Source organism: Ochotona princeps, chromosome 30 (genome assembly GCF_030435755.1).
Source record: "Ochotona princeps isolate mOchPri1 chromosome 30, mOchPri1.hap1, whole genome shotgun sequence".
Taxonomy (NCBI): domain Eukaryota; kingdom Metazoa; phylum Chordata; class Mammalia; order Lagomorpha; family Ochotonidae; genus Ochotona; species Ochotona princeps.
This window is the reverse complement of record NC_080861.1, coordinates 2,007,399-2,150,664: the sequence shown is the minus strand read 5'-3', so window position 1 is coordinate 2,150,664 and position 143,266 is coordinate 2,007,399. Positions and strand designations below refer to the sequence as shown.

At 49.2% G+C, this 143,266-nt stretch overlaps 2 protein-coding genes across 3 annotated transcripts; one reads left to right on the top strand and one right to left on the bottom strand.

Moving 5' to 3' along the window:
* The first annotated feature begins 75,681 nt into the window (after positions 1 to 75,681).
* Positions 75,682 to 100,008, top strand: CLDN18 (claudin 18). Of its 2 annotated transcripts, none has more exons than XM_004588341.3 (5): positions 75,682 to 75,901; positions 94,991 to 95,155; positions 95,638 to 95,755; positions 98,303 to 98,413; positions 99,781 to 99,999. In XM_004588341.3, the coding sequence occupies exons 1-5, from the start codon at positions 75,682 to 75,684 to the stop codon at positions 99,950 to 99,952; spliced, it is 786 nt and encodes a 261-aa protein (XP_004588398.1). In that variant the 3' UTR covers positions 99,953 to 99,999. The 2 variants fall into 2 exon arrangements, with proteins under 2 accessions (XP_004588398.1, XP_004588397.1); XM_004588340.3 differs by lacking the exon at positions 75,682 to 75,901 and adding an exon at positions 84,735 to 84,955 and having other exon boundaries at positions 99,781 to 100,008.
* Positions 100,009 to 118,698: 18,690 nt separating this feature from the next.
* DZIP1L (DAZ interacting zinc finger protein 1 like) lies at positions 118,699 to 141,193 on the bottom strand. The gene is made up of 16 exons (XM_058657092.1): positions 140,996 to 141,193; positions 135,063 to 135,644; positions 133,989 to 134,070; positions 133,221 to 133,348; positions 132,020 to 132,181; positions 130,909 to 131,037; positions 129,705 to 129,767; positions 128,976 to 129,116; positions 128,300 to 128,330; positions 127,227 to 127,280; positions 126,827 to 126,960; positions 125,601 to 125,790; positions 122,689 to 122,905; positions 122,287 to 122,474; positions 120,695 to 120,837; positions 118,699 to 118,923 (listed from the first exon to the last, which is right to left on the bottom strand). The coding sequence occupies exons 2-16, from the start codon at positions 135,561 to 135,563 to the stop codon at positions 118,762 to 118,764; spliced, it is 2,325 nt and encodes a 774-aa protein (XP_058513075.1). The 5' UTR covers positions 135,564 to 135,644; positions 140,996 to 141,193; the 3' UTR covers positions 118,699 to 118,761.
* Positions 141,194 to 143,266: the final 2,073 nt, after the last annotated feature.

Here is a 143,266-nt window from a genome sequence, read left to right as displayed (position 1 = left end):
TTATAATGAATGACAGAGGGGTCTGTGTCAGACACAACCTCAACCCACATTTGCCATTCCTCTATTATTTAAAATTTTTGTTTCTGTTGTGAGTTCTTCTTTTCTCCTCCAAACAGGTAAAGCTGACCCCTCTATTTAAAACAACGAAGAAAGCCCTTGGCTTTGCTCTTGCTCCTACCTACCAGGCTGGCCCTTTTTCTTTCTTTTTTTTTTTTTTTTTCAGCTAAAATTACCAGACGAATGTCCTCAGATATATTTCAATTTCCTCTCTCCTTATAACCAGATGCTTCCCTCCATTTCCCATCACTGCAGTGAAGCCTCCTCTCTTCTGGGGTTTGTTCAGGGTGTCTGCTCAACTCCAAAGGCTCCGTCCTGGTCCTGATGTTGTAACATGCCCTACAGCATCCAACACAGACGACTGCACTTGAACATCACCTGTAGTCAGAACACCCACGGAGGGCACGTGCACAACAGTGGCTCTGCGAGACTCGGCATTAAACACTGTGTACACATTATCCCACAGGGTTAGAAAGATGTGTTTATTTAACTGAAACATAGAGTTACAGAGAGGCAAGGAGACAGAGACATAGACAGAGATCTATAGAGTGATCGTCCATCTGTTGGGTCATTCCCAAATAATAGCAACAATCATGACTGTGCTGAGCTAAAGCCAGGAGCCAGGAGCTCCTTCTAAGTCTCCCACATGGGCCCAAACACCTGAATCAACCTCCACTGCTTTTCCAGGAATATTAGCAACAAGCTGATTGGAAATGGAGCAACAAGACGCCCATTGTCGCTCACATGGGATGCTGGTGTCACAGGCAATGCCTTTACCCTCTTCACCACAGTGCTGCCCACAGAATTATCTTAATCCTCACAACACCCTGTGGGGTTGGTACTGCTCCAGGTCCTCATTTTACAAATGAGGAAACTGGATCAAAAGGAGGTGAAGTAATTTGTCCAATGTGACACATACTGACAAAGACCAATACTGATGAAAGATGGCCTTTCACATGAACCCACTCTGTGATCTGCTGGACACAAAGCTATGTTGTTTGGAGGTGTGGTCTATTATGCTTTGCTAGATTTTCTCCATATATGTAATCCTAAACCTACTGCAACATCACATTTGTAGTTTTCTGCCTAAAATAAGCTGTTTCTCCTCCTGACTTCGAGAAGAGTGGGAAGAAAGAGAGGAGAGAAAGAAAGAGAGAGCGAGAGAGAACCTTTCATATCCTGGTTCACTCCCCAGAGGCCACGATAGCCACTAGCCCAGAATCCCTTCCAGGTCTCCCACAGGCACCATCATCTGCTTCCTTCTGGACTGCACTGTCAGGAAGTTAGACCAGAGTGGAATGACTAAATCTTGGGTTGGCCTTTACTGTTGGATGCCAAGCAGATGATTAACCTGACTGCCCACGCCACGATGTTCATCCCTAGGGTGGAAATCTCTATCTGAACCAACGGATAGCACACGGAGAACTCTCTGCCAGGCTGAGGCTGCAGGTGAAGTGGCGCTCCACTTCCTGCCCAACCTACCCCAGAACCACCTTCCTGGAAACCCTCGGGCTGTCTCCAAACTCATGCTCACAAAGAAATTCCAACACAGTCCTGCCAGGGTGCCCCGTCTGCAGCAGGCTTTGAAGTGAGTTCTCTGTGGAGGAGCCACCCCTCCCTGCCCCAGCTGCTGTCCTAAGGCCAATGGTTGGGGTCGTCCCACCCTCCTGATGAGCCCCCCTGCTGCACTGACCCTGGGCCAGGAAGGGATGCTTCCTTAGGCATTCCCCAATGTCCTTGACTCTCATCACCTCTGTAGCAAGAAGAGGAGCCTGTCGCCAGCTGACAACAAAACACATCTTCCTTTTGGCTTGTTCCCAGAACCCAGCTTTGGGCTAGAAATGTAACTGCATGCACCAGAAAACCATGCTTGAGTGAATTTCTCCTCTGGAAACCTAGAGAAGAGAGATGCATGGAGAGCCAGAATGTTGGAGTAGCTTAAGCGTAAGACCCATGACAACAGCCAACTGAATATGCAAAAACCCATGGTTCTATAACAACGCCCAATAGAAAGCACAGCAGGGGCTGACCTGGAGTGCTAGCAGGTTAAGTAGCACACCACGTGGCCGCTGCTCAGTCGCAGCATAGCACTTCTCATCCAGCTCCCTGTTAGTGGCCTGGGAAAACATTGGAAGATGGGGCCAAGTATTTGGGCCTCTGCCACCCACATAGGAGACCCAAATGAAGCTCCTGGTTCCTGGCTTTGGGTTGGTTCAGATCCAGCTGTTGATGCCATCTGGGGAGTAAGCCAGTGAACGGAGGATCTCTCTGTGTGTCTTCTCTCTCTCTCTCTCTCTCTCTCTCTCTCTCTCTCTCTCTGTGTGTGTGTAACTCTGATATGTAAATAAATACCTAAATATATCTTCAAAAAAAGCCTGTAAAGCAGGCTATCATACAAGCTCCTGACTTCTAAAAATTGCTATTAATTGAAGACAATTAGTATTATCCACCTTTGTAACCAGTTCCAGTTGGTGAGAGAACGTTCTTCTAACATTCAAAATGTAGTTAGTAACATGTGGACTCCCAGAATTAGAAAATCGCTGATTTGCAAAAATAAGGTAAATGATTCAAGACCTTCCGGGGATAGTCAAACGCAAGCAGATAGCAAAACCTTTGGGAATGCCCCATCTTACTGCCCCATGCCAGGAGCCCTGTGTGGGCTATGCCACTTCTGTGGCCTGAGCAGCACAGCCGGACAGCACATGCCTTCCGTAACTGCACAGCGGGAGTGCAACCCCAGCTTTGACAAATTCTAACCCTAGCAGTTCACATTGAATTCCATCAAGCCTTTAGTTTTCACTTTCAGTGACTGGACTTCTGCACTCAGGGTGACCAGATCTAGCTTAGGTGGTCTACAACAATTTTTCCAACCAGCTTGGCAGCAACAGGGCACATGTCACCCTGTCTCTGCCCTGGAGATACTGGCCAGAGCTCTCCAAGGCTCTTCTGCTCTTTGATTCCTGGTTTGATTTGGTCAGTTACTCTGACATAATTGGGCATGCGGAGAATATGTCTAGCTGTCTTATTCAGAGTTCGTGCTGTGAGACAAGGGCTGTGGTGTTAGCCAAGACCTTGCTTCCTTCATCTGGACCTGCTGGCTTTGGAAGTACCTCTTCTCATTTCTTGCAGAACCAAGTACATTGGGGAGTTGACCATGAGCAGAATGGCTGGCGAACCCCAGCAGTTACTGCCTTTGATAGGACTCTGATCTAGTGGAAATATTCTTCATGATGACTTCATCTCGACTCACTTCCTTCTGTTCAGTCATGGATAGCTCTAGACTTCAGGTCACATTAGGGACTGAATGCCAGAGCGGGACAGAGGCACTGTGTGGACAACACAATTACATGGTCTGTGCTAACCTACTTGTATATAACAAGGTTTATTTGGTTCCCAAATAGAAATGAAGAGAGTAAAGGGTTATTGACCCTGGACATTGGTGAATATGTGGGCTTCTCATTCATTCATTCACTCCCGCATTCCTGAGTTGCTTCATGCTGGGCATGGTGCCCAGAGCTGTATGACTTCCCATCACACCTTGTCCGGCCCCCGCTGCCACATTCAGATAGATACGCATTCTCGGCTTGGTTTCATTTCTCTTCTCCCACAGTCCCATCATCTCCTCGCAGTGTGGACCCAGTTTAATCTTGGCTTGGATATCAGCTCATTTTTCTCCCTGGTTGCAGAGGGGATTCTCCAGGAATGAGGCGGTGTTGCTCAGGTAGCCATGGGGGAGGGATCATCAGACTGCCCGAGATGGCTCTTCTCCCCCTCGCACACTCAGAGTCCCACTTGGACTCCAGAGTCCCATTGAGAACATGACAGCAATGTTTATGTGCAATTCTAATGCTGGTTTTAGCAGCATAAGTGCTTTTTAATGCATAGCATTATAGCAAGTGGGCCCTATTCTCTCAGCCTCTGAATAGCTGTCTAGAGGGGCGTAATTCCCAGCTCTGCCTCCAAGCAGGGTTATTTACAAGCTCAGTTACACGTACATGTCAAGCGTGGTGAAAGCCAGGATGGAGATGGGCTGAGTTTAAAGCAATTTGGCAAGTCTTTATTCCCTGCATAATCACTCAAGTCCCTCAGCCTCTCCTGACCAGTACTACTGCTCACATATGTCAAAGGAAGCCCGGGAATTTGGGGAGGCCAGCTGGGGAAGAATTCCTGCCTTCTGCTGCTGCTGCTGTCCTGCTGGGGTGCTCTGACTGGCCTCCGAGATGCGCTGTAAAGCTCCACTTACAGAGTCCTAGCTCAAATCTTCTTGCTGCTTCTTATCTCCATAGCCTCCTCATGGCCTCTACTCTATCCCAAATTCTACAAAGGCCTCTAAACTTCCTGTCCTGCTCCCTACCCCTCGTCCCCTTTCTATTCCCAGCCCCAACCCAGTCCTTATCCTGCAACTAGACTCATTTTCCAAATATCTTATCATTTTTATTTATTTTATTTTTTAAAGATTTAATTTTATTTGAAAAGAAGGCTTTACAGAGAGAGAAGGAGAGACAGAAAGAGAGATCTTCCATGTGCTGTTTCACTCCCCAGATGGCTGCAAAGGTTGGAGCTGAGCTGATCAGAAGCTGGGAGCCAGGAGATTCTTCCCAGTCTCTCAGGTGGGCTCAGGGGCTCAAGGACTTGAGTCATTCTCCGTTGCTTTCCCAGGCCACAAGCAGGGAGCTGGGGCTGGCCCCTAGACTCATATTTCAAAAGCATAGCTCAGAGTCTGAAACTGACCCATGGGAATACGCCAATGGCTTCTCATCAGAGTCAGGTCCCCACAAGGACTGGTAGGATTTGGTTCAGGCTTCTTGTTCTCGCCCAAATTTGTGAAGCTTGTTCTGACCTCAGGATCTTTGCACATTCTGTCACTCTTGTCTCTGCACTGCTCAGGTCTGAACTTAAGCCTTAACTTCTTTTACTTTTTAAAGATTAATTGATTTATTTGAAAGGTAGAATGACAGAGGGGGGTTGTCAGAGAGAGAGATGAATCTTCCATTTGCTGGTTCCCCGAGACCTTCACCTGTCCCTCACGTGGGTGCAGGGGCACAAACACTTGGGTCGGCTTCTGCTACTTCCCCAGGAGCATTAGCAGGGAGCCAGATCGAAAGTGAACCACCTGGGACTTGAAGCAACACCCGCGCAGCAGCCTGGTGTCCCAGGCAGCCCACACCACAATGTAGCCCCTCAAACTTTACTTCTTTGGAGAGACTTTCCCTGACCACCCACGCTACATAATTGTGTCTTTCCCTTAGCTATGCTCTAGATCACTAATCTTTGTTTTCCCTCAAAACACTCAATATTACAGAAAACGTCTTTATTTGATTTCCGTGCATTCTCCTGTCTATTGTACTACAGTATAAAATCTGTGGGATCAGGAACCTTGACGCTCATGATCACCACGGCCTGGCACACAGCACATGCTCAGTAAACGAGGCTTCTCACCAGAGTGTGAGCTGACAGGTGCGGTACATCTGCTTTTGCTACTGTCATCGCCACCGCTGTGTCTGAGGCTGCCGGCTTCCCAAACAGCAACCCAAGGACAAGTGTCATTGATTCAGCTTGGCTTTTCGTTTTGCAATTTTGCTTGTATACTTAAAATTTGGTTATTTATTGTGCATTTTAATTTTATTCCAGAGAGAGAGAACCCCATCTGCTGTTTCACTATCCAAATGCCCACAGCAGCCGGGGCCACATGGACACCCGCAACCGGATCAGCCTGAATCTCCCACATGAGTGATGGAGACATGAAGCCTTGAGCTGTGCCTGCAGCTGCAGCTGTTGTCAGTAGCTGAGCTGGGCTCACACCCAGGCATCTCAGAGAGGAAGCCGGTGTCCCTCAAGGCATCCCAGCTGCTGTGCAAAATGCCCGCATTGTTTATTTTTTCATCAAAGTGTTCACACTCAAAATTGAAAGTGTTAGCAATTCTGTAGGTTATATTGTTTAACAAAACAGCTAGGCGCTTCCTCTCTCCTTCTTTGCTTTTACTTCCTGTTGCTTGAAGTGATTCATTCAGGATTTACTTCTTTGATTCTAAATAATCTGTCTGTATTGCCAATTCCTGCTTCTGCAGCCTGGAGTGTGACTTGCTGACTTGTCTCCATCGGTGATGCAGTTTTATGGGTCCCTCTCTGTGAGGGATGGGGTCCTAGGGCTCTTTACAGCTTCCCATCCAGGAGTGTTCCAATACACATCATCTCAGTTTGGGCTGGATTGATGTTCCATGCTGAGATCATAACAGCCATTTCAATACTGGTACTGGCCGTGCTCCCGTGTAGAAAGCCAGGTCGTCCTGTCCTATCCTAGGCTTAGCTCCCACGAGAGTCCCCAGCAGCCCCAGGCCAGCACTGCAGATGGAGAGTTCTGTGCAACAGAAATGCAGCACTCTGCTCAGCCCAGTTTGCTCCACCTTCCGACATTGAGTCATTCACATCACTGACACTGACAGTGGGCACATGGTCACTCCCACGCATGTCCCTCCTGTGTCCACTCGGCCATCACCATGCGGCACCCTCTCTGGGGCCTCCCCTGGCTGGCAGAGGCTGCGCACGGTGACAGACGCCAGCAGCTGGCCATCAGGCGCTGTGGCTTCCGGTGACAGCTCTGTGTGCTTCAGCAGGAAGCTCTGGAAGCGGTGCCCGGGGGCATCTGATCCCCACCCGTCAGGTAGAACTCACAGTGAAGAGCTCTTTGCCTCCTCCTACTCCGTGTTTTTAGGGATTGAACTCTGTCTCCTGAAGACTCTGATACTGAAATCCTAACCACCAAAGATGAAGTGTAAGCGAGACACAGGCTGTATGCAGCCTTGTGCCGGCAAGGCTACCACCCGATAATCACGGGAAAGTGTACGCCGGGAGTTTCTGCACTGAGAAAATGTCGTGCTGGAGCCAGCTGCTGCAGGGCAAAGAGACTGACCTTGGCAGAAATCATACCTGCCAGCACCTTGACCTTGGTTTCCACTCTCCAGAACCATGAGCAATAAAATCGGATTTTTGGTCATTGGCATTTGGTCATGGTGGCCCAAGCCATACACCCTAGTGTGTCCACGGTGTTCTAGGGCCGACAGGGACTCACACTGGCCAGGGGCAATGTGTGTACCTTCCTGCCTCCCAGTCGCACACCTTCTTGGACAGGGCTACCCTTTGGCGGTGTTTGTGCACGCCGAGTGGAATTCAGAATCCTTGAATTGCTGACCCACACGCGACTCCACTGCTTTATCTACAAAGGAGAAAGTATTTCACTTTTAGGATTCATCTTGATTCCTAAGGATTTACATGCTGAGTTACTTCAAGTAGAAGGAAACCAGAATTTGTATGGACGTCATGCCTCCTCCCAGGTTGGGATTTACAGCGTTATAAAGGCTTTTCATGGTCTTTGTAAAGTTTTAAAACTGTTAAATTTTAAGTTTAACAACTCAGGTTGTAGTCTGATAGACACCCGATATGTAATCTTCTAATGAGCAATGAATTTTCTTCTGAAAGCAGAAAGAAGTTCATTCCAGCTGGGTGCAGGCTCATCTGCTTTCCCAACGAAGACATTTTTCATTTGTCATCAGATTTGGATTTTCAAAAAATTGTCTACGATTATGTCACCTCGTTGTCTAATCACAAATAAACTGGCTTTTGTCATTTGCATATTGTTTTTGTCGTACCCCAGCTTGAGTTGATTTTCATTATTTCCTTGGTTTTCATCAATGTAATACATGCACATGTTTTAAAAACTGAACTTTATCCAAAAAGGGAAGCACAGCCCTTTTTCCTAGCCCTTCCCTCCCCCAGCCCGGTTCCCCTGATGCCAGCATTTTTAAGTTCTTTAAGGTGTTTCTTCTATTGGTTATTTTACATTTCCAGATAATGTGCCTCTGCCATTATTTCCCGATTTATCCACTGTCGACATTGTCTATCGATTACGGTGTTTGGATTAATGACTATTTAACTCTCTTAGACTGTCCCCTTCTCATCTGTTCACATCCTCCTAATGTAGTCACTTTGCCATTTTTGCTAAATGGATGACCAGTAGTCTACATCATTATGACACTGTAACCGTGTCCTTCACTGTTCCTCTCTGGGGTGGAGTTTTGTTTTCTCTGTCATCTCTTGCTGCCTTCCTCATGTCCTGCCATCTTCCTACCATCAATGTCATCAGTGCTGTATGAACCACCCTCCGCCTCCCCAGGGTCATCTCTCCAGTATTCCCCAAGAGCTGCATGAGCCTCGGACACATGCAATGTCCCTCCACTGCTCTGGGGACGGAGAGGACTCCAGCTCAGCCAGTTCCATGTCTGGTCTAGTTTGACCAAGTTTCCTCAAACATGCCTAAGATGGGCGGTTACCTGCACCGTGGGGTGGCCATGACACCGTTCTCTCCTGGTGGTATCTGGGCATGCACTCTGTGCGCCCAGCCGAGAGGGCGGCACCACTCACTGCTCTTAGCCGTTCAGTGCCACTCTGCTTCTCATTGCTTTGTCGATGTTCTTTTTCTTCTGGTACTGGAAGCTTTTAGGGTTGTCTTTTATCTCAGGGCTTCTGAAATTCTGCAATAAAAGTCCCGATGTGAGTCCTTGTAAAATCCATTATTTTAGGTACTTGGTGGGTTTGTAATAGAAGTCTCTAAAGCTCTCCTTCACTCTGGAACACTTTCTTGGATTCTAAAATCCCCTTGCTTCTCTCCAGGCTGCATTTCAGAACAACTGCTGCTGCGATGCTGGGCCCTTGGCCTGGATTTTCTACATCTCCTGTGTTCAAGCCCTCTGCACTGTTCCTCTCTGTCCCTGGAATGTTTCTCTGTTTACTGTGTAACATCTACAGAATTTTTTTTATTTTGGCAATTATTTTTTCAGTTTCCAAGAGTTCACACTTGCTCAGTTTCCTTTATGCGTGGTTATCTCTTAACTTATTATTTTAATTGCACATATTAATGGGGTACACTGTGATATTCAATCCATGTACTCAATGTATAATGATCAAAGCAGCTTAATTAGCATTTCCATTTCTGTCAATGTTTAAAAACAGGGTTTTTTTTGGTTAGTCCTTCATTATTCTACATACTTGTTGTACAGTGTGATGTGGGGAGTGTTTTAACATAGATGTATGCAGGCGCATTCTCAGAAAGTCTCATTCAGTAATGAGACCAGGCTGAACTGTAGGTCTCAGAAAGTCTCATTCAGTAATGAGACCAGGCTGAACTGTAGGTGTGCACAAGATTTTTAAAAACTTTCCAAAGTGATGCTAATGTGCTGCCAGATTGAAGACCACCGGATTGAAGGTCGGGAAGTGGACATGACAATAGTCTTGGCATATCTCTGCCTGAGTTTTGACTCCTGTGCCTTTGAGCAGGTAAACATGAGGGGCCACACACGTGGGCAGGAAGGAGAAGTCAACTTAATTCTCACTGAAAGCTCTGCATATGCCTTCCATGGAGAGCCTGACACTAAATACAGATTCTAGACAATCCTTGTCCTCCAGCCCCTTACTACCAATTCCCCCACCCCCATCATAAAACCCCAACATATATCGCTGCTTTACATAGGACTAGCTTTCGGGCATTCCCCTATCTGGTTAGGACAAATTCCTTGAAGATGGAAAGAAACATGAAATTAATATTAATATCAAATCAAGCCCCCTCAATAAGAATCACTCTGGTGTGACAGGTCCATCTCCAGCCCACGCCATCTCCTGAATCAGCATATTAATGCTGCACTGACCTTCCTAACCCTATCTGTGCAATCATCCAGGTACCATGAATAATGAAACAGACGTAGGACCCGCAGAAGTAACATTTCCTCACCTGTGACTAGGATTCGGACCAAACTCTGCCACGGCCTGATCCTTCCTAGCAAGTTGGGTGCGATTCAGACTTCCTCCTGGGTTGGAAGTGGAGATATTCAGAACAAATCCATTCAAGAGACTCCGTGCTCCAGTGGATGATGAGTGTGGCTGAGTGCTCTCCGCTGGCTGACACCGCCAGCATTTTCAGGGACCTGACTTCGCCCCTCCCTTGAAGACATAAATTCCTCAAACACTGCTTTCTTTGTTTCCATCTTGACGATGGGGCTTCCTTAAAGATAGTGTTTGGAAAGCAAACATACAAGCAAAAAACCAGGCTTTCCCTTTGTTTCTCTAGGGAAAGATCAGAAACCCCATTTAGAATCTTCCTGTGCAATGGGGTGAGATAACGAACTGCTCTGCACCCCCGTTTCCTCGTCTACTGTCAAACTGTGTCTTGTGAGATCACCATGTGAACTAAGGGAGACGCCATCTGGAAGTGGGCTAGACACCATATAGCTGCTGGGGCACTTGCTACTCTTAGATATTCAGCAAGACTCACCTTGCACATTGTTCCAGAGAGACCGAGATCTGGGGTCCTTGGGGTTCACAAGGCCCCCGGGAGGGGGGAACCTAACGGAACACAGTTTTCCTGGTGAAAAGCTATCTTTGGCAGGTGCTTCATGTCCAGCACCCTAGGTCCCTTTACTGCTCGGGAAGCAGGCAGCCCTCTGGTTCTCTTTTCCTAGGCTGGACGCAAAGCCTGACTCAGCCCACAGGTACACCTGGCCTCTGGCACTCCCTCACGCCACGGAAGTACTCCATCTTCACCTGGCGGCCTCCCCCAAAAAGGAGGCCACCTCCTCTCTTCTCCCTTTCATACACACCCGAGTCCTCCCTTGCCTTTCTTTCTTGGAAGAGTTGTTGAAGCCCCATTTCCTGAACGCTCTTGGTAGATACCAATGGTGTTGAGGAAAACACTGAAGGTAATACTTGACATATATGTGTGTGTGTGTGTATATACATAAAACCTACATTTATTGTGAATTTCTTCTGAGTGAGGTACAACTCAGTAAAACTTGTGGATGGACTCATTTATCCCTCCCATGGATTTGGAGAGATAAAGTATGACGACCATTTGACAGGTAAAGAAACCAAGGTCCTTTGTACAGGGGCTTGAGGAGCGGTTTGGAAAGCATGGAGTCTGAGGATTGAGCCCTGGGTGGGCTCAGCCAAATCTGAAAGCCTCCTGACCCCTGGACCCCCTTGCTGTTTGGGCGGCCTCTCCTCAGCCAGCTGGAGAGACTGTTTAGTCCCGAGCACCTCCCACTGCCAACTGCACCCTGGACACCTGCCTTGCCAGGCAGGGCCGATTCTGCTCAGGATCCACACTCTCCGCCTCTGCTGGTCTCTGCTCGCGTGTCCGGAAATGCTACATGCAGAAGCTCACAGTCTGATCTCGAAGGATACAGCTCCATCTACGCAAATGATGGCAAGATTTTGCTCGTAAGATTGTCAAGACCATAAGTGATGCAAATGGAAGTGGATTGTAGGACTCTTAGATTCAGAATGACGAATAAAATAAAGGATTGCGCCTCCTGAGATATATTTTAGAGGTGAATAAACACCTGATTTGATATTTCCCCTTTAGGAAGAGGACAGTGGAGGCAGGTGTCTGTGTAAGGGATTGGTACATTGTATAAAGTGGAAGCCTGAATTTGTAGATGCTGTTGGCAAACATTTACGAGAAGAGAACAGAGGCTGAGGAGTCGGAGGGGCAAAGCATTCTGGGTATGCATCTCTGGTCTCAGCCGCATGCTTTTTCTAGAACATTCCCAGCCCTGCCAGGGCTAGCACCTGGAAAACTACATTTCCCAAACTCCTTCACCAGATGGCTTCTATTCAAGTCCACACAAAGGAGGTGCTGGCCAGGCATTTAAAGGACACATGAAAGACAGAAGCTTTTTTTCTGCCTCTGGGTCCAGCAATGGCCAATTGTGACTGTCAGTTCTTTCCGGTGACTGTGTCTACCTGCAACAGCAGGTAACTTCAATAATGACAGCTGAGGCTGTTGCCGTAGCAACTGTGGAGGGTGAGGGTGGGTTTCCCGCTCAGCATCCCAGGTGCCGGCCCCACCCCTTCCCCAGCTGTGCTGATCAACCTCCTCACCTTTCCATCAACTCTCCCTTTGGAGCCTCTGACTGTTGTGACCCATTTTATTTCTTAAATTCTCGCAATATAAAATACCTATGTAGATTCTATTTTTCTTTTAAAAGATTCATTTGTTTTATCGGAAAGGCATATCTACAGACAGAAAATACAGAGGAAGATCTTCCATCTGCTAGTTCCCTCACTGAACAGCTGCAATGGTTGGAGCTGAGCCAATCTGAAGCCAGGAGCCAGGATTCTTCCAGGTCTCCCATGCAGGTGCAGGGTCCCAAGGCTTTGGGCCGTCCTCTACTTCTTTCCCAGGCCACAAGCAGGAAACTGGATGGGAAGTGGAGCAGCCAGGACATGAACTGGTACCCACATGGGATCCAGGCACTTACAAGGTGAAGAGACTTTAGCCATTAAGCTGCTGCACCTTGCCCAGACTCTATTTTTCTAATAGATACATAAGGACAGAGAATCAGCTTCTTTCTCACACGGATGTTAAAGGAGATAATAGTATTTGATACAGAGAATATGTTTAAAAAACACTTTAGAGGGGGGCAGCATGGTGGCATCCTGCAACTCCGGCACCCTATACAGGCACTGATTCTAGCCCCAGCTACTCCATTTCCAACCCAGCTCCCTGCAAATGTGCCTGGGGAGGCAGAGGAGGATGGCCCAAGTCCGTGGGCCCCTGTACTTACATGGGAAATGTAGAAGAATCTCCTCGCTCCCAGCTTCACATGGGGCCAGCTCTGGCCACTGAAGCCACCTGGGGAATAAACCAACAGGTAGAAGATCTCTCTCCTCTCTCTTCTCTCTCTCTCTCTCTCTCTCTCTCTCTCTCTCTCTCTCTCTCTCGCAGTGGTTGGTGGATCACGTCTTAGTTCTGGCCTCACCCTTCTGTGTGTCCTGTGCTATGTGTTTCTGGTGCCAGCACTCTGGGCTCTAGGACTTCTATTGCCAGCTGAGTGATTCCTATTGGGGTCTACTACCAGGAGCTGCAGTGAGAGACCAAAGATAGGAAGTTGCTGGAGCCTGTCTCTCCTGCCCGCTTCCACTGCTGTCCGCAAGAGCCATCTACGCTTTCAGGGTTGCAGCAGCGACTGCTTTTAGGAGCCAAATATTTCAGTTCCCAATTTGTCTCAGCATTCCCCAAAGCAGTCATGCTACACCATGCTGCAGTCAGAGTACCCTGGCCTGGAAAGGGAGACACCCAGACCCTCAGGGACTCCACCCCCACCCCAGCATCTAGGTTCAGCCCCTGCTTTGCTCTCTAGCCTTTAAGCCCCCCACTAACTCCAGCTGATTCCCCATATTAGGTTCCCTCCATTAAAACAACAGGATTCTGTTGTTCTGCATGGGCTGTCATTGATACAAAGGACCAGATAAGAGGAAAGCCTAGGCAGTGAGTTGAGGCCCCCGGGCCTTAGAGCACCACTAGTTAGAGCTCCTGAACCTCACAGGGAGAAGTCAAGCCCAAGCTGTTTGTCCTAAATGTGTGTATGTGATAGTGATTCAATGGGAGATGTTGAGCTGATTATAAATATTAGAGAACTATTAAGTAAGAAATGGAAAGCAAACATGCATTTCAATCTATGCTTACGTTGCTTTCAAGTAATACTAATACAAATTATTTTTGGTTTAAACTACATGTTTTATAAAAAGAAAACAAAATTATTATATTATATTTGTCAAACTTTAAATGGCAATGAGTATATTATCACAGACAACATTGTATCAGGTACTTTGGTCATATAACAGCCGCAAAACCTCAGGATTTTAGCATCTTTACACGGCAGCGGGCACTTAAACGTGCTAATAAAGCCAGCATCTGTGTTAAAAACAAACAGCTTCCTACTTGGTTCATGGTTTTGTGGGTTGGTTGTAAGAGGGTTCTGACTTTAGTTGGACTCTCTTGTGTTTGCAGAGGGCTTTCCGTCATCTCAATATTCTACTTTGAGCAGCTGACTGACTCGAAGGGGGAACCAGGACAGCAGGGCCTATGCCCACAGCTGATGGTTCAGTGCCTGGCTCGGTTCCTGATGCCAGTTTTTAGATAATGTTGCCCCTGCACTCCGCCACTCACGTGGGAGCTGGAGATCCCAGAGTGCCCACTCCACCCTCCCTCAGCCACCAACCTTGCAGGCGTCTGAGGGAGTGAACCAGCAGGTGGAAGCTTGCCCTCTCTGCTTTTCAAATACATAAATAGGAGTTTTTCATGGTTGAAATTTTAAAATTTAATTATTAAAATTAATTTGCTGTAATTTTATCTTTTGATACACTTTACAACAGATATATATGTGTCGCTGCTGTCCTGCAGCGATGGACTTGGTGCACGGAGCCGAAAATAACACGCTTGGACTACTGACTGATGATCAATAGCCAAAATTTATTAGGGGCAACAGACTTTATATGCTGAGGGTCATACAGGATTAGGGTAGAGATACTTAGTTCATCAACAGAACCATCAACTGTTTCTATGCCTTAGTTTGGAAGTCCTTTTGCCTTGTATATTACTTCCCACTCAACTGTTCTTATACAAATGATATCTCATCAGGTATACAAAAGGTAGCCATACAGTTGTTCTCATGCAAAGGATATCCAATCAGTCACACACAAGACATCCATTCAGTTGTTTATCATACAAATATTGTCCCATCAACTGTAATCCTGTGCTCGCTGACTACGGTCGCTGACCTACGGTCACAATGTCCTCCTACATATATGCAATCAAATATACTTCAGATTAATTTTGTTATAAATTGTCCGTGATGCACATTGCTTATTGCAAATACTCACTCTTAATCCCAAATTTATTTATTTTACTTACTTGAAAGACAAAGAGGCAGAGAAACAGAGAACCTCCATCTATTGGTTCAATCTCCAAATGTTCACAATGGCTGGGACCATTTAAAACCAGGAGGAGTCAGGAATTCAGTTCAGGTCTCCCAGTGACAGGGTAGCAGGGATTCTACTTGCTGTGTCCCTAGAAGCCTAGCAAGGTGATGGCTGCCTGGCTCCTTGCTCTTACACTGCAATAAAAGTCCCTGTTCTTGAGCCATCCCGATGCGGTGACTGGCTTTTCTGCATAACAGGCAAGCAGATCTGGTTTGAGGGTTATAGAGCAACTCATCCACTACTTCTGGAAGAACAAGGGAAAAACACAACAAATGTATGCAGCATCAGATGTATGTGACATGAAAACCAACAGAAATGAAAGCGAGCGACCCCCAAGGGAATTTCTGCCTGTATGTTTAGAGTCAATGGAGAATAGACAGTTAGCTGTGTAAGAATGGGACTAGACGAAACGGTGCATGAGACGGAAACCCTGCACGGCCCGTCCGCGCGGATGCTTCTCCTCTCCCCTGCGTGGCATTTCTGCTCCACCCGAGCCTGGTGGGAACGGGCAGAGCTCCCCTGGAATGAAGATTTTCAAGGCGGAGGGTGACACGGACATTTCCAGGTTTTGTGGCTTAGCTTCAGGGGACAGGAATTTCAGTATCTGTGACCCACAAAAGGAAAATTCTGATTTCTTCAGATCATTCTCAGAAGGGGAAGGGGTGACGGGAGGCTTGGCCCACCCCAGCCCTTGGCTGTCCCTTTGGCATTACAGGTGCATAACTCAGCCATCTTTTGTATGACCCTAACTTGAAGTCTGCGGATAGGACAAGTTGATTGGATTCAAGAGCATTGTGCTCCACAGCAGAAGGGGAGGAAATGAGAGGAAGGGGTCCAGCAATGTCCTTCCTTCGCTCTCAGCCTTCTCAAGCCCTTCTGAGACGACACTCTTCTCCCCGCCTTCCCGTGCTTGTTCCTGCGTTCACTGCCTTGTGATTAACCACCTATGGTGGCCTCGTGGGGGTGTACTCCATTAATCCACTTTTCACTGCCATAACATACCTATGGAGAAGTATTTTTGGAGGAGAAAGGTTTGTTTCAGTTTACAACTTAAAGATTAGAGTTCAGGGACCTGGTGCAGTAGCCTAGTGGCTAAAGTCCTCACCTTGCATGTGCTAGGATACCATGTCGGTGCCGGTTCTAATCCCAGCAGCTCCCATCCAGCTCCTTGCCTGTGGCCTAAAAAAGCAGTAGTGGGTAGCCCAAATGTTTGGGACCCTGCACTCACATGGGAGACCTGGACGAAGCTCCTGGCTCCTGGCTTTGGATCAGCACAGCTCTGGCTGTTACAGGCACTTGGGGAGTGAATCAATGGATGGAAGATCTTCCTCTCTGTCTCTCCTCCCTGTATATCTTACTTTTCAATAAAAATAAAATAAATCTTTTTTAAAAAAGGATCATAGTTCAGGACAGGGCAGAAACAAAGTCTGACACCCAAACAGCGTGAGAACATGATGAACCAGGAAGGAGAGAGACAGAGAGACTAGCGGTGAGACTGGGGAGGAAAGGCCGGTGATCCAGTGCGTCCAGCACAGCCATTGGGCGGTTGTTGCTCTCTGCCGGGTGACAGTGCTCAGGCACTCGGGTCTCTCTGTACCCTCAGGGAAGCTCCTGATGAAGGACTCAAGCCCCAGCTGCTGTAAGGGAGGTAGTGCCCGAGGAGTTAGCAGGCAGGAAAATGGTAATGCTTTGGGGCAGCATTAGCCACTTCCGTTATCTGGAGTTTGGTGGATGTCTGCTTGTACTTATTGGATGGTTAAATGAATTTGGCTTCATAAATGCAACCTTTTTATACAAATAAGAATTTCTCTTGTCATTTGTCTGTAGTACATTCAGTTTATAAACATCTTTCTTTTTTACTTTTCTTCTTTTTCTCATTACATTTTTTTTTTTTGTCAAGAGCTAACTTCCATGGAGGTTATTTGATATTTTGGGGGTGCTTGACATGATCAGGGTATTTTATTGAATCCTCCTAACAGCTCCTGACTTAGGTTCCACCAATTTTGAACTTGGGATTCAAACCCGATTCAATAATGAGAGAATACAGATCCATGGCTTTTATCTCTCATTTCCTTCCTCTCCTCTCTCTCCTTACACACACACACACACACACACACACACACACGGGTGATTTTATTCGCATTCATTTTCATGGGAGTCACTTGCAGATATCAAGTTCCAGTGAGTTTATCAGGGAGGAGTGCGGCCTGGTTAAAATAACACTGTGCAGTAGCACAGAAAATAAGATGTCACGGCAAGTTAAACATCTTCACTCTCACAACACAGGAAGGAGAAGCTGCAGCGTAACCTGAGCTGGCCAGAAGTTGTCAGAGCCCTCAGTAGGAGCTGGGTGTTTGCAAACTTCAGCTACCTGCTCATCTGAGCCCCAGGGAACCCTAAAACATGGGACGGGGAAGCCAGAATGTCTCCTCTGACCATTCCCCAGGCCCTTGTCTATGCTCCAGTCAACTCTGATGTTTGTCCAGAAAGTGAAGATGTTTAGTTGCCATGACATCTTATTTTCTGTTTCACTGCACAATGCTATTTTCACCAGGGCAGCCAAGCTCTCTGATAAACTTTGAGAACATTCGAGCCAGCTTGACAGTGAAAAGACTCAGTGCCCTCTGAGGTTTATATATTTATTTATTTCACTTTATTCCATGTTTAGTATGACTGAGTAACCAGTTCAATAAAAAGAGGTGGGATGGGAAACCAGTGTGGATTGTATAATAAAGCAGCTCTGGTTCTTGCAGACTGTATCCCAACAGCTCCCATACTCGTTTCAAAAAAACCAGATTTTTAACACAGACAGATTAAGTGCGATGGGCAGCTGATAGCTCATCCCAATTCACGTCATGGCTTTGAATAGGAACAAGCAAGGGTGCGCCTCTTCAGATAGGCAGAAGGCGCAAGGCACATGTCTCTGAGGACTGGATTAGGCAAGCAATGCAGAAGCAACAGGCAAAGATGCCTGTTGGCACAAGAACAAAGATGCCTGTTGGCACAAGAAAAGACCTCAGAGGCTGCAAGCAGCTCCTGTCCTCCAGCAGGACAAGCGGTCTAGCAATACTGGCTTTCCCAGGGATGCGCCAAGCGACAAAGGAAGTGAACCTCACCATTCAGTACCCACATGTTCTTCTGCTTTTTAAAAGATTTCATGTATCTCAGAGAGAGAGACAGAGAGAGACAGAAGCTTCCATCCTCTGGTTCACTCCCCAGTTTGACACACAACTGCCAGATCTCGGCCAGGTCCAAGTCAGGAACCAGGGCTCCATCCTGTTTCCATGTCAGTGGCAGGAGCCCAAGTGCTTGGGCCATCTTCAACTACTTTCTCAGGCCCATTATTGGGGCGCTGGATTGGATCTGGAGCAGCTGGGCTTGAACTGGTGTTCCTATTGTATGCGGGCATCACAAGCGGGGAACTTAGCCCACCGCACTGTCTGCCCTTCTGCCACCTGTGAGGGTGGTGACGAGGCAGAGGAAAGGAATGGGGGGTCGTGCTTTGAGCACTGCACCCCAATAGCTCCCATACTGACCAGTCATGCCTCAACACAAGTCACATGTTAAAAGAGAGTTGTTGACACGTGGTCAGAGGTGTGTCATCTAACAAGCACCTGCTTGCTATATACCAGAACCTGAGATCTCCAACTGAATACTACCAGTCTCCTTTCTCTAGGAGTTCACGAACGTATAGCAGCCCTCCGTTCTAATAAACACTGACCTGGAAGCAGGTGCAGTTAGCAGGTGTGGGAGGGGTGCAGGGAGAGACACCACGGATGTAAACAGCTTGCCCTTTGGGAGCAGTGGTTGAGAGAAGACAGGGAACAGATAGCAACGAGGTAAATCACCCAAGCACAGGAGCAAGACTCCAGGTTCACCAGGGTGCATGAGGACGAACTGTACCTTAGGTTTGTGTGGTGAGAAATAAATCCACAAAATTCAGGCAAGGTGAAAAGCCTACAGGTTCTTATGAGCCCTGCTCGGAAATCTGGATTTGACTTCGGGTCATCAAGAGTCACAGAAGAACATAACGTAGGGCAAGGATGTGTTGGCATCGCCATGAGTTCACATGATCAGTTCTGTGTTGTTTTTTTTTTAAAGATTTACTTATTTATGTATTTGAAGGGCAGAATAGCACAGAGGGAGGAGCGACAGATATTCCACCCATCGATTCGCTGCTGGTGTGTCTGCAACAGCCACGTTTGTGTCAGGAGTCTGAAACTCCATGTGGTTTCTCACTTGGGAACCCAAGGCTCATCAACTCGCCCACTCAGCTGATCAGGATGAGACAGGTGCAGGATCCAGGACCGTGGAGGAGCTGCAGAGGAAAGACGAGCAGGAGAGAGGTGACGGAGAGGGTGGATGACACCCTGCGCCTCACAGTCAGCCGCTACTTACGCAGGCGCCTGACTTGGGAGTGTGTTCAGGCCCGTGCCCGTTTAGGAAACCGCACCAGTGACTTCATGCTGCCCTGGCAGGCCTTCTTAAATTTTCAGTAAGAAACCCTGCAACATAAGGGTCCTGCCACAGATTGCTAAATAAAGAACATCTAATGGAGGGTGGGATGAAGGAACAGAGATAAAAGATGGCATTAAAATCTAAAAACAAAAGAAAATTTCCTCTTGGGTCTAGGCTATTTTTGCAGAAGCAGATTAAATGGGGCTAGTTGCTATTAGGGTGGACTATTGAAAACCCAGTGTAAGCGGTTCCACGACCCAAATTCTCTTCCCCTAGCCCTGTCCTGGCTTTCCCAGATCTGCTCTTCATTCACGAAATTCTTCTAAATGCAGGCACGGGCTGGAGTGGGCAAATTCCCTGTGAGCCTGGGCTCCTCCATGAGAGAAGCTTAGGACCCCAAACTAGGTCATTACCCCTGCCACGGGAGGAGACAGAGCATTTCAAGCTGGCCTCCCTCCCGTAGGAGAATGCTATCTCCGCCGAAGCTGCCGGATGGCAGGGGTGAACTGCAGGAGGTTACCTGGGGCAGCCCAGCTCCAAGTGCGCCTTTGCGCCTGGTGCGCCGGTCAGACGTCAGCGGAGCGTTTTTCAGATGTATCAAAGCGGCGAGGATTAACAGAGCGTGCATGCCTCCGTCCTGCCCCCTGCTCCTCTCCACCGCTTTGTTTGTCTAAATAGTTGTTTGAGTGAGCGAGGACAGAATGGGAGGTAATTAATGTTTCTTGTACTGTTGCGTGTTCAGTTCTGTAATCCTTCTGTCAGGTTTCGGTTCAGACGAGGCAAAGGAAGTCCCGCTGGAATATTATAATCTCCTCTTAGTGTTAGCAGAAAGCCGGGGTATTTAAATTAATAAGGAAGTTTTCAAGCAAGCAGGCCTCCTTGAGAGTGCCAGTTGCAAGAGCATGTCATTCTTCCCCGAGCCGAGCCGCGTGCCTCTCTGTGCGGTGCTCACAGCCGGAGATCAGCACCCCAGAAGCTGGGGAGGCGCTTCCGGCCTGCGCCATCTGGGCCCTGTCCCGCTGCACCCACAGTCACTCGCACCCTCCGCCCCTGTCACGGTCGCTGTGCCACAGCGGCAGCCTCTGGGTTTGCCTTGACCTTCCTACCTGTCTCCCAAGGCCCTCGACTCTGACCTCACTGTCAAGGGACTGACCAGTGTTTCTCCCTGACCACCCCCGCCCAGGCTCCTCCTCATACACACAGTTGTGCCAGGCCAGCTGTCACTTGCCCCCCTTACCTACCTTGCAATCCCCTACCCTGTGCTGTGTGCCGTCCACTGCGTCCCTGCTAGACCACGTCTGACCCCTCCTTCAGCGGGGGTGGAGGGAATGTGGGGGGTGTTTGCCTCCTCCGGGACGTCTCCCCTGCCCCTCCCACAGGTATCGGGGTATCGGGTGCCCCGCAGGTTAATGTTCTGCCTGCAACACTGGCATCCCACAGGGGCACTAACTCTAGTCCCAGTTGTTCCATTTCCGATTCAGCTTCCTACTTATGGCCTGGGAAGGCAGAGGAGGATGACTCAGGTCTTTGGGACCCTGCACCCCATATGAAAGACCCAGAAGAATCTCCAGGCTCCTGGCTCTGGATCGGCTCAGCTCCATCCATTGTAGCCATCTAAGGAATGAACCAGTGATGGAACATTCTCTCTCTCTGTGTTTGTGTGTGTGTGTGCCTTTCTGTCTGTAATTCTTTCAAATAAAGACAAATTTGTTTTTTAAAAATAAAACAAACGTGTTAGCCTAGTGGCTAATTCCTCACTTTGTATATGCTGGGATCCTATATGAGCGCCAGTTCATGCTCCAGCTGCCCTACTTCCCATCCAGCTCCCTGCTTGTAGCCTGGGAAAGCAGTCGAGGACGGTCCAAAGCCTTGGGACCCTGAACTCGCATGGGAGACCCAGAAGAAGCTCCTGGCTCCTGGCTTTAGATTGGCTCAGCATTGGCCATTGAGGCTGCTTGGGGGAGTGAATCAATGGATGAAAGATCTTCTCTGTCTCTCCTCCTCTCTGCATATCTGACTTTCCAATAAAAACAAAATCTTCAAAAAAAAATAAATAAAAAGTAAAACAAGTGGGAACACTACCCATAAGACATAAGATCCCTTCACCTCCACCTTCCATCCTCTGTACTCCCCGAGAAATGTGATGTCTCCTGCCTAGAGCTACTTCAATGTCCACATCTACACACAACACGGAAGTACATACAAATACATGCAATGCGCAAACCACAACCAATGCGCTTGACGCCTAAGCACAGCCTTATTTACCGAGATCTGTCCGCATTGCTGTGTACAGATTTACGGATGAGCTTCTCAGTACTCCGCGGGAGTTCATCCTACAGTAACACCAAGCTGCATTTACCCTCTCTTTGTAGACATGTTGGTCCCTCTGCCTGAATTACTTTCCACCAGCTCACCCAGTCAATTCCTCTCCAGGGGTGCCTCACTGCAAAACTCTTTCCTCATCTCCATCCCTGCTCTCTCTTATTCTCACGAGTCCTTTAGTTCATGGTACCAAGAAGAAACAGACCATTACATCCTGGTCATTGTCACATTGGGTAGCTGCTCCTTCCTTGCACGCCTGGCATCTGATGGCCAAGATCCCCAGAGCCCAGATGCCAGCTGGTGAGCTCTTGAGGGTGGGCATTCATTGCAGTGTTACCGGAACACAGCACAGAACCTGACACGAGGCAGAGCCTCAACAAATATGTCTTGGGTCTTTCTTAAAATCAAAATTTGTATCTGGTTCATTAGCTACTTCCTCAATGGTCCTTAGGTGGAGTTTTAGCCATATGTGCTAAATAAATATTCAAAGGATGCCATGGTCAATTAAGGAAGAAAACACTCCCTTCAGAGAAATGTATGGCAAATGAACTGGACAGTCAGTCATCTACTCCAGGGTGAACATTTGGAGCAACAGTTCAGATGTCACTTGGGGCACTTGCATCCCATGCCAGAGCTCCTGGGTTCAACTCCCAGCTCTTTTCCCAGTGCTAGCTTCTTGCTAAGACACATCCTGGGAGGCAGTGTGGGATGCACTGAGTACTGGGTCCCTGCCAGCTAGTGGACAGCCCTGGCTTCGCTCCGGGCCAGCCCTGGCTGTTGCACATATTTGGAAAGTGAGACAGTAGACAGGAGATTCTCTCTCGGTTTTTTTCTCCCTCTCTTTCAATATCTCTCTGCTCCACTTTCTACCCCTACATATCTCTCTGCCTTTAAACAATAACTTAAAACATAAATCAGTTACTCTTCAGTACAACCAAGCAGAGCAGGGGGGAAAGACAGGAACCAGGCCAGAAGTTGAGCCATCTCAGAGGTGACGGAGGGCTGCTGCGTAGAGACGGTGGTTAGCCAAGGCACTGATCAGCACAGAGTTCTGAACCAGAGCCTGGCAGCTCTGTCAGTGCTGGACACCCCCTCACCCTGCATGCAACCAGGACCTTGAGACCAGCACATGATTGACAAAGGTACTTAAAAAGATCATGCCTGGATTGAGTTTCTGTTGATCTGTCCTGTGTCAATCTAGGAGTCTTTTTAAAAGATTTATTTATTTTTATTGGAAAGGCATATTTACAGATAGAAAAAGAGACAGAAAGAAAGACCTTTCATTTGCTGATTCACTCCCCAAGTGGCTGCAACATCCGGAGCTGAGCCAATCCAAAGCCAGGAGCCAGGTCTTCCACACAGGTGCAGGATCTCTAGGCTTTTGGGGTCATCTTTCACTGCTCTCCTAGACCACAAGCAAAGAAGTATATGGAAAGTGGAGCCAGGACACAGACCAGCACCCATATGGGATGCTGGCACTTGTAGGCAGAGAACAAGCCAACTGAGCCATGGCATAGGCCCCCAGTCTAGGAGTCTTAGGGTGCCTGTGAGGAGTCTCTAGCCCCCAACCCTGACCCACAGAGAGCACCTCCAACATCTCAGAGGGCCAAGCTCTCAAAAGTAGTTTCTGATCTGTTAGGTCTTCTGGAGACTTCTACTAGGATATCCTGTGCCTGGTCTCCAGAACCCAGCTTCAACCTTCTCTTCATTGCGCCTGAAAGACAGTCCCTATATTTAAAGTCTTCAGTGACTCCCTAGTACCCATGGGACTGTGTTTTAACCTGTGTTATTCCTGTGCTGGCTCCTTCGTCCATGGCCTTTTGATCATTTCAGACTCACACAGCTCCTTGGAAGATGCCTTGCGTTCTCCCTTGCCTGAGGACCTTGGTATGTGCAGTTCCTTCTGCCTGGAGCACTGTTTCTTATTCCTCCCATGGCTTCATACAGCTCTTCTCAGGTCTCCCACGCTGTGTGTCCCTGCTGTGCTGGGAGTTATGGCTCATTTAACTGGGCTCCATCACCATCTAGATCCTTTGGATAGCTCAGGACCCTGGCATTTGTCCTCCGTGGAGTAAATGCCCACAGAAGAGAGGGAAAGTCTACGTGAGCGAGTCCCTTCTCCTGCCCTGTGTCCTTGATCTGGTGGCACCTCAGGGCCAAGTTCCTCCTGAATCCTTTCATTAGGTCAAAGTCCCTGGAGAGTTCTGATTTAGAATCTTTTCCTTGAGGGTTGCACTATGTTTTAAGAAAATACCTACTCCCAGCTGCGCAGTTTAGGTACATAAAATTTGCGTATTGCAATAAATACTTGGCCTCATGAATTTCTAGCCTGTTAAATAACAGAACTTAAAATGCTAGGTAAGCATGTAAAAGAAGATAGCCTCATAAATACTAGGAAATTACAGGTTGGTGATTTTTCCCCCTTTGATCCTGTTACTTTTTACCACATGAAAGAGTGGTTGATTCCCGCAAAGTCTTGGGTAGAGTTTTCCCTACCTTGGGAGCTGCTGGTCAGTTTGGGGCAAGGAGGTGAAAACCTGCCATGGCAGATGCCAGATGTTGCTGCCAGGTTCACAACAAATCCCCCTTCCTACAAATGCCCTCCTTGCAACAAAGGAGGTAGGCAGTAGTGACTGCACAAGTGTTATATGGAAGAAGGTGGCTGTGGATCAACGCGAGATGCACACATGGCATATGGATCTCTTTGCTGGAATTGGAAAGCTATGCGGTTTTCTATTTCTAGAGAGAGAAGCATTGGAGTCGAGCAATTATTACAGCAGTGGCTGCTGGAGAGATGGTTCCAACTTATCTTCTGAGAACTCCTAAAGTCCTCACACGGGACTCTGGCCCTCCTGAGATCCAAATCTCTCTTTTCCTAACTCCTGTTGGTCTTCGCAGGATCCTTTTAACATATTATCTTCCGGAATTCAATAACAGAGCCACAAGTTCTTGCTCAAACATTGTCTAACTCTCTGGCCTGAGTTCAGTTCCAGCTTGACCAAAGGACCTAAGCTGGTGCTCGGCTGATGTGTCAAGCATCGCCTCTTACACAAAACTTTCAGATTCTCAGCAAGATTGGGAAGCCACAGAGCTCAATGGGAAGTCTTGTTCCATCAAAGAAAGATCCCTAAGCATGCCTCCCTGGTAAAGATTTGGTTCTCATAATAGACAAAACGAGATTTAGCGCCTTTTGAGTTGGCTAATCAGTAGGAGAAGAGTCAATCACAAGAGGTAATAAAATGGCCCATCATGTCAACTACATCACCCAAAGCAGCATCCTAGACTCAGAGAAACTGAATGTCTGAATGTCCTGAGGAAAGTTTGTTATGACTGTAGGGTCATGCTTTGAAATCAAATGTGGCCCAAGAGGCTTTAAAATGAAACGGTAACTGCGAAAATCACCAGTAACTCCAAAAGAAAAAAGAAGAAAAGATAACTAGAGAAATGGTGGGTTTCAGAGGGAACGCTCTGATAAGCCCAGATTTTAAATATGAAAGAACATGGTCTCCATCCTCAAGGACATCACAATCTGGTTGAGAAGATAAAACTCTCAACTTCATAATTCAAACCCAAAGGAGAAAGTGTTGGGAATGCTGGAAGCCACGGACTACTAGGAGTAGCAGATGACAGCAGCAGCGCCAGCCAGAGGAAGAACAGTTTGTCCTGGTCACTACTTGTTTCTAATAGACTAGAATGGGCTGCACACATCACATGGCCATGGAAACAGCCCTTAAGCCCTTACTTCTCTTGCTCTTTCATATCTTTGAGCACATGATATGTGGTCAGCAGTGTGGCTGACCCATCACACTCTGGTGATATTGAGGAGTGCTAGCATTGGGAAGAACCTAAGTAAACTAATGTTTATTGCTTGTCAATTGCACCCTATGATCGTTAAGCCCTTACATTCTGTCCTCACAGCGCATCTGTGGGTACATTGCATTCTTCCCATTTTACAGACGAAAGACTGTTCTTTGGAAGGTATAGGATGATCCGTCCAAGATTACACAGCCGGTAGATGGTGAAATCAAGATTTAAAGTCAGACACTGGAGTTTTCCCATCCTCCACATTGGAAAACATTTAATCCAATTCCTCATTTCACATGCAGCCAGTGAGATAAAGTATTCCAGAGTGGCTGATTCAACAGGATCCTCAAGCTACTAGGCACACACAGGGATAGCCTGATACTGGCAACATGGCCACTTTTAAGGACAGAGATGACATTGAGCTGTTGGTTGGAACTGTGTACTCCACAGTGGGTAACAATGAGACAAACTTGCTTCCAGACAGCATTCCTGTGACTCACACCTCTGGTTAATGTGGCTGTCAACCTTCCATCCAAACACTATCTGTCACCTCCTGTGTTGTCTCTGCCGCTGTTCGTCTCTTGTTTTCACTGGTTATTGTGATGTTTTGTTTTTCATTAGGTCTCTTTATTTTTCTTCTTCTTTGTTTTTGTTCTGAAAGGTAAAGCCGATTTACAGAGAGAAGGAAAGACAGACAGAAACATCTTCTGTCCACCGATTCACTTCCCAAAATGCTGTAACAGCAGTAACTGAGCAGATCAGTAGTTTCTGGGTCTCCCATGTGAGTTCAAGGTCCCAAGGCTTTTTGAACCATCCTTCACTGTTTTCCCATGTCACAAGACGGAGCTGGAAGGAAAGTGGAAGAGTCGACGCCCATATGGGTTCCTGGCACTTGAAGGTGAACATTTAGCAATTGAGCCATTCTGCCAGGCCTTCATTAGGTTTCTAAGTCCTTGAGGACAGATGTTCAAGATCTTTATTGAGTAACATTCTTGCTGTTTTGAAAAGATGTATTTTTTTTTTATCTAGTATTTTGAAAAGGGCTTAACTTTATAAAGTTTCCTTTGAACACTACAAGAAATTGGCTACAATACCATTATTTGTTATTATCCCAACTAGGGAAAAACTTGTGTTTTTTAAGATTTGTTATTATTACTTTTATTATGTTTTGCAAGATGGAGCACGAGAGAGAGTCTTCCATCCACAGCTTCACTCTGCAGATGGTGGTGACAGTCAGGGCTTGGCCAAGATAAAGGCATCAACCACTCAGGAGGGGATAGAGGGGACCTGGTTACCCCCAAACTTTAGCAGCCAGAGGGCTGAACAACTGGGAGATCAAGCCTGCAATCACAGGCCTTGAAAACTCCAGTTAATCTCCTGCTGTGACTTTGCTTGTTGCTTCTTTCTTCGTGAAAGGAGACTGTCTTTTATGTGGTGTTAACTCAAAACACAACTAACAAAGTAATAACCACTTTTGTGTTCCATTTTCTCTTTGTCCTAGACTAGAAAACACAGCTGCATTCCCCCCTCACAACATCAACCTTGGGGGTGCTATTGACAAATTATTCCAGCTATGTCTGGATGGTTTCTGATGATCATTATTTAATACATTTCATATTTTGGCAATTCTACCAACTTCTGAGAGACACTTCGTTAGGTGGTCACGATACCAAGCAGCAAAGGCTTCGCTGATTCAAGCAGGACAACAGCTTTCAAGGCAAACAAGCCAGGCGCAGGCTGTCCAGATTCAAGCAACGGGAATAATAAAGCCATGGAGCTGCAAGGGCGGCCCGGAGAGGCAATGCATAATTCATCAGGCAAATTAATCAAGTCTCTCTTCCCTATGCCCATTGCAATTACTGGGAACATGAGGAGTCATCCGCTCTCTTGCCCTCCCCCCTCCCATCCCTGGCACCAGCAGGCACAGGAGAGGCCCTGGTTTGAAGCTGAATTTGAGAACCTGGGTTTGCTCCAGTCCTACCTGCCAGGCAGACATACCTAGCACCAGTCTCCTTTTGCCTCAGCTTAGGCAAGGTTTTCTATGCCATGTCGGGAACCAGGAGAAGTGCAAGCAGGGGTTTGGTGAGCAGCAGAGCAGAGAGTGGGGACAATTAGTTTTCTTCATGCTTGGATGAGCCTCAGTGTAGGGCCGGACAGGCTTATAGGGTGAGGCAGATCACAGATAATGGAAGCTTCATTTCTAACTGACCCTGCCAGCATTCTGCCCAGACTAGGCAGGAAGAACAATGCCTACCATCCCAGGAAACACCCACACTGATTACCGAGGCGAGGGTACCAACGAAACAATCTGGGAAAAACAAAGGCAGTACACGGGCCTTCGCCTTGAGATGGTTTCCATAGCCCACCAAAAGAAAAGAGAGAAAGGGCAGAAAATGAACCCTGGTAATGAAACATGCATTTCTTGCACAGACAAGAAGCAGATACACACACACACACACACACACACACACACACACACAGGTGTGCACAGGCCATTGTGTGGCCAAGTTTTTCCTGGGCCAGGAATGTGTTTCTAAGAAAAGATATTTTTTTCTTCAAATCACTACCAGGCTTCCAACTATGATAAGAGTCACCAACAGGGTTTCATGGTATGAATGACTTGAGATGAATTCCTGGCACCAGTGTTGGAAGCAAACAGATTCACAGCCAGCAGAGGGAAAGGAAAAGCTGTCATCATGCATTGCTTTTGGTCTGCTGTTATTGTGCAATAAATCACTCAAACTTCAGTAGCTGAAAGCAGCATCCAGTTCGTCGTGTTCTATAGTTTTTGGGGTCGGAGTCCCAGGCATGGTTCGGTTGGAGTATTCATCGGCTCGTGCAGCACTGGCTGAAGTCAGTTGGCCTTCAGACAAGCCTGGACAGTCCCAGATGGCTTTACTTATCTCCTCGGGCCTCGGAACAGAGGGCCACAAGAGGTGCTCAGCAGAGACTGTCAGCCACAACACCCGCCTCTGGGCCTGCAATCCAAGGAGAGCACTTCCTAGACACGAAGAGGAAGTGGCACTTTGTTCCTTAATGTCCATTGCTGGATCCTGGCAGGGTGTCGCTGCCACCACGTGCTAGTGGTAGAAACAGCCAGGAGGCGAAGCCCTCCCCATAGCCAGGCGATGGAGCCCTCCCCACAGCCAGGTGAGGGAGCCCTCCCCACAGCCAAGTGATGGAGCCCTCCCCTCAGCCAAGCGATGGAGCCCTCACCACCAGGTACAGCATATTCAGAAGAGCCAGTCCTTTTCAGTGCTGCAATACGCCTGTATTACAGGCGAACAGAAACAGAAAAGCAAGGTTAAAGATTACAGAGGGCCCAGTGTGGAATGCTGCATTTGGGAATGCTGAAAGAAAGTCAAGAGAAGCTTCCCAATCAGTCACAAGCTTCTGGAAGGGCGAGCCTGGATGAAGGCAAGAGCAGGTGTGGGATTGGTGTAGGGTAGAGCAGGAATCCTCCAGAATAATTCCCCTAACTCCGATTTGCATGGTTCTGCCTCCCTGAGACCTTTTTGTTGCACTTGCCTTAAACTCATAGTAACTTCCTCTAGATTTGCACCTAAAATGACCACTGCTTTTCAATAGCAGCAGGAGTTGTGAATGAAGCTAACACACTTCTGGAAGGCAGAAGTGTGTCTTTGTCAAGAACTGTATGACTCACAAGGGGTGCACATATCTGCAGTATTGTTTTATATTTCTTTTTCTTACATGGATTCCAATTCCTTCATCCCAACAGAACTTACTAGAAGAAATTTCACTACAGTATCTTTTTTTTTTCTTTCTATCCATCCTCCTGGGCGTTCTCCTTCCAGCTCATGGGATGCTCATCTCTGTTTTCTCTGTGGTTTTCCACTTTGGGGAGAGTCCAATAGCCTCTGTTTCCAAGACTTGGTCTTGTGGGACCTTGGAGGGCTGGGGTCCTAGGCCTCATTCCGCTGCAAGAGGGGAAGAGGGCTGTGATGACACAGCCATGAGGGGCATCTGCGACTGCAGAGCTGGGGAATTCATCCCTTTTGTTGGTGCTTCGCATCTGCCAAACGCCAATTCAGCCTTCCATCAACAGGCATTTTTAAAAGGATACATGTTAGGGAAATTTGTTATCCATGCAATTTCAATGAGAGCCAATTCTATTAACGCCCCTGAAGCCCGTGCATTATGACTGGCCTTTCAGGAGCCAGCCTTGAATAAACTTTTCAGTGATTTCACAACACTTCCATTACGGCCCTTCCATTATGAAGCAGATGAACATTTCTTGAACAATTAGACGGGATCGCGGTACAATAAAGAGTGAGGTTTGCCTGAGATCATGGAAACCTATCTGCTTAGGTGATTCATTTTCTTCCAACAAGGCAGCCCATAATAAGCCTTTCTTCTAGAGCCTTGTCTTGCTTCCCATTTCAATTAGCGACAATGGCCAGAGAATGGGAAGAATGTCTGCTTCATGTCCTTGTGCCGCAAACAAGGCTGGCCAATGGAGAACAACGCGGGAGGGAACGGAGCAGCTGCAGTGGAAACCGGCCTGCTTTCCCAGAACGAGGAGTCAGGTGGCAGCGCTGTGATGGGAAAGACTTTCCTTCCTTGGCTCTGCATTTGGCAGGGCACCAACCGGGGCACCAACCAGGGCACCAACCAGGGCACCAACCAGGGCACCCCGGGGAGAACCGCAGGCACAGCAGGGCATGTAGCATCACTTCCTGCCTCCACATCCAAGGCCCATCTGCTTCTCTGGCCTCGCCTCCCGATATCTGGGGCTGAAGAGATGGTCATAGTTCCTACAAGTCACAACTGTGTGTGTCTTTGACCCACTTCTTTCTTTTTTTAAGATTTATTATTATTGGAAAGCCGGATATACAGAGAGGAGGAGAGACAGAGAGGAAGATCTTCCGTCCGATGATTCACTCCCCAAGTGAGCCGCAACGGGCCGGAACGCGCCAATCCGATGCCGGGAACCTGGAACCTCTTCCAGGTCTCCCACGCAGGTGCAGGGTCCCAAGGCATTGGGCCGTCCTCGACTGCTTTCCCAGGCCACAAGCAGGGAGCTGGATGGGAAGTGGAGCTGCAGGGATTAGAACCGGCGCCCATTAGGGATCCCGGGGCGTTCAAGGCAAGGACTTTAGCCACTAGGCCACACAGCCGGGCCCATTTGACCCACTTCTGCCATGTTGCCGTGACATATGTTGGAGGAGAATGTCACCTTCCTGCCACGGATGTGTCAACTGCTCCTTCCATTAGAGGCACTGTGAAGATGGACTAAGTCTGATACCACCAGTTCACCCATTCGTGTATCTATTCTCTTGCTGGAGAAGCACTCCTCAGGAGTGTATCACATCCATTCACAGACGTCCCAGCTACTGACCCAGGAGCCCCCAGGGCAATATTCTTACCTCCTTTTTTAGATTTGCTCCTTGCTCCATCACATTGCTCTTATTCTTTCTCTACACAAGTTTGATCTTTGGCAAAGATTAACAACCCACCTCTTCACCCCACACCCTGTTTTTAAGCACTTATGATATAACACAGCACCTAAAAACAACACAGAGCCTGTGTGATAATTGTTTCAGGTCACTGTCACAGCATTCCTGGGTGGCCTAGACCAAGAGTAATGGATTATTTTGCAGTTCTGGGGGCCAGAAGTCTAAAATAAAGGTGTCAACAGAACCATACTCCTGCTGGAGGCACTAGGCAGGGAGGAAGCGCTTTCCTTGCCTTTTCCTAGTTTCCGGTGTTTGCTGGCCATGTTGTCCTTTATAAGTATCTCCATCACTCCAGCCTCTGCCACTTGTCTTTGAGAGCCTTCTTCTTGTGTTTCTTTCTTCCTCCTCCCTGTGCATACATTCAGGTGCTGCTTCTTTTAGAGGGCACCAGCCATATCAGGTGAAGGGCCCACCCGGTTCCAGTGGGACCTCACCTTAGCTGATTCTTCTGCACTGATTTGTTTCCCAATAAAGTTACTCTCTCTCAAGAAGGACTTGAATTCGGCCCAATATACTGCTCTTCTAGAACTTGGAATTACAGGGGAAAAACTCATGTGAATGATATTTGGCACTTGGATCAACAACACCAGGAGAGTCTGCACAAGATCCAAAGGAAGACACAAAGGAAACATCAGTCCCGGAAGCTGGTCTGAAAGCCCCCATGACCCTAAAGAACAGAAAAGGAGAGTGGCAGCAAGGGCGCTGAGTTCCCAACCAGCTGCCCATCACACTTGCAGGTCTTGAGGAAGCAATGTAGGAGCCACAGTTCTTATCTTCAGTGTGTTCAATAAATGTCTCCCCCATGATCTGAACCAGTCTGGGTAACTCTCAATGAGGCCTCTGGATGACCCAAGCCAGCCACTTTCCACTCAGCACAACCCCAGGACTCGGTCCTTTCATAAGGGACCTCTCACGACAAGAAGAAGCAATGCAGAGACAACACGAGAAAGGAGAAACAGGACTTCTCACTCAAGCTTACTCATCACAGAACTTCACAGACAAACTCCGTGGACTTTCAGTTTTCTAATTTCCAGCCTCAGCACTATGGTCAAGCAGTGCCCTTGGTCTTGGCCTCTGCCAGTCAACCCCTGGACTACAAATAAGGTGGCAAGAGCCTTAGGGTTGCCCTACAAGTTAACAAGAGAAAGCAAAAATTACAGGGAGCTGTTTAAGCTGTTTGAGTGCCTTCATAGACTGAGAAGAGGCTGTAGGGGGCAGACTAGGAGAAACTAACAGGTAGAAAATCATCGTGGGGCCACCAGGCACCAATACTCTGGTGCTGGGATTATGGTCATCAATGGTTTATCTGGTGGAGAAATAGCTTTAGATGTGACCCAAGCCACCACAGTCTCCAATACATTCTGCCATATATACAAGACCCAAGACTATTTTGCAAGTCCTTACAGCAAAAATACTGTACTTTTTAGCAATTGTCTAGTAAATCAAAACCAATTAAAATGTGTTGCCAAGCTTACATCCTTTATTAAAATCTACACCTAATGTTGATAGGTTCCAGAATCATTCAAGACAGTGTAAGACTTCTAAAGGTTGGAAATGGGCACTTGTCAGCTAGGACACAGTGCTCAATGAGTTACTTAATGTGCAAGTTTGATGCTAGGCAATGGGGCCAAGATGCTCCTGTTCCCACGGCCTTTCATATCGAGAGAATGGTCTGAGTCATGTAAGACCAGAGAAAGATGTCCCACAGAAAGCCAGCACAAGCCTGGACTAGGAGCAAGAGCGATGGGCCACAGCACCTAGTCTGTAAGCACATCTGATTGTTGATTCCATGTAGTCTGACTCTGTCTCCCTCCGACCTCCAGATTACAAAGGGCTCCTTCCTATTTACCTCAAACCTTTGGAAAAATGTGTAACCCCCAAGGGGCAAACAGGACTGGGGGGGTGGTTCCTCTGGGTTAGTAGCATTGTGAGCCTCACGTTAGCCTCACCAGCCCCTTAACCACATGAGACCTGTCCTCACCCAGAACATGGTGAGTGGGTGGTGCTACCTGATGGATTCTTGCCCCAAGCTCACAACCACACCTCAGTTCTGAAAATTCTCTCTTCGCTTCTCGCCTGGCTCATCACGCCTTCCTTGGTGTTACTGCTTTTCCAGATGCTTCATCTGGCCCCTTGGCTTCAGATGCTGCTGGCTCTGCCTGCATGGTCACACAAGGACTCACTGCTTCTCCGTGCTGGAGTGAGAGCTGTCATACCACCAGGCTGAGCCAAATGTGCCTTATTCTACCAGCACTTCTCTCATCTTTATCACTTTGGTGCCAGGTCATGTCCAGGCCCCTTTGAGATCCACTCAGAAATTGTCATGCTGTGCTGTATCTTCTGTGTGAATGCCAGGGTAGGAGGTAGGACAGAGGGGACTCTCATGCCAAGTCCTCAGAGCCGGGATGTTAGCATATAGCCCTGAGCTGGTCCAAAAGTCTCTGAGAGCAGGCTGTAACCCTGACAGAGCTCCCTGGGCATCCATTTTAAATGCTGGGTCCATGATGGCTCAGGCTTGTTCTGGAGTCTATATTTCCTTATGATGAATGAAGTTGCTGATTTTCAGTAAGCAAGGTTAATTCCATAATAACCCGATTGGAGAAAAATCTTTCTACCTATGCAACAACAGACACTTGCTTGTCTGGTAGAACATCTCAGGACTGGTGACTGAAGGTTTTGTCATCAGAAACCTGAAGTTTTGACTCTCAGACTTCATGGAGACAGAAATGGTGTTCACTATGTTGGCATTTGTGGATCCAAGTTTTCAATCTCTCTCTCCCCCGGTCCACTCTGCCCCCAACACCGCTCCTTTGAGTGCAGGATCCCACTGCACATAGAGTGGCATCTCAGTGTTTCCTGGGCCAGAGAAATGGAGCCATAATTACTGATAACTTCTGCTTCTCCCATGTCTGAAGTCATCATGCCACACTCGGCTCTACAGGGTAGCTTTTCCAGGACAATTGTACATGAATTTGCACAGGCCTCCTTGTCATCTCCCTTTTCCAAACAGGAGCAGCTGACGTTCAGCTCTGGCACAGGAGTTGAAACATCTGTGACGTTCATTTCTGGATCACTGTGTGTCCTAGCTAAGCAGGAAACATCATTCATGATTTCTGTGCCATGAGTGCCCACCATGCGCAGGGCACTGCTGCTGGCTTCACTTTTGTGCTTTTGGAGCAGGACTGACTGCCTTGTTCTGAATGCTTGTGTCACCCCAAAATCCAGGTGTTGAAACCTAATCTCCAGTGTGATGATATTGGGAGGTGAGGCTTTGGGGAGGTGATTAGTCCTAAAGGAAAACCCTCAGAAACAGGACCAAGGGCTTTTAGAAGGCTGAAGTACCCAAAGCCCTTCCCTTCCATCATGTGAATTCTGGTCTCTGCAGGAGGCTGGCTCTCAGTAAACACCGAGTCTGCTGGTGTCATGCTCCAGGTGTACACACTGGACACAACATCTGCTTCTCCCAGCCCCTCCGGAGCCTCTGGCCTCTCATCACACTTTTCAGGATGTGTTGGGACTGCAATTTCTCCTTCTGCATTTCTGCCTTCATCTAATTCTTAGCACTCTAATCAATTCACACTGCTTGTTCTGTTTTTCCAGAACTGCTAGAGCCTTCCAAAATATCTTTCTGACATTTCTAAGGTTTTGCAAGGAGGAAAGAAGGCTGAAACGTGTCTGTTCTGCCGTCTTGCTTCAGTCTCTTCTGTCCACTTGCCAAGAACAGAAAGTGAAGCTTGGAGAGGCTAGGTAATTGTAGATTCATACAGCAAAGAAGTGTGCTAGGGCTTACATGTGTTGCAGTCACAGTGACCACTGCCTGGGAGGAATGTAAAAATGGCAGTCGTACGGAAGAGGGATCAGTAAGCCCTTATTTTACATGCTGACTCCATAGGCTTCCCTGCTTCAAACAACAAGGGAAAGTCAGACACGCCTCTTGGGCTCAACAAAGGGGTTCAAGCCTCAAATATTTGTTTTACAAAAATACTCAGCCTATTCTAATTTCTTCTAGAAGACACAAACTTAAGACCAGCTTTGCCCATGCTGGCATGAGGCAGCAGAGCATTGGAAGATAACTGACTTTGGAATTAAATCAACCCGTCTCTTGCCAGTTGTCTGTGTCATATTAAATGTGGGCTCTGGGACCACCACAATAGTTCAGCTGCCTGCAAGGGCCAGCATCCTATATGGGTGCCAGTTCATATCCAGGCTGATCCACTTCCCATCCAGATCCCTGTTTGCAGCCTGAGAAAGGCACAAAGGATGGCCCAAAACCTTGGGACCCTGCACCCACATGGGAGACCTGGACAAAGCTCCTGACTCCTGGCTTTAGATCAGCTCAGCTCTGGCCATTGCGGCCATTTGAGGAGTGAACCAGTAGATGGAAGATCTTTCTGTCTCCTTTTCCCTGTAAATATGCCTAACAAAAACAAACATTTTTTTTAAAAGATTAGAAACAATATGTGTACTTTCTTGTCAAAATAATAAAACACATTTTTAATTTGAACAAGATTTTTGATGACCTTGGATTTTATTTTGGTTCTTTGACCCAAAATTGCACTTTTCCCACAGAAATCCCATGTTCAGTTAACCTCATCCTCTGCTTTTGTTCTATTTTGGCTACCCTTGGAACTTTCATCTCTTACCCCTTGAAAGTGGAGAGTTCTGATCCGGTGTGGTAGCCTAGCGGCTGAAGTCCTAGCCCTGCACATGCCTGCAATCCCATATGGGCCACGATTCTAATCCCAGCAGCTCCGCTTCCCATCCAGCCCCCTGCCTGTGGCCTAGGAAGGCAGTCAAGGATGGTCCAAAGCCTTGGGACCCTGCACCCACATGGGAGACCCAGAAGCAGCTCCTGGCTTCAGATTGGCTCAGCTCTGGCCATTGTGGCCACTTTGGGAATGAATCAGCAGACAGAAGATCTTCCTCTCTGTCTCTCTTCCTCTCTGTATGTCTCCTGTATGTCTCTCCTCCTCTCTGTATATCTGACTTTCCAATAAAAAATAAACAAATCTTTTTTTTAAAAAAAAAGTGGAGAATTCTATCCTTATGAGTTAAATGAGAAGAGTGAGTTTTCCAAAATCAGTTAATAAACTTCAGTTAATTACTGCTGCATTTAAAGAAAGAAGAAAAAAGAATTTCCCCAAACAAACCCACCGTAAACAAGGCTTGCCTGCATTCCGCCCAGCAGTGCATTGAGACGTTGCATGCACAGAAGCCGCTGAAGAAAGGAAAGCTTGAGAGAATGTTTTCATGAGAAGAAATGGCAAAACTTGTGGGGGAGAGTGAGCATGTAAGTCCTTGAACTGAGACTGATTGGAAAAAAATTATGAAAAGATTGTCTGCCTGAATAATGGAGTAACTAGCGACCTTGAGCACAGAGGAGTGTAGAATAGGCATGAAACAATCAAGTCTTTTAGAAGAGAGAATAACACTCATAAGAGGCATTTTTCAGATGAAAGACAGGATGCTCTATAATAGAAATATCGGAGGCCTGAACCACCTTGTAATTCACACAGGGGAACACCAGTGGCCTTGCCTGGCAGCCCACACCTACGAGAAGGAAAAGCGGCTTGAGATAAGATTATTGATCTCCTTGGAATGTGGCCAGTATGACATCTCCTTGCAAAGCTGGACCAGATTCTTCCATGGTCACTTTGAACAATGAAATCTAATGAATATGCAATGACAAAAGTCAAGACACATCTGGTTCCACCAACAAGATATATAGAGTTGTTTGCTGTTTAAAACAAAAACACCATCCTTCTGCCTCCCAAAGACTTAGCAATAGTCCCATAATTAAATCAAACAGAAGTTCTCATCAAACTTTAGTCAAAAGCAATTGATCGTGAACAAAACGCTGTAAAACTTTAATGGTAAACATGTGACGATGGGGGTTGCGATTTTTGTAGCCTTTGTTCAAACACGTCTTGGAAACCACAGTGGCTGTTCCTAATGTCTGCCGGCCCAGCATCCCTGGCCTCTCTTAGGGGACTCGCTCCTCCTCTGCGTACCTTCTGGCTTCCTTGTGGAAACACAGGTTGTTTCCCTTGGAAAATCAGAAACAGTCTGAGCAAAGGTTGTGTCAGAAGGCGGTGTTTGAAAGGCGTCACCCTTGTGGCCTGGGAGGTGCCCTTCCAGCCCCACGTCTCCGGCCTGTGAGCCAGCTTCACCTGACCTGCACATGGAGAGCAGCTGCCTACGTGCACTGGGGCATGTTTACTTCTTTGTGTGGAGACACACGCTCCACCTGCTTGTTCACTCCCCAAACGACTCCAATGGCCAGAGCTGAAGCCAGGAACCAGGAACTTACTCTGGGTCTCCCATGTGGGTACAGGGGCAGAAGCACATGGGCCATCCTCTGCTGACTCCCCAAGCCATAAATAGGGAGTTGGATTAAAAAAAAAAGTAACAACTGCCCATATGGGATGCCAGCGCCACAGGCAGAGGATTAGCTTGCCATGCCACCGTGGCAGCCGTTCAGTGTGGTACTTAGATACACATGGACATTGTGAGGTGGATTAAATTGAGGTGATTAGCATATCTGTCACCTCACATGTTCAGCATTTTTTTTCAGTGAAACCATTCAAAATTTACTTTGCTAGCAGCTTTCAAGTGTGGAACACACCACTACTAACTACAGTCACCATGCCACGCGCTAGCTCTCCAGCGCCTTATTCACTTTGTAATTTTTACCAGTATCTTTCCAAAACACCCCGCAAATGACTATTCCACTCTCTGCCTCTATGGATTTGACTTTTTATATTGCATATATGAACAAGATCATGGTTTATTGTGTGCCCGGTTTATTTCATTTACCATGTTGTTGTAAGTGGTAGAATTTTCTTCTAAAATGCCAAATAGTATTCCATCAGGCCACATTTTCTTTTTACATTCACTAAATGATGGACATTCACATTGAACCAAACACGTCTATTGTGAATAATGTTGCAATGAATATGGGAATGCAGACACAGCTTCAACATATTGTTTTCATTTTCTTTGGAATATTTCCTTTGAAGTGGAATGCTTGAGTCAAAATATAGATATATTTTGTTCCCTTAGCCTTAGGCATGTCCGCACCATTTTCCGCGGTTGCTGTATCAGTTTGCTTCCACCAACACTGAGCAAGAATTCTTTCCCTGATAGCTTCATCAATATTTGCTATCTGTGTGTGTGTGTGTGTGTGTGTGTGTGTGTGTGAGAGAGAGAGAGAGAGTCAATCTTATTGGAATGAGGTAGTGTTTCTTTGCAGTCTTTATTTCTCTTTTGCTCTTCATTAGCAATGGAGAGCACCTTTCCACGAGCCTGTTGCACATTCTGTATGTTGTGCGTCCAGAAACGCTTGCTGTGGTCGTTTCAAAACCATGCTGTTTTCTTGCAGTCAAGTTGTTGCTCTCTATAGGTTCTGGATTAACACCTTAGCATCCGTGTGACTTCAAACGTTTTCCCACATTGTGTACGATGTCTCTTCTCTCTGTTGTGTCCTTTGCTGTCCTGAAGCTTTTTTGTTTTGATATAACTGCACTTGTCTATTTTCTGCCTTTGCTACCTGTGCCTGTGGAGTCATAGAAAAAACTGATTTTAAGAATAAAGTCAAGAAGTTTCTCTTTCTATTCCTGTAGCAGTTTTAAAGTGTCAGATCTTATGTTTATGTCTTTAGTTCATTTTGAGTCGGCTTTCTTCTATGCTTTACCTTAAGGTTCCAATTTCATTCTTCCGTATGAGGATGTTGAGTTTTTCCCAACTACTTACTGAAGAGATCCTTTTCCCATTGTTTGTTCTTGACATGTCTGTTAAGGACCAACAGATACAACTGAATCTATTTTAGGTCTTCCTCTTCTATTTCTCGCTTCTTTTTGAATGCAGCTTAGTAAAAATTAAGAAAACATGCCAATATACTGTTGGTAGGATTCAGTATTGTGGTATTGTATAACAGTGTAAGTGCTACCTATGACCATAGTTCAAGTCCCAGTTGCTCCATTTCCTAGCCAGCTCCCTGCCATTGTACCCGGGAAAGTAGTTAAGAGATACCCCAAGTCCCTGAGCTCCTACCAACCACATCTGAGACTTGGATGGAGTTCCTCGCCCCTGGACTTGGCATAGTCTATTCCCAGCTATAGGACCCATGTGGAGAATGAACCACCAGATTGAAGATCTCTCTAATTCTGCCCTTTGAGAGTAAAATAAATAAATGAATAAATAAACAAACAAATAAAATAGAGTAAAATCTTACACAAAAAGCATAAATACTCATTGAAACAGATATTCACCTATCTTCAATTCATTAGTCCTTTCTTATGTAGCATAGACTTTATTAAATCATTCAAGAATTTATAATTTCATATAGTATGTTTTCATGTCCAAAGTTTTAATTAGATATTTCTGTTTCCCCTCTGATATTTTTCACCTCTTAATTAATTATATTTTCTATATTTTCTTCAATATGTTTATACTCATTGCTTGAGTTTGTTCTTCACTAAGTCTTTTTTTTTTATTTATTCATTTTTTATTTTTTGCCCAACTCCTCCCTGTACCCTCCCCCCTCGGTGGACCGCCCCACCCCGTTGCCATATTACATTTTTGGTTTTTTGTTTTTGTTTTTTTTTTTTTTTTTATTACATTGCATTATGTGTCATGGTTCTATAGGCCCTGACATTCTCCCCCCCACCACCATAATGTATTCCTCAACCTTGTTGCACCACCACGGATCAAATTTGCTGGGATTCACTAAGTCTTGAGGTACCATTCTCCTTCTCTTCCCAGGCTTTGATAATCACTGTTTGGGGGACTGTGTTGCGGCACAGCCGGTAAAGCCACTACCTGTCATGTTTGCATACTACGTGGGAATCATTTAGATTCCTGCCTACTGACCACCTATCCAAATCACTGATAATGTTCCTGGGAAAACAGTAGAAGATGGTTCAAGTCTTTGAGTCCCTGCATGCATGTGAGAGACCTAGAGAAAGCTCCTGGATCCTGCCTTATACTTGGTCAGCCCCAATCATTGAGACTATTTGGGGAGTAAACCCACAGGTCAATCTCTCTCTCTCTCTCTCTCTCTCTCTCTCTCTCTCTCTCTCTCTCTGCCCCCCACCATTTCTGTGATCTCTATTCTCTGCCATTGTTCTGTATGTCTGTTTTTATGGTATCGCCCTATTTTGGCTATAATGCTCACTAACATGCCTTAAAATCAGAGGTAACAAGCCCTCCATTTTGCTCAAGATTGCTTTAGCTATTCTGGATCTTCTGGGATTCCATATTTGTTTCAGAATTGTTTTCTCTGTGAAGAATGTCATTACTGTTTTGATGGGGCTTTGTTGAATCTGTGAATTACTTTGAGTATGATGGAACTTTTAATAATATGAAGTGCAATCTATTAACATTGGAAGCGTTTTCATTTTTGTGTGTCCTTCCATTTCTTCTGTTAATGTTTTATAAAATTTTTTAAAGATTTATTTTTTTATTTATTTGAAATGCAGAATTACAGAGTGAGGGAAGAGAAAGAGAGGAGAGGGAGATCTTCTATCTGCTGGTTCGCTCCCCTAAGTGGCCACAACTGCCGAAGGTGGGCCAGGGCAAAACCAGGAGCTGCTTCCACATCTCGCACATGTGTGTAAATGCCCAACACTCAGGCATCCTCTGCTGGGTTCTCAGGCATTTTAGCAGGCAGCTAGAGCAGACATGGAGCTGTGTCAGAAGCAAAGCATCTGGAGCAGGAGCCAGCTTTTGCTATACCCCACAGATGTGGTAAGTCGTGTTTCCATTTTCATTGATTTCGAAAAATTCCCAATGCCCCTTTTCGTTTCTTCGATGTTCATTGCTTCTTTCCTGTTCATTCAGGAGCATGTTACTCCATCTCCATGATTATGTATAATTTCTATGTTCCCTCTGTTCTTGATTCTCATCTTCTATCATCATCATTACAAGACACAGGAGATACTGGTTCTTTCTAATCTTGCCGGAGTTGCTTTGTGGACAGTTATGTGGTATATCCCAGAGAATGTTACCTGTGCCAATGGCTAGCGGTTTCTCCAGCTGCTGGATGGAATGTTCTCAGAAAGTCTGTTCTTCCCGTTTTGTCTACGGTGTTGCTGAACTCTGATTTTTGTCTGGCCGATCTGTCCATTGAGGAAAGTGAGGTGTCCAAACTTTCTGCCATGATCACATTGCTACCCTTATTACATCTCCTTTGAGGTCTGACAATGCTTGTTTCCTGCAGAATTAGCACAATACATGTTTACGATTCTCGCTAAACCCAAGGCTTGATTATTATATACTGACCTTCTTGGTCTTTTTATAGAGTTTTTGTCATAAAACATTATTTTGTTTGATATAAGTAGAACGACACCTGTTTACTTCGGTTTTGTTGTGTGGAATGTCTGTTTTCACTTTTAATCTGTGTGTGTGTTTATTGGTGAAGTGAGTTCCTTATGGCAAGCATATCTTTTGTCCTGTGTTTTGAATGCAGTCAAGTCAGTCTGTGTTTTTAATTGGAATAAATTAGCCCGTTGATTAATGATAAGTAATGACAGTCCTGCCTTGTAAAAAATTCTCCTGTTAATTTGCGACATCCTTTCTTCTCTCTCCAGTGGGTGTTTGTTTTACTCTCACGTGTTTTCAGGATAAGATTCCCTTAAACTCAGTTTTGTGGTGTTATATTCTTCAGATTTTTGCTTGAGTTAGAAATCTTTGTTTTTCCTTTGTTTCTGAAACATAATTTCACTGGGTAAAGTATTCTTGGGTGAGAGTCATCTTCCTTCTGAACTTGGAATAACTCATTCTTTTCCCTCCAAGCCTGCAAGATTTTCGCTGAAAGCTCTGTTTTCATTTAATGAAGTTCCCCTTACACTTCAAAATTCTTTCTCTTTTTAGGCTACCTTTTCCTTTTTTTTACTTTTTATTATTTTATTTTATTTTACTTTACTTTATTTTACTTTATTCTCTTTTTAGGGCAGGAGAGACAGACAGAGAGATCTTCCATGCAGTCAGCCCCTGGTTCATTCCCCCATGGCTACAGTAACCAGAGATGAGTCAATCTGAAGCCAGAAGCCTGGAGATTCTTCTGAGTGCCCCACACAGGTACAGAGTCCCAAGGACTTGGGCCACCCTCCTCTGCTTCACCAGGCAAATTAGCAGAGAGGTGGATCAGAAGTGGGGTGGCAGGACTTGAACCAGTGCCCGTATGGGACAGCAGCACCACACGTGTAGGTTTAACGGTCATGCCACAGCATTGGGTCCTTATTCCTTCTTTCTTTCTTCTCCTTCTTTTTCTCTATTGAATGCATTTTAAAGACCTGCCTTCCAATTCAGATATCCCTTTTACTGATTCATATATCTGTTATTCTATTATCAATTTGAATTGTTGAGTTCTTTCTGCCTTTTAAAAACTGTATCCTTTTTTGTTGAATTTCTCATTAATTTCATGCACTGATTTCCTAGTTTCATTTACTTGTCTATCTGTATGTTCCTGAATCTCTTTGAGTATCCTTTAACTCATTCCTCTTTTGTTTTAAGATTTATTTTATTTTTATTGGAAGGGTAGATTTACAGAGAAAAGGAGAGACAGAAAAATCTTCCATTGGCTGCCTTTCTTCCCAAGTGGCTGCAACAGCCCAGAGCTGAGCTGATCTAAAGCCAGGAGCCAAGAGCTCTGGGTGTCCCACATGGGTGTAGGGTCCCAAGGATTTGGGCCATCCTCTACTGCTTTCCCAAGCTGCAAGCAGAGAGCTGGATGGGACATGGAATAGCCGGAACACGAACCAGTGCCTATGGAATCCCAGAGCATGGAAGGTGAGGATTTAGCTGCTGAGCCATTGTGCCAGGCCCTTTGTGCTCATTCTTTTTTCTTTCTTTTCTTCATTTATTTTATTATTTTATGATACAGTTCCATAGGTTCTGGAATTTTCCACCTCCTAAGGTCCCCTTCCTCCTCCGATTTCCCCTGTATTGTTACAATAGTATAGTCCTTTTAAAACAGTCACATGTCCATTATTGTGCTATATAAGTGTATCCTGACATTGTAGGTACAGAGAATGGCAGACAGTCCAACATCCTATTGTCGAGATATATTTAACAGTTTCATTGGGAGTCCATCTTTGATTTGGAAGTAGAGATACACACTGCATTGTATTTTCACATCTGGATATGATAGTTTCTACTACAGTTATTGCATATCCCCTTAAATGAAAAGCCATAAAACAAAATCAACAACAGAGAGAAAAATAGAGAATTTACAACAACATAAAGTTAAATTACATGCTACTGAATGACCAGTGTGTCACTGAAGAAATGAAAAAGAAAATCAAAAACCTTCTTGAATCAAATGATGCTGCTGTGTGACCTATGTGTCAGTGAGGATATTCATTCTTTATCAGGCATTTGCATCAATCATTTGCTTGAAGTAAATGTGTGGTCACTGTTGCTGCTAGATCTATCAGATTTGTGAGAATACAGTCTCTTTCACTAGACTGCTGGGAGTCTGTGGGGTCCCAAGCACAGGGGTATGCAGGGATTGCTGACTCAGCATCACATGGAATCTGAAAAGGAGTCCTTTCCCAAGGTGATACCATACCACTGCAACCTGTACACTAGGAACTTGGAGAGAGGAAATTCCACAAATTTGCGGATTAGTTTTAGAAGGGCTTTTTAAGGGCCTGGTGTGGTAGCCTAGTGGCTAAAGTCCTGGCCTTGCATGCGCCGGGATCCCATGTGGGCAGGTTCATATCCCAGCTGCCCCACTTCTGATCAACCTCCCTGCTTGTGGCCTGGAAAAGCAGTGGCAAATGGCCCAAAGTCTGTGCCCATTCCAGCTGTTGTGGCCTCTTGAGTGAATCAGCGGAGAGAAGATCTTCCTATCTCTCCTCCTATCTGTATATCTGACTTTCCAATGAAAATAAATGAATCTTTAAAAAAAAAAAAAAAAGCTTTTTTAAGCCAGTAGTTTAGAATTTTCTACATGAAAAAGCATGTCTTCTTAGGGACAATTTCTCTCTCTTGCTCTTTGTTTTTTTTCTTTTCCTCAGTTTGACTTTTACTTGCTGCTGCTTATCACAATGGTGAGTGCTTCCGGAACGATGCTGAGAAGAGCAAGAGCAGATGGTCACTGCCGTACCGTGCCTTTAAAACAGTCTCTCCCCGCGAAGAAGGATGTCACCTGAGTATCTTTTATAAAAACGTTTCCCAACTTGCAGAAAACTTGCTGTTTCTAGCTCACTGAGTCTTCATCATGAGTAAATGTTGAATTTTGTCACGTGCTCCTTCAGTCCATACCGTGCTGTGACTTTTCTTCTTTCACTGGCTGGTACCATGGATTACACTGATTTACTTTTAAACACTGAACCAGCTTTATACTTCTGTAATAAATTCTATCAGGGACACAGTGCATAATTTCTGACAGTATTTCAGAAAGTTTATGGAAATGGAATAAAAAAATGTTTTATTTTGCTGTATAAAAATTTGAGATCTTTAAAATTTCATGGAAGAGACTGCCACAATGGATCAGCTGTCTGATTGTTCACCATGGAAGCACCACCATCCCATATGGGCGGCGGTTCTAATCCCAGCAGCTCCACCTCCCATCCAGCTCCCTGCTTGTGGCCGGGGAAAGCAGTGGAGGACAGCCCAAGTCCTCGGACCCCCTGCACCCACCTGGTAGACCCAAAGGTAGCTTCTGGCTTCATATCAGATCAGTTCTGGCCGTTACAGCCATTTAGGGGGTGAACAAGCAGGTGTAAGGTATGCATACAGTCATGTAACTAACATACAGAACAAGATAAAGCATATTCCTCCCACCATACACACACAAGAATATATTAGTTGTCTTTCCAGTCAACAAGTGGTCATAACACCATAGAATACAAGTATTCTGACTTCCTATCAGCATAGATGATTTCAAAAATTTGCTATCATTGTGAGTGATAGAGAAAGAAAAACACTCAGCAAGGCTTCCTTTTATCAACTTCCCTCCAACACACACACCTCCCAGGTGCCACCGGACCCAGATAAAATCGAGTACCAATGTGGTCAACCACAATCCTTCACTAACCTCTCCTTCTTGAGTTTCCTTCTAGTTCCTGCTGGTGGTGTCTAAAATATGTCTGCATGTTATTACAGATGCAATGATCTGGAGAAAGCCAGAAAACCAAGACATGGAATAAAAGATTTGCAGGAATCACCCTGCTCAGTCAGGTTGACTTTGGATGGTTGGTTGAGTTTTCCATGATTGTAACATCTAAAACCACAGCTCTACCTCTTTCAATGGACCTGTTGGCAATGTTGCATTTACTATAGAAAAAGTGTCCATTGTGTTTAGCAGAATTCCCATCAAGTGAGATTAGGAATAGAAGCCTACAATCAGCCCATCTAATAAGAATGAGTGTGCTTGTGTGCAAGTGCGTGTGCTGGATGAGGAGTTTGGGAAAAGTTGGAGTGACAGTTTTCTTAACCTCTCCTTATAAACAATGACCTGGTTTCTCTTCCTCCGATCTTTCCATTTTTCTGGTGTTCAGCTGGGGAAATTGGCCAATTGATTTCTCTTTGGATGGTGTTAAATATATGGATTTGTAAAACACAGAATTTTCCATTACTTTTCTCCAATTTTTTTAATTCTAAGGAGTTTTTCAAAGTATTTAGTCCAAATCATTTCCCAAAGTTGTCATGGGTATTTTTGTTTATTTTTGTTATTGCAGTTTAATATGGTACCAGAAATTTCATGGGGAATAGAGGCACAAGGTTGATTCAGTCTACCAACCCAAAGCAGGATTTTGACATGAATAGATTTCCAAAACAAATCTAAAAGCAAATGCTTCATTAGGAGCAATTAGTTTGATGTATTCAGACTATTCCAGAAAATGCTGGGCTCTTTTGAACCTAAGTCAGAGGCTCAAATTGGGGCTCCACTGATCAAAGCAGCTCAACAATGTGTAGAAGAAATAACACAACAAAGTCTATCCGAATTTCTCATACTTTGGGAATCTTCTAGATCTTTCCAAGAGAAGAAGACTTGATGGAAATCTTCATTTTAATCACCAAAAACTTACCAAAATAGGCAGTTTTTTTTTTTACTTTGTTTCAGGCTTTATGTTGTCCTTAATCTTCACACCACAAAAGATTAAAGATAATACTACTAATTATAATATTTACAAAGAGCCCTTCCTGAGGGCGATCTGCCACTGGTATTGTGCTATATAAAGACTTGGAGAAATGGCTTTGATAATTTACACTCATTAGCAGGAGAATGCAGGAGATTAAAGGTAGCAAGGGTGAATAGGCCCTCATTTTTTTGCAAAACTTGTGCAACCTTTTATTCACCTACTAAAGCCATCATTATGTAATAATAAAAAAGGAGGTGTGCTGCATATATGAACTCAAAGAGGGACAAAGACACAAGGAGCTATTTTCTCCCAAGAGAACTGTAGTGTCATAGATTAAAGGTGGAAAGGCAGCCATCATTTAAAGTAGCTCACATCTCCAAAGGATATTTATTCACAAATTGATTAGAGTTGGAAATGAAAATGATTCAGTTGGTGGGAGCATTACAGCAGCCCTTTAAAGTGTGATGGAGACATGAAAAGGAGACTCACTTAGCCTTTCCTCAGCGTGCGAACAGAGATCAAAAAGACCAGTGTCCAACTGATAGACCTAATGAGACCGTGCTTCTATTTAGCTCTTCAGTTATTTCCAGTGACTTGGGAGGCATGTTCTGTCTGCAAAATACCCTGACAGTCACGTTGCTGGAGGCAGCATTGCATTTCATAAATCTTTTTGGGGGTGATTGGATTGTGGCTTCCAAAACTGCCATGGGAATGACTAATATTTACCCAGAGAGAATCCCTGATGTCTCCCTAAATACATGCTCTGCCTCGACGACACCTGGTCCCAAACTCCTCCGGTAGTTCCTGCTCCTCATTTTCCCAGCATTCCTTTCAGACTTGGTAGTTTCTCTTGGCTCCGTGCTGACTCTGACCACTTCTCATTCCTCTTACTTCTCCAACTCACATCCCAGTAATGTATTTCATTGCTGTTGGTTGGCATCTCAGTCAGGAACTAGAGCTCAGAAACGTGCAGCTATTCAAGTCAAAGGGATTATACAAATTCAACATACTGGCAAACTGAGGGTCAAAGAGAAAGATAGTTTCTGAATATAATTAAAATAAATAATAAATTCAGAAAACAGCCAATCTCAGAAAAATATGCCAAAACTTTGAAAATGCTGCAGCTGACATTATGGCTTGGGATGCCAGCATCTCATTTTATCATTGATTGTTGTCTTAGCTGCTCAGCTTCTGATCCAGCCCCCTAGCAGTGTACCTGGGAAAGCAGTGGAAGATGGCCAATTGCTTGGGCCCATATGGGGGACCCAGATACAGTTTGGGGTTCCTGACTTCAACCTGGCCCAGCCTGTCATTGAAACCTTCTGGGAAATGATTAAATGGGGCCTGGTGTGGTAGCCTAGCAGCTGAAGTCCTCACCTTGCATGCGCCGGGATCCCATATGGGTGCCAGTTTTTATCCCAGTGGTTTTATTTCCCATCCAGTTTCCTACTTGTGACCTGGGAAAGCAGCTGAGGGCAGCCCAAAGCCTTGGGACCCTGCACCCACCACCCAGAAGAAGCTCCCAGAAGAAGAAGAGTTATCTTCCATCTGCTGGCTCACTCCGCAAGTGGCCACAACGGAGCTCAGCTGATCTGAAGCCAGGAGCCAGGAGCATCCCAAGGCTTTATGCCATCCTCCACTGCCCTCCCAGGCCATCATATACAAAAATATACAAAAATCAACTCAATGTGGATCAAAGACCTAAATGTAAGCTCTGAAGCTGTGAACAGAAAGACGGTGTAGGGGAACACTCCAAACAACAGTGCAGGTAGACACCCTCTGAAAAGGACTCCCAACACAGAAGTCTTGGTAACAGACAGCAAATACACACTGCCAGAAGCAGAGTCCTAGTGGAACAGGATCCAAAGGACCAAAAATGTGAATGAGGTCATTTTGATCAATTATGTAAGTCTCCCTTACCTGTCTCCTGCTGTAAACGCCATCAGCTGAGTCATGCCTTAAGCAGCTGCATTGCTGTTGAAAGATACAGAAGCATCTCCACACCAAATGATTTTTCCAATATCCACTTAGTCAAACTGTCAACATTATCTCCTGTGTCCAAAAACATTTGCTGACAAAAAAAATAATCTTAGTTTGTCCCATGTTCTACTAATGATATAGTATTATTTTTAGCAACGCACAAAGAGTAAGTATTTTCCCAACACTTTTTTTAAATTAAGATTTATTTACTTGAACATGTGACATAGAGAGTGGGAGGAACAGAGAGAGAAAAAGATCTTCCATCTGCTGACTCACGCCTCCAATGGCCACAACAAGGCTTTGGGCCATGTTCCCCTGCTTTCCCAGGACACAAACGGGGAGCTGGATGGGAAATAGAGCAGCTGGGACACAAGCCAGCACCACATGGGGTGCAGGTGCTTGCACATGGAGGATTAGTCAATCGAGTTATCACGTCAGCCCCAGTCCTGACGATTCTCTTTCCCTAAATTAGTTGGTTGATCACATTGATGCTGAAGAAGTCAAAGGTTCTGCAGAAAGTGTTCCAAGATACCACAAAGGCCAAGCCACGTGAGTGAGACTGAACAATCCAGAGCACAATATCAGACAGGCACATGTAATCTGCACAATCTCCACTAGGCAAGAACTGAGCAGAAGGAGAAAACGGAAAAGCACTTGAAGTGGACAGGGTAACGCGCATGCTCCCTCCGCTTCACAGTCCTGTGTGCGACACACGGGCTTGGACACGGAGCGTGCACTGGGATTAGGGCGGGGGGATGTAGACCCCACAGAACCCAAGCTGTGAAGAGCTTGTGTTCTGCAGACAGGATAATGGAACAAGCCCGGCAGTTGACAGTCACCGTGGAGCCGTCCTCCAATGTAAAACAAGCTGAGAAGGCCCCGAGCTCCTTGCTTGGCTTCCCACTTTGTATCCCAGTCAACAGATTTGTGTATTTCTTAAGAGAAAGAAAAGATGAGTTTTTCTGTATGTCAAAGAGTTAAATGTTACATAACCCTGTTTAATTGTACTTCGGCCTAAAACAGGAGGGCAAAGAAGAACTCTTTCGTCTAAAGACAAACAGGAAAGACAGGGACACTCCAAGATTTTGGAGCATTAAAGGTGATGCAGAGCCCATTTAATGGACACCCCCAGAGCTTTTTTACCAAGCACCGCAATTGATTGCCACGAGATGATGATGCCATTAAAATTCACTCTGCCCATAAACTAATGCTGCGGAAAACGCTGACGTTTATAGCCGTTCCTACAAGGGACATATTTCAGTGTGAAAGTAAGTCCTAATGTGAGAACTTTATCTCAGTAAAGCAACCTCGAGGAGGGGTGAGGGCGTGAGAGCAGGAGGAAGAGAGGTCGTCCAAGAGTGCCGGGAGTTTTATTTCTCTCAATAATGGGTGTATGGATGCTAAATTTCAAAGACTTTTTAAAATAAATCTATTGGCCTTTGACAAAATCAATCCAAACCCCATAAACCAAGAAGTCACCCACTTGATATTAATGAGCCCACATTTGCATTTATTTGTCTCTTACACTAGACAACCCATTAATTTCATGTTTATGCTTCCTTTGAAGTCTGAATGCTCATAGATAGATGGCCTCATCGAATCTCCTGCTGCTACATTAATATTTCGCTATAAATGATAAATTTTATCATTTTCCACAACACCCCTTTTTACTTTGAGAAAGCTGTGAAAATACAAGCAATAAGTCTTAAGGTCTGAAAGCACACTTTTTTTTAAATACTCTTCAGCAGCAATCATTAAAACAGTGATATCTTTAGCATCGGGATATTTTGATGGTCTCAAGGACTTAGAACCAAGATAAGCATGCCTCATCCTGTAACCAACTTTTCTTGAGTAAAAGATGGCTCATTTGGTTAGAGCTGACACATGGTTTTATTCTGGACAACACTCAGTATCTAACATTTTCTCAGAATTCATCTGAGAATATTTTGACTTCAAATATGAAGCTAATTGGGTCTGGCACAATAGTCTAGTGACGAAAGTCCTCTCCTTGCATGCACCAGGATCCCATATGGGAGCCAGGTCCAATCCCGACGGCCCCACTTCCCATCCAGCTCCCTGCTTGCGGCCTGAGAAAGAAGTCAAGGACAGTCCAAAGTCGGGTTCCTGCACCCACACGGGAGACCCAGAAGAGGCTCCTGGTTCCTGGCTTCTGATCATCTCAGCTCTGGCCATTGTGGTCGCTTGGGGAGTGAATCAATGGATGGAAGTTCTTCCTCTCTGTCTCTCCTCCTCTCTGTATATCTGATTTTGCAATAACAATAAATACGTCTTTTAAAAATATGAAGCTAATTAATGGATTTTAAAGGAGAAAGTATTTCTAGAAGGTTGGCAGTAGACAGCGTCATCACCAATAGTGTGTTCTCAGGAGTGGAGTTGGGAACAGCCAGGTGCCAGCAAAGGAGGTCATGGGGTTCCAGAGGGAACAGATGCCAGCCAGGTGGTACACAATGTGTTGTACCCCAGACATGGTCATGGATGGTTCTGCTATCCTGTTATAACACTTAAAGACCCCTCCTAAAACTCACACACTGAGCTGTGGGGCTCTGCAACCATCTTTTCAACAATCCTGGGAAACAGTTGCTGTTTTAATTCCCGGTTTATGAATGACAGAACTGGAGCTTGAAGGGCTCAATAACAGTCTTCAAGGAACCAGCACCATGGCGAAAGACGCCATTCCTGCAGCCCGCACGGGCACTGGTTTGTGACCCATCTACTCCACTTCCAATCCAATTCAGAAAGCAGTGGCCTGGGAAGGTAGTGGCGTGTGACTCGAGTCTGGTGTCTCTGCACCCAAGACCTGGAAGAAGCTTTGTTCAATTCCTGCCATTGCAGCTATCTGGGGAGTAAACCAGCAGATGAAAACTCTCTGTCTTCTCTCTGTAACTCTGCCTTTCAAATAAAAATAAAATAAATCTTAAAAAGAGCGAGCGAGAGAGGGAGAATCTGTCTCAGACACAGCTGCTTACACAGGAGGTTGGATCCACTTGCCTCTCTACCACTGGGCTGTTACAGTTAGATCTGTCAGACCCTCCAGGGGATCATCCTACAAATGCTTGCTATCTTTTCTTTAGACTTTTCTTTTTGGTTCCTTAAGGAAGAGAAACCAGTCCGAAATGTCCAGGTGATTAACTTGGGCGGCACTGCAAGTGGTTCCACCTGGTTCCGTGATGAAAGACCTGGAACGTCTCTTAACCTTGGTCCAGAGAGCTTCTTGGCAGCTCTCCTCCTGCCGCCTCTTTCCCATCACGGACCTCGCCCGCAGACTCCCTCTCAGCTCTTACACCTGTTCCGAGGCCCTTACCCCACCACCACCAAAGCAAACAAACCTTTGCCTTACACATTTGATGCAAAGTCTTCACTTACAGCTCACATTTTGCTTTGAAGGTTCATTAAAATTAATGTATAGCTTTTTATATAAATGTGCACTTATGCTTGATTTTTATTAATATGACATATTTCTTTTGAAGGGAGGATGCTCAGAAATTCTATCTTTGACCAGAGACCCCATGTTCAAACTAATTCCTTGAAAGCCTTTATTTTCAAATCACCATTATAAAAATGTTTTTAAATCCTTATGGTGGATCTGACTTTGTTTTACTTTTGAGCCAAATTTGTGACTGAGGACTGCAGTGAAATGTATGAAAAGCAAACATAGGATTTGTAAATAAAATAATGGGTTATCCAGAAATAATAGCTTGGTAGCAAAGTGACCGTGACAGCCACCTGTGTCCGGAGAGATTGGCCACTAGGTTAAGCATCCCTGGTCCTGGTGGGCTGGACTCACTCCTCCCGCATCACACGCATGGATGCAGAGCAGAGAAACAACAGCACAGCCAGCCTCCCTGCCACAAGGATGGCTGCACGAGCCAGCTGGGCTTCCGGATGTGGTGAAGGAAGAACAACAGCACCAGTGTTGTGCTGCTCCAACGGATGGCCTTCCAGTGTTCCCAAACAGGCACAAGATGAGCGTTAGCCACAACGGGCTGCCTGCTTCTGTGCTTTTGGTCCCAGCTCTGCTGCCTTCAACGGATGGCCTTCCAGTGTTCCCAAACAGGCACAAGATGAGCGTTAGGCACGGCTAAGGCTGCCCCGTCCCACAATGGGCTGCCTGCTTCTGTGCTTTTGGTCCCAGCTCTGCTGCTGACTGCAGCTTCCTGCTCATGCACATCTGTGAAGGCCACAGGGGATGCTCAGGCAGCTACGTCCTGACCAGCCATGGGGGAGACTCAAAGTGTATCTTCTGCTCCCGGCATCCAATTGGCCCAGTCTCAGCTGTGCAAGCATTTGGGAAGTGAACCAGCAGAGAGTAGCACGCTCCTGCTTGCTCTCACTCTAAGTAAATATAACTAAATAGATAAATAAATAAATACTAAAATTGAAAGAGAAAACCACAATAATCTCCCGGATGATCATGGCCATGGTCAGTGTCAGCCTTTCTGAACCTGGAGATTCTGCCGATTTCCCTGTCACTTTATTCACCAATTTCTAGTAAAGCCCCAGATTCCTGGGAACTGGGTGAGTTCTCTTGAACTAGCGAATTATCCCCTAGATGACCCAGGCCCCTGAATGGAGCTGCAGCACCTCAGTCCTTACAGACTGCCTTGGCACCTGCCTTCTGGGACAGAGCTTCTGCAGGCCAGCTCAGCCTGTGCAGCCGTGGTCACCAAGGTGGCTCCAGGCCTGGGGCTTTGGTGAGTCTCTTGGCGGGCAGGGAAAAGAAGGGAGACCTCTGGCCCTGGTGGCCTTATGTGTTTTTCTGTCTTTATTTCTCTCCCATGGCTCTTTACTTTGGCCTGAAATATCCCCATCTTTTCACTGTCTCCAAGGAGAATTCTCTAGACAGCAGTGGCACACCGGGACTGGAGAGAAGTACCAGCAGCTTCCTCTGAGGCGAGGGTGTCAGGCCTCAGGATGAGCAGAACAGCAGTGACCTATTGCACTGAGCTGATCCGCAATGGGACTCTCATGGCATCAAAATCCAGGGCCACAATATTGGGTTCCTTCCCATGGTCTTCCTGCAATGCTTGGCTCCAGATAAGAGAGTTTTCTTGAGTGCGTGACCATGGCTCAGGTGTACCTAATAAACCAAGAACTGTCCTAAACAAGTCAATTCCCAGAAAACCTAGGTCCAACTGAAACAGGAAGCTTAGTACATTTTGCAACATCCCTGAACACAAAAGAAAACACGGTTTAAGAGAGCACCTTTTTTAAAAATAAGCAATTGAGACTTGACATGTTGAAAAAGCCTGGTGGCATTGAGCTGTCACTGCAGGGACACTTGGAGAATTTCAGGACGTAGGTTCTCAACCAAGAGAGGAACAATCACTTTGGTTGGGCCCTGCCTTGAGTCCCCAACAATTTGTTGGTTTTTTCCCCTCCCAACATCAGCTACCTGGTTAAAAGCGTGCAGGGACTGAGAGCTTCCTTCATGCGTTGCCTCCAGCCACTCTCCTCCACGCACCCATCTCAGGTTCGCCATCAGAGTTCCTGATTCTGGAACCAAGGCTTTCATTCATTTCAGCCCATTCACTTGTAAGAAAAGAATAAAGAACAGAATGGGAAAACAAGATTTCTCTCTTAAAAAAAAAAAAAAGAAAGAAAAAGGAAGGAAGGAAGGAGGACGAAAGAAAGAAGAGAGAGAAAGAAAGAGAAAGAAAGAGAGAGAGAGAGAGAGAGAAAGAAAGAAAGAAAGAAAGAAAGAAAGAAAGAAAGAAAGAAACAGAGAAAGAAAGAGAGAGAGAGAGAGAAAGAAAGAAAGAAAGAAAGAAAGAAAGAAAGAAAGAAAGAAAGAAAGAAAGAGAGAAGAAAGAAAGAAAGAATACCCAGGAGACAAAGTTCTTTTCGTTTGGTAACAATCATACCGAGAATCGGGGCACAGTGTTGGGCAAGGTTGCGGTGTGGGGCTCATTGTGTGGGATTTGAGTGAGTGTGTCGGTGTTTCTGCCGCCAGCACCTGTTCTGTGCTGAGAGTGACATCCATTGTGCCCGTGTAGTGAGAAGGACTCGGGCTCCCCAATGCAAAACCATTTGCTCTCACCTTCCCCGAACCTCAGCTTTGCCGTCCAAATCTACCGTTATGGATATAATGCAGACCTCTGGCATTCAGAGTCCTCTTGCCCTGTACTTCTGAAACAAAAGCTATTATACCACACCATGAAAGCATGGACACAGAAATAAAACAGCCCAGGAGGCTCTCCTAAGGGGGGGGAGTGTGAGCTCCATTTAAAGTTAAAAACCCAAGGAAAACAAAACACTTCTGATTAAGACTGGGCTTTCATGCCTTTGTGTACACACACACACGTGTATTCAGCTGGCAACAGAAGCAAGCGACCCGGCCTTGCTTTCAGAAGCCATGAAAGGTAGAGCAGGAGAAAAGAGGCAGCAAAGAGGGGGATCTGTGCTTGCTGGAGAAAGCTCGTTCTAATTAACGGGTTCGAACACAGGGCAGGGAACAGGCAGGGAATATAATTTGTTTGATGGCTCTGTGGGATCAAAACGGAAGCATTTGTTTGCAGAGCCTCCTCCTGTGCAGGAGGGAAGCAGCAGGCAGGTGGAGTTTTGTTTTCATTGAAGGAAATTCAGCAGTCACCAAACTGCTAAAGGTTCTACCATGGGCTTCCGGGGCTAAGGTAGTTGATGTGGTCGATGTGTTTTGTAACTCTCCGAGATGCTCCAGAAGGTGCAAAAAGCTCCAAGAACAAACTGTTCAGCCTCTCCTGCGGGTCTACACAGACCCTGGGAATCTGGTTGAGCCTTTCCCTGGAGTGGGGCACCACATCGTCTCAGAAGCATCCTGACTTAGATGTGACTTTCATATATATATAATTTATTTATTTTTATGGGAAAGGCAGATTTACAGACAGAAGGAAACAGAAAGATCTTCCCTCTGCTGGTTCACTCCCCAATTTTCCACAATGGCCAGAGCTGCACCAGTCCAAATCCAGGAGCTAAAAGCATCCTCTGGGTCACCCATGCAGGTGCAGGGTCCCAAGGTCATGCTCCATGGCTTTCCAGCCATTAGCAGGGAGCTAGATGAGAACTGAATCAGTGCCCATATGGGATGCTGGTACCTACAGAAGGTGGTTTAGTCAATTGAGCCATCACACCAGCCCCAGATTTGGCCTTTCTTTATGACAAAACATCTTAGGACATCCCCCAGTCACCCAGTCTTTAGTGAATTAGGGACCATGGAGATTCTGTGGCTTAGAACTGGAGCAGGTGGCTCTGTATCTTGATAAAGAAATATTAGCTGACATAATTACGTTCACTTACTATTTGGGTGTCCTTTAAAACACTGTTCTCACCACCTCAATTTCCTAATTAAGAATTTAACAGACCACCATAATCCTTAGGAACTAACCTAACCCAACATCCAAGGCCATTTTCATGTGCATGTACCAGGACTATCTCCCAAATACATCCTTTCGCTCCAGTCAAATGTTGCATAATTAGTCTCTGATCCAAAAATGTTTCTTTCTCTTTACCTTCAGTTTGATTGTTCCCACCATTGAGGCAGGAAAAGAAAGAAATGGAGTGTGGACTGAAAAAAGGGAAAAACGACTCCACCCAACTGCCCAGCCCTGTCCAAGGAGACACACCGATGTTGGACACACCTCATGTGGGCCCTGGGTGCTCTGGAAGATTCTGCTTTGCTGGGTGTCAGTCAGGTCGCCTTGCACAAGCACATCCATGCTTCATTTTGCTCAGCCTTCATGCCCAGAACAAATACATGTTCGTCTGACTTACAAGCTGAATCAGAGATGTAAATCCTGAGGATTCACAAAATTATCTCCAAGGCAGTTGATATCCAAGTGAGTGTAAGAAACGGACCTTATATCCATAACCATTTTCCTTTCTTTTCTGGACGAGGCACTCCCACCCTAATCCTAAACTTTCTCACTTATGTGTACATCACAGCAAAGCCCCAAAAGAAGCCACAAATTCAGTCTACAGCCAGACTCAATTCTGAAAGATTTGTCTCAACAGAATTAACCGAATTTTCCAAATGCTGTGATGTTCTATAATGGTAATTGCACTTCATAATTTGTTGCAACACAGACGCTTGGAGATAGAAGGGCTGAATTAATTGTGTCATTTTGTGACCCTAGACTTTCTCCATTAAGGCCAAGTTAATTTCTCAACATGGGAAGATTCATTTTTTAATATAGAATAATTTCAGTAATAAACTCAGAGCATAAGTGAGCAGTGTACACAAATGGCTGCTATCAAACTGCTATGTGATCACACCTTAGTTCAGCTTAAATGCAATTTATGTCAAAAACATTAACAGAGGATGTGATGAGCTTTTGATTTGTTTTGGCTTTGTGGGCAAATAGCATCATTTCTCAAGGATTTGGATACACATTTGTGACTAGGAAAAACCAATAAGTAGGATCGTTCACGCAGAGGATTGTGGAGGAATTCTAAATGAACTTGGGAAAGAGGCAGGCTTCACTGTGGAGACACGGGCATTGCTTGCCTAAGGTGCTCCAGCACCGACAGGGGTCTCTGGCTACGTGCTATTTCTGAAGATTTCTCCTCAAACCTGCCCTGACCATGTGGACAAGACCTTGAAATGGTACCAGACAACCCTTTGGGCCGCTGCCTTGGCCCCAATGAGCCTCGGATACAGGCAGGACTGTGGCTGGGCACTCTTCCTGTAGAAACCACTTGGTGCTTACCTCTGCTGTGGCAACTAACACAGAGAATACAAAAAAACATAATCTACATGAGTGAGATTGAATTGGTGTTTACAGTTTGTGTCTATACTCAGTATAAGATATGGGAGTTTTTGGGGTTTTTTTGAGGGTGAGAGTTCTTTTTTTTTTCTGTTTGTTATTTGTTGAGATTTAAGCCTGTGATTGAACAGTAAAATGAAAACATGCCAATGTAAACATGTTTTTTTAAAAAGAAATAAGGAATGAGGAGGGCGGGTGGGGAACAGGGACAGGAGGGATGGCACAGTGTGGAATGTCTCCATGCTCCCAAATCTGTTCTCTGAAACATGTGAACTTTGCTCATGAGATATAAATAAAGTAAGTGAATCCACCATGGGGGGAGGGGACGGGGAGGGGTTGGGGGAATCCCAGAGCCTATGAAAGTGTGTCACATAATGCAATGTAATTAATAATACATAGATATATATAAAGACCACCTTAGCTGACTGAGCATCAGGCTTTTGGACTGTGGCCGTGCACCGGGAAGGGCCGAGCAGCTGCCCCCACGGCCCTGTAGACGAGTCGCTCATGGGTAGTGCCGATAACAGGGGGATGGAGTGAGGTCTAATTGAGAAGGAGCGTCAGCGTTCCGTTATTTCTGAAGGACTGGATGAGTTTCCTGTTACGTGTTATTTTTGCAATAGCTAATACGACTCTAATTTATGTTCATGAAGGTGAGCAGAGGGGCTGTGCGTTTTCAAGCAGGTGTAAATCACTCGGGACCCCTTGTGAGCCAGGAGGGCTTGCTTTTCAGGCACTGTCTGCCGTTCAGACTTCATCCACCGTTGATGACCTCACACACGGATGCTAGGACATGACACTGGGGCAGAATTTATGTTGTTTATGCTTATAAATCCTACTTAGCTCTAAACCGGATAGAGTTAGTTTGTGCCAATGAAATCTTTGCTGAGAATGATCTACAATAACACAGCTTTACAAGTGATTAAAACACTCACCATCAAGAAATCAATCATTCAAATGTTACTGCATCAGACAGTTGTAAGAAACTTAGGATGGACTGGCAGTCCGTACACTGATCTTTCTTATGTTCCCCTGGGGGAGAAAAAAAGGAAAAATTAAGCTAAACTCCAGAATGTGGCCAGGTCTGGTAATTCCGTTACCCAGAGATTCCTGTGACTGGCAGGCAATCATCTGGAAACCACTTCTGGAAGGTGGGGAACACACGGAAGTTTAGGGAGGGGTGGGTGTTGGCATCGGCCCTCAGAAAAGCCCTGAGCCACCAAGACTCAGCCTTGGAAAGGTGACTTTATGATAGCTGTGCTTTGACTAAGCGCACCTGCGATGGGCTGGGCGCCGTATATATGCTCTGAAGGCACGAACACTCGATATGCTACCAAACCTCTTCGGCCGCCACAGCTGTTCGTGAGCTGTTTGAGATGTGGCCACCTGGAATGAAGTCATGTATGAGGCAAATTCACAGTGCAGACACAAGGGTTCAAATGTAAATTCCATTCGAAATCACCACTTTCAAATACACTCCAAACACACTTAAAAATGGCAAGCCGTGAGCATCCCACCTGTTTGCACCTAGGTAGCCAAGCATGGAAAAGCAGAGTAACCAGACTGCTCCATCCTGCAGAAACAGACCATCTTACCTCTGGGAAGCTGCCCACAGCACTCCCCAGGCGCAGCTCTCTCATCCGCCACTTGGAGGCAGCATGTTCCTTTTTCCTTAACCTCCCAGAGAGCAGGGACCGTGTTACACCACTTTGTCACATTTACTCCTTGACATGGAGGAATTCATCATAGCAGAAAATAACGAGAGGGGAAGAAGAGGATGAAGAAAAGAGCGGGAGACGGAAGAGGAGGATAAGATAGAGGAAACTAAAGAAGCACAGGAAAGGAAAAACGCTCCTGGTTACCATTTTTATATGAAAACAAAATATCACATTATGGAATACTACATGTTAATAAAAGGAGAGAGAGAAGCGAGGGGAAGGGGAGCCGAGGACCTCTGTAGTGCTCTCCTGTCGACCTCTGTGATCTTGTAATTGCACATATTGGTCCAGAACTATCCAAAGCGAACGGTCCACAGGGGATAAAGTCAAGTAGCTACTGGAAATAAGAGTAGAGGTCAGGGCTGGGCCACAAGACTCTATTTACCTACTTTCTTAGATGGAATCCCCTCACTGTTGTCTTGCGTTACCACTCCTAAGTGAAACAACGTAGCTATCCTTGTACCCGCGCACCAAGCCAACTCCTTCCTAAACCACCGTCAAGACCGCTTTGCTTATTTTGGCTGGGTGCACACGACCTCCCGCCCACACACTGATCTGAATTATGGTACAACAGCGGTGGGTGTGCAGAGGCCTGAGTTTGCTTGCGTCCTTGGGGCCTAACCACTCTGGATCTGTGTGATAATGGATTGTTGCTGAGTCCAACCAACCTATTTCTTCATGCGCGTGACAGGCCCTAGCTCATGTCTGAGGGGCTCCAGACACATGGTCTGAGGCTGGCCTGCGACCAGGGAGTTTCTCATTGCTAGAGCCCTGTGGCAACAGAAGCTGATCTGGGAAAGTATGTGGTTTTCCATTACAGGTGGCCTAGCCTTACTCTGGAAGTTCAAGGCCAATGTGGTGCGTTCCTCACTGAGGCTTCATGCAGACTTTATACAACCATTTTCTGATCACCTTGGTTGTCAGTATGGTACAGTCTACAAAACTCTACAGCCCAGGGTGAAGAGCCAGTGCAGGGCTGGGCGCCATTCCAAGCTCGCAGCCTTTTATGTGACTGGAAATACATACGCTCTCCGGGTATAGAGCCTCCTGCCTCTAAGACCTAATGGGGGAAGAAGGTTCTGGCACTTACCAGAGCTGCAGAAGTGTCAGAGAACTCTGGGAAGTCAAAATGCTCAGAAACATCCGTCCACGTGTCTCCCTCGCATGTGTTAGAGCACCAGTGCCTCCCAGGCAGGGTCCCAGGCCACGGCAAGGCACGTCCATTGGAGGGACAGTTGGCTCTCCGCTGTCTACCTAGCAACGGCCTTTCAATAATACTGTCACTCTTACAGCGTCTGCTTTTCCCCAAGCCCCTCAAACTGTCTCGGAGATCAAATCATCTCTTCCATTTTCTTTCTTCATACAGCATCTTCAATTCAGCACTTTTTTAAAAACAAGATTTATTTATTTTTATTGGAAAGTCAGACATACAGTGAGGAGGAGGGACAGAGAGGAAGATCTTCCGTCCAATGATTCACACTCCCCAAGCAGCCACAACAGCTGGAGCTGAGCCAATCCAAAGCCAGGAGCCAGAAACTTCCTCCAGGTCTCCCATGCGGGTGCAGGGTCCCAAGGCTTTGGGCCATCCTCGACTGCTTTCCCAGGCCACAAGCAGGGAGCTGGATGGGAAGTGGAGCTGCCAGGATTAGAACCAGTGCCCATATGGGATCCCGGCACATTCAAGGTAAGGCCCTTAGCCACTAGGCTACTGTGCTGGGCCCCAATTCAACACTTTTTAAGAAGCTGATTCTAGATGGATAGAGTGAGGACACAGGTTTCATGTAGTGCTTCCAGGCACCTAGGCTTCCTTCCTAGATAACTGGTGTCCGTCTTTATCCTTATCATTTACTCCTTCAGGCTGAGCCGAACATCAGACTGTGGCAGTCTTGTTGGGGTGTACAGCGTTTAGGGGAACTGAAGCCACACACGTGGGCAACAGGATAACAGTGCCCAGTTCTGTGAAGACTTCGTAAGCAGTGCTGTGCTAGCCCTGGCCTCTCTGGACTTGCAAGAGTGACAGAGAAGTGCCTCGTATTTGAACTCGCTGTCCTTTTTGAATAGCTGTCTTTGAGTAGCCAGTCCTACCTGATTTACGTACATTCAACGTAAGCACTGACCAATTCCGGGCAGTCAATAGCTAAGAGCCAACCATCTTGTAGAAAATGACGCTACGTCATAGAAAGACTGCATTGGGTCGCTAAGGTGATCCTGTGTTAGCTTTGAATTTTTGTCGTAGTGCTCAGGTTGTCAAGACCTTGGACAAAGCCTTAATCTAAACCTTGACCTACCATGACGTCCACCTGGAACGTAGATCTGGGTCGCGTTGTCTCCGATCACTCTAGGCCTCTGCCGGAATCTGCCTGGCCTTACAGATGGTTCTCTGAGAGCTGCCTCTCCTCCTAAATGGTTAAGATTTCCTCCACCAGCGGCCCTTTCAGGTCACACGTGAGACTAGTCCAACTTAGTGCTACTGTCTGCGCACCTGATGGGTAGGCAGTCTTCAGACGCTGCACCATGGCGGCGATCGTACCGAGTGGACTTAAGCTGGGAGTCAGGTTCCAGACCCAGGCCCGCCACTCTTCCTTCGAATGGCCTTGGGGAAGCCCTTTCTCCGCCCTGAGACTGAGTTCCATCATCTGTTAAGTGACTATTGGTTTTAGCGGATCATCTCCAATGTATCCTTACATGAGGAAGATAGACCTACTGGATCAATGAGTTGTTACTGCCCTCTAATGGTGATAACATGACTTGCTTCCCTCCTAAGAAGTGTCCTGATGGGATGCACTTCACTTATGACTGTTATTGAAGGACCATACTATTGCAATCAAATAGGAGAAATCAGTGGTGGGGGGAACTGGGAGAGAAGGGAATTCCCAGGGTCTTTGGAACTGTATCATAAAATAAAGTAATTAATTAAAAAAAGATGTACTGATAGCTTGCTTCCTGAAGATGACACAGAAACAGTCTCTGGGCCTCTACTGCGTTAAGACGCACAGTTTGTTGTCACACGCAGGTAGGATACCATGAGAAGAGCAACTATGGGGAGTTAAGACAGTGCAACAAATATCAGGCTAACTTGAAGCAGGTGGAACCACAAGCTTAATGTCTTCAGTGTGGGTGGGCTCACTGTTCTCGCTAAGATTTCACAATTCTCCCAGCTACGTGTGCGCGTCAGTGAAAGGTTGGCATCCTAACTTGGTTTCTCACTTGTTCTTCCTTTACAGGAGCCTTGTGTCTCTCATTTCCTTCTACCTCTCTCCCTGGCACATGACCTGATATTCAAGGGGCACTTGGTCAGGTTCTACGGATGGGGTCAATGAGAACACAGAAACACAAATCAGACGGCTCTCCCGTGGGGAGAAAGCCAGCAGCTGGTATCCGGCAGACATGGACCGATGCAAGCCACACCTGCTTCTCAGCATTTAATGTCGGCAGTCAGTCACTTAGTTCTCACAACAAGCCTGTGAAACAGATGCAGTCTACATTACTGGCTCACAGATGAGCAAACTTGCCTGAAGTCACACCTGATCTTGTGACTCACGTGGGAGGAGCCTCATTGAGGCCTCCACGATGGACTTAGGAGCTGTGTGACCTCGGCGTATTATTTGGCTTTGGGCAGCTCATTTTCTAGCTGTCTGACGTGGGGCAGTGTAGCCCCTCTGCGTTTCTGTTTCCGCATCTACAGACTCCTCAGAAAGCATGCCTGGGATGTTGTTAAAAGTCATGACTTCCAATGCCAATGGCGGACGTTTGGCACAGCAGCTGCGAGGTGTGCTGGCAAGCTCCAGCCTTTACTGCCTATCTGCTCTGCTTCTGACGCAGGTTCCTGCCAGTGTACACCCTGGGAGGCAGCAGGTGCCCGCCCAAGTCCTCAGGGCTCTGTGCCTCCCGGAACATGCCAGGCTGAATGCTGAGCCCCTGGTTTCACCCTGTTCCGGTCCTGGTGTTAAAAGTACTTAGGGAATGGACTGCTGAATGGAAGATCTGTCTGCATCGCTCCAACTTTCTGCATTCCAACCAAGGAATAATGTTTAAGCAGACACAATAGGCATTTTACATGACTGATTTAACTTTCACTGGAATTGCACTCTTCACCCTCCACAGGTGAAAACTGAGATGCTGGAAGGCTCACTTGCCCCAAATCAAGCAACTAGTGAGTGGTAAGGTCATCATAAACTTAACATTCTTACCCACAGTGCCTCAGGTTAGCCCCAGGCTTGAAGGTCTTCACATGGGTGGGTGCAGCGAAGGCTTCCCCGAGCAGATCCCAGGAGGCACTGCGCGCTGAGAGCACTGTCAGCGGGGAGCGGGGGACAAGTCTCCCTGATCTGTGCCTGAGGGCGGGCTCTGGATGGGCTCTGGATGGGCTCAGGATGTCACTGTGACAGCAGGAGCTGATGACACTGAGGGCCGACTCTATCCCAGGCGCTCTGGGGACTATTTCACAGGTACTGAGGACTTAATTCTATCTTCGGCTTGACAAGGATGGTGCTAATAGGATCATCATTCTACAAATAAAGAAACAAAAGACAGTTTTTAAGACTCATCTAGGACCTGGCACAGTAGCCTAGTGGCTAAAGTCCTCACCTTGCACCTGCCTGCATCCCATATGGGCGCCAGTTTGTGTCCCAGCAGCCCGGTTCCCCATCCAGCTCCTGCTTGTGGACTGGGAAAGCAGTCAAGGACGGCCCAAAGCCTTGGGACCCTGCACCCGCATGGGAGACCCAGAAGAAACTCCTGGGAGGCAAAACACAGCATCCGTTTTATGCGTAAATACCTCTATAGGTCTTTCTTAAAGGCACATGCTTCTCTGATATAACCAAATAGTGATTCCACCACCACAGCAAAAAGGATGAATGAGAATCCCTTAATAATTTGTACACAGTTTGCTGAAGTCAGGATTCCTAACCAAGTCTCTTAAGTTTGGCCCATGTGTCTTTTAGTTAGTTTCTGCTCTGGATGGTCCACGCCTGGTTTTTGGTTTTGTTTTTGTTTTTGTTTTCTCTTTTAATTATTTGATTATCAAACCTGGTGTTTTTCTTGCAGAATTTCTGCAGTCTGAACTTTATTGATTCATTCCAAGGGGACATTCAACATGGCTCTTGGCTCCCTGCCTTCCCTACAAATGTTGCAACATGATTTGATCCATTTGAATTTTTGGCAAAGCCCCTCAGGAGGGCAGGTACACTCCCCCTGCCTCCCGCCGGAGACTTTCACAACAGTTACGCCTCTCACTCTAGCTCTACACGTCACCAGCTCCTGGCCATGCAACACCCCATTTATCAACTGGAATTCTCCTAAAAGCAGCTCTCTCTCTATGACTGCTTCCTTACCCTGAGGCATAGTTTATATAGAAAAATAAGGAAAAATATTCACACTTTGCTCTTCTAAAGGGCTTTCAGAACAGTGAGTGAATGTGCTAACATCAAAGATTACCAGGACAGATAATTTTAGTATCATTATGAGCTCAAGGTTTTAATATACATGATGTATTTCAATTCCCTACAGATTTTATTCTTTCTGGTGGTCACGCTGTCCCATCTCTGGCCAGGGAGAATGGACCCTTTAATTAGGCATCCGAGTCCTATTGTTATAACCTGGAGAGTCGCTGATTGCTCCTTTGTTATCTGCTGCGACAGATGTTCAGGGCGCATTTTGTGGTTTTTTCTGCCCTAGATCTGGACTCGGCCGTTCTTGGAGAAGCCCTCTCTCCTTTCAGAGCAAATGATGATTACAGATGCACTTTATAATGGATGTATTGGAAATAAACTGCCTCTGTTGTCCCTTCAAAACTACAGGTCTTTTAATATATAAAAGAAAACGAAGCAAAACAGTGACGTTAGTGGTAGCATTAAAGACAAAAAGATGATTCCTTGCAGAAACTAACAAAATCACTCTAATAACAACAAAGCAGATAAGGCGTCAACCAGATTGAGCAAGGGTGAAAAAGAAAACAGTAGGCAAAATTATGAACAAAAAATACGAAGTTAAAAGTCGTAATTCATTACTATAAATCATTTTTATCAGGATGCTGGTAAATCGATGTTAGAAAATTTCTTAGGAAAAAAATCTAATAAAAAATAATAGAAAGCTTGAGTAAAGCAAAGCCTGAAAAAGTTGTGTTGTAAGTGAAGTCCCTTCGCCACGCCGGGAGGTGCAGCGCTGGGCAGAACCCGGGAGGCAGGACTTCCGCCGGTGCACTGCCGTGTCCCAGGGCAGGAAGAGCGCTGTTACGTACGATCCGTACTCGATACACATGAACCAAACAACAACCTGTTTAGGAGACTGACAGGTGGAAATCAACTCACAGTATTAAAATGAGACGCGGCAGGGATGGAGGGAGGGAAGGAATTAAAGCTCAATCTCATTTATAAAACCAGACGGGAAAGATCTTAGGTGAAACACCCTCAGATTGAATTCAACTATACCATGTATCATGATGAGGTGGGAAGAATCCCGGAATGCAAAAATTCTATTAATACAGTGTATCACAATAGACATCACATTAGGAAGGTTATGTGAACATCTAGTAAGTACAGAAAAACAGCTGAGGAAGTGCAACTCTTTTTCAGAACTAAAAATGACTTCTTGGGCCTGACACTGTAGCCTAGTGGCTAAAATCCTCACCTTGCACATGTCAGGATCCCATGTGGGTGCCAGTTCATGTTCCAGCAGCCCCACTTCCCATCCAGCTCCCTGCCTGTGGCCTGGGAAAGCAGTGGAGGACGGCCCAAAGCCTTGGGACCCTGCACCCGCGTGGGAGACCCGGAGGAGGTTCCTGGTTCCCAGCTTTGGATCGGCACAGCACCGGCCATTGTGGTCACTTGGGGAGTGAATCATCGGACGGAAGATCTTCCTCTCTGTCTCTCCTCCTCTGTGTATATCTGACTGTGTAATAAAAATAAAATAAATCTTTAAAAAAATGAAAAAGACAAACAGCGTCCCATATGGTGCCCTGGTTCAAATCCCAGCTGTTCCACTTGTATTCCAGCTCTAAGTCTATGCGCCTGGAAAAGCAACAGAAGCTAGCTTGAGTCCCGGGCGAAGCTCCAGGGTCCACCTGACCCAGCTTTGAACTTTGTGGCCATTTGGGGAGTAGATCAGCAAGTGAAAACTCTCACGCTCTCTGCTCTCTCTCCTTTCCTCTTTCTCTGAAACTGCCTTTTACATAAAACAAAGATTTTTGAATTACAGCAAACCAGAGCCGGAACTGGACACAGCCCTAAAGAGCTGGCGTGGGACCCAGGTCCCAGAGGGTCCCAGCCCTTTTTCGCCCACGTGATGTCCCAGGAGGATGACCCTCCCAAGAACGTTATGGTCAACCTCAAACTGAAAAGCACGATGGCTTATCCAAGATTTCTAGCCATTCCTCTCCTCCTCAATGAACAGAACTGGTTTTGAGGGAGAAACCCTGCAACTCCTAAACTTTTTTAAATGGCTGCTTTAGTTCAGCTTTAGAAACTTATGATACCTGTTTGGATTAGAAAACATTCGACCAAGAGGCTTCTTCTCTGCAAATGCAAGACAAAGAAATAAGATTCAGTACATTCAACAATAATTGCATATTATTCTTGCATTAGACAGTACATGTCTTCTTCCCAAAGCATCTTACCAGAGAATCAGCTGACTCACGTTTCCCTCACAGCTGCAACAGGCTAATTCCTTTCCATTTTCCATCTTTCTTTGTCATTCACAGTATGCAAATGCCAAAGGCCCTAGGCTCTGACCCATTAACAGAATTATCCCAGAAGCCTGCAACCCGCAGGCAGTGGTACTTAAAGCTCCCCTGGTCCCAGAGAGCTGGCATTGTTGTCATTATGCCTGGAAAGAAGAAGCCAAAAGCTGACCCTCAGCATGTAACAAAGCCCAGTATAGGGAGAGAACAGGACGCCCGGGGCAGAGGAGGTTCCTACCTGGGCGCAGGGAAAGTGAATTCTGCAGCTACCCCATCTGTGGAAGTGAGGGGGAAGCGGCACTTTCCTCTATGGTTCCACAACCTACCCTACTGTAAATGAATTCCTAAGGGACCTACAAGCACAAAAGCATCTAAACAAGCCAGAACTTCGCCCTGGCTAAGATCAGAATGACCAACATGAAGATAAACCAGAGTAGCGATTTGCAGGAAGATGGTGCTGGACCTCCGTGCTCCACGTGGCCACCCCACAGAGTCAGCACAGCAGGAAGGCAGCACCTGAACCCGAGCTCCACCACCAAACGCGGATCCCATCCCAAGTGTGATTCATGGGAGGAAAGGTGAGTGCAAATTTAGCTGTGTGGCTCCATGCTGGCTGTAGACACAGGGTCTCACGAGTTCCAAACAGGACCCAAAGTTCCCAGGAAGCAGCAAAGACAAAAAGCCAAACAACCCTGGGACAACCCGATGGCAATGATGGCAAACGGACGCAGCCGCAAGAAGAGAGCAAACGTACGTGGTGAGACAGCAAGATGAACGAGGGTTTGGGCCTTACTCTTTGACTATGAAATTGGAGTTACACATTTCTGGCCCAGAGCTATGGATGAAGATGGGCTTGGAGCCAAGGACGGTCCAAGTGTCTCCATTAGAGTGCAACCATCTTGGGTTTGAGCCCACAGGCCTGCTTGCACTTTTAGACAGAACATCACACCGTTCTCACCAGGACTTGTTCCATCCTGAGGGCACAGCCGGGAGTGCTGTTCTAGGTCCTGAACTTCTAGCAGCTCTTGCAGGGACACTCCTCTCCATGACCAGAGCACTCTTCCCACCCCAAATGGCTCAGGGAAGAGTCTGGAAGAGCCCGGGAATGCCACCTCACCACCACATCCAAGATGTAGGCACTTCCAGCACACACTGCCAATTTGACCACCAACTTTTATCACTGAACTTAACAGAACCAGTTCTGAAGGCTGAAAATTAAAATCCTATCTGGGTTGAGTTGAGACTCTGCTGGCAAAGAAGCAACAGGAATCTTTGGGTTGAGTGGCACTTTTAAAAGGAAGTTTAATTGAAGTCTGAACTGTTGCATAAATGGAAGATATAAGTTTTAATTGAAAAATAATTATAACCACTTAATCATTTGTAAATGAGGGCTGGCTGTAATTGCAGTCAGCACACAATGGGCACATTCAGACACCGAGATTTCCCCAATAAAGCAGGGATGGTACAGCTTGATTTGCTAATAGCACTTCTACTTCTCCTCCCTTTTGTCTCAAAGATTAATTCAGGCAAGGGCTATTAGTGCTGTTAATTGGTTCTGCAATTTAGACCTTGTGCCTGTGAATGAGTGACTGATGCAGTCGCTCAACCAACAAATGGGTGCACTTCGTCAACGCTCCCCAAGTCCAACAGGGCAGTGTCCAAGCCGCCCAGTCTCCCTCCTCCTGGCCCTGGGGGACAAAAGGCCCCGTCCTTCTTCAAAGGACAGGACACACCACATGGTTCTTTGAGATGCGGCCGTCTCACTAACTCCTGTGTGCCCCCGCGAGCAGCTGGAAGCCCCTTGTCTTGTTTGGGCTCGGTCTGTGTGTACCTTTCTCCCACTCTGTGATAAGGCCGTGAAGGACCAGCAAGCCCTCTCGTGCTGCTTGGCAGGAGGAAGCACCGACTGGAACACCGGTTGGACGATAAGTACACCCCAGGGCGGGGGAGAAAATCTTCTTTAATTGCTGCAGCGCCTCCTTGCGGGGGGGGGTGGCCAGCACCCCAGGCGAGCGTTGGAGATTCCCCAGGGCTCCGTGGGGACTTTAGGGACAACTGCCTTGCTGAAACACCACCGCCGGGGCCTCCTGACTGGTCACTGGCAAAGCCACACTGGACTTCCTTCTCCAGGGGGATGCTCCCCGCTCCCCGCCGGGGCCTGTGGGAAAGCATCTCCGTGACCTGCCTGGCATCGCTGCAGGTTGGGCTAATCAGCACACACACAGCACATCCCCTTTCTTTTCCTCCTCCTCCTTCTTCTTCTGGGTCTCCCCGGTGGGTACATGGTGCCAAGGCTTTGGGCCCTCCTCCACTGCTTTCCCAGGTCATAAGCAGGGAGCTGGAGCAGAAATGGAGTCCCCAGGGGATGCAGGCTCTTGTTTAAGAACCTGAGCGCGGTTGTGCGATGTGCCGCAAAGCCTGGAGCAGCCGCCAAGCTGCAGGCCTCCCCGGCTTCGTTACCTTCCCACGCTGCTAAGCAAGGCAGGACCTAACGACGGCAGTTCAACACCCACCAGGGAGAGACAAGCACGGAGCCACTGGACAGGCGCCTGGCAGTGTCCGCCCTTGGGAGAGGGCAGGTCGCTGGGTGGGCGCCCTTATCCCGAGCGGCTGGCTCCCTCTCGTGGCAATCGCTGCTCGCTCACTGCTGAGCCCTGGAGGCGATCCGTGGGCAACTCCCGAATCTTGCCCCCAGTCAAAGAAAGCAAACCCACGGAGAGATCTAGACCTGTGCAAATGCGACCGTGTCCCCCCGCCGGGACGGCCAGCAGCTTTCAGCCCAGGTGCCCTGGCTGAGCATTGGGAATGTGGTGGAAGTGTAAAATGCAGCCTGAATTTTTTAAAGTCATTAATAATTTTCTAAAGCATGTTCATTAAACTGATTTCCCTGTTTAGTTTTCCTTTTTAATTTTTAAAGTTTTTTGTTTTTTTCATTTTATTTGGAAAGAACAGAGATGGAGACATAGAGAGGGAAACCGACACTCTGGTGCGCTCCCGGAGGTTGGGACAAGCAGGACTGAGCCAAGATCCCAATCTGGATCTCCCATAGGGTGGCAGGGACTCAGGTAGTTGAAATATGACGTGCGACTTTCAATAATCACTTAATATTCTGTTTCCTACCCCCTGGATGCAAGCTCGGGGCGGGGGAGTCCAACAATACATCTGTATTTTTCATCATTGCATCCCCAGCCCCTTGTAGCAGTAGGGTGTTTGCTCATTCCTTAAATCAATGAATGCTTAAGTAAACATTGCACCTAAATTGTACCTAATCTCTCAGTGCCTCCCTGTCTTTGCCGTGAGCTGGCTCCAGGGCAAGAGCAGGGCTGTTCTTACACACTGCCTGATGCCTGTCAGGGACCAGCACTGCCAGCGCTTGTTACTCCTCCACTCAGAGATGCTCTGTGTGGGCTGACACTGTGGGATGGAGGAAGAATGTGGGTGCAGGTGGTGAAGGCCAGGAGCAGAGATACTGAGAACGGAAGAGCAACAGAAAATGGCAGAAGCCTAGGACAGGACTCTGATGACCGCCCCCCCCAAGCGTTGAGTGAGGGACAGAACCAGTCTCAGCTCTCTAAGGCTGAGAGCCCTCAAGTCACAGCACAGCCACAGTCTGGCTTGTCCACTGGCATCCTCCACTGCTCTCCCAGGCCTCTGGCAGGGAGCTGGATGGGAGGTGGAGCAGCTGGGACACAAACTGGCACCCATATGGGATCCCGGTGTGTGCAAGGCAAGGACTTTAGCTACTAGGCCATTGTGCCAGGCCCTGAACACTATCAATTAAAGAAAAACTTTTTGAAAGAAAACTCGTGTTGCAGCCTTAATGTTCCCCCTGACTCACAAACTATGGGTATATATTCAGCTCCATGGACTCAAAGTAGACGACGGGTGCCGACACTTGGGCGGCTGCACCGAGGCCGGCAGGCCAGCAGCTAGACAAACAGAAACCAGGCCTCCCCGCCCTGTTTGCCCTCTCGCCTCCCTCTCTTGACTCCTGAGAGCAGGAAACAGGCCTGCTGCCCTTGATACTGAACGCGGGCTCAGATAAGGTGTGCGCTGCTGTCACCTCCCCACGGCACGCAGAGGGCATTTCCACTCATCTCACAGGCATCACGAGGCGTACGCCAGGCATTCGGGAACTACAGTCAAGTCAATCTCACACTTAAATTTGTTTGGGTTCAATTAATCAGGTGTCTTCTATTCATTTACTTCTTCGAAAGACAGGATTAGAGAGCAAGGGGAGAGACAGACAGCAAGAGTGCCCAAGAGAGATCTTCCGTCTGCTGAGTCACTCCTCAAATGTCTGTAATAGCTGGGGGCTGGACCAGCCAAAAACAGGAACCTGGAACTCATGGGCGGTTGGGGCCCAAGCATCTCCACATGTAACAGCAGGTGCTGGATTGGAAATTAAACACCCAGGACTTGAATCAGCACTCCTACACAACACTGACACCACAGATGGTGGTCCAACCTGCTACACCACAGTGCCAGCCCCTCAAATTTTTTGGAAAAGTGGTTTCTTACAGTACCACATTTTATATGCTTTCTTTTAACCTTCTTGATAGTGTCCTTTGATGCAGAATTAAGTCATCCTTTGGATTGCCTGCCTGCATGCTGTATCAGAATGCTTCATTCGAGTCCCAGCCCACTCTGCTTTCCATTCAGGCTCCTGCTTATGGGCACCAGGAGAGTCAAGCAGATAATGACTCTTGGACTGGAGTTCCTGCCACCCACATGAGAGACTTCGTGTTCCTGTCTGACCTGGCCATTGGGGACTTTCTGGGGAATGAACCAATAGATGGAAGACTCTCTCTCTCCCTCACTCCCTCCCTTAGACAATAAAGACTAACCCTTGGACAATAAAGGCTCCTCCTAACATCCTACATTTGGGTCCACCATGATCTCTCTCACTCCGCAACAAACTGAGCAAGATCAGGACACAAATCTAGTGGAATATATCCAAAGGAAATGAACTCTGCATATGAGAAGGGGATCTGTACTCTCATACTTATAGCAGCACAATCTGCAATAGCAAAGACATGCAAACAACCCATATGCCCATCAAAAAACATTGATGTATCGATTCCATGGACTATTACTCAGCCATTAAAAAGAATGAGACTGGGCCTAGCACGGTAGTCTAGTGGCCTTTGCAATCAGATTCTGCAGCCTGACCTGCCCCAGCCCTCCCCTGGTTCCAAACTCTCACTGGTGGGTACTGCAGCTAGTCCTACCCAGTCTGCTCCTATACCTGGCTCATATAACCTGGTAGATGTGTTACTGGCATTCCAGCCTGGCTCCTGAACCTGCCAGAAAGTTAAGATTTGTCTGGCTCTGCCTGGCCTGCCCCTTTTCAGAACCAACCCACACATTTGCTAACGAGTGGAGCTGACCAACACCCAAGGCCTAAATCACATGCTCACCAGAAGGAACTACGGCCCACCAGGGGAGTTTTCCAAGTTCCCCACCAGGTCCACTCTCAAACCCAGATCTCATATGTGCCAATAGGTACTAGACTCTTACTCAGCATAGTCTGCCATCTCCATTCTGGCCTTTGTATAAGCTGGTAGATGTTGCAGCCTGGCCCACACCCTACTTTTGAGTATGCCTACGGGTTTTTCAGCCTGAACCTACCCAGCCTGTTCCCAACCCCAGTACCCATGAGTGTTGGAGGGTTCCATGGCCATACCTAGCTCAACCCCTTACCACCCTCAGCTCTTACGCAGACCAGCGGATACTGTAGTCCCACAGGAGTGGGTTCACATACCCCCCATAGAATTTGCCCCCTGACCTGGTTCTCTCACATGCTAGTTAATGCCATGGCCCAGTCTAACTCTCACTAGTGGGTACTGGGATCTAGCCCTGTTAGGCGGGCTCCCAGCCCTAGCTTTAGTAGTAGTCAGTAAGAGGTGGTCAGCTGTGGCCCATGCTAAATAGCCCAGCTATGATCTCCCTCATGAACCGGTGCAGCACTCTGACCCAGAAAGGTCCTATGGCGTCCCCCTCTCCAAGCCGCTCAGCCTCAGCCCCTCGCTTACCTGCTAGTACAAGAGTCTTGTCTATGGGAGTCCCTCAAAGTCATTCCTCACCTATAACACATTCCCTTTCAGGTATCTCTTTACCCCTTTCCCCGATCAATCCAAGGACCATGCTAGTGGGGAAATCCCCAGACTGGCTCTGCCGGCCTGGATGCAAGGCCCCGGGTCTCCCTATGCCCCACTCACCCAGTAGCACCCCCAAGCCCCCACAAGCCTGTACCCCAGATCCCCACAGCTCCTGCCCACGGTCATCAGAACTTTATCTTACTACTCCCACAGCCAAACCAAGTGGAAGTGAGTCACACTCAGCTGCATTTTGTCCTTGGAACGCCCTCCTTAGGCTGAAACTCAGGGCTCAGTGGTCATTTATCTGAGTCATACTTGTCTGGGTGACCTGATCTTGTGACCACGACATGCTGAGTTTCTCCTCCAGGACCTAGGATGAACATTTCCCCTAGTAAGAGCAGGTAGGCTCTCTCACTTTCGGAAACTTGAGTCTGTTTTCTTCGAGTCCACACTCTGAACCCGTGAACACAATGACACTCAGCCTGTTATTTTTCACAGTATCTTTATACCATGACTAAGAAACATCTACTTCTCTGAAAAACAGAGGCCCAATCTGATGAAAAAATGAAGTAAAATCCCACAATACTGTTAAAGTTAGGACTTGAAATTCTTGATACTGAGATTACTTTGCCCGTGACTTGTAGATTTAGAAAAAAAAATTCTTGCAAACTCCAAAGCATCCTCAACCTCAGACAATCTGACCATGAACGTGGCCAGACGAATGTTCTCCTAGACGCAGGTCTACAATGTGCTTTGGAGGCTCATCCAGCGAGACAGGGCTAAGGAGTCAGCCACTCAGTCACTGAGACACATTCAAATCAGAGTCCTGTCTTCCCAAGTCTGGCCTCAGAAGTCCCTGATGTGGGCTGGGACTGTCACTTAACACTTGAAGCCACCTCCTATAGAACTGGAATCCCATGTGGGAGACCCAAAGAACAGAGCTGATCTGATCTGAAGCCAGGAGCCAGGAGCCTCTTCTAGGTCTCCCACAGGGGTGCAGGGTCCCTAGGCTTTGGGCCGTCCTCAACTGCTTTCCCAGGCCATAAGCAGGGAGCTGGACGGGAAGGAGGGTTGCCGGGATTAGAACCAGCGCTGCTATGGGATCCTGGCGCGTTCAAGGCGAGGACTTTTAGCCACTAGGCCACGGCACCGGGCCCCATATATGATGTTATTTTCATCTTTTGTGTAATTAAGGATATCTGACTGTCTTGGGAAATCCATTGTAACCATTTATTAAGTTTCTTGCTTTTATCCATAGCTAACGAAGTGTTGAAGTCAGCTTAGAGGAACTAATCCTGCGACTCTCTTCCCAAGTTTGTGTTCAGTGCTTTGCATTCACACTGCTAGCTTGAAATCAGCCATGGCGAGAAAATTTACACTATAACAAGTGGAAAATGCTATAAATCAGAGTGGGGTATTTATTTTTGAGAGCATGACTTACTAGTATAGCACAGATTATGAACTTGAGATTTTTGAATTATTTATTTATCATTATTGTTTTAATTTATTTGAAAAACATACAGACATTTTCCACATACTGGCTCGGCCCCCAAATGCCTGTAGTTGCCAAGGCTGGGCCAGGCCAGAGTCAGGAGCCCAGTGCTCAACTTGAGCTTCCCATTTGAGTGGCAAGGACTTCACCTCCTGCTTCCCACAGTGTGTGTGAGCAGGAAGTGGGATCAAGTGTGCAGTAACTGGGGACTCCACTTTCTGATACGAGACGTTGACATTACTCATGGTGACTTCAACCAGGCTGCCAAATACTTATGCCATATTCATGTATTTATACTTATTGAAAAGGGAGCGAGAGACGGACAGAGAGCCAGAGAGATCTTCCATCTGCTGGTTCCCCAGATGCCCGCAACAGTAGACACTGAGTCTTTCTGAGGCCAGGAACCCAGGACTCCGTCTGGGTCTCCCGTGTGGGTAGCAGAGACCCAAGCGTGTGAGCCATCACCTGCTGCTTCCCAAGCTGTGCAGAGTCGGGACTCACGTTCTAGCACTCGAAAACAGCATCTGTACCACTGCTCAGGTTTGACAAGGCTTTCAAGGCAAAAAGCCCATCCCAGTCACAGTGAGGTATTGCAATTGTCCCTGCAAGTCCCTGAAGAGGGGCTTGAGCCCCTCCTGGGAACACTGCTACTTCCTGTTGAAGGAGTCCAGGAACATGACAGAGGCTTGGTAAAATCCCAGTCATGTGAGACAGACTCGTAGCAATACAGTCTCAGAAAACTTTTTTTCTGCACATGAATCAGCTCAGGCTAAGCCCAGCAACCTTGCTTGTTTTCTCCTTGGGAAAGCTGATTTTTCTAGTCTAAGCCCTTCCTTGTCTGAACTGTTAAGTAGATATGAATGACTCACTACATTAATCTCATTAGTAGTACATTCCCTCACTCACAACAACTCGGCTCCCATTTTGTATGGACTCCACATTTGTGAATCTGCCTGCTCACTACAATTTATTTCAAAGCCAAAATTAACACTCACGGCAGTAACTGGTCACGGGTAGAAGGTGAAAACCTGAAATTGCATCTTCCCGATGACAGTGAAGAACGCAGGGCCCTGTCCTCTCTTCCCCGCCCCCACACAGTAGACAACTGCTCTTTCAAAACTACTTCCTGCCATCTGTGCCCCATACTGGCTGACTCCCCTGGTTAAAATGCCCCCTCTTCCATACACCAGACCCAGCGCTGCCCCAGTTCAGAAGTGGGAGCAGCCTGCAATGCACTTGGAAAGCAGCACTTGGAAAGTGTTGGGTCAGCTTGGTTCTCACGTGAATCAGCCCTGCTTTATGGTCCAATGCTGATGAGCCAAACGTGTGTGTGGTAAGGGGCCATGGCAAATGAAGTGAGGCTCTCTGCTGAGGGTGAGAATGCCGTGAGCAGAGGCCCACAGGGACCCAATGTGATGACTCAGTGCTTACAGATCCTGAATGCGCTGTGATTGGCAGAGATGAATGAGAATCCACTGCTTCATCACCCTCACCACCAGCCCAGCCCAAATTGTTGGCCAAGGAGGCAGCCCATGTGAGAGCCCCGCACTCTGGTGGGCCACCCGGGGGACGTCCTCCAGCCCCAGGGGCTGACCATCCTGCAATGCTTCCCAGCAGCCACCTCTGCCCTGCTTTACCCTCTACATAGGGAGCCTGGTTAATCAGCAAAGCAACTCCCTGGGAAGGCAAACAGTGAGTGTACACATGACAGAAAGCAAATGGCTCTTGGTACCATGTTGGGGCCATTATCTCACTAGGCGAGATAAAGGAATAGGGCAAGCCCAGTTGGCATGAGTGAGCCCTCCCCTCTGTTGCATGGCCCACCTGTGACGTGAGCACCAACCTCTCTGAGAAAACTCCATCCCTATACTCGCTCCCCTCAGAGGTGGCTATCCCTTCGCTGGGTAGTGCTGTGTGTCAACACTGCACCCCACCATGGCCGTGACTGCCTGCCAGGGCCTGGGGTTCGTGGTCTCACTGATCGGGTTTGCGGGCATTATTGCTGCCACCTGCATGGACCAATGGAGCACCCAGGACTTATACAACAACCCCGTAACAGCCGTGTACAACTACCAAGGGCTGTGGCGCTCCTGCGTCCGAGAGAGCTCAGGCTTCACGGAGTGCCGGGGTTACTTCACCCTGCTGGGACTGCCAGGTAAGCACCGGGCCCCTGACCGGCTTGGGGAGGAGACGTGCAGGCAGCCAGGAGACAGCAGTCTCTGCTGGGGGCCCATGGGAAGGAACGCAGGGAAGGGAGGAACTGTGGGCTGGAATAATAGTACAGGGACCTTTAGACAATGGAACTTTCTGGAGCGGCCAGAGCACTCATTCCTGTAACTGGATGGTGCCCAATTCTAAGAGGCATGTTTAAAAATGTTCTATGAGAACAATAATATAGTTTTAATCATCCTAAGGACGAGACTTTGGGCCCCTTTTTCTTCAACCCGAAGATCCTTTCTTACTTAGCTGGGGACTGCCTAGCTCCCGAACAGAGTTCCACTTCCAAGCTGCCTGGCCGCCCCACACTTCCAGGGACCTTTAAACATGCAGGAACAGCAGAGGGGAAGGCCAGATGAAAACGAGGCAGCCAAGCCTTTGTGGGAGGTGCCGGAAGTCCCCTGCTCTGGGGCTCCAGTGTCTGACCTCTAGGAAGTGTTGGTCCCAAGGAGCCAGATTCTGTGGCTCAGGGCCGGTGAACTGTGCCAGGCGGGGAAAGGCACTACAGGTTGCCCTACACCTTCCAAGACTGGCATGCAAGCTGTACAAGAAGCACAGGCTCCTTTGCTTGGCATATCGGTCATTTCAGTTTGAAGAAAAATTCAATCACAAGAACAGAGAATACTAGAAATGACTTCCTCTGAGCTAAGAGACGGTCAGGAGTAACCTTGCTGACTTTTTCCTTCCATAAACCCATGTCAAAGTCTTGAGGGGGGGAATGAGAGAGGGGCATTAAAAAGAAAGACCAGGTTACAAAATGGGAGACCTTCCCCTCCAGAAACTTGCCTCCTGCTGCAAAGTGGACACTCAGACACACATAAAAAGTGACAAGTGAAGGCTTCATTCAGACAGTGACCCATTCTTTTGTTCATTCAACACTTGTTTGTGGAGAGTCCCCTAGAAACTGAGGACTCTGTGGGCCCAGCACCCTGCACCATTTCAAAACATGGACCAGGCATCTGATGGAGCCCTCTTGGGCTGGTCTCACAGGTCCACACCCCAGCTCCCCTTCCGATTCCGGCTTCCCACTGGTGTGCACCCAGTACGAGGGTCTCTGCCACTCACGCGAGGCAGCCAGACAGAGCTCTGGCTGGAGATGGCTGCGCTCTGGCTATACCGGAGTTTAGGGAATGAGCCAGTGAATAGGAGATCTCTTCCTGTCTGTCTGTATCTCTGTCTCTACACGTCTCAGATAAACTAAAACAAATGTGCAAAATGTGTGTACACAGAAGCATGATCCAGGCTGGGTAAGAGATGCTCTATAAGGTGGACAGGGGATGAAACTGCTCAAGATAAACTCAAACAGGATTTTAAAAAAAGTCACAACTGACCGCTGACCAGGGGGAGAGCATAGCAGGATGAGAAACACCCGGGCAGAGGGACAAGGGCATTGCCACCCCCATGCCACCCAGGAGCAGTGTTGGAGTGGCCAGGCCTGGAGGACAAGGTTCCGTGGGCGTGAATACAGAGAATACTGAATGCCATGCTAAGCTATTGCGATGCCCGTGAGAGGTTTGCTTTTCTAAGATCGTGGTATTTCAGGAACAATGAGCAGGGCACAGGCCAAGGCAGTGGCTCCAGGGCACGGCTGAGAGACTGGGTAAAAACGGGAGAACAGGCACCAGATGCTCACCCTCCGTCAGGCACCGGAGCAGGGCAACTGCCGCGGCCCTCCGTGCCCTCCGTCAGGCACCGGAGCAGGGCAACTGCCGCGGCCCTCCGTGCCCTCCGTCAGGCACCGGAGCAGGGCAACTGCCGCGGCCCTCCGTGCCCTCCGTCAGGCACCGGAGCAGGGCAACTGCCGCGGCCCTCCGTGCCCTCCGTCAGGCACCGGAGCAGGGGAACAGCCGCGGCCCTCCGTGCCCTCCGTCAGGCACCGGAGCAGGGCAACTGCCGCGGCCCTCCGTGCCCTCCGTCAGGCACCGGAGCAGGGGAACAGCCGCGGCCCTCCGTGCCACTGAGCGGGGGAGTCACTTACCCTTGAGAGTCTCCCCAGCTTCAGGTGCAACATGCCAACAGCTGCCCGGAGGCTGAGGGCGGGGTCCATGGTGGAGGGACCAGCCTCGGGTTGACTGCAGGTGGATCCGGCAGTGGTGGGGACGTCTGAGGGCTTCACAAAGGAAAGATAACTGTGGAAAATTCTACACCAGCACAAAAGTAAGCTGTCGCTTGGCATTCATGTGTGTAACCTTTACAACCACCTTGGGAGCATGGTGCAACCCCTCTTAGAAATAAGGAAGTTGCCTGACCCCAAGTCACCCACAGATGTTGGCTCAAGCCCTGTCTTTTCTGTGACAAATCCCTTGTTCATAACCCTAATAGTGAGCTGAAGGCTGCATGACCCTAAGCAGGAAGCTCTTCTGGTTCAAAGAGCGGAGCAAAGATCCTCTTGCCTAAGTCCAGAGTAGCAGGTACCTCCGTGGGTGGGGGTCCCAGGCTAACAGCAGCTGCCGGCATGCCCCATACTGAAGCCAAGTTGCCCTCACTGCTAGTCAGCCTGGGGTGCAGCTCTGAGATCCTGGGCCTTGAAGATAGCCACAACGGTAGTAACGAAAAACAGTGTCGTGAAGGTCACAACCCATCATCAAGTTGAATATTAGTCCACACACCGGTCAGCTGTAAGACATTTGTAGAAGAACACACTGAATTGGATAAAGACCAGGTACCTTTGGAGATGACGAAGCTCAATAGATCCATCTAGCGAGTATTAGCATGGTGGTTGAAGGGGGTCCCAGGCAGAATTTATGTAAATCAATGACAATAAACAAAAACCAGAAAATCTTCAACCCAATTCTTCCCTCAGGTGACCACCAGTAAGTAAAAAACTGACATTAAAAATGCTCTACTCTGTGCGTATCCCAGGCTTCCTGCTGACTTGATGACATAAAATGATTGTTAGGAGTCAAAGGATAAATAGTAAATATTCAGATATGAAGCGCTTCACACAAAGCATTTGTAGGAATAATGCTTGCTATCTGACAGCATTGGATCTGTTCCCCCCGGGGCCCCAAGCCCAGAAGTACAAAATATGGATTTGCTAATACATTTCAGAGAATATTACTTTGCTCCCAAACCCCGCCCCTGCAAAAAGAAGATGAAATAAAATCAAATCGAAGTAGTCATTAAGTTAAGAATTAAACAAGTTCTTGGAAGGATTTCCTCATCTTCGGATCCTTGAGATCAACAATTCAGAACTTTGGAAACCACTTAAGCAGAGCCCTTGGAGCACAGGAGGAGAGTGGGATGACATCAGGTGGCCTCTCACACACCCACAGAACAGGAAATAGACAGTCCTACAGAAAGAGTGGCATTAGAAGGAATATTTAATTCCTTCAGCAAACGTGTGTTAAGCACCTACTATGCCCCAGGCTGTCCATGTATGCGCAATGAGACCTCAAGGGGCTCCTAAGTGAAGACAGAGAGATAGAGTAACCAGTGCAGCGCTGCCCAGCCTCGCTGCTGGTGACATTTGGAGCCACAGAATTCTCTTCCCAGGGGATCATACGTGAAAAGGTATTTAGTAGATCCTTGGCCCCTACCCATGAGGTGGAAATAACATTGCTCCCCTGTCCAACTGTGACGATGAAAAGTGTTCCCTGGGTGCGAAGTCATCCCTGGTTAACGGCCACACACGTGTATTAAAGGCTTTGGGCAGCACAGGAAGCGGGCGGTGGAGAAAGGGAGAGCTTCCAAAAGCAAGGGAGATGACAGCTGGATGGAACTGGAACCAACATGTGTGACTTCCACAGGAAGACGGAGAGAGAAGCCATCATCCTGGAGAGGACACAGCAGTGTGAGACTAGAATGTGTTGGGAGATTTTAAACAACTTTGCTCTGTGGTTGCTGTGGGCTGGCAAAGAAACAGGCAAATACTAAATGCTAAATACTTGAGAATAATATGTTTGGATATTTGGCAAATACTCCAAATGAACATGAAAGCTTCACTAAGAAATTTTGTAAGAGACTTAAACAGAAGAATAGAGATCCTACATGTGAAAATTATTAAAACTCTAACTAATGCAGCATAATAGTAGAATTGCTAAATGCCTGCTATGTGCCAGGCATTGTCAAAGAAATGAACATGTTAGTACAGACTATTTAAATTAGTGTAAATCTAAGTAAGCTATCAATACGTGCTTCAGCCTTCACCACCACCCTGCAGTGTGAGTACAGATGGGGAAACTGAGGCACAGAAAGGTCAAGACACCGTGGCAAGGGAAGATTCAAACCCAGCGGAGTCTCCCCAGAACCTGAGCTCTGCTCCATCCACAGAACGGCATGAATCGGTAGACTCCCAAAGCACCTCTCAGCTCCACCTGGACGTGCAGAGCAGAATTAGCAACCTGATTAAAAGCATTCTGAAACAAAGAGCTTCAATGAGTTTTGAACCCATCGATTAAAAATATGCAAATACAACACCTTCTGAAAAGTCAGGAGATTAAGGAACGTAAGCCGAGGGAAGAGTTTTCCTCTGGGAACTTGGCAAAGTGTGTCCATGAGCAGGGGCCGAGGGTGTGTTGCTACGGAGCCCAGCCTTGCTCCTTCTCATTTCCTCTTGCTTAATGGAGCACCAAGCTTTTGTCTATAATGTAAATTTAAAAATATATTGTCTCAAAAACAGTTTTATAAAATGAGGTGGATGAGAGTCTGTAAAAAGGCTTTGTTTTAACAATCACAGAGTAATGGCCTAACTGCCAGATAGTCCATGACTACTAATTCAAACAGCGCTTTGACACAGGGTGAACAAAATGGTTAATGGGACAGAACCTAAAATCAGAAAGATGTGTGTGTGAAACTAATACAAGATACAGGACTTTTACAAGTGGGGAAATGAAGAGTTATTCAGCAACTGTTGCAGAAATCAATCATTGGTGTTTTAGGAAGAAAAAAAGAATTCACAGTATCAAAAAACACACATACCAAAATAAATGTCAATTAATTAAATGTTGAAAATATTTCTAAGTTTAAAAAATTGTTATCTCTAAATGGAAGTGATTTTCTAAGCATAAAAACAAAGGTGGAGGGAGCCAGCACCCTGGCCCAGTAAGTCCATTCTCTGCCAATAGGGCTGGCATCCCACAGGAGCACCAGTGAGTCCACTCTCTGCCAATAGGGCTGGCATCCCACAGGAGCACCAGTGAGTCCACTCTCTGCCAATAGGGCTGGCATCCCACAGGAGCACCAGTGAGTCCTGCTGCTCCACTGCCAGCCCAGCTCCCTGCCAATGTGCCTGGGAGAACAGCGAGACATGGCCCATGGGTACCCCGTGGGAAACCTGGAGAAAACTCAGGTTGCTGTGGGCATTTGGGGAATGAACCAGCAGATGGAAGATCTGTCTCCCTGTCTTGCCTCTCTCTGTAAATCTTCCTGTCAAATAAAAATAAATAATTTTTAAAATAAAATAAACAATGGAGGCAAACATGAAGGAAAGTATATTTGTCCACAAGATTCAACAAATATTTATTGAGCACGTGTTATACAATACACACTGAGGAGCACATTTCCATTTTATTTTCTAAAAGCATAAATGAAATTATAAGACAAATTACAGGAAGAGATTTTTTGCTTATTCTACCTATGTTGCAAAAGCTTTAACAAGTAAATACTTTATAGAAACCATGAACAAAGTTAAAAAGCAAATAATATGTGAGAAAAGATATTTTTAGTAATGTATGTGAATGTGTTAAGATTGACAAAGAATTCACATAAACTGGCAGGAAAATGTTAAAATTCTAGCAAATAAAAAGTGAAGAATACAGTCTGACAATCCATGAAAAGAAAAAACTTTCTAAAAAATGCATGAAAATTTGTGTTTTTTTTAAATTTGAGATGTGCTAGGAATTAAAGCAATAGAAATTAAAATAACTGCCAAATATAACAACTTAGCAAATCTCAACTGTAGGTGAGAATGAAGTGAAATACGACCTTTCTAACACTGCTGTGAGAAATAAGGTTCGCAGGAAGCAATGTGGGCCTATGTAAAAAAAGATGTTTTTGAAATTTCTCAATCGTAGATATTTTAATTCCAAACCTAGCAACTTGTTCTAAAAGAGTAGTCAGAAATGCTGGCAATAAGTTATATGTAAAACATCGTAAGAATGATTTTACTACAAAAAAAATGGAATGATACCTTCTAAATACATCAATACAGACTCCATTTAGGTGAATAATAGCATTTCTGTAAAATAGAATACTAATATAATAGTCACAAGGGCTTTTATAACATGAATACAATTAAGTGAAAAGAGTAAAACATGCAGAAAACTGACGAAGTAGTAGGCCAACTATTTTATCTAGGATTGAGAAATGTGAATAATTCATTGACGTTTTTATTGTGAGTACCAAAAGGCAGAGTTCACAAACTAAGATTATATAATGTGACAATACTTCCAAAAAATTAATAGATGTCTCATTGTTTTTCTTGCTTACATACTAATTTTACTCCTCCATAATTCTAGCTATAGTATTTGATATTGCTATTTTGGCCACCATTTTGCCTAATTCTCATAAAAAGTCAAACTCCTGGAAACTTACCAGCCAAAATGACCCTTCCAGAGCCAAGTTTACACCCGAATATAGGGGTGGGGGATTTCTCCTAGGCAAATGACAGAGACATTGCTCCATTTTGTAGCTGCTTAAACAAAGTTCAACCCCACTATTGCCAACCAGTGTGAGACCATGACTCGTCCATTGTGCCCAATCAGCTGTGTTTCAATAAGGCCAGTCGCCTTCTGAACAAGGAAGTCAGATTTTCATTGTCTGGCAAAGATAGCTAAAGCATCAGGCCACTCATTTAAGGATGGGTAAAAAAGTCACCGGAAGTGAAAATCTCACCTGCAGGGGTTTTTAAGCATCCGTATTTACCAGAGTACAAGCATGTGAACATGTCATTTCTGTCTTATTCAATATTCTGCCTCGGTGAGACCATTTTAGTTGGAGTTTTAACATGAACTTCCAACAACGAGAAAGCCCTTGTCTCCATTTCAACCAAGAAAGAAAAGATTCATTATTACTTGGATACTTTTTCTCCCCTAACTTGAAGTTTTTCATAAAAATACTTGCAAGACACATAATACAATGTAATTAATGAATTAAAAAATGAATGAACTGGACTGCATCAAAATAAATATTATCAAGTGAGCATCAAAAAAAAAAAAAAACTTGCAAGAGGAAGCTGGGGGTAAAGCCACCATGAGTGAGAGTAGCTAACTTGAAATGAACTAACAATTTAAAAAAAAAAATTCTTCCATTCTCAATCTATTGTTTTGTTGGCATTACAAGAATGTAGGAGGAGGTGTTAGATAAATGTCAAACTGCAGAGTGAGAAACCAACTTACGGAGTTCTTTAAATATAAAAAGCCTACCTCTCAGCTAAAATGAGAGCCGCATGCGCTATGTCCATAGAAACGGTGGCAGAATCATTCCCAAATCATTGCAACAGGATTTCCCTCCTAACGGGTCCTTCCTGCGGGCTATCAGAGAGCAGCACCACTTCTTCCCAGCACCCCTCCCATGAGCAGATCAAAGCTGCTGCTTCCCAAGTCATCTAAGGTGTCCTTTAGTCTTCTGCCGCAGGCTCCCTGCTACACAACACTGAGGGGTGCTGGCCGCATTGAAGTTAGGAGGGAGGCCTTGTCTATTTGCCTTATGGGTTTGCTGAGAATAAAGGTGTAGGAGCAGTGGCTGGGTGCAGCCCAGATAACACACAGGCTCACTTCCTGGAGAACCTACAATGCTGAGAGATTGCAGTGGGTGCGTCAGGGTGAGGAAGGGTTAATTGTGTTTGTGTGCCAGGGTGGGGAGGGGTTAACTGTGCGTTACAGGGCCTGGACACAGATTTGGGGATGCCTGGTTGAAGTGTCTGGATTCAGAAGCCGGGCACCCTGGACCCTCAGGAAGCAGCAGATGTATCCATTCTGTTTGAAAGCAGACCTCCAGGGTTTAGGAGTTTACCCCAAACCACCTAGCCCCCCAGGGTGTTAGTGACAGGGTCAGAAGCCAAGGCTCTATCTCAGAATAATGAAGTCATGGGTGGCCTAACTCCACTAGCTGTTCAGCCAGTTACATGGGAGGCGGGGAGACGCCAAGAGCGAAGGGAGAAGGGGGAGGGCATGCATGCCCACCTACTTGTACAGCTCCATGTCTGGGCTGGAGTTGGGCAATGGAAAGTAGAGACTCCATCCAGGCGTCCTGTATGGGTGGGAGCTTTGCTACCTCCTCCCATCTGGGTCATAGTCAAGCTGGGGTCAGAAGCTAGGTGGCAGACCCAGATTGACCTGTTTCTGTAAGATGACCATGGAAGCCATTGAGGGAACATAGCTTAGGCCCTGGGAGGGCAAGCGTGGTTTCAGACAGAACAAGGGGTGGCTGCTCCTGGGGGCCGTTTTGTTGTCAGCGCCAGCAGGCCGAGGCGATGCTTCCAGCCCAGCCGCTTTGCTCCTGAGGGCGGCGGGCAGCAGGGCACGCCCTTGGCGAGGGGCCCCGAGCTGGCCAGGTCAGAGGCTGGTACGATCAGGAGTGGTTCTGTCCACTCAGACGGCTCTGCCGCCAACCAACTGGGCCTGCCGAGCTCGGGACAAGTGGCTCTTGGGGCCGCTTCCCCAACAAATGAAAAAATTATGCCCTTGAACCAGGAGTGAAACTGAACTATCTAAGGAAAACACCGTGAGCAAACAGCCCACGCTGAGGGAAACCATCTGATTAGAAGTGCTCCCCTCGGGCCGCTCGCTGGCTGGGCGCACACCTTCCCGGGTTTGAAGGGCGGCTGAGGCCATGGCCACCACCACGTACCAAGTGGTTGGCTTCCTCCTGTCCATGCTGGGGCTGGCGGGCTGCATCGCCGCCACGGCCATGGACACGTGGAGCACCCAGGACCTGTACGACAACCCTGTGACCTCCGTGTTCCAGTACGAAGGGCTCTGGAGGAGCTGCGTGCGGCAGAGCTCAGGGTTCACCGAGTGCCGGCCCTACTTCACCATTCTGGGGCTTCCAGGTAGGCTCCTGGGCGGCCGGGCGCACGCAGCAGGGACGGCGCAGGACGCGCCGCTGGCATTCCTGCCTCCGAGTGTGACCCTGGCAGCTCCAGCTCAGGATAAAGGCTGTGAGTAAGGAGAAGTTGGCTCCTTGTCAAGGAGACCACACATCCTACAGGAGAAAATCCGAGGAGGCAAACTCACAGCCAAGCCATGGCTAGCAAGGAGGCCAGCCAGGAGTAGACTTGGCCTGCTGCAGGGGCGTGCTCCCGATACCAGAGTACATCCGTGTCCTTCTGGGAGAAAACACGTTGTGTGCGTCTCTGCACGTGACTTGAATCTGCTGGCACACACCTGAAGGAGGAGAGGCCATTTTATGTTAGAACAGGAAAGGCTTTTGGGGAGCTAATTTAATTTCGTTTTGATTCGATTAAATTTTTTCTTTGAAAAGTTGGCGTCTCTGTAGGTATCCTATTGCCATTAAATGGCAAAGTTCTTTTTCCCATATTTGTGTTGAAAATGTCTGGTATGTTCTGTGAGTGGGGCTATAATGACGATATTATAAGCATAATTGCCGATGTGACACCCTTTCACCCCCAAAGGTAAAGCAAGTTAAGCCCTTGCTTGCAATATAGATAATTGTTTAGAATAGTATAACAAATTTGCCTGCTGGGTGTTACAGTTTTCTTAAAACAAAAAAGAAAAATAAGGTATCAAGCCATCAGTGGCTCCAAGGGGGGGACCACGCCACGAGGGTGACGCCAGAGGGGAGGGCTGGGTGACGCCAGAGGGGAACGCTGCTGGCTTCTGCCTCTCCTTCACAAACACCACCTGAACAGCGAGGGTGGAGACAAGTTTACAAGAAATTGTATAGAGGCTGTGGAGTCCTTGAAATTCAATTACGAGAACAATTCAGGGAATTCATCTTCATTTTTAGAAAGAAGCAGAAAATAAGTATCAGGGTGAGAGAATTATTGAGTTACTTCTTTCATTTTTTCAAAGTCCTTCATTGTGGGACCAATGGGAACACTAACTCCACGCAGAGACACGCTTGGGGAAGCGAGGGAGGTGGAGCCTGGGCCGAGGCCAGACGGCCAGGCAGGTGAGGCTTTGCACCCTGGACCTCTTTCAGGGCCCGGCTCAGTGTCCATCTCTGAGTCACTGTCCACGTGGAAAGGCCCCAGGTGCTCCCACTCTGCCAACTGGCCACACCCCATTGCCTCCACTCTACCCGGGACCCCATTTTCATGATTCCTCTCAGAAGTCTTTGTAGCCTTTAGCAGTTCTACTCTGCAGAATGAGACCCACTGCCCCATCCCCGCTCCTGTCCAAGGCCCCGCACCATCCTGTCTGGGACCACACCCTGGGTCAGCCCCCCGCCCCCTCCTGACTGCTGTCACTTCGCAGGCACACTTCGGTTTCTGCCCTACTCTCCTGCAAAATCTCCCCTTGATGCTATTATTGTCAAGTTCTTTCTTCTCTGGGTCATTGACAACTAACTTCACACCATTCCCCACTCCGAGCCTTTCTCCATCTGGCTTCTGTCCTGTATCTCTTCAGGATGTTTGTTCCTTGGGCTGTGACATGGGGTCAGAGGGAGGTTTCCAATCTCATCTCCTTCCATAGTTCAACCCAAAGGTCCTCACCCTTGATTCTCAATCCACAGCTAAGTCAGTGGCAGGCAGGTAGGGCACCTGTCTGCTTCCTCACCGACCTTCCCTTATCTGGTGCTTGCAAAGCCTCTAGGCCACCAAAGGCCAATGCCAGTCGTTGTACTACACTCCAAGTTTCCCTTGGACATCCATGGTTCCCGCTGCCCCCTGAGTGTCTCCCTACCTACCCAACCACCCTCTCCATAAATCTTTCCCCAAAGTCTCCTCACACCCCCAAACTGGATAAAACACACACACACACACACACACACACACACAGATAATCCCACTAATCCCAAGGCATTCCTATAGCATGCTTTTCTGAATTTTTAGATTGTATTAATCAGAGAAGTTAATGTCACTTGTTGCAACAGACCAGCATAAACACCCAGTGGCCTAACCCAACACTGGTCAGGCTCTTGCCCATTGAGGCCCACAGTGGGAATTCCCTGGAGTTCCACTAGTCCAAGTGGTTGGGCAAGAGAAGAAAGGTTCAAAGAAGGCATCATGACCTGCCTGGGGCTGACACACGTCCCTCCCACTCACAGTCCACTGGCCAACCCTAGTCACACGGCCCTGAGAACTGGGAGATGCAGAACATACAGCCATTTGGTGAGCTCCTGCTAATTCTGCCTCAAAAGCCACTCGAGTGGTGACTGCCTGACCACACCACACCCAGCATGCTAACCTCAATCCTGCTTGACATAACTCCTTTGAGCACCAAATACTCAAAACCAACTAACTGACCATCAGACAGGTATTTGGAATTCCACTTAGCAGGAGCTTTCAGAAGCTGGACATGTTGGTGGGGGAGAATTGAAAGAAGGAGAGTGGGTTTCCAATGAACGCATGTGTTGTAGAATGTTCTTGGCACTTAATGTCACAGTCATGGAAATTGGAGTCCTGACACAAAAGCAGTTTTTCCAAAAAGTAATGAGGAAGAAAGGAAGAGTTGAGGAAGGGGAAAGAAGATTAGATAAAGCTAGATACTTTGATTCCATGTCAGGCCAGACAGAGCCTCTGAGACAGGAAAGCCAGTTGTTACGTAAGGAACCCTGAGATATTCCAAACCCACAAAGGGAGACATTCTGAGTTCTCTGAGAAAGGCTTTAAGGCACAGGGAGCTTGCAGGAAGGACTTCCCTCACCCACATCTTACAGACTACAAACTAGAGCGTCAGGACCTGCAGCAGCGCCACTAGGGCCCTTACGTCTGCCAGGAAGCTGTGGCCAAGGACCCTGGCACACCTGCCTTATACCTTCCATAGCACTTAGCACTCACCACAAAAGTCACGGGTAATTGGCACAGAGCAGTAGCCCTGCTTCTCTGTCCTGTCTCCCAGCTGGACTATGGAAAGTCAACCTAAGGGATGGGCACGTAGCCTAGTGGTTAAGATGTTGCTGAGGACACCCTTGTCTTATGTCAGAGTGCCTGGGTTCAAGTCTTGGCTCCACTCTCTATTCCAGCTTCCTGCTAATGTACACCCTGGGAGGCAGCATGTGATGGTCCAAGGGTTGGGTCACCCACATGGAGACCTAGATCAAGTTCCTAGCTCTCAGCTTAAACTTGGCCCTGTCTTGAATATTGCGGGCATTTGGGGCAGTGAATTAGTAAATGAAAGCAATCTCTCTCTCTCTCTCTCTCTCTCTCTCTCTCTCTCTCTCATTTCTATCTCCTTCCCTCCCTCTCTCACTCTCTCCCTCTCTTCCATCTTTGATCTTTACCTCCTTCCCTCAACTCCTCTCTCTCTCCCATACATAACAAAATAATTAAAAAAAAAAAAAAAAAAAACTCATTCTGGACTGAGCCAGCATGGGAACCAGGGGACAGGTCTCAGTAGCCACCGTGGTGTGTTCCCCCCACATGTCCCCAGCCCTCCATGTCTGCATCAAAAGAACAAGATTCCAGGGAGAGAACTTCTTAGGTTTGAGTCTGAACCAAAAGCCATGTTTCAAATTACTGGCACCTATGGTTATGGAGGATGGAGTGGGTTTAAGAGCAGCCAGTCCCTACGCAGCAGGTGTGGCTATGCTATCAATTGGCATCCTGCAATATAAATATTTGTTGGATGACTTAGATTTGACCGACTGAAGTAAGGAATGGGCAGGAGGATTACTAGGAGCAAAAGCTCAAAAGCATCTGCAAAGCCGCATGCAGCAGCATGAGAAAGTGGAGCAACTAGCAGGGTGTGGGGTGGGAGGGGAGCCGGACACAGGGGCTCCTGACGGAGCAGGAGGACCAGTCAGGTCCCGACACCTGGAGAGCACTTGTCCTCAGAAACAGTGAGGCAGCTGCCTACAGCAGTTCCTTGAGGATGGCAGGGGCTTGGGGAGAGACTTGAAGCAAAATTGCTGGGCAGAATGCCAGGAGAAATGGGACGTCCAGCGAGAGCTCAGAAGTACTGCCCTCCACAGAGAGGAAAGCTTTTAAGTGTTCCCGGAAAGGCATGCAGCAGATACCTGTACTACTCGAGTTAATAGTCACAAGGATAAGCACTGGGCACTAAATTCCTCTTAAGTACAAGCTCTCATCTTGCGTAATTCCACTTAACTTGTCATCCCACTGTCAAAAACATATCCTACTTGCAACTTATGGCCATAGAATAACTCAATTCAACAGGCTGCATCATGTGACGCTACGGATAAATTAATGAGTAGATGGTAGCAGCAGCAAGACTGCCCACCTGCCTCTCGTGGCTCTGTGTGATGGACGATCAGAGGTGGCCTCTTGCTGTATGCCCTTGTCAGTGCAGAACCCTGGGGACAGTGCTAGGAAAGGAGGAGAGCTGTTATTTATGGGACTCCACACTCTGCAGTTTAATCTTCACCAACACTGCAGGGTAATACTTCCAAATACTGTCTTTGTTTTTACAACACTGAAACTCAACACACAGAGAAGGGCAAGGTCACTTGCCCAGAGTCCCTGGAGGGAAAATGGATGAAACAGGGTGTCCACACAAGGCTGAAGGACGTCCATGTCTGTGTCCTTTGTCTCTGCTCATTCCTGCTGGGCTTGAGCTTGATGGAAGCAGAGGCTATGTCACACAGTGACCCATGTATAGTAATGGCATTGACTATGTGTAGTTGGGAGTGTCAAGTTCAAGGAGTGGGTGACTTGCATGTCATTCCCATTTCCCCTCCCTAAAGAGTGGGAAAGCAGAGCAACAAGCAATCAAAGGGCAGGTGGAGAGACCCGGACCTGCAATGACTAATCCCTATGGAGCCTCATCCTTAGAACATCTCAGCAGATGTCTTTGGCACACCCACACCAGACGGAGGAGCCTCTGTGGGAGCGAGGTCAGATGACTCCCTGGCACCACCCTCTTCTGTAGGATTTCAGGAGCTACAGACCCTCTGTACTGGCTCCCCAGCAACTCAAAGAGACTCCAGGCTCTTCTACCTTGTCAGGAGGAAACTTTCCTTGCCATCAGCGCCCCCTCTTCCCTCCTCTGGTCTTTCGTCCTACTACCTTCAGTTGGAGGCCAAGCTGTGCCTGGAGCTGCTGCCCTTCCAAGCCTCTGCGCATCAAGATGCCCGCCCAGGCCTGTGCCTGCTGGCGAGTTGCCATCTCACCAGCTCAGGGGACTGTCTGCCCCTGGCAGGTCTCATCTCTCCCAACCCCCACTCTGAGCACCTGTTTCTCAGGCTCTCTGCACACATGTTTTCCCATTTTATTCCTTGAAACTTCATGCTCCTGGACAGCGAAATGAAAATCTTCGCGGGTAAGACCAGAACTCTCCCATCTTTAGAAGCTGCCCAGGGTGATACACAGGTGCACACCACATGGGCGTGCCTCTGTCCGTTTCACCTGTCAGTCCACAGGTGCTTTGGGGGAATACGGTGTTTTGTAACAGGGAGGGAACACCGAGTTCCCTTTTTTGTATTTGCTTCTGCCAGCCCTCAATTCTGCCCGCCCTTCAGGGCTGATAACAACTCATTATTCACTGGAAAGAATGCTGTAGTCACACCTTTGGTACAGGGAATCAGGCCACAGAGCCACTGACTCACCTGTTATCAGCTGATAAGCCCCCACACCTCTTAATCAGAGTGTTGAACAAGAGACAGAATGGCGAAAAGCAAAACCTGCCTGCGTGGGGGACATTTTACCTACCTGGAAAGGAGGATTACAATGCCAGATGGTAGATCTCCCACCTGGAAGGGCACTTGCTTTGTCACCAAGTGTCCCCAAGGCATAGGAGGTTTCTAGCTCTGAGGAGTGGGGTATTTTCAACTACTGCTTGGCACCTGTCCTTATCACAGTTGCCACTCTTGGAAGAACCCCCATAATGTCATATCTTTCCCAGCTACAGGCTGAAAGAAAGAGGTGAGGTAAGCTGAAAGGAGGTGATGGAAAGTGAAAAGGAGCTCAGATCAGGGTGGACCCTGGGCTCCAACAGGGGTCAGGGTATATCAGAATTCAGAGGTCAAGCGATAGCAGGAAGGGATTGAGGCTCATCATGCAAGCCTGACCCAGCACAGTCAACAGCGCATCTGGGAGCCCGAGCAAAGACTGACTGGGACCAGTGTCGTGGGGCAGCAGGTTCCTATGTTACTTGCAATACCAGCATCTCCTCTTAGAGTGCCAGTGGGGTCTGGGCTGCTCTGCTTCAGATCTAACTCCCTGTTGGTGCACTTGGGAAAGCAGCAGAAGGTGGCTCAAGCGCTTGGGCCCCTGCCACCCACATAGGAGACCAAGATGCAGTTTCTGGCTCCTGGTTTCAGCCTCGTCCAGACCTGGCAGCTGTGACAATTTGCACATGAAGATCACTCTGTCGCTCGCTTGCTCTCTCTGATTCTCTTGCTCTCTCACTCTCTTTCAAATAAATAATTAAATCTTTAAGAAGACGAAGAATGAGCAAGACAGCATAGCCTGAGCTCCAGTCTCTGACGGCTGCTACCAGACAACCCCTCACAGCTCTCACTGCCCACCTGCCAACATCACATGATATCTTCCCCAGTAACACCAGGGAAGGCCAGGGACCCCAGCCACAGTCACAGCACTCACGTGGCGAGTTTCCAGAAGCAAGTACTAGAGCCACTCAGTTGCCTCATCCTTGCTGAGCATCATGAATGGAACTCTTCACCAAATTAGAAAGAGACATCTCAAATCCTACCTGGTTCGTTGTTTTGGTTTTTTGTTTGTTTGTTTTGGTTGGTTCATTAATTGCTTGAGGTTTTTTTGTTTTGCGTTTTAATCAGATGCCTCTCAAAGAGACAATTTAATTTAGACTCTCAGTAGCTTCATGCTTTAAAATTAATTAGACTAGAACAGTTTCTAAAACCTCCAGCAGGTTCCCAGGTAGATCTGAAGGGTGTAAGAAGCCTGTGGAAACACCGCAGGAAGAAAATTTCAAAGTCCCTTCTTTTCTTCATTTGTCTGGTTTTCTGTCCATGACATCCAAAAAAAAGAACAGCTTGAACATATCCCGAAGGCAGAAGCTGGCTGCAAGTTTCCTGCACGTGACGGCACAGAACCGTAGGTGTAGCTTGCTGTCCACCTGACTGGCAGAACTAAAACAGAGAACTGTGAGCCACTATCACCAAGCAGCAACTCGGTCATGATGCCCCCAAGGCAGAAAGAAACTGGGGGTTCAGGGTCTGCGGTAAAAATGCAGCCAGACTATACACTGCTTGAAGGCAGAGATTATTTCTCATGAAATTTTATACTTCCTGCCCTATTTGGCAAAGGGTCAAGCAGAGAATTTAGGCTCTGAAATAGTTGATGAATAGATAAATGAATTCACGCGTGACCATATGAGTATGTTAACTTATAACTGCGAGAGTAGCAGCCAGCGCAGGTACGAATACACAACGTATAAATGAATGCACAGGTGATGCGTGCTTGTATTCCTTAGTGAGGAAATGAGCAGGGTGTCTGTCCCCAGCGTCACTGAGCAAGGCTTGGAAGGACAGAGGCGACATACTGCAGCCGTTCCTAAATCAGAAGGAGTCATAGGCCACTCCTAGGCTCTCGTGAGTTCTCACCTTCCTGGGACACCAGCCTTTGTATCAGAGCTCATCCGTGAGCCCACGAGGCCAGTGTTAGCAATCATCCCACAAGTGATAGATCCGTGGCCCACACGTGAACCAAGACATTTATCCTGAGAACACAGGGGCCAAGATTGATGATAGCTACATGTACAACTCTGCCCAGCAGAGCAGCAAAGTTAAAAATCGGAAGTGACCTCAGGAAGAAGAGAATTGGTGTACAGTGACTGGATGTCATTGGCACAGACCAGGGTGGCTGGCCACCACTCTGCCTGCCCTGGGAGGTGCCTGGTGGGAACACTGCCCAGGCCTTGGTTCCCAGCCTGCCACAGAGGCTCTCTCATACCCGTTCAGTGCTGCTCACTGGTCCCCATCCCTCCGTCATAACCTTGCCTTGGAATGTGCTGGTAGCCCTGCTGATGCTCACAGCTGTTTGAGAAGGAAATCCTCGCTGGGGGAATGGGTGGACAGTCCCCGCAAGGACTCTTGGAGGACATGGGGCGTCCTCCTCTTGAGAGTCCTAGTCACAGGTGGTTTGCTTTTGTTGTTGCTGTTAGTTTTCTGTTTTTTCCTTCACCTTATTGTTAGACAATGCCCCTTTACACTCCCCCAGCATCATTTCCAGAGGACGACATCTGAGGGTCGAGTCCCCAGGTGTGGAGGATGGAGCTTACACATCTCTGTGCCGGGATGGCCGTCAGAACACTGCCTGCTCTCCAGGACAATGTACCCTCAAGCCATGTGCTGGGAGAGGGGGGCAGCCATGTCAGACAGTTCCAGATTTGATCCCAAATTCTGCTTCCGTGTGTTATGTGTCCCCAAGATGCGATACTTCACCTCTGATTCAGTTTCTTCAACAAAAAGTGGAAATATTATCTACATTGCAGGGATTTGTGTGTGCTTTGGCATCTTTTTAATGTCTAAAGGGCCTCTAACAGCTGTCAATCAGAAAGGAGTATTTGGCTGGCCAGCAGGGCAGGACAGGCTTGCTATCTTGCTCTCTGCCCCCTCTAGCAGTTTAGGGAGATCTCCCCAGTATCACCTTCCAAAGAAAAAAAAATGTTAACTCTTTTTTTTCTTAAAGATTTATGTATTTTTATAAGAAAGGCATATCTGTTTTACGGAGAGACAAAGATCTTCCATCTGCTGGATTGCTCCCCAAATAGCTGCAATAGTCAGAGCAGAGCTTATCCGAAGCCAGGAGCCAGGAGCTTCTTTTTGGTTTCCCAAGTTGGTGCTGGGTCCCAAGGACTTGAATTATTTTCCACTGCTTTCCCAGGCTGAATGGGAAGCTGAATGGGAACTGGAGCATCCAGGACACAAACTGGCACCTATACGGGATCTCAGAACTTGCGGGTGGAAGATTAGCCAGCTGAGCCATCAATGGCCCCCAGATGTTAACTAATTCTCTTGTTTCTTTTCCATTCTGTCTGGGCTTCAGTATGTGTTTCTCCTGAGGGTAGGAGTGACAACTCTGTTGTGTGCACTTCACCCACACCCTTGGCATTAGAACTGCAAATATCTAGCAAGTCCTCAGCTTGCTTTCTTGAGTCTGGATAGCTGGGTAATGCCCCACTAAGGCTTTGGCTCTGCTCTTTAAAAAAAAATGTCTTCCTAGAAAATTACTCACTGAGATGTGAAGGCTAGTTACTGCCTGGAGCAGGGATAATGAGCTCTGTGGGCTTTTCTCCTGGTGATGATTTTCTATGGGTTCTGAAAGTTTTGTGATGCATACTCATTGCTCACATAACTAGGAGATGTCCAGCCATTTCAAACAAGAGAAAAAATGGTGGCCTTTGTTCCTGCTCTGATGCTACACTGTGAAATATGGTGCTTCTCACAAGAGATCCCTCACATCTATAAGGGACTTTAGCAGTGCCTTGGCCAAGCCTTTGAATCCCAGAGGGCCTGGAAACTCCATCCACACAAAGGCTTGCAAGGTTGGCATATCTAGATACTGATGGAAAACATCCTGTGCAAATGAGAACTACTTGAGTCCAAGCAACAGCACCCCAACCTGGATTGACTTACATGGCGAAGAGAATGTTTTAAAAAACGAAACTGTGGTAGTTCCTGGAACCCCAGCAAAAAATGCAACTGGGTCCCCCAGGAACTGCTGGGATCAGGGCTCAAGCATTGTCTCCGCCTCCCTAGTTCACTTGCCACTATATGGGGTACCCCACCTTTCCCATCTGATAAGAACCACATGTATCCTGTGTTAGTCTAAGGATTGAGTGATGTGTCTCGCAGTACCCACAATTCTACATCCTTCAACAAATGCATGACCGATGGGCTTGCTATTTCTCAGAGGCTTGGTGGTGGCTAGTTGTGGCTCTTTGTTTTGTTCCACCAAAGCATACTTAGTTGTGGTGGGGTTGTCTAATCTGTCTGCTTGTGTCTCCCCCTTGTCCCACAGCCATGCTGCAGGCGGTGCGGGCCCTGATGGTTGTGGGCATAGTCCTGGGTGCTTTTGGCATCCTAGTGTCCATCTTTGCCCTGAAATGCATTCGTATTGGCAGCATGGAGGACTCTGCCAAGGCCAACATGACCCTAACCTCCGGGATCATATTCATCATCTCAGGTAAGTTCCTGGCTTTGAGCTCAGACATGCTTCTGAGAACGCCATAGAAAACCATTCTGGAACATGCTTCAGGATTCAAGTTGGGATGCAGAGGCCCATTACACACTACAGAATCATCATGACTGGATCCCTTAAAGGCATCTTCTTAGTGAGACTCCAGAAACTGATTTTAAGGAAAAAGCCTTTGACATCATCCAAAGACTAGGCCCAAAATATTGTAACTGTTTAGCCTGCATTGCAAGGTAAGTGAAAAATCCTATACATGTGTAAATTGCTCCAGATTTAGTGAAAAAAGAGATAAGAACCAACACACTGTCCAGTACATAGTGGAATTCAATCATTGATGCTTGTAATAGACCATTCTGTTACAGACATGGAATACCCTGATCCTGTTCATCTCAACTCTTTTAAGCATAAACTGTTTCAGAAACAATCTGACTTCCAATCACTGACTCCAGGGATCTCTCGTTCTTTGCCCACAGGTCTGTGTGCCATTATTGGAGTGTCCGTCTTTGCCAACATGCTGGTCACTAACTTCTGGATGTCCACAGCTAACACGTACTCTGGTGTGGGTGGAATGGTACAGACAGTTCAGACCAGGTAACCGCCTAATCTGTGCCTCACCATTTCCTGCTGAACATTGTCATAAGAATCTGATTAGACACATGTGCCTAATGTGACTGCCAGCACCTGAAATAGCAAAAATTTATCAGGGGCAACCACGCCGTATCATAAATCAACAATGATCCGTAAATTCATAAACTTCATTGCAGCTAAATATCCTTGGTGATATGACTTGGGGCTGATCTGACATGTGCATTGAATTACAGTGACAGTTCGCAGTATTTATCTAACAGTCTTACACAGTTCCCATTGTGGTGGCAATGGAACAGGCACTATTAACTCACGCATGTAAATGAACATCAACTTCTATCTACTGTCCATAGCTGGAACCCAGGCAGGAATAGGTAAAAGCAAGACGCCCAGAACAAGTGAGAAAAGGGGGAGGAGGGAGATAGTCCTTCTTTGTTCAGCTGCCTTCTTTCTCTCGTTCATTAATTCATGTATTCTACAAATGTGCTGAGCACCTGCTATGGGCCAGGAAGTATTCATTGAGCTGGATATGCAGACAAGGTCCCCACTCATGGAGATTACAGTTTAGCATAGGAAAATGAAACCCTACTGTAACTGGTGCCTAAGGATGGTAAAACTTCGCAAAGATGGAAATCAATATCAACTTCTGCAGCAAAACCCAGCAGAAGAAAGATCTTCCAGCTCAATGACAAATGTCACATCCGAGTGACCCACCTGTCATCCCTGGGGTGGGCGCGCTCACTTGGCCTTTCTCTGGACACACCGATAGGCAGGGGTGAGGGTGTGACATGCCATTGTTCTCTGGTCCCCTAAAACCTCAGTCCCTATCCATGTTTCTGCTGTGTCTCCAAAATGGAAAGGAATTGACCTCCCCTAAGCTTCCCTCCTCCCCTTCCATGATTCTCACATGGCCTCTTTATGACAAGGGCAGCTTAATTAAGATGTAGGCTGAACAACTCAATCCGGCTTGCTGGGGACTTTCCCAGTTGTAGCATTAGAAGTCCCTTGGCCTGGGAAATTCTCTCCATGGGAAAAACAGAGTGGTCTGTCACCTTCATTAGAAAGGCCACTCTGTTCTGTGAATCTGGGTGCCTGTTGTCTGCTGCAATCCAAAGGAACCACTTAGCGCTCACCTTCTCACAACACTGCTGCCTGGCAGCCCTGACTCCCACCATCCCCCTCGCACCCGTCCTGTGCCTGGGCAAGTAGTCATAGTTCTGGGATAAGCACTACGGGATTGTGAAAGGCCTCCTGATCTCTCTCCATGAACGCACAGCTGTCTTTCTCCTTCTGTTCACCTTCCCCAGCCACACATCCACACAAGACAACCATGCTGCTAAGAAACAACTTGACATTGACCTTGACAGAGCTTAGGCCCCAGTATCCCGTCTGTCCTACTCTCCCTCCTCACTGCATCCCCACTCTGTGCGCCCCAGGCTCACTGAAGAGCAGAAATGGAAACTTCCAGAGGGGAAGCATCCACCATGCTGAGCTCTGCTTTTCTGCAGGGCTCTTGTAAATAGAGGTCAAGTTACCAGCTAACGTAGAGGTGCCCACTGCCATCCTGGTAGTTTTTGGTCACTGATGGATTGACTCTATCCCATATATCATCCAAAATGTCCACAGAGAATCAACAGGGTTTTATTCTTTGAAGATTTTATTTTTCAGTCCCATCCTGATGTTACTAAGTCCTGCTGGTCATAGATTTCACACAGGAAGATGCTGACTTTGGATTCAGAATAACCTAGCTTAGAATTCTAGTGGGGGCTGAAATAGAGGCACCAAAGGGCGGTTTACCCCAGTGCCAGGGCAGCAAGCAGCAGGCACATAGTAACAAATTCATATTGAACAAATGTGTAATCAAACAAATGGAAGAATGAGTGGTCACTTCAACATCATTCTTTCCGAAGATACTACTCCTAATTATAAGGATGGTGGCAAGATGTATGTGTCCATTTTTTCACTAATATAGTGAAATACCAAAAGCAGGCTATGTTATGAAGAAGCTTGTTTTAGTTCACGGTTCTGGTGGTTCAAAGCCAAAGGGCCACATCCAGTGATGGCCTTGTTTCCAGAAGTCTTAAGGCAGCACAAAGTGTCACATGGCAAGAGCCAGAAATCATTCCTGTGAATCTGTCCGTCTGATCTCTCTCCCTCTTATAAACCCTAAAGATTTCAATCAGGGAACTCAACCCCCTGACCTTTCTAATCCTAACCCAGAGACCCATCCTGTAAACACCATGACTGGATTAAGTTCCCACACAATGGGGATTACATTTCAACACCTGAGACTCTGGAAAACACTCAGCCTATGTCTGAACCACAGCCCAGCGGTGACCTGAGTCAAGGTGGCTGAATGTTTCTGGGTCCAGAGAACACAAGGTTCAAGAATCCCTTCAGATCAAACAATTAGAGACTGATTCTGTATCTCTCAGACTTCTCTTGCTGAGCCTTCAAGAGGGAGAAGCAGAGAAGGTGGCCACGGTTGGGTTCAGTGGGTGGACCCTGGGGAGGTGGGTCAACTGCCCTAACACACGCTGTCTCCTCCCTTAGGTACACCTTTGGAGCAGCTCTGTTCGTGGGCTGGGTGGCTGGAGGTCTCACCTTAATTGGAGGTGTGATGATGTGCATTGCCTGCCGGGGCCTGGCACCTGATAACACCAAGTGAGTCTTCCCGTTAGACATTTCATTGGTTCAGAGTCTATTTCCATATATAATCTGGAGCCCAAAATGATTAATTTCGGTATATATACAACTTTCTTGGCCAAAGGTCCATTTAAACCTTCTCTTTTATGGGAGACCTAAAGAAATATTTCAGCCTGGGCAAATTTAGAAATTATCCTGTCTGAAAGAAAGTTTTAAAAATCCCTCTAGGTTCTTTCAAGCCCCAGTGTGCTGTAACTCGCTGATTCTTCAGCTGGGAGCAAACTCCCTGCATGTACCCCCGAGCGGGGTGGGGGAGGGAAGCAGATCTAGCAACTTCTGCAGACACTTTCGTGGGGGAAGGGAGAATGGCGTTGGCATCTAGTGGGCAGAGGCCAAGCAGGCTGCTACCCGTCCTATGGAACGCCACGCGGTCCCCATTGTGGAGCACCAGCCATTCCAGTCACCAACAGTGCTGCTGCTGGGAAACAACATCGCTGCACAAAGGCTCCTGGAGCTGCTGGAGCCGGAGTCCAACACAGTCCTGCTACTAACCAGCCCAGCGCCTCCTCCCTCAGGACATTTACCCTCCCTGAGCCTCTCAGTACATGGGGGCAGCTATCACAGAGCACCATGGAATGGGCAACTTGTGAGCAATAGAAATGCATCTCTCCTGGAAGTTGAAGACGAGCATGCTGGCAGGTTTGGTGTCAGTGAGGGCTCCCCCGCAGACGGTGCCTTGGTGGTGCATCCTCCAGAGAGGAACCCACTGTGCTGCACCCAACAGGAGTGAGCGAGAACGTGCCTTCCCCCTGCAGCCTCTAGCCATTTCAGAAAAGCACCTGTGTGGTATGGAGTCCTCAGACCTGATCACTTCCCCAAAGACCTTGTCTTCATATTACCACAGTAAGGATTAAGTCTCCACCTGAACTTTGCAGGAGAATATTCTGTTATCTTGTCTGTAAAATAAGACGATTGCGCATAGGTACCCTACAGCTCCCAGTTCTATAATGCTTTGCCAAGCAAAGTTCCATTGGCATGTTTTCACATTGACTTATGAAGCATGCTTGCTGGTCACTAGCTGCCCACTCAGAACCTTTCAAGGTCTCAGTTTTCTCAGCTCCAAAATGAAAAACTCCAGCTGAAGGACCTACTTATCAGGCAGGCACCAGTTCAGCCAGGCTCTGCTTCCAAACAAGGAATTCTGTTCCACTGCAAAGGCAGAAAAGTCTGTGAGTCTCAAAGCCTGGGGGAACCATCTGTCCAACTGGCCCAGGACTAATGCATTTCCAGGGACACTGGGTATCCAGTGCCAAAACTGAGGGGTCCTGGGACAGAGAAACTGGCCTTCTATCTTGACAGTCACAAAATGTTTCTTTCTTTTGCAGCTACAAAACCGTGTCTTACCACGCCTCGGGCCACAATGTGGCCTACAAGCCTGGAGGCTTCAAGGCCAGCACCGGCTTTGGGTCCAACACCAAAAGCAAGAGGATATATGACGGGGGTGCCCGTGGAGAGGATGAAGTGCAGTCTCAGCCTTCCAAGTACGACTACGTGTAGCATTCCAAGACCCCTCGGCTTGGGCAGAAGAAACCCCCCAAGAGAGCTCACCCAAAGCCTATGGACAGCCCACCATTTAAAGAAGAGTTGAGAAGGGACAGACACCTGCACAATCTGCAGCCCGTCATTTAAATTCTCTTACCTGCGATCTTAACCCAAGTGGTTCTCAGTTGGAGGTAGCCAGGCCCTTCTGCTAATTCCAGTGAGACCATCTCAGGCGCCTCCTGAGCTCCCCACCAACATCCTCTTACTTCTATGGAGACAATTGCTGAATTGTCCTCATAAAAGAAGGACAATGATCATTTTTAGCTATCTACAGTTAGAATAGTGATAGGTTAGAAACGAAACAGTCTCTGAATTAGTCTTACCCTTGCACTTTGAGCAAGGAAAATGGAAAAACAGTTGCTTTGATATTGTCTGTGTTGTGATTTGTAACATGAAAAGCTCTTTGACCCTGATTCCTCTCCTGGGAGGTGCCCCTGACTCCGATGGCACATGTCTAAACAGCATAACTCAGGTAAAGAGGAAAAATAACAGTGAACCACAGCAAGTCCTGGAAAACACCTCAGAACCCATTCTTCAAGTGGGGAGCAGCCTCCACGTGGCCCCTGCCCACACGTAAAGGCCACAGGCGTTGCTAGTTGACAGTAGAGCTACTAGATGCTGTGGTCACTTGTTACCCTGAGAGCATGTCATCCAAACCACGTGGCTGGCCTGTGGGTTGGTCCAGCGGAACTGAGAGCCTTTGCAATCACACACCTTCCCTCTGCTCACACACCTGTCCTCTTGAGGAACACCAGAATTCCACCCCCACAGCAAAGCCAGAGCAGGCCCGCTAAGACACTTAGCGAAGGGAAACCTGCAAAAAAAATGCCAAATTAAGAGCAGCTTTGGTGCTGGGGCATCTGGCCATACTGCTTGGGGGAAAACGCCCTGGCATCAGATGGTACACGTGAAAGTGCCCTTGGGGGTCACTGGGCATGATGAGCTCCCCCCTCCACCACCAGTGTGAAGCCATGAGGTGATGCTGAGCTGGGTTAATTAGCCATATTCCCTGACCAACACACAAATGTAGATTTTGCCTTTTCATTTCTAGATTTTGCTCTTATTTTGTGTACATTGAGTGTTGAGCTGTGTTTTGTTACCTAAATATTAAAAAAGAAAGAAAGAAAGAAATGCCATCTTCCTTCGAATAGCTTCTGCTCACTTCTCTGAGGCGTTGGGGAGGGGTGTGGGAAGTGCTGGTTCCTTCAGCTGGATGGCGCACCATCCCAGCTGTGAGTGTGTCCGTAGAATCTGTTTTATCTTTAGCAGCCTGGCTGCCTGGAAGCCAACTGGGTACACATCCAGCCCAGCTAGTGGTCTCTGTGAAGTGGGGAGCCTTAATTAAAATGGGGTTTCTGAAGCAATCAGACATAAAACATGGAATCCAAGTAAACTTGCCTGGTCCTGAGTGTACCCGCCATTACCCTGTCCGTGAATCGGTGAAAGGAGAGCCAGAGCTCTGCACCTGGAGGCCGGCAGGGGTCCGGCTGGCCAGTCCAGAGCCCTACACTTACTGAGGCCAGACCAGACTACACAAAAAGGCACAAGCTAAAGAGTAAGAACAGCCCAACTCCACCCCAACTCTACTTGCCAGCTGTGTTAGTTTTAGCAAAGTACAGAACCTTTCTGGGTCTCCATTTCCTTATCTACAAAATGAGGGTGATAAGCATAGTGAAATAACCCAGCTGAAGAACCCACTTATGTGGCAGGCACCCAACTTGAACAATTTTAAACCAAGCAGTGTGGTTGATGAAGCCGGGATACCTGAGGCTAGTACTGCTTTCAGGTACAGGTGGACCAAGTGTGGGTCGCGGGCTTGACTCCATCTTTCCTGTATCTCGGTTCTGCTTTCCTGTCTGCTGTCTTGCCTCTCAGGATGATCACCCATAGGAAGGCATTGACGCTTGCTCCTGTTTCCAAGCACAAAGCCATGTGTTAAGTAGGAGATCTGGCACAAAGAGACTTCTGTCACCTGATTTCTGTTGGAGAAAGATCCTGATAAAAGCCCCTGGGTTATTTGAGTCATGTGTCCACCCCAAACCTCCTCCTGCAGCCATAGCAGTGACATCGAGCATGGCCAAACCTAGGCCCCTAGTCAAAATGTGACTCATCAAAGTATTCAATGGGTCAAGAGTCCTTAGAAATCAGGCAAGTATTGGTTTGACACATTTTTTAAAAAGATGTGTTGATTCGTTGATTCGAAAGGCAGAAGAGAGAGAGATCTTTTATCCACTGGTTCATTCCCCAAGTGGCCACAAGAGCCAGGCAGAAGCCAGGAGCCTAGAACTCCATCCAGGTATCCCATGCTGGTGCAAGGGCCCAAGAACTTGCTGCTTTCCCAAGTGCTTTAGCAGGAAACTGGATCAGAAGTGTTGCAGCCAGGACTCCAAGCAGTGCTCACATGGGACGCCAGCACTGCAGGCAGCAGCTTAAGCTGAAGTGCCATAACCCTGCCCTGGACATTTTTCACTTTTATTTTCTTCTTTTGTTGAACTTGAACTCCACAAAGAAGATCAGATGTATAACTTCTAAACCTCCCTGGCAGGTCACCAAACAGCACATAGTACAGTCAGGGAGGCTCTGCATCTGGCATAGCAGATGTGATGCCTGCATCCCATTTCAGAGTGCCTGGGTTCAAGACCAGGTCTGCTCCATGTTCCAGCTTCCTGCTAACGCACACCCTGAGAATTATCCTATGATGACTCAGGTAGCTGGGGCCGTGTGAGCCATGGGAGACCCCGTGAAGTTCCTGGTTGCTCCTTCAGATCTGTCGTGAACCTTTGGGGAGTGAACCAGCATGTGGCCTCTCGCTTACTCTCTATCTCCCTCTCTGCAGTCAAAATAATTAAATGACAAATTTTTAATAGAAGGCCACTGATTCTTAAAACTTCAAAACGTCAAAGAAAAAAACATTGCATTCAATTTAAGCCAGTAACATTATAAAAGCAGCTGGTAGAAAATTGTCCTGGTTATGTAAATTTGAGCTATTCAGATTTACATTCCCTAGAAGTCAGAGGTGTTTCAAAAACTCCTTGTACAAAGACAGAAATGGATGAACCGAGTCAAGTACCTTGCCAACTTTACCTCTTGTACTCCAGCAACCTTGATCTCACCCTGGCAACCTCCACCTTCTGACCAATCGGAGTGGCCCAATACTCTCAGACACAACACTCAACAGGGCCCACACCCACACTCACACACCACTCACATAGACACACGTTCTTACACTACTTTCACACACTCTCACATACCACTCACATACACACACATTGTCACACCACTTACGCGTTTGCCTTCGGCCCACAACTACTTTTGAACAATTCCATTCCTCCTAACTGATTTCTCATTCCTGCAACCCACTATTCGAGTAAAGAATTGATTCAATGCGCAGGTCAAGTGCTAAGAGTTGAAGGCAAGCAGATGTTGTTTAGTAGACATTGTTGTGGAAATAAAAGGTCAATATCATGCTTTACATGTATAGAAATTCTATTCTGAATTAGACATGCTTAATAGAGACTTTTTTTTAGTTTTCTAAGAGTGATGATTGTTAGCACGCACTCCAGCAACACACTAAGGCAACCACTACTTCCTCATGACATCACTTACCCTCACACTCTTCAGAGAAAATTAAGACCTCCTGGAAACCAAGGAACACACAACCCCCTTCAGAGAAAACCTCATGTTTTGTCCTATCTTTTAACTCAGATTTTGGGAAGAATGTAAAAATACTGTCATATCTAATATAAAAGAAGTCTAATCGCGTTTGTTCTTTAATCCAGCAATTGTTCTTTGAATCTCTCAGGGAAATAATCACAAATATATATGCCTGAAGATACATGTCAGTTGTTTAAAATAGTGTAACTGGAAGTCAGTGATGTGGTATATTGGGTTAAGATGCCACTTGCAAAGTCAACAACCCATATGCATGCTGGCTTGAGTCCCAGCTGCTCCACTTCCAATTCAGTTGCTAAGGTGCCTGGGAAAGCAACAGATGGCTCAAGGATTTGGGCTCCTGCACCCACATGAGTGACCCCAATTAAATTCCTGGCTTCAAGGCTGGGCTGATTATTCCTATTGGTGCAAACAAAATTAGAGTGGGTGAGGGTTGGTTGTGCTTAGCCGCAGTATCAGCTGGCATAAACTGGCACTGGGGGCTAAATCTGTCAAGTTAAACCACAGAACCACCTGGAGAGTGCATAACCCCAGAGTGGGAGAGGACTGGGAGGAAAATAGTGGGCTCCTCCCTCTTGGGTTACCACTCCCACGGGAGGGCACGAAAACTAGGACGGGGGCTGGGGTAGCTAAACAGAGAGACACTCAACAACATCCATGAGGGCTGGATAGTTGAGCTGGTCAGATGGAACTAAGCTTCAATACCCATCGACATGTACGAGAGCCAAATGGGATTTGGGACAGACTGGACTAGTCTGCTACATATATACTGGGCAAATGGAGTCTCTATGATGGACTATGTCAATCAGTGAATTCTTCAACGACCTCATCGTGTTTGGAGCAGCAAGATTGGCAGTGATTCATAACTGGTGAACTATCAAAACCACTTGAACAAATATCTCAGAGCATACCCCACATCCGGGACCTGGGGTGGGTGGGAAACTGGGTGGGGCTTCTCCCTCAATATCCCCCTTTACCTCAGATACATGAAGGAAACAATATGGAAATAATAGTCTTACCCACTTTCCTGTAGCCCTTGAAATTAAAAGCATTGATGGTAAAAATTGATGCTAATGAATGGTGGAGTTAAAACTTCAAAATATACAGATAACTGCTGGTGTGAATAGTACTATCATTACCTTTTCTTGAGACTCAAGGCCCAAGAAGGTTTCAGGTTGTTTTTATTTACTAACTCCAACTTCCAAAGTCAGCTCCATTGAGACTAGCACAACAAGGACACTTCAGAGAAAGTCTGGGCAAGTGAATTGAAAGGTAAGTTCATTCTGGTCCAAAATAAAAAAATGAAATCTCTATGTAGTTCTTTAAAAGATTCACTTTTTTATTATTTACAATGTAGGGTTACAGAGAGGAGAGACACAGAGAGCTTCCACCTGTGTCATTCCCCCAAATAACTGCAACGGCTGGAGCTGGGTGGGTCCAAAGCCAGAAACCTAAAGCTTCTTCCAGGTCTCTCACATGGATGCAGGGGCCCATGCCCTGCTGCTTACCCAGGCACGTTAGCAGGAAGCTGGATCAAAAGTGGAGCAACCGGGACTCAAATCAGAACCTGGTATGGGGTCTTGGTGCCACCGGTGGAGGGTTGCTACACTAAGCCACAGTGGCAGCCCAAAATTTTAGTCTTTTTCAACCTTCAATTGGAAATGAAATCTGAACTTGAACATGTCTATTGTAAATGGGGCCTGGACAGACTGAGCATGGAGGAGGTCAGGCCTGGTGCCCTCCTGAGCTGCCACTGTCAGCCTGTTCACAGCTTCGTGTGCAGACCATGTGTGCACTCTAAAGACTTCCAGACAAAGGCGGCTGTAATGTGACACTACCCAGAGGGCGGGGAAAGGCCGTCTGTGGGAGGAACACCTGTTCCCTCCAGTGGTGGCCGCCAGCAGTCCCCTGACTGAGGCTGGGCTTGGGCACTCTGCCCCCCAGGCCCACCTTAGGTCTGAGCTTCTGCCACGGCTCTGTGTAGGACACAGAATGCTTCCCATGCTATTACAGTCTCCAGAGGAACCCAGCACGACCTGGGCACTGCAACTTCAGGATTTTGACCAGTTCAGTCTTTCCCTGTTATCAAAGCTGCCGCCCTTAGCCCTTGTTGAATAAAAGGCTTATTTGTTTTGTTCAGTGGGCCAACTTGAATTTCCCCATAGAATTTCTTGAAAGGCAAAATATCAAACATATTAAGCATGTAAGACTTTGCCGTCCATACTTATTGCCCAAAGGAGGGGGAGTTGCTATGGTGACCTCTCAAAGTAAGAAGGACAGATCTGGATGAAAGATAAATAAGAAACCACAAAGGGGCCAGGCTGCCCAGCCTGCCAGGCCCTTGGGATGCTGGGAGTGTTTACCCAGCTCTCAGGAGCTGGAAAGGGTGAAGGGAAGAGGATCCGACTGCAGGCCAACAAGCAGAGGCGGGTGGAGGTGTTGTGAAAGGCGGCAGTGAACAGATGTGACTGTCTTCTAGTGAAGGAACGCGAGAGTCCCCTAACCAAGAGCTTTCATGCAGTCCTCGCCCACCTGCTGCAGGGCATAGCCAAAAGCAAAGACAGAACCAGCAAGGAGCTTACTGGGTGGGCCACGGAACGTGGGTGTCTTCACCAGCATTTGTGAACAGCGAGCCCCTTCCTAGAAACCTGCCCACAGGAAGTCACCCCCACGTCAAAAAGAGCCGGGAGCCTGAAGTTCAGCACAGAGTTGTTTCCAATGCTGTGAAACTGGAAAAAGGGAGGTGAAGAGAAAACCACTGAACTCTCACAATAGGAGAATAGTACAGCTGTGCTGAGGCAACACGATGAAATGCCAGCAGGAAGAGATCTTCCATCCACTTGTTCGTTCTCCAAATGGCCACAGTGGCCAGAGCTGCACCAGGCTGAAACCAGAAGCCAAGGACCAGGAGCCAGGAGCTTTGTCCAGGTCTCCCGTGTGGGTACAGTGCTCTACGGACCTGAGCCATCTCCCCCACTTTCCCAGACAATAACAGCAATAACGGAATTTCATGCCTATTGAAAATGACTTTTCCACACTGGGGTGGTAGTAGGACAGCTGTGTGCACTTATGAAAGTTGTAGGAAGAGAACTGGAACCAACTCTCCCCCGTTAGCTTTTAGGATCTCAGCTTTCCTGTTACCAACACTGACCGCACGCAACTCCATCCTCCCGTCCTTCCCACATAGCAGATGTTTTGTGCAGCAATGGCCACTAGGCCACATTTTCCCAATTATTAGGCCCTGGCAGTGGACAGCTCAACCTCAGGGCAGCTGCTAAGGGTAGCACAGGGCAGGCCAGGAGCCTAAAGATGCAGCTACAGAAATGTGGGGACCCGCCTTCTCACCTGCTCTGCTGATTCAGTCATGTTGTCTGAGACAGAGATCACGAAAAGAGGCTGAACGCGGGTCTCCCACTCCGATGGGCAGTCCTTCCACATCCTCTTTCCTGTAGGACACGCCACTGTGCCTCCTGAGAACCTGGGACACTCTGTTCACTGTCCTCCAACCCAGGTCTCAGGCACACATCAAACCTTCAAGAGTCAGGTGCTTTCATTTTCACGACAGACATAGATTCCAGGTCCATGAATAAGCTCTGTGCTTAAACACCCTCTTCACCCAACAGTGGAGCAACCCCTCTTTCCTAAATCGTCAAAGAAAGAGAAGAATTACCTGAAGAGGAGAAACTGCTGAGTGTCCCAGCAGGTGCATTTTACAGGAGCCTTCATGCCCCAGGGCATACACCAGCTTCCTCTACAAAAGCATCTTAGAGTGCGGATAAGCTCCCTGTTGGAAATTAGAGAACTTAAGGGGAAGCAAACCCGTGGTGAGAAAATCAGCCATTGTGATAGGAGCAATCACCTCTCAGCATGTACAGCGAACAGAAAATAAAAGATTGTAAATTATAACATACTGTCACATATTCTAAGTAGCAAGTACATTTTAAATATTTGAAAGAAATAAGGCTAGAGGGAAAACAGGTCAGATTTAAAATGAAACAAATTAAATGCTGGAAATTTAAAATACAGTTATTGACATAAAATAGACAAGTGAAATGATAGGCTGGGCACAGCAATGATGACTTAAGAGAGCCAATAAGGGTCCGGCATGGTAGCCTAGCTGCTAAAGTCCTCGCCCTGCATGTGGTGGCCCCGCTTCCCATCCAGCTCCCTGCTTGTGGCCTGGGAAAGCAGCAGAGGACACCTCAGGACCCTGCACCTATGTGGGAGACCCAGAAGTCCCTGGCTCCTCACTGCAGACTGGCTTAGCTCCAGCGGTTGTGGCCTTTGGGGAGTGAATCAGCAGATGAAAGATCTTGCTCTCTCTCTCTGTCTAACTCTCCCTTTTCAAATAAAAAGAAGTAATTCTTTAAAGAGGTATATGACACACAGAATGGGGAATTCTAGCATGCGTTTAATTCATCTTCTAAGAATATTCAGAATAAGTACAGGAAACATCTCTACAATCGAAGAAAGACATATGTTCTGTTAACGATTGTTGCCTAAGCAGGATTAAGCCATACTTAGCTACACTGCAGCAAAAATGCAGATTATCAATAACAAAAAGAACATCGAAAATAAGAAAAACGTGTTGCAAATCATGGCAATGAGACTGAAATTAGCATCAACAAATGGCAGGAAAATTTTTTAGGCAATTGAGAATGGGTCTGCTAGAAGCACCCACGCGCAGGCGTTTGTCTGGACTTCGGTTCCCAGTGCCAGTGGGTGAATACGAAGACGCTCAGTGACTAGGAAAGGATGCAGCGAGTTTGGTAAGAGAAATGGCCCACGTCTGACTAGAAAAGTCTGTAGGATCTGAGGAACTTCTCTCCTAATGAGGAGACAGAGACAGAGCTCCATCCTCCAAGCGCGCGCGCACACACACACACACACACACACACCCCCTTCTCCCTCCACCAGAGCCTCACAGTGACCCGACGTGCTCACTGGCAGTCACGTGCAACAAGAATGTGACAACCATAGGCTATGTCCACCAAGGAACCATTTGGGGAGCAGCCACACACACACACCAGTGCCCCCTTCATCCACTTTCAAGTGGGCCTCAGGCAGCTGCTTCTGCACACCAGGGGACACTCCCCCCTGCGCCCCACAGCGCATATTCAAGCAGCTTGTCATCTACTCTTTCCCTACCCTTAAGCAAAGATGCTTTTGAAAGTGCACTGTCTTCCAGTCTGGTCCTTGTGGAACAATCGCCCACAGCCGGGAACTGCTCTTGTCGCTGTCATTGTCCCCTGTGCTTCCCGGCACTTGACAATCCTCAGCTCCCGCTGTTTCCTGAAGAGCAACAGCACTCCACTTTCTGAATTTTACTTTAGAATCTTCGCACTATTGTTATCGTCACCATTATTCTTGTCTTCCTTTGTCGTCCTAAAGACTGTTACCATGAGTGAGCTTTGACATGTTTCAAAACTTCCTTTGTTCTTCCGGGGAGCTTTTGGAGAGGGTCCGACTTCACCGTGTCTCTATGAAACAAGGCCATGGAGGAGTTTTGAAATGACTTTCACAAATATTTCCTGAGTGTCTACTTGGTGTCAGGTGCCATAGCAGGTGTAAGGAAGAATAAGGAACAAAGGGACAGCACCCTCTGTTGTGGTTCTGCTGGGCTGAGTAGAACATCTTCGCACAGGATTGTGAAGGGTTCTGCTCACTCCACCCCCAGAACAGCTTCCAAGGCCTCCTGCCCACAGCTACTGCCGAGGAGGACAGTGCTCGGTGAGATGACCCGACTAGCCCAGCCACTCGTCTGGCGGTCAGGAGACTGAAGGTTGAATCATGTCTGAGTCGACGCATCACAGCATTAGCCCAAAGGAGAGGCATGGTGCAGGGGAAAGAGAGAAGAAAAGTTCTCGGGGAAGTTTGAAATGAGGCCACTGCTTCTCCCAGCTGGAAGTTGGAGTGTGAACAAATTTCGGCTTTTGAATATACACAGAACCGCAAAGCCATAAGCAAATGGGAAGTCATAAGGAAATGCTGACAGGTGGAAACTCGCTCTATGATGTCCAGAAGGTAAGTCACGTGGGAGGCCCGTAGGTCACTCCGAGCCATGTTCTCAGAATGCAGTTCCCATGAGAGGACTGGATATAGAAGTCGACCTGAGCCCAGCCCCTCTCTCCGCTTCCTGGCTTCCCAGGTGGTCCCTTCTCTCACCATGGGCTATACTGTGCTGCCTCAGGGCTCTGGCCATGGGAACCCCTGTCTGACACTAAACCAGTGGCTCCCCCTAACCTTGGACTGCTGAGTTCTAAAACTATGAGAGTAAGCTTTTTTCTTTATAAAGTCAATTTCCCCCAGATATTTTCGGTGTTGTAACAAAGAGCTAATTAATAGTCCCACCATTACTGGCCTTTCATAGCCTCAGCAGCGCAGCCAATGCATACTTAGAGCTTTACCTTGCAAGTTGGAGAATTCAGGAAAATATGTATCAAGCACCTACCACAGAGTGTAAGAAGGACACTTACTGTCACTCATTTTGGTGTAAATGACCATTTCTCAAAGAAACGGTACCATTTTCTCACATCCTGAATTTGCAAGGCAGTGAACTATGAAATCTAGGCTGTAAGCTAACAAGATTTTGCTGTCTGGTTTTGAGAAAACATACAGTCATCTCAAAAGTCTTGGGAGAGTCTGCAGGAAAGCAGAAACCCCAGGGAGGCAAGTCCAGAGACCGGCGCTCCCACTGCCCAGGCCTCGGCCAGCTGAGCTGCCGGCCAGGAATGACAAGAGCTCTTGCTATTGTTTGAGCCGCTTGTGAATTTAGCCTGAAAAAGTGATAAACAACATTAACCACGGCATGTGGGCTCCCGGGACCAGCCACAGCACCCGTGAGTGCAAACCCATTGTCTAAAGTGCCTGCGATGCCACCCTTCACACAGACTCACATCACGTCAGGCTCTCGTGGGTCTCCCAGGAACGGGACTGTGTTAGCTAATGCCACGATAAATGTGTCTCTGAATAACGGAATTGACAGGACACCAGTCCCCTCCCAGAGCTGATTCAAAGCAAGGCCAGCCCCCCTCTGTTCCCTCCCGAGTCTTCCCAGTTCTAAGCTGTTCAGGCCTTTGTGAGTCTGTGATTCCTGGGGCGGAAGCCTCGCTGCTTGTTTGTTCTGTGGCAGGTCCTCCGGGAGCGTGGGCAGCGGCTGTGCCTCTCAAGTACAGGGGAGAGCTGTGGCAAGTGCAAGGACATGACTGAGGAACACCCAGCATCCTGGCGGCGCCAAACTTGTTCTCTACCCCCTGCTGCCTTTGCTCCACACTGGAGGGTGACCTGTGCAGGCAGAACTTACCTCATGGAAGGACTCTCAGGAAAGGACTCTTAAAAACAATAGGGTCGAGCCCAGGCACAGCGTGGTGCCCTAGTGGCTGGATCCTCGCCTTGCATGCACCAGGATTCCACACGAGAGCCCGGTTCATATTCCAGGGGCTCCACTTCCCATCCAGCTCCCTGCTTGTGGCCTGGGAGAGAAGTTGAGCATGACCCAACGCCTCAGGACCCTGCACCCCTGTGAGAGACTTGGAAGAAGCCCCTGGCTCTTGGCCTTGGATTGGCTCAACTCCGACCGTTACAGCCCCTTGGGGAGTGAACCAGCGGATGAAAGATCTTCCTCTCTGTCTCTCCTTCTCTGTAAATCTGCCTTTCCAGAGAAAATGGATAAATCTCAAAAAAAAAAAAAAAAAAAAACAGGGTCACTACAGAAGATGATGGTGCACATTAAAGGAAAAGAAGCTATAGGAAAGGATTTTGAACACCCTCATGGTAAAGAAATGATATTTTCAGAGACAGATGAGTACGCGACGCACACACATGAACATGGTGCCTCGAACACACGCATGTGCATCAATTAAAAACGATGTTTTTTTAGAAAGCAGGAGAATGGGAGATGAGTGCGCAGTATCTTGAGTGTACCAAAACCCCTTGAGTCATACACTCTAACGTGCTGATCTCATGTCGGACAGAAGACCAAAAGGGAACTCAGCCCGTGTCCTGGGGAGGCAGGCAGAGTGCACACTCGGGTGGAAGGCTCTGCAGCAGGACTCTTTATTTATTTTTTTTAAAGATTTATTTCTTTTGGGTCTGCTATGATAGCCTAGTGCCTAAAGTCTTCACCTTGCACACACCAGGATCTCATATGATCACTGGTTGTGTCCGGACTGCTCCACTTCCCATCCAGCTCCCTGCTTGTGGCCTGGGAAAGCAGTAGAGGACGGCCCAAAGCCTTGGGACCCTGCACCTGCATGGGAGACCTGGAAGAGGCTCCTGGCTCCTGGCTTCGGATCAGCTCAGCTCCAGCTGTTGCAACCGCTTGGGGAGTGAACCAGCAGATGGAAGATCTTTCTGTCTTTCCTTCTCCCTGTGAATCTGACTTTCCAATAAAACTTTTAAAATCTTAAAAAAAAAAAAAAAGATTTTTGCGTGGCCCACACATCAACTCTTACCCCTCCAGGTCTCCTCCCGGTGCAGCCTGGGATATCTGAATCAGCAGCAGTAGCTGCTGACCCCGGGCCGCCTCCACTGCTGACCGTCAGGGAGCCCGGCCGCCCCCGGTACAACCCTCAGATGACGGACTCAACAACCCTCAGATGACGGACTCAACAATCCTCAGATGACGGACTCAGCAACCCTCAGATGACGGACTCAGCAATCCTCAGATGATGGACTCAGCAACCCTCAGATGACGGACTCAACAATCCTCAGATGACGGACTCAGCAACCCTCAGATGACGGACTCAACAATCCTCAGATGACGGACTCAACAATCCTCAGATGACGGACTCAGCAATCCTCAGATGACGGACTCAACAATCCTCAGATGACGGACTCAGCAACCCTCAGATGACGGACTCAGCAATCCTCAGATGACGGACTCAGCAACCCTCAGATGACGGACTCAGCAATCCTCAGATGACGGACTCAACAATCCTCAGATGACGGACTCAACAATCCTCAGATGACGGACTCAGCTCCATCGCCTTCAGGGCCTTGCAGAAGCTTGCTCGGAACCAATGACCCTTCCAGCTCTTTCCTCATTTGCCTGCAGCCAGTGTGGCGACTTCTTGGCTCTCTAACAGCCGTACACCAGGTGCAGAACGCACAAGGCACAACTTCCCTCTTCACTCCCTGCCAGGAGCCCCACGTCTGCCTGCAGGCAGCTGTGTGCAGAAGTGGGGGCTGCATTCTAGGGCCTGCACTGCAGACAGCTTAACCCTCCCGTGGTGCCAGCACCCCAAGTGGAGGCTGGTTCGTGCCTTGGCTGTTCCTCTCCCCATCCAGCTCCCTGTTTACGACCTGGGAAAGAGCAGAGCATGGGCCAAGTCCTTGGGTTCCTGCACCCCTGTGGGAGACCTGGAGAGGCTCCAGACTCCTGGCCACTTGGGGAAGAACTCTGCGTGTGTGTCTCTCCTCTCTAGAACTCTCTCAAATAAAATCTTTTAGAAATGAATCTTTGAAGAAAAAGGAAAAAAACACCAGGTTCTAGGAAGGAGTATGACAGTTTAGACCGCTCAAGGGGACACCTGGTGTGGGCTCACTCACTTGGCGGCCTCCGTCGGTCAGCCTTGAGCAGGAACCTTAACTGTGACCAGTAACAGAGGCAGCAGGCAGGTGCAGCCCCTGAAGAAACTACCTCCCTGAGCAGCAGCTTCCCGGTGCCTCTACAACAAGGACCAGGGAGCGTCCAGGGGGCGGGAAGGAGGGAGCAGCAGGACCTTCCCGCCCCCGTACCCGCACCACACCAGCCTTCATGCAGGGTGTGGCTCAAACCCAGCCTCCCAGGGAGCAAGCAGCTGACGGATCATGCGGCCCATTCGGACAACAGTCACAAAATCAGCCCTCCTGGGCCACGTCGAAGCAGCAGCTCAAGCTAGGAGCCGCTTCAGGGTCTCTGCCCCTCACCCCCACCCCGTTCCTGTGTCCGGCTCTTAGCAGATGCTATCCGCATCTAGCCGCATTACAAAAGTCCGAATAGCAAACGGAACAAGACCAGCAAATCGTCCTCACTTTTGCCTGTTTATGGTGGATAAGGATTCATGTCTGTGCTCATCAATGATAAAGCCCCGGGATGAAGCTGAGTCTCTGACTGCTTTCCTGGGAGACACGCAGAAGCACAAGAACCCCAGAGGTCCCCAGAACCACCAGTCCCTACAGAGCCCAGGCCAAGGCGGCTGCTGACCCCTGCTGGCCTTGCTGGACAGCCCTTCTCTCGGGCACCCAGTCTCCAGGCCACCCTCAAAGCTGCCCACGCGCGGCACCCCGCCTCCCTCCGACCTGATGGCTTTCTCTGCCTCCCCTAAGTGCTGCCATCCCATCTGGAGACCCCAGCCCCTTACAGAATCCAATGGACCCCTAACCATACAGCTGTGACACCCATAATTCCTAAAGGGCTCTTTTTCAAAAGTCATTTTGTCTCTGCTATACATTAACCACAAAAGAACTAATTCTAAAGCAAAAGAAAGAAGACAATTATGTGGGCAATGGCTCAGAACCGTGAAATAGATGCTGATTACAAATAGAGGCTGCAGGCATTATGAAATGAGGCAGCTCTAAATTTTCAAAGAACAAAGGAAAAGCAAGAGGATTTTTTAAATATCAAAAGGACTTTCAGGTTATAATTAGTAAATTGACTGGCCTTTTTAAAGGTAAAAGTGAATTTCTAAAGCCCATGGCATTCCTACTAGAAGTGTAGGGGACCCTCTCTGCCATCCTCTTTACTTCATAGATGCGAGGAAAAAAGGTTCCATGACTTTCCCAAAGTCAAAAAGCAAGTTTTCAGCTTACCAGGACTCGAGTCAGAACCTCTGACTCCTCCCCTCCAGTGCTTCCCGAGCGTCCTACAATAGAAACTTCCTTCCCAAGCAGGTGGCAATTCTCGATTACTTGGATGAAGACAAATACATGACTGAGGTGAAGAGAATGTGGCAGTGATGGAGCTGGTGGAGGTGATAGTACAGAGGTGATGGAGCTGGTGGAGGTGATAGAACAGAGGTGATGGAGCTGGTGGAGGCAACAGTGCAGAGGTGATGGGGCTGGTGGAGGCAATAGTACAGAAGTGATGGAGCTGGTGGAGGCGACAGTGCAGAGGTGATGGAGCTGGGGGAGGCGACAGTGCAGAGGTGATGGAGCTGGTGGAGGCGACAGTGCAGAGGTGATGGAGCTGGTGGAGGCGACAGTGCAGAGGTGATGGAGCTGGTGGAGGCGACAGTGCAGAGGTGATGGAGCTGGTGGAGGCGACAGTGCAGAGGTGATGGAGCTGGTGGAGGCGACAGTGCAGAGGTGATGGAGCTGGTGGAGGCAATAGTACAGAGGTGATGGAGCTGGGGGAGGTGACAGTGCAGAGGTGATGGAGCTGGTGGAGGCAATAGTACAGAAGTGATGGAGCTGGGGGAGGTGACAGTGCAGAGGTGATGGAGCTGGGGGAGGTGACAGTGCAGAGGTGATGGAGCTGGTGGAGGCGACAGTGCAGAGGTGATGGAGCTGGTGGAGGCGACAGTGCAGAGGTGATGGAGCTGGTGGTAGAAGTGGAAGTAATGCAGGAAGCGCAGGTGGTGACAGGCGGGATGGTGGTGATGGTGGGGGTAGAGGTGTGGGTGGTAGGAGTGATGTGGGTGATGATAAGCCTGATGGACGTGAACGCGGTGGCAGACGTGTGGGTGGTGGGCATGACAGGAGTGATGGCAGCTGCAGACGTGGCAACAGAGGTGGTAACACCGGGGGTGGTGTCGCGGTGCAGGTGGTAACACCGGGGGTGGTGTCGCGGTGCAGGTGGTAACACCGGGGGTGGTGTCGCGGTGCAGGTGGTAACACTGGTGGTACTGTAGCCATGAGGATGGTAGTGAAGGTGCATTTGGTAGTGCTGATGGTAACAGATGTTCGTGCTGGTCTGGTCGTAAGCAGCTGTGACAAGCGGTGCTGTCGGTGGGGCAGGTAGAGATGGCAGGAGCAGTAATAGGCCATGTGCAGGAGACAACTGAGATTCAGTGAAGACTGACTATCGTCAAGACTGATGAAATAAGGAAAGAGATGCTACAGCTGAAGACAAGTTGACAGAAGTGATCTTAGTCAAAACTAGAGAAACCATGGCAACTAAGGAAGCAATGGGGTCATGAGGGTCATCCAGCGGGGATTCCCCTTTGTACCACATATGTCTAAGCCAGGGGAGCACTCTCTAAGCCAGGGGAGCACTCTAAGCCAGGGGAGCACTCCAAGCCAGGGCAGCTCTCTAAGCCAGGGGAGCACTCTAAGCCAGGGGAGCACTCCAAGTCAGGGGAGCTCTCTAAGCCAGGGGAGCACTCTAAGCCAGGGGAGCACTCCAAGCCAGGGGAGCTCTCTAAGCCAGGGGAGCACTCTAAGCCAGGGGAGCACTCACAGCAGCAAAGCCCTATGTTGAGAAATCTATCCACGTCTGCACATGGCCTTCTCTGTACAGATTCACACTGGGACAAGGGGAGGGAGTGGCAGCATTGTGGAACAGCGGGTAAAGCAACCGCCTGCGGCACCAGCACTCCATGTGGGCTCCATTTCAAGCCTAAGCTGCTCCACTCCTGACCCAGCTCCCTGCTAACACTCCTGGGACAGCAGCTGAGGATGGCCCAAGTGCCTGGACCCCTGATTCTTACATGGGAGCCATGGAGGAAGCTTCTGACTCCTGGCGTCAGCCTGGCCCCACTTGGGCTGCTGGGGCCATTTGGGGCGTGAACCAGTGGGTAGAAATGTCTCTCTCCATCCCTTCTCTCTCAAGCTCTCTCGCTCTGTTAGTGTGCTTTTCAACTAACTGACTAAATAAATCTTTTAAAAAGAAAACACTTAAGCTGGGCTTTGGATGAGCAGGAAAATAAGGCAGACCACAACTGTTCTGACCTTGCAGTTTTTAAAATTTGCTTTTGTGGGCATTTTTAGTCATAAAGAAGATATGTGGCTGAACAAGACAATTTGCCAAGTCCTACCTGACTACAGGCACAAACCTGATGAACTCAAGTTACTTCTGTTTTTTACGTTTGTTCGTTTTCCTTGAAAGGCAGAACCTCACCCGTACACACACACACACTTCAGCTAGGACCGGGCCAGATTAAAGCCGGGAGCCCAGCATTCCACCGGAGTCTCCAGTGTGGGTGGCGCGGCCAAGCACCTGACCATGACCTGCTTCCTCCCTGGCCACGTTCACAGGCAGCAGGCTCAGCAGGAAAACAGCTGGACTGCAGGTCGTGTGCATGTGGGCTAAGGGCTGAGTTAATCAGCTCACCACAAAGCCAACGCCTCAATTTCTATTTCACAGTGAAGTCTGCGGGTCATAAGCTGACGCTGCCTAACAGTGCTGACAGTGCCCCCGTGTGGAAGGCACCTGTTGGCTGGTCCTGCACAAAAGACAACAGAAGCAGCAGCGGCTTTAAGCCACTCTGGCTTCGGAACAGGGAACCCCACAGCAGGCCTTCCGGTGACTCCTGGCGCTACTGACGCAAGCTGCGAAGCCTGTGGAATCGGGCTTTAGGGGGGCCCATGTTTTCACATTCCCTCTGCAAGATCCAGACCGTGGCCTGAATCAGGAACTCACTGGCAGCCCCCCATTCCTCAGATTCCATCCATACACTCCTGCGAAACACAACTTCACCTTCCCCAAGAGCCTAGCAATGATGAGCTTTTGCCAATGGTGGGACAACTCAGCTCAAGCACCACCTTCTTTGGTTTCAAATACCTGTGAAGTGTTCTTTCTGGCTCCCTCCTGGTATCAGTTCTTCTCGCTTAGCCTATCATTTGGTGGAGCTGTGTGAAGACAGGCTGGGCACAACTGGGGCAGAGCTGGCCTGGTTCCGCTGATCAGACAGCATCCTCGAGGCACAAGGACTGGAGGCGCACACCCTCGGCTCTGCATCCCGCCGCTCTGGCCACTGGGTCTGTCCCTTCCCTCCCCGCAGCGACACAGACTTGCAATCTTTTCTAGCAGCCACAGTCACAAAAGCAGGCCTTGGGCAGCCTCTTCTTGTAGCCAAGTCTGAAATTTGCTGTAACAGAAAGCTAAAAATGCATTTGCCCCTGGCACTTATGGCGGGTCCTGGCTGGGGCTCCCTTTAGCAATGCTTAAGCACAGGAAATGCGACGGGCTGATGTCTCAGAATCCTGGGCTGCCGGCCAGTGGCTGAGAATACCTTGGGTTCCAGGGCTAGGCCGCTTCTGCCCACTGGGGCACTCAGCAGCAGCTTCTTGCCGCAGAGCTTCCGGCAGGGACGGTGGAGGCCTGCTCAGCCATGCATTGCGACCCAGGGGTGCTTGCCCTGCTCCTGTCTGCTTCCCCACCCCGCCCCTCCCAGTGTCAGCATGGCACCCCGGAGCCACTCCCCATCCAATCCCGCTTCTGCCACCTTTACCATGCCCAGGTGAGATGCAACAGCAGCCTCTTGCCCTCTGGATGCCACCTGGGTGACCTAGCTGATCCACCCCACCCCAGCCTCTGCCACCTCCCTCCCGCAGATCTCTGCAAAGAATGGAGAAAGACCAGAGAGTTTCAGTGCATTATATGTAAATGTTTACACACACAATAAATTAACATTTTTCACACTAAAAAAATACAAAGACTATATATAACGGGATTTCAAGAACTTTGCAGAAAGAAAGTCATTAAAAGACAGTGCAAAGACAGGCACGGCCTCTAGTGGCTGAGGTGCCTCCCCCACCTCCAGGGCCCGAGGGTGTCCTACACACACCCCTGCCTCTGCTGCACCCTAGCTCGGGAGTGAGAGGCCAGGGAACTCCACAAGAACAGACACCCGTAGCTGAGTCTGGGCCGGTCACCACACGACTGGCAGAGGCTTATGTGCCCAAAGGATCCCAGACGGACCTCGTCTCCACAGTGCTCCCGACAAAGCCTCAAGAAAGGAGATCAAGTGACTCCTTCCAGTGGAGTGGACTTGGAGGTAGAGAAGGACGACCCCGGGGGGTGTTCTAGAATAACCCTTTGGGACCCATGGAATCAGCCAGGCACCCCACCCTTGGGGTGCCTGCCGGTAAAGAGCTATGGCCCGGCAGCCTGCTCTGGCGGCGGGAGACCAAAGGTGGCTGGCTGTCAGGCCCCCAGGCATGGGGAGCGATCACCAGCCAGAGACCCGGGACTGGCCAGAGCCCCATGGATGGCTGCCAACTTTCTCTGGAAGCTTCGAACGAGATAAGGGCTTCGGTTTCTCTCTCTGGTCCAAATCCTGGGGAAGAACTTCCAGGGACGAGATCTCCAAGTCGCTCTCATCTTCGGAAAGCTGCAAAGGGGAAGGGGAAAGGCGCTCTGGTAAGAGGGGCAGGTGGCGGAGAACGAGGCGTGGTGCAGGCGGAAACGGGGACAAAGGCAGGTTTGGAATAAGGGGACACTGCTCCGCCTGCCTTCTCATGTGAGCCCGCCTTTTAGAAGCTCCCCCATAGAGCCCTGGAATGTTGTGACCCAGCCAAGGCAAGACCTCAGGAAGCCGGTGTGAAGACCTCTCTGACACCCCACACAGGGAGACTTGGAAGCCCGAAGCCTTGACATTCCCAAGTTCTTGAGCTGATACACTGTGAAGTACCCACTGCCTGTCAGGCTGGTTCTGAGTTAGCCACTGAACTCTGCCCGAGGGAGCAGAGGGCACCCATGTGGCCACCAGGAGATGCCACCAGCCAAGGGACCAGGCCCACTCGCCCCCTCGGCCCACAGCAACCTGCACAGCTGCCCTGCCCTTCCTGTGCAGCCAGTCACCTGGACTCTGATCCATGCCATTCGAGGCATCTGCTCCCACTGCAATGCCAAGCAGTCAGAGAGCAGCTGGGCCCTGGTGGAGAGTGGCAGAGGTCAGATAACGGGTCTGTAACGGTTGTGGCAAGCCCACATCTGACAGCAGCCAGCGCCCGAGGGAGGCAAGGCCCACAAGGCACTCCGGACAGATGGCCGTGAGCATTCAGAACAATGGTGATGACACTCGCCCATCTCACAAATCACCCAAAACCCCTGAATCACCCAAAACCCCTGGCACGGGGGCGCAGGACTGGATGGGGCCAGTATGGTGCCAGGCCTGCGCTAAGCCACAATCCGCAAAGCCAGAATCCCAGATGGGTGCCTGGTCCAGTCCCAGCTGCTAAATTGTGCATCTGGCTCCCTGCTAATGTGCCTGGGAAGGCACCAGAAAATGACCCAAGCGCTGGGGTCCTGCACCCAGGTGGGAGACCCAGACGGGATCCTCAGGCCCAGCCACAGCCACTGTCGTCACTCGGGAAGCACACCAGCACTGGAAGATCTCTCTCTTCTGAGTCCCTCCCTGACACTCTACCCTTCCAACAAGTAAACAAATCTTCCGAAAAAGAAAACCAGGGTGGCCCCTGTGGCGCGGCCTCTGAGCAGCAGCAGACTGTGAGGCAGAGAAGGAGGTGCATGGGTGAGCCACAGAGCAGAGACGGCGCTGGACCCAAGCCAGGCTTCCAGAACCAAGCCCATGCAGAATTAACTCGCGAGGGCATCCCCGCTGTGGCCTCAAGTCTCCCCCATTCCCCCCCTCCGGGGCCTCCCCTTTGCCCGCCTTCCAAATGCCAGAATTACATTGTTTCTGCCCTCTGAGTACCAGGAACTGACGAAGCTGGGGGTCCAAGTCCCGTGTGCGCATTCAGACCACAGCGCCGTCCTTGGGGGAGAGTCCCCTGCACCCAGGCCCTTGCTGGAGTGAGGACAGGGGAGGCGCCCACCGTGCAGTGTGGCCGGGTGGAAGAGAGCTGCCGCTGAGGGAAGCCAGGCCATCCGTTCCCGGTGCTCTCAGAGGCAGGAGCTGGGAGAAGCCCGCCCTCCCAAGTCGCCACTTCCATGATGAACCCACAAGCTTGTCATGCCCACAGGCTCTCCTAAGTATTGTCAACGGACTGCCTCTCTCTATGGGGGGCACAACGAGATGTCAAGGTCCCCTGCAGTGACACAGGAGGGCCAAAGCATCTCCCCCAACATCAAATTCCACTCCAGGCCCCCAGGACTCAGCTCACTCTGTAGGTCGTGATGGGGAACCCCAGGCACCCTACCTGTGGCTGCCACCCCAGCGTGGCGGCTCTCTGTGGCCCAGCGTCCTTCGGCGTAGAGAACAGACTGACCCCTCCAGCTGGCTTCTTCACAGGTGTTTCTAACTGCGTCTCCAGGTTTCTGACCATGCACTGTACCAGCGTTTCTGGAAGGCAGACCACGGCCGTGTGGGTAGGGAAAGCCCGGAGCACAGCTGCCTCCTGCTGCGGGGCAGGTCCAGGCTCCAGGGCAGAAAGCGGGGGTGCAGAGGTCAGGAGGAAGAAGGCAAGGCAACCGCAAAGAGGAGGGGCCCAAAGACAGAGAAGGCCCACGTGTGCCCAGGGAGCAGAGGCCTGGAACAGGCTAGAAACATCCAGCTCAAAGGTGTGGAGGCTGAGGCAGGCCCCCTGCCGGGACAGTGCAGGAGCCTTAGGACCAACATGCAAACACACCGTCCTTCGATGCTTTCCCAGAGGCAAGAAGGCACATCAGAAAGCAAAAGGAACACAGGAGAGCTGCAGGGCCATCAGCGAGCTCTGTGCAAGAAGGGTAGACTGAGCAGGGCCGAAGACCATCCACAGGCCCCTCATGCTAACTCGGGGTGCACCCCAACAACCACCAAGAGCAGGCAGCCAGCCCCAGCTGTACAGAGTTCACCTAACTGGGCTCGGGCAGACTGACGCAGCTGCAGCCCCTGCGTCAATGGCCCCTTCACACATGCCCATCAGGGGCCTGCACTGTACCGGACATCGCGCTCCTCACCCTGGCATTCACAGCCTTCTCCGCATCCCTCTCCATGCAAACGAGAGCTGAAACACTCCACGCCCTCGCACAAGGACAAGGAGGTAGCCAGCAACAGAGCCAGAGCTGTGGATCGGGCCACCTACCACCCTGCCTGGCATCAGTGTGCCCCCAGGCTGTGGATCGGGCAGACCTGACGCCCTGTCTGGCAGGTTAGGGTTCTTCTGAGGACATGACCACAGCCTGGGCTGCTGCACTTGGAGGGACTTTGCAGCTTGCAAACTGAGCTTTAGAGCACATCGCTTACTGGCTTTAGGAAGGCAAGTTCTAAGTTGCGTATCTTTTAATTCAACCTCAGCTGGAGAATGCAACCAAGGAGGCCTGGCATTGTGGCATAGCACATAAAGCGACTACCTGCAGTGTTTCTCTGCCCCTCTGACCGTGTGTGCAGGTGCCACTCTCAGATCCTGCCCACTCATGGCCTGCCTGGCTGACACAGCCCCACACACCAATAGGGTCAGGATCTGAATGTTAGGAGGCTGCAGGGTTTTTCCAAGGGAGATGCGCCTGTGCATTCCCAGGCCCCGTGGGTACAGAGTGTTCTCGCCAGGGGCCTGGCCACAGAGTTGCCCCTCCGCAACTAAGACCCTGGCAGGGCACCTGCGCCAGTTAAACCAGGTAGCAATCACCTGAGGCTTTGCGCACACAAGCGGAAAAGCCCAGCCCACTGGCCCTCCAGCTTTCTCCTTGTGTCTCTGCCCCCTGAAGGGAGGCAGGATCACCCTCTCCAAGTCAGATGGAGGGGCAGGTGCCAGTCAGAAAGGGGGAAAGCAGGTCCAGGGGTAGGGGCCCCCAATAGCCTCAGCCCACTCACCTGAGGAAGCCAGTCCACCTGAGCCCTGGCCAGGGGGCTGGGTGTGCTCCTCCGAGCTCTCGGTGTCAGACCAGGCCGAGCCATCCCCTGCTGGGGCCGCCATTCTGGAGGGAGCTCTCGGGGGCTGAAGCGCCACTCGCTGTGCGGCATCCTCCTCCGAGTCCTCTTCGGAGCTGAATGGGGGCGTGCTGCCATGCAGAGGGGAAGAAGTGAGGGTACGGGAACCGGAAACAGCATCTTGGCATCCACACATCACCCCCTTGCTGGCTTGACCCCAGCTCCCTCCCTCAAGCCCAAGCCAAATCCCAGCCCAAGCACCTGCTGCCCAGACCCCCTCTGCCTGCCCCTCTAGGGAGCCCGGGAGCCACCACAGCCCCGTGAGAAGGCGAGTCGGGAGCTCACCTGAGCCCAGGCCCCGGGGAAGCAGGGGCTCTGGGGGGTCCATGCGCTCTGGGATGTGGAATGGGGGTGGACACCTGCATGGGGCCAGAAGCGCAGCTGCCGTGACTCTGAAGAGTGGGTGTGAGTGGCTCTGCCAGCTTGGAGGTCAATGCCACATTTGGGCCCCTGGTCCTCAGTTGCGTCTCTCTGGCCACCTGCGTGCTCCGCCGGCTTTGGACTGGAAAACACAGAGAGGAAGTCACTTGGCAAGCAAACCCCTGTGGGGCCCTCCAGCCTGGAGAAGGACAAGTCCCTCTGCCTGGGGTGTGCGTGTGTGAGCATGTGTGTGTGCGCACGTGCGTGTGTGATAATAACCACAGCTGCTGGCCAGACACGGGTGCAACTTCGTCAGAATAAGAAAGCAGCCACGTACCCCAGAGCCTGCAAGAGACCAACACCAGTCCCAGGCCTGAAGAGGGGCCCATCAAGTTAGAGACAGACCTCACCCAAGCCACCCACCTCTGCAGCCTTGCTGGAAGCCTTGCAGGAAGACGTTATGACCACCAGAGGTCGCCACAGGACTACAAGAGCCAGCCGTTAGCCCCAGCGCACCAGCCAGTGCAGAACTCAACCCGGGACAAGGTAGCCCAAGGTGAGAAAGTAGGTACAACCTGTCTCCCAAATTGCATCACGATCTTTTGAGGGGAATAAGAGTCCAGCTGAACAAAAAGTGCACCACAAGTCTCACGTGATATACATATACCCATGGATGAATCAGTGTAAAACTGTACTGCACTGAACGGTCCAAACACACTTCTCTCACAGATGCACTTCTGCAAGTGTGGACCCTGCAGGCAAGAGCGGCCTGATGAGAAGATTGAGGGCAAAGGAAAACTTGCAGAGGGAAAAGAGCATGGTGTCCGAGCCCCTTGCACCAGCATGGAACAAAGCACTTGGTCCACCACACCCAGGGGCCCGAGCATCTGCCGCTGCTCCCACCTTACAGGCTGTAACAAAGGGACTTGCTTGCAATCCATGGGAGAAATAATGGATGCAAACTCAGCTTACCGGTTGGCCCCAAACCAAGGGCTCTGGGCCACTGCTCTCCCTCCATGCCACAGCATCGCTCCAGATCATACGAGGTGTGATCCGAGCAGGAGGAGGGGTGGCCATGAGCAGCACCCGTGGGGCCTGGGAAGGGACGTGGGTGTGCAGCCACAGGCCAAGGTTTATGAAATGCCTCCATGTGTAACCCACCCCCAGAGAAGCTGAGACGCCAAGGCCAGGGAAGAGCAGGGACCTGGGGTGGGGACCTCTCACTCCCGACAGTGACTCCGGGGACAGGAAGGGAGGGCGGCTCCTAGAAGGAGCCCGGTAGCTCTGCTTTCCCTTGGAAGCGAGCACACTCAAGTGTTCCCACTCCCCTTCCTTGGTCCCACCTCCCTGCCGGAGCCCTGAGCCAACCATAGCGAGTGCTGACTGAACGCATACAGTCCCACATGGACAGCTGAGTGAACCCGCAACGGCTAGATGGCTCAACGGAAGAGTGACAGGCAGGCAGTGCCCAGGCAGACGGCTCTCTGCAGGAGTCCTCCGTGCACCAAAGACATGTTCTTGCCCCTGAGACTTGAAGCTCTAACTCAGTGGGCTGGAGCAGGTGTCTGGCCAGATGCCCACATCCCATGTCCAAGCGCCTGGGACCGAGTCCCATCTGCTTTCCTGACAGACAGGCAGTAGGTGATGGCTTAATGCCCCACTCCCTGCCACCTAGACCAGGCTCCTCACGGCTCGCTGGGCCCTGCCCTGGCTGGTATAGACATTTGACAGGGCCTCTCCATCTCTCTGCCTCCCAAGGAAAGTGAAAAAAAACTTTACAGTCATTTTGAGCTGAGGTAGCACAGGGTTTCCCGATCATCAGTTTCTAGCAGATTCTTTCAACCATCCTGGCAGCCCTTGAGCAGTTTCCCGCAGGACACAGCTCGCTGGCTCTACACCTGCCCGAGCTCACACAATGGCTGTGCCACCAGGACTGGCCCCTAATCATGTGAATCCAAGCATCAAGACTACACACTCCTTGCAACAGCTCGAACCCTCCCTCCCAGCGTGGAGGTGGGCAGACTGCACCGTCCCAACGTGCCCAGACCAGATCGGCCAGGAGAGACTCAGACGTGACCCCCAGAGGCCACACATGCAGGGCTGAGATGACATCACTCCGCTGGGCAGTCCTGGACACTGCCCTCTCCCCACCAGGTTCTCCCCAAAGCATCCAAGGAATCTTCTAGAAATAAGGTCTCTGGAAACTAGGGACAAACATTCCCTTTCCCTATAAAGTCTCAGAGGACAAAGAGCCCAAGGGTCTTAAACCACACACACCAACCCCTCTCGCCCAGAAAGAGCCTTGGCCTTCCGGTACCATGACCCCAAGGGCAGAAGCAGTGTCCAAGCAGCAGCTAGGGCCCAGCCGGGGACCCAGCCCGAGCTCCGAGGATCTGAGCAGACAGGGCTGGCCCTTCACACAGCCCCTCCCGCTGCCTGCCCAACCACAACCGCTGGCCTCTGCTACGGCTCCACAGCACCATCGTGTCCACAGTAAGAGCACACACTGAGCAGGCCGCTCCATGCCACAGCCAAGGTCAGCCTTGGACCCAGACACCGCACGGGGCAGAGTGAGGCCCTAAGGCAGGCAGTGCTGCTGGGCAGGGGAGTGCAGGCTGCAGCTCGAGCGCTCAGAGGTATGTCCCCACCCCCTAGACTGTTTCCCTATACAGAACTCCCAGACTCCTTCCAGCGCCCTGCGAGGATCCAACCAGCTGAGCCTCTCCGCAGCAATGAGCGTAATGGAAAGCAGGCATGACACTCTCCATGTACAAACATGCTCTGGCCAGAACAGACACCCACGCCCGCCCCCCCAGCAAACTGTGTCCCCAGCATACCTGGCGGCTGGCTGCGGGGTGGGGACTCCAAGGCCCCCTTCTGTCTCTCCTTTGCTCTGCGGGTGACTTCCTTCACAAGCTGTTCCCTCAGCGTCAGAAACTCGGCCAACTTTCTGGCCTTCTGCCCGCGCTGGGCTCTGAGCAGGGACTCCAGGCGTCCAAGAGTCTGAAGCGAGATGCCCCGGGTGTCCTAGACGGGGAAGAGGGCATGTGCGTGGACCGCGCTTTCCTGCCCCGCTCCCTCAGCCTCTCCCACCCGCTGCCACTGCTGCCAGGGTTGCCATCAGCACCTGCAGCTCCTGGAGGTCGTGGCTGGAGGCAGCGAAGCAGGCCCAAGAAATGAGGATTAAAGAGTACGCTGCAGCAGGTGCAATGGCTCAGGGCCTGGGACCCCCACCCACTGCTGAAAAACACACAGCAGGGTCATGCAAGGGCTGACAGATGGGACATGAACCCCAGGATGACCACGGCCAGCAGGCTCTGAAAAATCAAAATGTGCCCTCACCAGGCCTGCTGGGTGCTCCCATGTCCACCCAAAGGACATCGGGGGTTGGGGGTCTTGGGAGGTAACCCAGCCCCTTCCTAACTCAGCAGGAGTGGTTCAAGGTTAGGAAGAGACACAACAGTCAAATCTCAACAGAGGACCAAAGTCAGAGTGAGCAGTGCAAGTAACCAACGAGGGGCCAGGACCCAGCTGGCCAATCACAAGAAGCCAGCCTGGGCAGGGGCTGGCACGGCGAGCTGAGCTGCCACCTGCACTGCGGGTATCCCCAGGAGAGCACCAGTTCCTGTGAGCTCCGCTTCCTGTCCAGCTCCCTGCTGCTGCACCCAGGAAAGTAGCAAGTGACGGCCTAGGTGTCTGGGCCCCAGCCACTCACGTGGGAGACCCGGATGGAGTTAGGTCCCTGGCTTCGGCCTGGCCCAGCCACAACCACTAACATCCTTTAGGCAGTGAGCCAGCAATGGGAGGCACGTGCACGCGCGTGTGTGTGTGTGTGTGTGTGTGTACGGGAGTGCACCTGTCGCATCTCCCTCTGGGACACTCTGACCTTCAATAAATAAATAGATCTTTTTTAAAAAAAAAAAAGTGAAAGAAAAGAAGCCAATAAAAGACCCAGAGAGAGAAGGTGTGCAGGTCTCCTTCCAGGAGACCGAGGAGCCGGGTGGGACCAGTGAGACGGATGGTGTAGCGTTGTCTCCACCACAGGGCGTGGCCTGGCACCTACCTTCCGGATCCCCATGCTCTCCAGCTTCTCCTCCAACGTGTCCTCCAGGACCGGCCTGAACTGCTTCAGCAGGGCGGGGTTTCGCCTCAGAGAGGCCAGCACCTTCCGCTGCTCCTCCTGGGACTTCTCTGGCTCTGCAGCACAAGATGCCCGCCACGGTGGTGAGCCCGAGATGCTGATGGGAGCTGATCAGCTATTCTCCCGCACAGCCACACCTGAGAACCGACTCTTCCAGGACAAGGGCCCCCAGCCGTGAGGCCCACGGCAAGTGCTCAGGAACCAGCACTGCCTGCCCCCAGGGCCCTTCACCTCAGCCTCAGGTGCCCGGATGCCACCAAGTAGAGCAAGCAAAGCCAGCCAGTCAGCTGCACAAGACACACAGGAAAGAGAAAGTCCCCACCTTCCTCAGACGAGTCCTCCTCCGTGTCCGCAGCCTGGGGTGCCCCACGGATCCCTGGGAGAGGAACGGAAGTTAGCAGCTCTCCTATCCTGGACTCCATCCCCAAGCTGGAGAAAAGTACAGGGCCCTCCGTGAGGACTGGCCAGGAGCAGTGAGCACCAGTAAGCTGAGGCAGGATGGAGCAGTGGTCAGAACCTTGGACCTCGAGGCTGAGAGATGAGCCCCCTGGGTGCCAGCTCTGCCCCTTGCCAGCTGTGCCTGCCTCAGCTGCCTCGGCTGGGAGGTGAGTGCAACAGCCACTGAATATCACATTGTGGGGACAACGTAACGAGACGATGAACCTGCACTATTGGCCAAGTGCCTGGACCATGGCTATTATTAATGGTTCCAACACCACTCTTCAGAAAGTTCAGGACCACAGGCCTCTCCTGCTGGTTGCAAAAGAAAAGTCTAGACTCAGGCTGGGAGTGGGAGACGTGGGTTTACAAGCCAAGGCAGGAAGGGAAGTACAAGGACAGAGCAGGGAGCTATGGGGTGGAAGACGAAGGGGCAAATGTCCTAAAGGGTCATCCCAGGTCCTCCACACAGCAACGGGACCCCTCGGTCCCTGTCCCCCAGCACCTGCCTGTCAGCCCAGGTCCTCCACACAGTTACAAGACCCTATGGTTCCTGTCCCCCAGCACCTGCTCTCCATGACACACAGAGTACCCAACAGGGGGAGTGCGCATGTGTGAAAACAGGCCCCATTTCCGACGGTTGAAGGCCCAGGTGCTGCCCCTGGGAACAAGGTCACGGGCACTCTGAGGCCTCGCCCTCACAGACACTGAACTGCACCGGCCACTGCCCTAAGATCCTCACGGGACATCACCACCTCCCACACTGTGCAGAAACAGCCAGGCTAGCGCCCAGACTGCCAGAGGAAATCCCGCAGCATTCCCAGCCCACCTGGACAGCCTGGAGCCTGCGTCCTGCGGCTGCTGTTCCCAGTGCGCCAACTGCAGGCTGACTGGGGAGGGAAGGGCAGGGGGAGAGACCAGGACAACAGCAAGACTGACAAGCCCACACAGACTCACCCTCCGCATTCCTGCGCGTCAGCCTCTGGATCTGCAAAGAGGTGGGAGAGCGCAGGTCACCACCAGCCCACGGGCTGCCTCGCAGGAGCAGCCATGACCGGGATGGCAGCCCCATGTGCCCAGGTTCCAGGGACAGCAATGGGCTCCTGCAGAGCATGACCGTGCTGCAAGCCCCACAGAAGCAGAGTGGGACAGGCACCTGGTCCATATCGCCAATGCAATGGACAGAAAGCAGCCCAGGGCGCGGGGAGGCTCCCCTCCTGTGGCCCGGGCACCTGAGTTCGGTGTGGGGCCTGGCAGAGGATCCACCATGGCTGCAGAGAGCACACCTCTTGTTCAACCAGCGAGCCTGACAGCCCATCAGGCTGGTCACGAATGGAACAGGTGCAGGTCTAACAGCACAGTTCCCACATTCCGCCTGCCACCCCGCTGCCCCGTGCACATCCAGCCAGGCCCCAGACTCCTCCTGCCTGTTCCCTCAGCTGTCCAAGCAGGGCTTGGAGGAGAAGCCACCCTGCAGGGTGGTAGGATCCCAGTACCACCCAGAGGGGAGGGCGGAGTGCCTTCAGCCCCTGGCAGCCAACAGCAGGCTCAGCACCTCTCACTGGGGAGCCCTGCAGAATCCCCAGAAGAGGCCTGAGACCTAAGGTCAGGCTGGGCCGAGGAGCTGACCTACCGTCTCCTCCTGGGAGGCGATGAGCCGGGCTTGCTCCTGCAGCTGAGTGCGGAGGGCGTTGATCTGGCGCTGGGCTTGGGCTGCCGCCCTGCTCTGGTCCTGAGTCAGGGACGCCTGCAGCCTGCTGTTCCCCTCCTTCAGCTGGTGGGCACAGGCAGGGCATCCATCACAGTACGCCCCGCCAACGCCGCTGGTCTCAGAAGCCACGCACAGTGCCCGATCTACCACTGAGAGGCACGGCCACCTGCTTCCTTCTGGGGGTGGGGCATCTCCAGGAACACAAACGCAAATTCACCAGGCGACTGAGAAGTCAGCTCAGCCCTCCTCAGGGACACACAGCGGCCGCAAGAAAAGGACCAGAGAAGCAAAAGCCAAGCCAGGTTCAGGACAGAAGCCTGAGCCACAGCCGACTCCTGGATTGGTGGAACAGCAGCAGCCCAAGATACCTGCCCCACAGCTCCTCGGTGCTGGGAAGCGAGCCAGGGACGGGGAATGCTGGGTGAGGGATACCGCGGGAAGCCACATACACACACACACACACGTACACACATGACAGGACCAAGGATGGGGGATGCTGGGTGAGGAGGGGAGACCGCGGGAAGCCCTCCCCCCCCACACACACACATGATGGGACCAGGGACGGGGAATGCTGGGTGAGGAGGGGAGATTGCGGGAAGCCACATACATGTGCACACACACACACACACACACACACACACACACAGCTACCTCTCTCTTCTCAGCCGCATACTCTTCCTGCAAGGTCTTCATTTTTTTCTTCCACTCTGTTTTCTGAAGAAAGAAAAAAAAGTAAAAGGTTATCATCAGATGAGCCCTTCTAGACATGAAAACATACTGTAAAGCTACGGGAATTAAAAGGTTCCAACTCTTGATTAGACAGGCCGACTCTAGAAAAAGAGAGAGCCCAGTCACCGACTAGTTACCCAGGAGAAAATAAGAACTTGGATTTTTATTTCCTGTCTTAAATCCTGGGTGAATGAAAGAACTAAGCCTGGAAAGCGAGGCCATCAAAGTGTTGAAAGAAAGCACGACTCCTTTCCGATCTTCACGGACGGCCAACGAGACGAGCTGATAATCTGACCGCTGTAACTGCATGAGCAAATATCCACCATTTTGTCTCATCAAACCAAGATTGAAAGGAAAAAAAAGCAAAGCAAGAAAAAGTTAACAGAGCAATAGAAAATGGGGACAAAAATCCCCAACTAAAGCAACAAAAGCTGTGTTGGTTTCCACACATTACACAAACTCACAAATTGGGAAGAAAAACATCAATATTTAAAAACTGGCCAAGAATGGGAACAGGGTTCCTAGGAGGAAAGTGGCTTTTGCATAACAATGCCTGGCTCCTCCACAAGACTCCAGGCGCAGGAGTAGGGCGCAGTGGCGCAACTCACAACTACGCTGCAACTGTGCTGCCACCCTTCCTCGTGGCAGAATTACCACGGCTACAAGCCATTGCAGGAATGGACTGCAAACAGGCTCAGCCAGGAACAGCCACGCCACCTCCCACCAGTCCCTGAGTCCTGCCAACCCCAGTCAGTGACCTCACATGCACAGCATCAAGTCATGCTGTGTGGTCGAGGCACCCACACTGCAGAATGGGGCAGACTCCAAACCAAATGCTACACATTGACCCTCCCACACAGCCTCAAATCCAAAAAGCTGTGACATGAAGAGCTTCTTTCAACCAAGTTAGAATAAAAATGTGAAAGGATCAACCAACACCCAGACAGATGTGTTCTGAACATGGTCTCAAATCTGCTACTGTACACACACTAGCAGCCTCACCCAGGACCCCGTCCTGTGCTTCCGCATGCCGGAAGATCTGAAAACACAGTAGTAAGCCCACAGAAGACGAGAAACCTGGAAGAGAAGCCAGCTCCGGGGAGAAAGGCAGGGCGCCTGGGCTCACCTGAGTTTCCATCTTCTCCCTCAGGGCCTGCAGCTCCTGCGCATGTCTGAGTCGTTCCTCGGACTCCTCATCCCGCAGCGACCCCAGGTTGGACTCGGTCACACTGTGGGACTGCAGGGCCTGAAGTTTCTGGAAAGGTCGGGTATCATTTTATGTAGGTGAAGATTTCATCTCGACATTGTCTTTTGTACTTTACCAACACGGGGTCAAAAGGACGCACCTGTGGCAGCTTCCACAAACCATCCCTGAGCCAACCCGGGAGAGGCACGGAGGCTGGGAGGGCTCCGATCACCTGACATAGCCTTGCACATTCGTGCCCTCTCGCCCTCTCTCTCACACACAGACCTGTCATTACAACCTAACCACCTCCCATCCTTGGTGTTCCGTCTCGATGGGACCAGGGATCACCATTCCTACCTCCCTTCCTCCCACTTCCTCCCTTGCTAGAAAGACACACAGAGATCTCTCACCTGCAGGTTCACTCCCAAAATGTCCACAACATTCAGGGCTGGGTCAAGCCAAAAGCTGGGAGCCAGGAACACAATCCAGCCCTCCCACGTGGCTGGATATTAAGAATAATATCTGGGGGAGGGGAGTTGTATGTGGACTGGCATGATAGCTCAACTGGCTAATCCTCCCCTTGCAAGCACCAGGATCCACGGTGGTGGTTCTAATCCCGGCAGCTCCACTTCCCATCCAGCTCCCTGCTTGTGGCCTGGGAAAGCAGTCGAGGACAGCCCAAGGCTTTGGGACCCTGCCCCCATGTGGGAAATCTAGAAGAAGCTCCTGGCTCCTGGCTTCAGACTGGCTCAGCTCCAGCCGTTGCGGCCACTTTGGGGAAGGAACCAGGAGTTGGAAGATCCTTCTCTCTGTAAATCTGCCTTTCAAATAAAAATAAATTAAAAAACAAAAGAAACTCCCCAGGGTCACAGAGCCAGTGCTTGGAGAGCTCGGATTCCGCCCCACCTCTCTGCCACCTGGCTTCAGAGTGAGTCAACCAGCAACGGATGAAATCAAACCAGTGCAAACCAAGAATCTAACCTGGGGAAGAAAGGAGCAGATTTTCCACCAAAAATAAATAAATAAATAAAAAGCTTTTTGTGTTGGGTACCTCTTCCAGTGTAGAGTTCTGGTTGGCAACACTTTTAACTTCATCCCAGAATAATTTTTTCAGCTTATCTATCTCCCCATAAAACTTAGTCTGTTCTTTTTCTTTCCACTCATCAAATTCTTTCTTAGCTTCTATTTCTCTTTGGCGAGTAAGCTCTGCTTCCTACAAAACAAAAGACACAAGAACCATACACTCAGCAGGAATCTCACATTAGCAAAGATTTGCTGAAAGCTTCCCAGTCCCCTTGTCCACACAAGCCACTCCGGAAGCCTCAAGGACATTCACCCCATAGTCCCCACTGTTGGTTCAAGGCAGCTCCAGCCAGCTGGAGGTCCTCTGAGCTCCTCTGGAATCCCAGGCCTGCTCTCTGCACGCCTCACAGCGCCTGGCACAGCAGGTGCTCAGTACAGGCTGGGGGGCAGGAGTGATAACTGTGCACAGAAAATGGAATGCGCCAGGCAAGTCCGTCCATTGTCATGCTACACATCTAGCCATGCAGCCCGTAACCACATTCCAACAACCCACAGACCCCATACATAAGAGCTAGAAAACTCCTCCCAGTCGCTGACATCACAGCCGCTCTAACACGCTAGAGCCCTGCATGACTGGTGTCTGTAAATGAACTGAGCTACCAGCAGTAGCAAGGAGTCTATTCACTTCCGTTGAACACACCCTGCCTGATAACACATCCCTGCCTTTTGTGTTTACCGGACTTTTGTGGTTCTTTAGCGTGAACTCCTCCTTGGGAGGAAAAAAGTAGCTGACTTTTAAACTGCCTTCCCAGTCACGGCAGCAACAGACTCAACCTCGTCCTGTTTGCTGTGCCTCTGGCCTCCATCAGTAGCCCTCCCACACTCAGCCCTAGCCATGGCTGACCCCCTCGAGGCTCGTGGCGCACTGACACCACTGGACGCCTTCCTCCGGTTCTGGCGCTCAAACATCTACCCAGAGTACAGAGCAAGGAGCCATGAGGTTCAGACGCCCCCCAAGGATGCCGAGCAATGCAGACAGCCACAGTTCTCGGCGGCACCTGTGGCCACAGGGGAACAGCAAAGTCGCCTTTCCCCTCCAGAGCCCCTGAAACCATGTGTCCTGCCCAGCAAAGTGCTGTCCTTGTGCTGGCTGCCAGCCCCGGCAAACCGGCTGGGATTCGGTGCCGTGGCGTTATCCGCGGGTGGCCAGACTTCCCCTGCACGCCCACCTGCAGCTGCCGCTGCCTCTCGGCCACCCTCTGGGCTTCCAGCTCATCCTGGGTCCACTTCAGCTTGGCTCGAAGCTCTTCTAGCACCTTCTCCACCGGCTCTTCCTGCTTCAGCTTCCCTGTGGAGTCTACCAAGAAAGAGTAACCAAGTGCCAAGGCAATCGTGTGTCGTCTGGCATCTCTGCAAGGCCATGTCTACGGGTCACTGACTTGGGGCCCAGGACATAATGTCCCGTGACCCTGACTTCAAAATGGAGCTGTAAGAGCCACCCTCACGGTTGTGAGGCTGAAAGCGACTGCAGAAGGACCTCCGTATAACGCCTGCTCATCTAGTGGAGGTGAACTCTCACTGGATTGTCATTTAAAATAGGTGTTTTGGGGTCAAGCACCATGGTGTAGTAGGCTAAGCCTTCACCTGTAGTGCCAGCATCCCATATGGGCAGTGGTTGGCATCCTGGCTGCTCCACTTCCTATGCAGCTCCCTGTTTATAGCCGGGGAAGCAGCAGAGGATGGCCCAGGTCCTTGGGCCTCTGCATCCACACGGAGAACCAGTTCGGCTCCTGGCTTCAAACTGGCTTAGCTCCAGCCATGGCAGCCATCTGGGGAAGAAACCTGCAAATGCGAAATCTCTCTCTCTCTCTCTTCTCTCTTTGTAACTTTGCCTTTCCAATAAATAAAATAAATCTTAAAAGGAAGTACTCAAGCTACAGAAGCAGGTCCTCAAGTGTTACACACACCAATCGCTTGACACAAAGGTAAACTCTCACCTGCCACCGTGGCTGCGTGCCTGCGCTGGATGTGGCCTCGGAGGAAGGTGGCGTTCATGAACGTCTTGTCACACAGGTGGCACTATAGGAAGGAGAGGTGGTGATGGGGCAGGATGAGGCAGCCGGGGACTCCCTGCCCCCTGGGGTCTCGTGGGCCGCTCCGCAAGACTGCGATTTACTGAGACACATGATGCCCCTGAGCGACGTCCAGCTCCTACCAAAACCCCAGGAGCTGGGAGCACCACGGAGGACGGAGCGACAGGAAGGAACTGCTGGTCGTCCAGGGTGTGGTGGCAATATTGCATCCAAGGGAGGGACCCTTGCCTTGAAGAGACACAAAGGCCAATGTCCCTAACCCAGGCTTCTCCTAAAGACAGATTCCAGTGTTCAAATGCCAAGCTCCTGAACTGTCACTTGGTTGAATAATAGAGTCACTTGCCTGAAACAGTCTGGCCCCTCCAATCGTTAGTCACACACTGAACTCACACATACACACCCCTTTCAACACTTCCTATACACAGCCCTCCAGATACACACATACATTCGCACCCCGCGTGAACCCACACTACCTTAGACACATAAACATTGTTTACTTGTTCACACATAAATCCTTACACACACCCTCCGTAAGTACAAATATTTTTACACAACTATGCACCACTTGCTCGCACACACCATAATCACATTATATGTGCCCCGAGTCAGTCTTCATAAAAAAACCACTACAAGCATGTTATACACAAGCATACACATCACACATACCTGAGCACATACCACACTCAGTGTATCTTACACACACACTAAACACCATTCACATCAAACATAAACACACATGCACTAAATATGCACCCTCTCTGGAAGCATCCACTTTATGCAAACACACCCTGCAATGCACATGTCCTTCAAGACACACACACACACACACACACACACCCCTTGCAGAATCTGCTTACGCACTCTGACACTCTGAATAGCATCTCTGAAATCTGCTGATAACCACAAAGAAGGGCCCAGGACACTGCTACGCAGGTGGCTCCCAGCAGTCCTGCCCTTGGCCCGGCAGAGTGAGCTCACCGTGTGGTAGTTGTGGGCACCCGTCTGCATCAGCAGCTGCTGCAGGGCGCTGATCATCTTGCGTCGCCGGCGGCTCTCCTCCCGCACACCCTTGAGCTCATCAGCCTGGCGGCCCAGCTCCTGCTGGCCACGCTGCTGCTGGCCCAGGCTGGCCTGCAGCCGCGCCTCCAGCTGGGCCACGCTGCTGCTCAGGCAATCCTGGCAGTGCAGCAGGTACTCGATGCTGAGCTGTGCCAGGCGCAGCACCTTCAGCAGCGCCGGGTCCACAGGCTGCCCGCAGCGGCTGCACGTCTCCCGATCCAAGTTGCAGAAGGTGACCCCAGAGATGTTCTCCTGCAGGGTGGCCACGTCCAGCTCCCGGGCCACACGCTCCACGTCCAGGGCGCTGATGCGCCTCCAGTCTATGCTCTCTCGACGAGGCTGGAACTTGAAGGTGGGCAGTGTGCAGGCCCCGAAGAGGGGACCAGCGAGGCCCTCGGTAGTCGGAACCTGCGTCTGCATGGCTGCCGGAAGCCCCGGCCCGACCACGGCAGGAGGGTGCCACCAAGGCCACGGGAACAAGCCAAAGAGCTGAGAGAGGGCCTGGGAAGTGAGCAGAGAGTCCGTGTTAGGAAGGCCTGCCTGCCTGCCTGCCTGCCTGCAGTTACTGTATGCCTGGTCACAGAGCCCAGGTGGAGTCGAGTAAGGCATCTACCAGCTGCTACGGCGTATGTGGTCCTCCCCATGTCCACCCCCACTGCGGGAGGGCCCGGTAGATGTCCTGGAGGGGTCACTAGTCACAGGAGTAAGTCCTTCCGCAACCCTGCCTTTGCCTGAGACTAGTAGAGCCACAGAATGTTCACTCAGTCCTCTTCAGTACTCACAGGATTCCAGTGGAACAAGGTGGACTACATTTCCCAGTGCCCCCAACACAAGTGTGATCACCTGACTAGGTTCTCTCCAATGGACTGAGAGTATAAAGACATTTACCTGCCAGGGGCTTACAAAACCAGCCTGTGCACAGCTAGGCTCAACCCAGGACGGGCTGCTTACAACCCTGAGGGGTTAGCAACAAGAACTCCAAATGTCTGCATCCAACTCTCCAAGTGTCTGACAGACATAGAAATTGCTCCTTTACTCCAAAGGGTGATTTAACAATGTCAACGGGAATTTAAAATGAACATTGTACTACCAAGAATTATGAGTTACCCAACATACAAACCCAAACATGCAACAGTGCTTGTCAAAAAAAATATGTCACTATACTCTTGTTGGCAAAATTAACAAGAAAATTACAAGAAAATCATGCTAAGACAGCAAAATACAAAGTGTAAACAGGGGATGAAAACGGCATCTCAACAGACCAAAGGCACCACACAAGCACCGCTAACTCTCAGGCAGGCTCCCAGTACAGACACAGCACTAGCTCCAAGACACACCAAGGTACTTCCACAAGTTCCTGGAAAATGTGTATAATAAAAAATAAGGCATAGGTTTCAAAAAGTTTAACATCAAAGCACCTTCCCTTTGATTCCATTTTCCACACACACTTTGAAGTTTGTGTAGTAACCCCATCAGTACAGTGTGTTCATATATATTCACACACACACACGCACTTTCCTTTATGTGGTAAAGGCGTGTTAAAATCATCATCTTCACTAATATCTCACAAAGCTATTTGTGTACTTGCATCACAGCAGAACGGCTGCCATGAAGGGGGAGGAGCACAGAATGGAGGTGAGAGAACTCGCAGATGCTTGACTAAGTCGAGCCACACTCTCCACTCGCCCTGGCCCATTTTACGGCCAGTGCTCAGAACCCTGTGGGTCGAACCACAGCTTCACAGCCATTGTTCTTGAGCTCGAACCTTTCGAACACTTCGAAGTCTGATCATCATCCGTGCTATAAGAACATTATGAAGTTAGTAGCGTTAACCTTTTCATTCAAAGCTAAGAAACAGGTCTTACAGCAATGAAGACAGTCACACACAGAGAAGTCTTGCATGTCATAATTATATAGAATGTGCTTATTTATGATTCACTTCTACTTATTTTTTCCCAAACAATTTCTGGGAAAATGGACAAGAACCTGTGGGCCGTAGCTACTGCCGAGAAGTGGGCGTGAAGGTTGGAGAACTTCTGTTTCGCACTTTCCATGCCTGCGCTCCTAAGAGCCCTGCTGTCATCATCTGTCACAAGAACTGAATTGAGAAACCAGGAACCTGACGGAGACAACAAGAGGCGCAGCTGCCTGAAACCACTGTTCTTCTAAACAACGTGAGACTTTCCAGTCTCTGGAGGAAAGAGGAAGGCTGGGCCAGCCAAGAGGGAAAGGGCCCCACCGCTCAGGCCCCTGTCCCCCGGCCCCGTGAGGGTTAGGCATGGGCCATGCACGCCCGGCTCACAAGGCGCTGTGAGAGTCTAAGGAGGCACCATCAGTGCTCAGTGAACACCAGCCTCCAGGCCAGACACAAATCTACAAACAGGTGCATTTATTCACATGTCCCCAAACAAGAAAACTGCCTTCTGCACAGGTGATGTGGCTCACCCAAGGTGGCGGGATGAAGCACCTGCCCAGGCTCACAAGGGGAGCTGGTGGACTTAGAATCACTCAGCATTGGTTCTTGAGTTGTTTCTCCTGCAGCTTGGATCACATCAAGCCCTACCTAGTCTCCAACACTTTCAGTTTACTCCTTCCTTCACCACCACCAACACCACCACCCTTTATAGCATGCCCACTTAGACCTGGTCTAGCACTAGGCCCCAGGGCCACCATGGTGTATTAACCCCACACCTGCTCGCTACTCTGGACCAAATACAGATCCTTCAGCCTGGTCTTGGAAACAGACCCACCTACTATTCAGTCTCAGCTCCATCCTTCACCTTCTCAGCTACTCCTCCCCAACACACATCAAAAACAGGACCACCCGACAGAAGCTCCTCAGCCAGGGCCATGGGAAGCCAACAACATTTCCACCTCATGTGTCAGGCACCAAGAAAAGGAGCGGGTGACAGGATGCTCACCATGCTTTGCCCGAGCTGTTGTCCCCGTCCCCACAACAAGCTGTGCCTCGGAGCAACAGCAGGTTACCAGGTTTGCTGTGGGCAAGGGAACAGGACACCAGCCTCCAGTCCTCCCACCCACAGTGAGCTCACCTGAGCCCTGCACTGTTTAACTATTTAAGCTTCGGCCTCAGATGTTTGCCAACAGTGCACTCTGCAATAAGGCCAAGAATTCTCTTGACTATCCCCTTCCTTCTCTTTAAGCCATCTTCCATCCTCCAGCTTGAACAGGCCAACATCCCCACTGAAACTCTGCTGTTCACTCACAACCCATTTCTCTCTCCTTGCTCTGAGGACAAACACACACAGCCACAGCTTCAGTGTCTGTAAGCCTGGGACAGGCAGAGCCTCAGCTGTCCCTGACCCTTCTGCTTCGTGTCATCTTTAGACACGATCCTGCCAGACAGCTCCCACCACAAGTTCCACCAGGGCCAAGAAAGCAGGACTGGATGCATGAGATGGGTCAGGTATGAGAGAAACCACGGCATGAGCTTGATGATCAATGGTAACTGATTCCCCAATCTTGGAGGCCAAGATACAGCAAGACAGGGGTCCCCAAGGTGTGCTCCCTGCACCAGCATCTCCTTGGAACCATCCCCGGACCGTGCTGAGGCAGCACGTGTCAGCACAGGGGTGTTGGGGCTGTGGCCAGCAGGGGAGTGCATGCCACCGTGGCAGCCACATGGACTTGAGCTCTATAGGAATGGATAGTGTGTGTTCTTTGTGAATGAATGCCAAGTTCATCACCAGCTGTTTCTAAATTGTCTTTCTAGAGGCGTTTCCCATGTATTCTACTCTCTGTCCACATCTGCAGATCTCCAGGCTGTTTCACATGTTCAGAAGTGCCGTTTTTAAAGTACTTTTAAAGTACTTTAGGATGCAGCTCACTCCTTCATGTCTGTCTTTCTGCTGCGTGGGGAAGGGAAGCCCGTGACCGTGGGTCCCTGAAATAAAGGCCATCTAATTCTTTTCCTGTATTTGGCTGAGTTATTCTTTCCCTGGTGGTCAGCAAATCTAACACTTTACAAAGACTCATTACTGAGATTGGCAGAACACTCCCTTGGTGAGGCACTAGTACTACCTGAGCCACAAAGAAGTCGGGAAGCTTGCCCAGTGTCCAGAGGCAAGATCCCAGCCCGGCCAGCCTGGCTGCAGGCTGAGCAGTTAGCCACTCTCCTATGCTGGTCTCCACCAACCCGTCTGTTCCTACTGAAGGTACACACACGTGCCAAGGCCCTGCTCAGCATCACTGTCTCTTCATCCCTTCAAGGCCCACAGTCACAATGTCCTGCCCCTGACTCCAGCTCCCAGAGCATCCAGGGAATTCTGGTCGGTACCAGGACGGTACCACCTCACACCCACCTGTCCCCTCAGCAACTGATTCCTGAGCCCCTTGCTGGCATCCCTGGGAGCAGCTCCTGCCATCATCAGGAAACCTCGTTGGCATTTCCGGAGCTTTGGAAGTTCCACACTTTACATTCCTTTAAATTCAAATAAAACACCACCCCCAATGCTGCCACCTTGCTGTGGCTTCCGCTTTTCAGACTGATGCCAGAGAACGTGGCGAGAGCTGAGTTTCCAAGGCAGCTGCCCGGCAATCATTTACCAACCTGCCCTGGCTCCCTGGCCAATTTGAGCCGTGCCTGCCCAGGGGAGTCCAGGCGTGTCATTAGAGCTAATTGTTGTGGCTGCCAAGGAGACCTGCCCTGGGTTTGCAAACAGGCCGTGTGCACACTGCAGGCTGGGGAACCCTGGAGACCCCAGGGGAACTGAGAAGGGCCCAGGAGCTCTCCTAACCACCACCCTGCACACCTGACAGCTGAGCTCCGATTCAAAAGGAACCCCCTGTGCTGCTTCCCGCAGCCCCTCGTGGAGACCACACCCACTCCCAGGACCCTCAAGCACCCAGAACCACCTGAAGCCGCTACTCTAAAAAGATGCAGTTTCTGGTTTTGTCCAATTCATGGACAAAAAGATTTCCTAAAAGAAAAAACAGGGGTAGCGACCTAAGCGATGTCCCCTGAGACTGGTTTGCAAACAGGAAGATGCCGCCGCCATAGGCAGAACTGTCCAAACAAAAACTGTTTTACACTTCTGGGAAAACCCTGGCGTGGAATATACTCACATATGCTGTTTCCAGCGCCTGGGCAGAGGCCCCACGCAGTCGCCAGGCCCAGCGACAGACATGCAGTGCGAGACTTAACCCTGCTCACTGGGAGTGACCCTACACACACACACACACACACACACACTGAGGAACTCACAGACGCTCAGAACAGCTCTCAGGCCTGTCCCGACCCAGCCCACATTTCAGCTCCCTGGCTAAACCCACAGTTAACGCTGCACCAACAATTCAGGCTGCTATTCCAAACCTGCAGCTTCTTGGGACTACTGCATCAAGTCTGATGGGCCCAGAAACACTTCCCCTTGACCGAGCTGGCCCGGACTACATGTCAGCCACTGGGCCAGCCTGCTCAAGGGGGTTGTTCTCCCTGACCAGTGCTCAGCTGGGAGTGAGGAGAGGCAGGCTGGGCAGGAGCAGGAGGACCACCCAGACTGTCGGCAGGGCGGGGTGAGTAGGGGGGATGTCAGCTCACACTCCCCAGGCCCAGGGGTATGGCACCACACGGGGCAGCGCAGGCCTGAGCCTCTAGGAGGTTTCCCTGACAGGCCCCTAGGCAGAGGACGCCAGCCAGGCGCTCCAGGACCTCTCCTCTGTCCCTGAATTCTAGCCCTTTCCCCCAACCGCCTCCCTGCACAAACCCAGCAAGTCTCCTGGGGTGTTTGGCAAACCTCAGCCCAAAGGGTAGAACATGGAGGAACGCGGGGTGCCCACGTGCTAAACGACTCCCCTAGATCCACACAACTCAAATCACCACGCACGCACTTAACTGTTTTCCAGACGTCAAAACGCCCAGGTCTTTGTTCCGGCGGAGCAAGCCCCGAATCCTAGGCTCAGTCAACGCGGCTCCCGGCCTCCACCGTCCTCGCGGGGTGCGTCGGGCCCCAGCAGGCCCAAGGCGCGGGCGGGCGGCGCCGAGCGGGGCGCAGGGCGAGGGCGGGCGGGCAGCTCGGGGCGGGGCGCAGGGGGCGGGCGGGCGGCTCGGAGCGGGGCGCAGGGCGCGGGGCGCGGGCGGGCGGGCAGCTCGGGGAGCAGGGGGCGGCGCGTGGCGACCGCGGGGCGCAGGCCCGGGTCGGTTTGAATGCGGCGCCGCTAGCCCGCCGCTGCGCTCCCGGGACGAATTCCTCGCATAGCTGTGCCGGGCGGCGCGGCTGGCTGCGGGGAGCGGTCGGGGGCGTCCCCGGCTTGCCTGCGCCCGGCGCCTCCTGCTCCCCCGCAGCCGCCGACCCGCTCGGAGGAGAAGGTGGAGCCCCGCCGCCGCCCCCGCCCTGCCCGGGACGAGCTGCGTTGGGCCTGGGACGGCCGCGGGAAGCAGGGAAGGCCACGCAGAATCCGCTAGGAGACCGCGGGCGCCCCGGAGAGCCGCGCTCGCTGGCCCGGCTGAGCGGCCACGCGCTGCGGGCCCCTCGCCACACGCACACGGCTGCGGGCTCGCCCTGCGCCCGCCTTCCGGGCTGCTCCCTCGGCCGGGGCCGGAGCCCCCTTGCCCGCACGCGCTGAGCTCGCCTGGGAGAGCGGGACCCCGACTCCGCCGTCCTCACAGCCCGGGCTTGACCGAGCCTCCGATTCCCGGGATTCTTTGTGTCGCTGTTTTCAGACCTCCCCGCACCACAGCCCCGGTCGCCCAAGCTCTCTGAGATCTTTATAAAGGCCGTGGGAAAATGTGTATTCTGACAAAACTCTTCACAGATAGCAACGTTTCTGTACCAAAATAACCGCTTTTAATTCCGTTTTCCACTAGCTCTTTCGAAGAGTTCCATGGACTCAAACGCGTTGGAAGCCGGGTGTTGGATGGACACTGATAGACCTGTGTTCGGAACAGCATTAATTACCATCACCAGCAGGTGGCCACCCGGGTCCATCAGCAGGTAAAATGTGGCACACACAACGCAATATTGTTCACCCCTTACAAAGACAACAGTTCTGGCACATGCTACAACATGAATGAACCTTGAAAACTGGCTTTTCTCCGTGTAAGCTGCTGTAGGAAATTGCCATTAACCGGGTGACATACAGACATTTGTTTCTGCCCAAGATCAGGGTGCCAGCACTTTCCATGTGCGATGGGACAGTGTCCCATCTTCGGGGTAGTACACTGCCACATCTAGGCTCTGGGCGTGCCCGGAGCTAAGGGCTGCAGCCAGCTTCCTGGGGTCCCCTGTTAAAGTGTCCTCCACACCGCAGTTAACAGAGCCTGCCTGGCTTAATCACACCCAGCCGAACCCCATCTCCTAATCCTGCTATTTTGGTGGGATCAAGCTTTGCACCCGTGTTGAGGGGACACAGCACTCAGAACAAAGCTCCAAGTGTGACTAACGTGAACTCAGACTGTCACAGAGGTGCACACGTGGGCACGGCGTGGTAGCCTAGTGGCTAAAGCCCTTGCCTTCAGCGCACCAGGATCCCATGTGGGCACCAGGTCTAATCCCAGCCGCCCTGCTTCCCATCCAGCTCTCTGCTTGTGGCCTGGGAAAACAGTGGAGGACAGCCCAAAGCCTTGGGACCCTACACCCATGTGGGAGACCTGGAGGAGGCTCCTGGCTCCTAGCTTTGTTTCGGCTCAGCTCCAAAGGTTGCAGCCACCTGGGGAGTGAATCAGCAGACAGAAGATCTTCCTCTCTGTCTCTCCTCCTCTGTGTGTATCTGACTTTCAAATGAAAATAAGCAAATCTTTTTTTAAAAAAAAGGGGGGGGCACACACACTGTATGCTTTCGCTCACACGAGGCTCTCAGAACACTGACCTTGCCGGACAGCAGACTGCAGGAAGGCCAGGGGGCTTTATTGCTCAGTGTGGGGGGCTGCCCCTGAGCCAGGACCGAGAGTTCTGGAAGGGATCAGGTGGTGGGAGCACCGTAATGCAACTGAACAAAAGGCCAATGAACTTCACACCTTGCAAAAAAAATCACATGCAAAAGCTTACATGATCTGTGTATCCTCAACCACAGTGTTAGAAATGCTAAGGAATGGCCAGGACAGCGGCCCCACGCAGCACGGACATCTGTGACTCACCCACCCTGGTGTGGCGTCTTACTCCTTCCCC

What these genes read in the sequence shown, in the direction of transcription:
- CLDN18 (XM_004588340.3), top strand. Translation starts at nt 84,736, where the DNA reads ATGGCCACCACCACGTACCAAGTGGTTGGCTTCCTCCTGTCCATGCTG. An exon ending in GATCATATTCATCATCTCAG is followed by an intron (nt 95,156 to 95,637) that starts GTAAGTTCCTGG and finishes CTTTGCCCACAG; the next exon opens with GTCTGTGTGCCATTATTGGA. An exon ending in CTGGCACCTGATAACACCAA is followed by an intron (nt 98,414 to 99,780) that starts GTGAGTCTTCCC and finishes TTTCTTTTGCAG; the next exon opens with CTACAAAACCGTGTCTTACC.
- DZIP1L (XM_058657092.1), bottom strand. Translation starts at nt 135,563, where the DNA reads ATGCAGACGCAGGTTCCGACTACCGAGGGCCTCGCTGGTCCCCTCTTC. An exon ending in GCACGCAGCCACGGTGGCAG is followed by an intron (nt 133,349 to 133,988) that starts GTGAGAGTTTAC and finishes CTTTCTTGGTAG; the next exon opens with ACTCCACAGGGAAGCTGAAG. An exon ending in TCGCCTCCCAGGAGGAGACG is followed by an intron (nt 128,331 to 128,975) that starts GTAGGTCAGCTC and finishes ACCTCTTTGCAG; the next exon opens with ATCCAGAGGCTGACGCGCAG.